At 37.6% G+C, this 144,179-nt stretch overlaps 1 protein-coding gene across 3 annotated transcripts; it reads left to right on the forward strand.

Annotated features, from left to right (window-relative positions):
• Positions 1–10,900: 10,900 nt before the first annotated feature.
• Positions 10,901–91,271, forward strand: nlgn4xa (neuroligin 4 X-linked a). 3 transcript variants are annotated; one of them, XM_026932267.3, is made up of 7 exons: positions 10,901–11,373; positions 17,494–18,253; positions 28,071–28,133; positions 36,272–36,424; positions 73,652–73,837; positions 77,308–78,097; positions 88,680–91,271. In XM_026932267.3, the coding sequence occupies exons 2-7, from the start codon at positions 17,788–17,790 to the stop codon at positions 89,551–89,553; spliced, it is 2,532 nt and encodes an 843-aa protein (XP_026788068.1). In that variant the 5' UTR covers positions 10,901–11,373; positions 17,494–17,787; the 3' UTR covers positions 89,554–91,271. The 3 variants fall into 3 exon arrangements, with proteins under 3 accessions (XP_026788068.1, XP_026788069.1, XP_026788071.1); XM_026932268.3 differs by having other exon boundaries at positions 28,074–28,133; XM_026932270.3 differs by lacking the exon at positions 28,071–28,133 and having other exon boundaries at positions 10,903–11,373.
• Positions 91,272–144,179: the final 52,908 nt, after the last annotated feature.

Raw genomic sequence — 144,179 nt, forward strand, 5'->3', positions numbered from 1 at the left:
ACTGCAGCTTGTCATGTTACCAAGAAACCAAAAGCCCTCAGTCCTGAAGACTTTCCTGTGGTAGAAATCTAAAAGTGACAAAGTAACTGAAAATGCCCCTGAAAATGGAGGTACTCTGCTGAAAATGGCTGTAATTCCTAAATGGTAAATGCCATATTTTTGTGGAACCTCTTAAAATAAAGCTGAAAGTCTACACTTCGATCACATCTTGATTGTTTTATTTCAGATCTATTGTGGTGGTGTATAAAGGCAAAATCACAAAAACTCCAAATACTTCCGGACCTGACTGTGTACATATACAAATATATATCATTGGCTACTTTTAGAAGCCCAGTATCAAATGAGGCATATCTAACTCTAGACTATCTAACTTAACTTTCACTTAAGTTGTTCAGTGACAAGACAATATAAAACTTCGGCTTTGACGTCAATGTCTTGTTGTTCCTGGTCTCAGCTACCTCCTGTGATTGGTCCTTGCCAAGGGTTTTGAGTCGACAGGTTCACAGATGTGTCGTTTGCGACAGGCCATACCTTTCCCTGGCCCTTCTTAGCACATCTCCATCCACCTGCCTGGATCAGCCACATTTTCCTTAGCTGCACTGAAAACACAGTGAGACAGCTCCTGTCTGTCTGTCTTCCAGAAAGTGGCAGGTGTCACTGACGATTTAGATCTAAACCAAGTGCCTCTTCACCAAGCTGAAGCCAGGAACCAACGTAGGTCACATGGAATGGAGTCTGAGACATGGGTGACTTTTAGGTGATGGGGTCAGGTGAATGCTCTGATGGTCTTAAATGAAACAGAGCATCTCACTAAGAAAGGCTCATACTCTGGAGTGCGATCTCTGGATGGTTTCAGTCACAACTGCAGCAGTTCAATTCTTTATTCTCATACATCACAAGGAATGTAACCTTGGAATACAATCGATGATGTGAGATTTCTTGTGCAGAGACCTAAATCATAAGCTACTCGAGCTATTGAGAGCCTTGTCAGTCTCATCATTAATCTCATGACTTATTAATATTTAATTGTGTCTTGTCTTGCCACTGTACTCTGTCTTACTGCCTCACCCAGGAAGGAGTCATAATTCTTCTGTGACTATTAAAAAGGAAATACCACTGAGTCCTTATAGGAGATCAGCTGAGTGGGTATAATGCAGAAAGCATTTCAGTCTGACCAGAGACTCATCAGACCAGAGACTAGCTACAGGGCTAGAGACATTAGCTCAGAAAGGGAACCACTTTCACTCACTTTCATGTATTTTATTTGCTCTCTCTGACAACATGGCTTGTGTAAGAAAGGTTGACAACAGAATGTTTAAAGATGATTTGACAGAGAAGGATGCAGATGTGTCACATTTTGTGCTAATTCAAATAGGTTTTAGTTACCCCTATTCTAAAGAACAAACGCCCAACCAGGATTGGATTTAACTTCGTGGATTCTTCAAACTGACCTATAATTGGACACCTTTTTGTTCATTTTTTCTTGAATAACACAGTCATGAAAATCCACACTTACCAAATAATACTCACATTCTACTAATTTTGAGCTGTAGGGATGTATTACAAATGATTACAAATGCATCATTCGGAATGAACTGCGCTCCCTCATTCATCCTTAGTAACTGCCTGGTCAGAGTTGAGGTGGTTTAAATTAGGCTACTAGTTTGTTTATATTTTGGGAAACCAACCAACTTAATTCGTTAGAAAATATCACAGGCAGGGACAAACAAGAATAATAACTGCTCAAGCGGGATTTTAATAAACACCGTAAACACATATACATCCCTAGTAGAGATCAGTGAAGAACTCGAGTGATGTAGCTGAGGCTGAGGAAGAGCCAGATGGAGATAGAAAGTACTTTATTGATCCTCAAGGGGAAATTTGTTATTAGCATGATTTCATAAACTATGCTGACACTGCAGGGGGTTTCTACCTCTGTTTTTTTTACCATTGTTTTTCATTGTTTCCTGGGACATAATAGTATGACAGACAGAAATAAAAACCCTTCTAGTTCAGGCCACACCCACTTCAGGTTTAAAGATACGGCTATTTGTAGCACTAAACAGATACAGACACAGACACTGTCATTGTGTTACACCCTTATTGAGCTCCACAAACAGGTCATGAAGGATTTGTAAAGGAAATGTAACTGTAAGATTTGCCTTTTTACTCCACTTTTTTTTTTTTTTTTTTTTTTTACATATTTACATCTCTTTTTTGCTCCCTGTTTACTTCAGTTTTGTCCTTTATTTGAGACTCTCTGAGGTCACTGAATGATACTTTCCAGGCAATTGCCTCATCACTTGTTTTTAAAATAGAACAAAAGTGCTCAACTTACAGTCTTTAAAAGCACATTTTAAAAGCACACCATTTAAAAGTACTAGAGACAATGAACTGTAGAAATACTGTGACATTTACATTTAGGTTTTAAAAATGCTTAAAAAAATCAAACAGACTTGAGGCAGGATCCAGGATCTAACCACAGAGCTGAGCGGCTGAGGAATGGAAGCTTTGTTCAAGGATTGAAAACGGCTCTTTGGCCAACTTTTCTTTACAACTTGCACTTTAATAATATGAGTTCTTACATCAGATGAGATTAGTGTAAGGAAATTGATGTAACAGGAGTGAGTATAAAAGGAAAAACACTCATACTGGGCAATAAGGTTTAGCTATTTGAGATTCTGTGTAAAGGCTATATTCGTCCATTATTCAAAAACATTATTTTTCATTCCATACTCTTTAAGTTGTGCTCATATTTCGTGCCTTTGTCTCTTACAAAGAAATGAAACATTAATTTTAAGTGGAGAAGTCAGTCTTTGAATTGGAAAGGACATTTATGCATGACTTTGACATTCATCCAATATAGATTCTGTTCTCTCTCTTATTGGATTTGAAAATGAGATTTACAAAGCACTGAGGATCATTAGAAGATGGGGAAAAAGAGGCATTTTTCTACCAATCGCATGTAATTAAAACCATAAAGTTATGTTTGGCGGGATTAATATTCTGAAAAATTCTGTCGTAATTTATTAGAGTGCTGGAAAAGTTAATAAGAGATTATTTATTCATGCTCACATAAATATTTAACCTATGTATTAATATTCATTGGCACCAAGCTTCCAAATTTATCATGAAAAGTAGATTTATTGTGAGGTCGGGGGTAATTTTGGTAATTTCAGCATTCCCTCACACTGAGAGTCCAACACAAAACTGAGTACAATCCTCATATAATATAAGAATGTTGCATTTTGAAATACTCATATTGGCAGGAGAAAACAGTTTTCAATAATCCCTTCAGGTATTATGAATGTAGTAATGAAGAAAGAAGAAACCTAAGGGTTGTTTTGAGACCCTGTTGAACTGACTGGTGATTCTTTATGAAAGAATGCTTAAAGTGAATAGATTCACAAGCATGAAGGAATTACATGGGTGTAAAACACTCTGTTGTAGGGTCTAACATGCAATTTTCGAGGGTTTCCTCAGTGGGACAAGACGAAAAACTCTTAGGGGTTCTAGATCTGGCTCCTAACAAGTCTAAATTGGATAACTGAACGATTTGGTAATGAAAAGGGTTTAAAACACTCTGCCGTAGTTTTCAGCATAGAATCTTTGAGGGTTCCCCAAGAGGGACAGACAAAGAGCCATTAAGAGCTTTAGAGCACATGTGTTTTAGACTTTTGCCTCCTAAACTTATGCTGGACCAAAAGTGAAAAAAACAAATACACTTTTTAAAATGATCTACAACCACTACATGTTCTTTGACTTGCCCCTCTAGTGAAACCCTTAAAAAAATCATGTCTAACCCCAGAATAGTGGTTTTATACCTCTGCTTTTCATTCATTTTCATCATCCAACAACCTTAAATATGTAATTTTCTTGGAGGATAAACATGAATGAATTGCAAGGTTTTAAAACACTGTTTGAGAGTTTCACATGGAATCCTTGAGACTGAGATTCTCCCTATATGGTTTTAGACCTTAGTGGTTAAGCTCCTGAGTGGTGCAACAGAAAAGTGTTTATGATGCCTTATGGCTATGGCATCATAAAGTTTGGAACTCGCGATGTCCTGACGATACAGCAGTCCCTAGCTGGGAGCCAAGGGAGGAAATTTGGCTGTGCTCTCTGTATATGTTGTCTCTGAGTATGTTGTACGACAGAGGAGATCTGGCTGTTTCTTGGGAATTGGCAAGTGACCTAAACATGACAGTAAACATGTCAGTCCCTACACACATGTATTATAAAAAAAAGTGTATTATAATTGAATTCACTCAGATTAAGTTTTTATTTGTATAGCGTTTATACAATAGACTTTCTAACAGCTTGTAGCTTGTAGATGTAGATTTAGATTTAGATCCCCAATCAGCAAGCAGCAGCGACAAGGCAATAAAAACTCCCTGAGATGACATGAAGAAGAAACCTTGAGAGGAAACAGACTCAAATGGAACCCATCCTGTTCTGGGTCACGCCGGATAGTGGGATTATAAATCATTACTCTTCTTCAACAGTATACTATCAAGTCAAACAATACTAAATGCTTTGAAATGATGTCCAGTATGATTGTATTGAAGGGCACAGGACAGTTTTTATGATTACAGCAGCAGTTCTTAGGTCTACAGTATCCAGGTGAGATTTAGGCACAAGATGTTTTTGGGAAGTGCAAATCTTTAGGGAAGCCATGTGTGACCCTCTACAGCAGCAAACAGTGGAATCCTTTCTGACAGGGAATTGTAGGGTTCTATAATTGTAGGTATAAATTGAAAAAACCTGATCGATCAGGTTTGTGTGCATGTAGCATCATATGTTCATCTGAGTGTATATCCAATGACTCAAAACTCAGATAGTCCAATTTACTTCAACACGTGGTTTGAACTTTTGCTGCCTTTTAGTGGACTGTTCCTTTTGTTCATTGATATCTCAAGAGGTCCAGAACCCAAAAATAGTTTTAAGCATGTTCCTTTGTTTAGTGTTAAAGCATTTTTGCTTGTGATCAACTTTCTCTGTCACTGCTGAGATCAGAAGCCAGTCACTTTACCCGTCAGGCTTCATTGCCCCACCAGGGCCTTTCGAGAATCTGTTCAGTATTTCAATCTCAAATTACTCTAGTAATGCATTTTATTTCACATTTAACAGACAGAATTGGTGAAAACATTAGAAGCTCTTGGGGGAAATTGTGTCGTCCTTGATTTGTTTGTTGTGAATAGATTTCAGAAGGGTCATTATTTATCCATGAGTTGATTTTTTTTCTGGTACCTCTGAAGATTTAGTTGTACTCAGTGGCTTAGGAAGCTGATATTTCTCAGGTTATACAGTATGTACTGTAAATCCACAGTGAAATGAAACTGCAGTAAGGATATGCAGCAATGACATGAAGTCTTTTAGCCTTACAAAACCTCACTCTACTGTATTTGGATACCAACTATGCGTGGCTGTATGAAAAATGTTCAACTTCACAATTCATTTTGCCAACAGTCATGACCAAGCAAGTTTCTCAGAGACTGCTAGATAGTAATGCTGAAATCGCCGCTCCGTATCACTCGTACAATGAAAATGAATCCCTTTGTCATTTGCTAGTGTGAACTCAGGGCTATGAGTGATATGTTTTTCAGAAACTATTTGCAAAAGTGTAAAAACAGAAAATGTGTATCATATTGTGTATCCATCAACTGTTATTGACAATCCAGTATGCACAGTGACACATATACTGGTATACACACAAATCATCACAAATTTCGGAAAATGTTTCATGCACTATATGTCCAAAAGTATGTGGACACCTGACCATCACACCAATATGTAGTTCCTCCCCAATCTGTTGCCACAAAGCTGAAAGCACACAATTGTATAGAATGCCTTTGTATGCTGTAGCAGTTTCCCTTTTCCAAAACCTTTTCCAGCATGTCAGTGCTCCTGTGCCCAAAATGAGGTGCATGAAGAAATGGTTTGCCAAGGTTGGTGTGTAAGAACTCGAGTGTCCTGCACTGAGCCCTGACCTCAACCCCACTGAACACCTTTGGGATGAACTGGAACGCCGACTGCACCCCAGACCTCCTCACCCAACAACGGTGCCTGATCTCACTAATGCTCTTGTAGCTTATTGAGCAAATCCCCACAGCCACGCTCCAAAATCTAGTAGAAAGTAGAAATCTCTTCCTATAAGAGTGGAATTTTTTATAATGGAAAAGATGGACTACATCTGGAATGGGATGTTCAACACACATGTGGGTGTGATGGTTAGGTTTCCACAAACTTTTGCCCATATAGTGTACTTTTCAATCTAAGAGAAGGGTGAAAACAAAGAAGCAGTCCATAACACTACTATGTCTCCAGTCGAGATGATGTGAGAGGCCAGGAACTGAAGGCCAAACTGAGATGGGAAGGAGAGCAAGTGGAAGTCCAGGATCTTTGACTCGCTGCAGGGATCGAGGTGAGGGAACGTGAAGATGTGGGTTTGCTGTAATCAAAACTTCAGCTCATTTCCCTAGAAATGGTGAACAGGGTATTAGAGAGTGCAATGCAGAAAATGCTGCGCATTAGCTCACCTGCCTAATGTACTGGTACACCCTTAGAAAAAAATGGATATCTAACACCATTTCATCCTTTATAAAGGTTAAATCTAGAAAGAATATTTTTCTTTGGTTTGACCTCCTGGGGAAAGCCTTAACTATCCAAACAGAACTTGAAAAACCAAGAGTGTAGTGTTCTTCAGTTTGTGTTGTAGGATAACCCTTAAAGGTACCTTGTGGAACCATACAACAGAGTGTTTTCCAATCAGAGAGAGTTCCAGGAAGAACGCTTTTAGAAAGATAGAAACTGCTAACCATCCAACTATCCAACCCTTGAAAAACCCTTTGGTTTGAAGACCAAAACCTTCTTCAAAGACCAAAAACCTTTTGGTTTGTAGAATTCTTCCATTTGTGCTTTTGGGAGAGCTCATACAGGTTCTGTGTAAAACAATACAACAGAGTGTTTTCCAATCAGAGAGGGGTCCAAGAATAACTCCTTTAGAAAGCTAGAATTCCTTAATTATCAACAAACCCCTTTTTTAATCTGGTATTGAATCTGGTATTATTCATACGCATTATTCAACTGTTAAAAATTTAATCCATTACCCTAAGCCTTTTCGGATGCCACTCTGGGAGAACCCTTGAAGAGTTTCAAGTAAAATCTGTTTTTTATTGTTTTTTTGTTTTTGTTTTTTATTAAGAGCCCTTAACTATTCAATAAACCATTTAAGAACTCCTGAAGAGTTATTTTCCTAAGAGTGAACATTGTCGTAATTTTGGGAATTAATCTCGGGTGAGGGTTGCATGTTGCACTAAAACAACAAGTTTCACTAAAACTGCATTTTCTCAGCACATGACAGATCATAAAGCAATTTAAAAATAATCAAAATTGAATGCAACACATGACCAAAAAGGAGCATAATTTCTGAAGCTTCACAAATCTATTCGCCAAGAGAAAAGAAATGGAATTGAAATGTTGCACATTTTGTTAGTTTCTTTTGCTTGTAATTGATGTAGTTTTTTTTATTGCTGAACCATGAAATAGAATCATATTAAATGACACTGGATAAAACAGGGTATATGTTTTGATTTTTTTTTAATATGCAGTATTGTCTGAGGACAATTAATTTTTCTTTGTAGGTTTGCAGATGCTGAAATGAAATATTTGAAAATGCTTATATAACTTTTTTTCCCCAGAGAGACCACCTGTCGACCTCTAATGTGAGCAGATATTAAATTTACTCTGATTACTCACACACGCATTTATTTTGTAGGTCAGCAATGTTGAACAGATGAACGGATGCTTCTTGTATTACATGCCAGAAAAACAGAGAATCAAATACATTTTTCACGTGATTGATATCGTTGTGCATTTCATCATGTTATGCCCTGAAATTGTACATGTGAACTGAAGTAAACACATCACAGATACCTCCTTTGCATTGTGTTCATGTGGCTTTATTTTGGTTGTGGTCTTGTCTCCGCCCCTATTATGTCATTGGTCTGTTTCCTATTGTGTTCACCTGTTTTGTGTTACTCCCTGATTATTTTGTTTATTTATACCATGTTGTGTCTTTAGCCCTATCCGGACAGATTAAATGTACATGTGGTTCTGGAGTAATTTCCAATTTCACAGGTGCTACTCTGTGATTTTATTTCCATCCAGAATGACCATGTCAGTGATTTTCTCCGTCCTCCCCTCAGAAAAATACAGGCTGAATTACCGACTGTTTTTCACCAAACTCAGCGGTCGTCTGATAATTTCAGTCCCTTCAGCATACATATCTGATTTTCTATGCAGATGTCATCTCGTGTTGGGAAAAAAGATGTTTGACTGCTGCTGTTTGCAGTATTTATTTTGGTAGCACGTGTATCAGTCAAAAGTGAGATCCCTCGGGCTGATTAAAGGAGCTGTTATAATGGCAGCTACAAGTATAAAGCATCATGTTATATTCACACATGCACAATATCATCAACTTTCAGTTTTCTATGAATAATGTCTAGTTGTATCACTGCCAGTTCCTTAAATTTCAGTTGTTAAATGCTGATAAATTACTACTGTAAATAATTTAATTGTTTATATTCAAACTGCTGTTTATTTACAGTTATAATGCATCAGCATTTAACATTAGATATTTAAGGAACTGACAACATGGGTTCATAGAAAATACAACCAACAAGAAACTTGTTCCTCCTATGGTTATTTTATTGCTGTACAGATGCAAGAGTTTTAACTCAGAGGAGACGTTTAAAAAAAATCATCACAGACGTCCTCTTTCTAAACTAATCCAATCCGAATAAGGGCTTTTGCTTCATGCAAAGTCTTCTCATGCTTTATATCATTAAGGCCTAGCCTTAGTTTTCTTGTTCCTGATTTTTTTTTTTTTGTGCTTCAAGTTTCTCTTTGCTTTAACTCCTGCTTTTTTGCTCAGATTAGCATTATGGATGCTAATCTTACACTCTCACACTCTCCCCCCCACTTCCACTATGCACTACGATGATGATTTCTGTCAAGTAGAGCCCATGCTGAGTTTACGCAATTACGTCCTGCCTCATCTCACCGAACGTTACAAGACGAGACATCGTGTGAATAATATGGGATCACATGTGACGTGTGAAAAAGAATTATTCATGTGAGAAAAATCATATCTGAGAAATGAAACCACATGCCACATGTGAAAATAGATGAAATAAAACCAAATACAGTGGGGTCCAAAATTCTGAGAGCACTAGTGAAAATGCTTCTATTTTGCATTTTTTTCTAATTTAATACAATAATTTTCATTACAGATTATACACGGTGTCCCAAAAGTCTCCATACATAGGAGAAATTAACATTTTTAGCAAAATGTCTTCCAAAATTTTTCAACTTAGTTTGTATTATATATATATTTTCCTGATAACCTTTAAGAATACCTTTGATAAAAGAAGAACGTATTGAAATCATTCTCATGGCTGGATCGGGAAGCTGTCACAAGGTTGCGATGAACTTTAACAGGAAACATGGCAAGCACACCACACACAACACTGTTGCCAAACTTATTAACAAACTCAAAAAGACTGGAATTGTTGCAGACCAGCTGAGAAGTGGACGTCCACGAGCATCCACTGACGAAGGCACAACCGACGTGATGCTGGTGTACATAGTCCCTTATGTACAGAGACTTCTGGGACACTCTGTATTATTGGCATCAACTTGAGTGAAAAGTAGAATCTTTGAAATATTTACATTAAATTCAGAGTTTCTTAGAAATTGCTATGTCCACTTTTTGCTTTAATGACAGTGTGCACTGGGGCTGGCATGGACTCCACAAGTGTATATGAAAGCATTTTAGATCAAATCCATCAGAGTGTCATCTGAACAGATGCTTCAGTAGAAAAGATTAGACATGAGGAAAATCAGCCTTTTTGTACAAAATCAGTTAACATGCTCAATATCACAGATTTGCTTACTTTTAAATATGGACCTAGAAATAGTGCAGAATCTTGATTATGAAATATTCAAGATATTGAACATTTACTTTCTTTGTGTTAAATAATTCAAAATTCTAAAACCTGTTTATTTTCAATTTTAAATGGGAAAAAAAAACAGATTTTCAATATGGTCTCAGACTTTTGGACCCTGCTGTGCACAAGTCCACTATATATGAAGAAATAGTTCCTTTACATCATATTTTGCTTCATTCCACCCAAAGTGCCACTCTTCTTATATATATATATATATATATATATATATGTGTGTGTGTGTGTATTAATAGTAATTTGGACTCGATCAAGTATGTTAAGCAGTGTGAAGTACAGAGTTGATGATTTTGTAACACACTACAGCACATTTCAGTGTCTAATAATGAAGGATGAGAGAGAGTGCACTTTATGATAGGCTTTTTTTTCCTAACGCGCGAGCAGGGAATGATGGATACACACGTAAATGATGGATACATTTTCTTTCTTTCTCCCTCATACACACTCCTCATCTCGCACAGGTCACCCTCGGCCATTGCTGTATCCCGAATCCATTTCCGAGGCCCTGAGGGTCGGTGCGCGCGCCTCGCTGCATGCTTTTTGATCTTTATTTTATTTATTTCTTTTTTCTCCCCCGCGCGCTCCACGACGTCACCACACCACCACGTCGGCACCGTCGCGCGCGAGACCCAAACATTCCCATTGTACGTGAAGAAAGTGCGTGCCGCGCGCTAATGATAGCCCACTGCCTAGTAATTAAAAATAACTTCCGGAAATCAGCAGTGCGCAGATCAGGGACGTGATGCATGTAATGGGAGAGTCAGAGGATGAGAAAAAAGAATCCATGACCCTTCAGGAGTCATGCGTGTACATCAGATTGTGAAGGAAAAAAAAAAAAAAAAACATTGGCACGCGCAACATGAGCGTTTCAGTCCAATCGGAGTCGCGCGCTCTGGGTGAAGTTTAAAAGGATTTCGCAGCTGGTTAACGGTGATGGAGTGAATGCGGCAATCTATTGGCTGTGGGCTTTGTAAATTCCACTCGGCGCAGTCCAATGGCAACTGAGAGAGCGCGAGAGTGAGAGAGAGAGAGAGAGGGGGAGAGAGAGAGAGAGAGGTCCAGCTTTGGTGTCTCTCCCTTTAATCTCTCCGTCTTTCTCTGTAGAAGCAACCTGAATCTCTGCATTTAAATGCTCGAGCGCATTGCATTAATAAACCCGGATCAGCCACACTGTCTCTTCTGTTCTTCTGTTCATCGGACTCTTTGGATTGGATGTTTTTTTTTTAAGCGGGGACCGAAGGATTTTTGGGGACTTTGCTTTCTCGTTTGTTGCATGTTCATGTTTGGCCATATCCCATGAAGTCGGTGCGCAGCTTGGAGAGAGTCCTGTGATGCAGATAATGCACAGGTGAGAGACAGCACAGCGACTGTGTGTGTGTGTGTGAGAGTGAGTGTGTGTTTATGTATAGTTGGTTGTGTTTTGTTTTGTGCTCGTGCAAATTCCAGTTCTGCCCTATGCACATCTAAAGGAGCTGCACGCGCGAGCATTTATTTATGTATGTATGTATGTATGTATGTATTTAGCGGTGAACATTTGCAAACCTGTTTTGTAAAACTGAGGATTGTCACAGCCATGCATGCTGTAATGACACTCTATGATGTGGATTTGACTTTTAAATCTATCTCGCAGTTCAGTAAACCAGCTCGTGCATTGGAACTATTTCACCCGCGCGCGCGACTGATAGTGTGATGCACGGGGTTTTGGTTTGAGCAAAACTGCATTTTATTGATTTATTTATTTATTTATTTTTGACAGGAGGTTAAAAAAAAGTGCTGGAGAACAAAATAAATCCACAGGTTTAATTTACCACCATGACTTACCTGTGGCACTTTTTAAAATTTTGGATTGTGACGTTATAATTTTCTGCCCAGCTCGAGCTGACTGGGTCATTGCCCGGGGTTACAGGCGGTGGGGTAGAAGGATGATCAGGATGGGGGAATGAAGCTACAAAGCAGTGGCATCTTTAATGGAAACTCAAAGGAAAACTCCACGCATGCATGCTTGTTTGGAAAAATCCAGAAAACACGCACACTTCCGGCTCGAGACAGGAGTGTGACGTGTGTTTTTAAAAACGCAACAAAACGCAGCTCTCGTCTCTCCTCTCTTCTGAAGATGCAGTGCGTCCGGTCGGGTCTGGTCTAACCCTCACCACTTTCTCCACACACACACACACCCACACACACACACACACACACACAGTCCCGCACTAAGCCGCAAGGTGGTACTGTGGACATCTGCATAAGCAGCAAGGTGCGAACCGGGCATCCGTCTAGAACCGCGCATGCGCGTTAACCTTGCATGTCTTCCAGCGCGTCTTCCATGTTGTCTGACTCATGATTATGCATGAAGCGTCATTTAAATGACATTGTAGGCTAGTGGTGTTGGTGTGCCATATCACTGGATGAGTGAAATGTAATGACATGACCTCCAACCTGACATTTTAGTAATGTGTTATTCTGGTGAGTTGATTAGATTCCATGAGTGACTCCCTGACTTGTCATTTCGCCCCTAGATAAAGTCTTATCTGCACGGTGACGAGAATCCGCTCACACATGCGGATCCTGAAAACGGCTCATTACATGCCTGAAGAAATCTATCTTTACAAGAAGGCGATTGAGACCTATTGATTTCCAATCAGTTTGGCCTACGGCTGTGCAATTTCTTTAAACAAGCGCACAGGGACCTGTCTTCTAGTGTGTGACTCTTAAATGTATTCCGATTCTTTATCACCACAGCCTTCCTTCTGTAAGCGTCGATATTTATTTCTGATCCATATCGCAGCAGTTGAAAGGTGCTGGATCTCCATCTCTCTCTCTCTCTCTCTCTCTCTTCATCTCTCCATCTCTCTCTCTCGGTCTGGATCGCCAGCAACACAACACAACCGTCACCTTCGAATAAGTCCTCCTCTCTATTCACTCACATCTCTCTGGGGTCCCTGTCCTCATTCTCTCAGTCGCTAGAACGATGCAGAGGGAACTCTGCTCAGGAAGAAAAATATCGAGCTGGCCATGTTGAATAGGTGATAGTGGGTACGTTTAGGGCAGTGGAACTGTCACTTCTCTTCTTTAAAGTTCACTCAAAGGTCAACGGCAGCTTTGGTTCCTTCTTTCTCTTTCTCCTTACTGGTCCAGCTGGAAAATAGCTTCAGCCCTAGCATGTGGCTGTCTCACTCGACACTTGATCGGACCCCTGCCCCTCAGCCTTCTACCAGATCTTTTAGAATAATTAAAATGCAAATGAAAAGCCCTGTACCTTCATTGAAATTCGTATGAGTTATCACACACTCATACACACACACACAGTGAATGCTATCTTCTAGCTATTTTCACCCTCTCCCAGGCTTTTGGATGTGAGGTTTAAATGAGGGTAAAGGGTGTCACATCTGAGGCTTCTCTCTGATATCACAGGCTCGTTTCATTCAAGGATAAATGAGGCACTGAAGCAGGCCTTCGAGGCTGCCAGTGACAGGATCCAGACATCCAGACCCCAGAACACACACATACACTCATAGCTTTAACTAGATATCTAAATATTTGACCCTCAAAAAGTGGCACACTACTTGGAACCTAGCATCCTGAGGCTTAAACGATTGACAAATAATTTCCAAACAGCAGCTGTCCCAGCTGTGAATTTCCATACGAAGTGCAGGTTAAGGCAAGTATTCTGTTAGATGGTTTTAATGGCCTTTATTGATGTACTGCTAAAATCTCTACATTTGCTGGCATTTATAATTGCTAAGGTTTTTGAAATTACGCATCAGCTAAGGAGCATCTATTGAGCATCTGTTCATCATTTTATTAATAATTTTAATGAACTAATATGAGGTTTTCCATCCAGTTCTTTTATGCAAATTTAAAAGACGTGAATAAAAAACCCAAAAGGCCAAAATAAAATATACAATGTAAATATTTCAAAAAATGGGTTTATGCTTGGCTGAGGTGGAATCGATGGCCTAGCTATAAAGAAGAAATGTGTAAAAGAATGAAGGAAACAGGTTTTTCAAATAAGTGATGACATAAAGAGCCTAAATTATCTTTCAGCTCTATAGCTTCATATATCTAAACATAAACGTAATCATGCACTCTTCGGACAGATGGAGATTTTCTTGAATTTTGCAGGACTGTAAATAATGGAAGCACAGCTTCATTTGCATTTTTCTTTTGCTGACCTTTCATAACTTTGTTTGAAATCTGCAGTGTTTGAAATGTCTTTTGTGATGTCTATTATAACAATTGGTTGATGCATAATATACAAAAAAAACTCTCAAACATTATTAGCTGTCTTAGTTTCTTTGGCTTACCTTTTCTTCTTGACCCAGCTTCTCTACAGACCAGTAGTTAAAATCTATGATCTACTTCCATGAATTTTTAACTCGCTGTGCCAGACAGGTGCAAATAAACCAGTCTTTACCTGGAATACTCCTTCCAATGCTAGTTCAAAGCTTATTGATTATTCTGTAGATGCTGGATGGCCCTAGACTTGGTGAAAAACGTGATGGAAATATTTTTACACTGTTTTTTTCCCCCCATTTCCTTACTGCATTGGAAATGAAATTACGGGCTGAACAGTGTGGCCCATCTCCCTGGATAGAAGCCGAGCTTGAGAAAGGTCCTGAAATTTCAACCCATGATAATATTCATAGTATTCATGAGGACAGAAAGACCAAAAGGATACCAGAAAAATTGTAATACTAAAATATTTTGCAGAAATCACTTTCTTCCTCCAGTTTCTTTGAACCAGAGTTAATGGAACCAGTTTAGACTAAATAACAATACTGAAGACAAAATATACAAAACGGTGATATCTGGTAAAAACTATTGTTTAAAAGTGGTCAAACTCCATTTGAAGCACTGTCATAAATATCCAATCTTTAGAGAACACAGCAAATATTGTCAAAGCAGATGCTTCCTGCATGTCGTCTTGTTTCTACACTCTTTTAATGCTAGACATCTGAGGTAGCAATGTTTATGCTTCCTCTAGTGACCATTGGTATGATGTAGTATAGTAAAACATTTTGAGATGGTATTTCCCATGACGAGTTTAATTTAATGTGAAGATCTCAGTTAGTGTATTATAGCTGCCTTGCTTTGCTTGAGCACTCAACTTCTCATGAGAACTATTATCTTCCATCTGTTCAGATTGCTCTGCAAGATGTAGCACTGCAGTTAACTTCATTCCACATTTTTGCTTTCTTGGTAAATCAGCATATGCTTTAGATATGGTGCAGCAGATAATTGTAAACGCACTGATGTGTGGTCACCTTTCTGGTTTCCAATGTTATAACTAAGGCTAGTATTCAGGCATTGGAATCTAGTCTTGGATCAGACATGTAGGGCACATCAGACTCAGAACAGTCTTTCTTGTTAGGAAAATGGCTTCCATTTTTATTGTAGGACTAAATCATTAAGGCTGCCAAACAAAAGCCCACATACCCCCTCCCACTATAAATCCAATCCAATAACGTGAACCAAATGTGCGTGATCAATTCATGCAATTAATATGCCTTGAAACCACAGACATGCTAACCTTGCTGGGTGGGTTTACGTGCACACTTCCTTTCTTCCTGTTCAAGGAAAAAGTTTGTTCATACACTAATTAATAAGAATTTTAATTTTTTTTTTTGCGAATAGTATCTAGATCTTAACTAACAAGCAGGAGCTTTTCCCCCAAACACCTGGTGGTTACTGTTAATATCGGAGAGTTCAAAATCATGAGTGATAACTTGTAGCAATGTACAAAGTAAAAATGCAGAGTTCCTACAAAAAAACAAACAAACAAACAAACAAACAAAAAATGCATAAAGGTTGGCAGGTCTGAATCCATTCCAAAAGCTGACAGATTTTGCATTTTATATACACTATATGGTCTAAAAATTTGTAAAAACCTGATCATCACACACATTTTATGCTGTAGCGTTACAGTTTCCCTTCACTGGAACTAAAGGGCCCAAACCTGTTCCGACATGACAATGCCTCTGTGCACAGAATGAAGTGCATAAAGAAATGGTTTGCCATGTCTTTTTGGGCTCTGTGCAGGCCTCTCAAGTTCTTCCACACCAACCTTGACAAACCATGTCTTTATGGACCTTGCTTTGTGCACACAGGAACTGACATTGTCCAAACAAGTTGAACACCGTTGGGATGAATTGGAACATCGCCTGCACCCCAGACTTCCTTGTCTGACATTGGTGCCTGACCTCTTGTGGCTTAATGGGCAAATCCCCACAGCCACACTCTAAAATCTAGTGGAAAGCGTTCCCGGAAGAGTGGAGGTTATTATAACATTAAAAGGGGATTAAATCTGGGATGTGCAAATGTTCAGCAAGTGTTCAGGTGTCCACCATCTTTTGGCGAAAACATTTTAGACTTCCAAACATTAGTTTTCCAGCACAAAATTAAATGTATGTCAGTAAAGAAAGCAGTGTATTACGTAAGAGACCACTATTCAGACAAAAAAAAAAAAAAAATGAAGGCTACTGGGTTTTGCACACAGAAATAAGAAGCAAGTGCAACAGTCAAAGTCTCCAGAAGAACTGTGGCTGGTTCTGCAAAATGCTCAGTAAAATTTACCAGCTAATTTCCATGTAAATCTACACAAATTGTACCTGAGACTACTAATTTTTTAAGCAAAAGGTCACACCAAATATTGACCTTGTTTCATTTATTACTATGTATTGCTTTTTATAGTATTTTTTTTTAATGTAGAAACATTTAATTTCAGTATTTTGAAGGCATCTTTACTCCACAGCATTTCTTTGCAAGCATATATATACAGTATATACTTCTTTTCCTCTAACACAGCCACATTTATATCTCCTGATGAGCTGTCAGTCTAAAGATTTAGAGTTCAAGCAGTGCCTAAGCATTGTGGCAAACTAATAGCTTTTCATCATTAAACCAAGATGAAAGCATCCCTAGTTATAAATCTGTAATTAGTGATCTTGGTGAACTTCTAATTAAAGTGATGACAAATGGATATCAATGGGTGGATGTTCAAATTACTGCAGAAGTGAAAGAAAGAAAGAAAAAAAATGGACATCTTAAAAAAAAAAAAAACTGGACATCCAATTGTTCAGCCATAGAGAATAAATTAGCCATAGTTAGACTTTTCAGGGTAGATAAGTAACCTTTTTGATTGCCCCAGTTGTAGCAACTGTGAAACAGATCGATTGTGTTTTATGGTTACGTTGCAACTATTCCACATCTAACGTGGATATTCGATCCTCAGTTTTCTAGACTGCTTACAAACTGTGGGTATCTGCAATGAGAATCAGATTTCAAAATGGTAAATCCCAGTTTCAGCTACGATATTGTGAGCTGACTTGGAACTGTTATGCTGAGTGTGCATATACTTTGCAGGCTTACTGTCTGGTGTGACTTGAAGTGCAACTTAAGGGTTTTCAACTATGCTGTGTTTGTCAGTGTCAGGAAGCATGAATTTTAACAGATTGTACTGTTTGTCCTGCAGGCAAACCATTGAAGATGGAGTGAAGAGTGGAAAGTAGTTACACTGGAAGACAGCAAAGAAGACGGAGCTACCTTTTTTGTTTCTATCAAAGGGTAGCTGTTTGACAGATTTAAAGCTACCACATCAAGCAAGACCCGTTTCCTTGGGATGGGGGGTTCTAGTGTTGGTGATGTGATTGGAGGGTGTCTTGCCTATAAGCTGCCCATCATAGCCTGAGACAGGGGTTTCACCTCATCTGTTCAGGTGGGATTATAGGACCGTAGATACCTTGTTCTCCCCAACCTCAGCTGGACCATGTCACGGCAAGGAGGAACCACATGGATACCTACAACCATGATCCAGCCATTTGCCAATCTACACCGAATCTGTTGGATTGTAGTAGTGGTAGGTTCTTGCTTAGAAGTGGCCCAGGGGCAACAGTATCCAGTTGTCACTACAAACTACGGCAAGTTGAGAGGCTTAAAAACATCACTGCCCAATGAGATTTTGGGACCTGTGGAACAGTACTTGGGTATTCCCTACGCTCTGCCGCCCACAGGCGAGAGGAGGTTTCAGCCTCCAGAGCCACCCATGTCTTGGCCGGGTATCCGAAATGCCACTCAGTTCGCCCCGGTGTGTCCCCAGTTTCTGGAAGACCGCTTTTTACTCAATGATATGTTACCTGTATGGTTCACTGCTAACTTGGATACAGTGGTAACCTACGTGCAGGACCAAAGCGAGGACTGTCTATACCTGAACATCTATGTGCCCACTGAGGATGGTATGTCACTTTTGGTGTTTCAACTGTTTTAAGAGAATTGTTTTTTAGATTCATCCCTGTAGTTATTTGATTTCTGAACACCTTTCGAACCACCATGGCAATGAATCCTGCAGAATTCTCAGAATGTACCGAAAGTTGATATAGATACCAGAATACTGAAGGGAAAAAAAATAATAATCAAACCTCAGAAACCCCACAAAGCATTTGGCTCAATGGCAAGGGTGCTGGTTGTGCAGACTGCTGAGGCTCTCAAAAGAGATCTTAACAGTATTGATTTTCTTCAGTTGAGAAGCTCAGTCAGAGTGAGATCTCATAAACACCAAATATCGCAATGTATCTTTTCAAAAGTGGATACTTGCTTGGTGCTTATCTGGGTGTGGCCTATGCCACAATATCATAATAATAATCTTCTCATTGGTTCAAATGTAAAAGAAAACTGCAGTCTAAACATTTCCTTCCACACAGTATGGTGTTTTTAATTTCATTATATTTAGTGCTAAACTTTGACTTTTAACTGGAAACCCACAGCGCAGATGTCTGCTGAACTTGATTAAATAAATGATAATGGACAAGGGACAAGGAATATAAATGAATAACACACATTAATACAATGACTCAACTTTTGACAGATTATGCAGCCATTTCCACCTTGATGATGTATTGTTATGGTCACATCAAGTAGGTGGGAAACTTGATAAGGCATTTTCTGTCAGGGACTCGATTCTCGAACTATGTGAAAGGCCTGCATGACTCAGCAGGCATGGAATAATCTCTGCATATCTTCCTGCTAGGGGTCTACCGCTTACTAACAAAGATGGTGCAGATAGCTGAGTGGTTAGGACTGCTGACTAGCAACTGGAGGGCTGCCACTTTGATTCTGGCTGGGCAAATAAGTATGCACCATATACCAGTGCAGTGAGGCTGCAGGAAATAAAGTCATTGCATTCACAGTGATATTATTATGCCCTTTGCAGCCACTGAGGCTTTCAGTGAGGCTCTTAAAATTGCAATAGTGTTACAGTTGCGTCTTTCCAGCAAGGTTCAGCTATAACTTTAAAATAATGGGGAAAGTTTGAATAAAGGTAGTTCTAAGACATACTCAGAAACTGGAGAGTCTATGTACATCTTGATTCACTGGAAGGTTCTATACAGTGTTAAAATAAATTCAAGTGCCTCATCAAAACCCTGTAGCTTATTATAAATCGACACTTGTATTAGAGATGCAACTGAATACAAATATATTATTCAGAATGAACAGATAATGTGTTCTAAAGAGATACAAATACAGATATGAATAAGAGGGGCACTGTTTGGTTTTATGTTAGAATGCTTGCTAGGAAGGTTCACAGGGCATCTGGTTAAAACTAGAGGTGTGTATCATGACTAGGATCTCACAGGAGGCAACAAAAAAATGTACCACAACCTGGAAGTTTTTAATGTTAATGCAGGCATCAGCAAGTGGTCAGATATGAAGCTTGTGGGACCAAAAACACATTCCTTAACATTTACAGCATTCACTTATTCATCCGTAGTACCTGCCTAGTCAGGGCTGTGGTGGTTTAAATTAGGCTACTAGTTTGTTCATAAAAACTATGTGAGCAGGATTAAAAAAAATGTCTTGTTTAAACTCTGGCCCTCTTACAGGAAACATGGCAGCAAGTCTTTTAATGCTTTGAAGTAAAAAGTGTTCCAAATCAGCCCACCGTCGGCCCACCGATCATAGCACTCAAAACTGCCCTTTTGAAATCCCAAGTATTGTCAAAACAGCTTGGTCCTTCTAGATGAAATGAAGCTTTATGTAGATTCAGAATGGCCTGTTGTTGCAACATCTGCTTTCAGAAAGAAGCTGGAGTACAGGGCTAGCATGGTAAACTGGGTTAAGCTCCAGTTCTCTGAGCTGGCTATCTCTGAGCACAAAAAGCCTGATTTATGACTTTGTGTGTGCAATGGGATAAATTGTACACACAAAAAGTCCCCATACTGTGTGTGATTTACAAAGAACAATTGCACGATGCAAGCTTGGAGGCGGGGGAAACAATACGTAAATTAGGTTTTTGTATGCAATAAGTTTTGCCAGTAGTGATATGGTCCAAAATATTACTTGATACGATGTGAATAAATGAATTAAATAGTTCAGATATTAGCATGTATTATGTTAATGAGGTACATAAGAATGCCAGCTGCTCTGATTAAATGCTGATGTCATCGGTTGTGCTAACATATGGGCAATATTTTAATATGAAACCAACTTTGTTAACCAACTATGTTAATATTAAGTCATAATTTGAGAGACTTTCTGATTATTTTACACAATTTAGATTCAGCTCAACATTAAAACAGTTCTCCCAACTCCCTACATTAATGCATGTGCTTCAGATGTGTTCATTTGTGCATGCAAATGTGTGAACAGGGCAGTGGGTGTGAAAAATTAATAAAAAAAATCCATTTGCATTGATAGTGCCCTGTATTTTGCACCTTTATATAGTAACATCCCAATTTACATATTGCACATTAAGGCAAACAAAAAGTCTAAACACAATCCTCCACAGATCCTGTTAGTAAATCAGCTTGCACAGTATCAAGTTTGCACAATGTTTTTGTACACCTTTACTGAATCATGGCCTTATTGTCTTGCAGATTGATGATGCTCTCTAGGCTATTTTGCAATTTGTTTGTTCATTCGTGCATTTTTCCTTGTCTACATTAGAAATGGCACTGAAGAGAAGTGAAGGACCCGGACATAATCCTTTATGCAGAGAGCAATGTGAAAGCAGAGGGACATTTTATTTCATCAGGAATTAATCAGAATGAAAGCCTGAGCGTGGGCGGGGCGTGTTCTGGGTGAGGAGACAATGCCGCAGCGGGCTCTCTCCACTCTTTAATTGTGAGCATTCGCTGCGTCCGCTCTCCATCGTGCAGTCTTTCAAAACAAGCCATTCACAGAAGCAGAGAGGGAAATAGGAAAAGAGCAGTTCTGATAAATCACTGCTTGTTACCTCCAGCAAGCACCGCCACACAACCCCCCTCCGATGGCATAATAGCCGCTTTGTGTAAATGCTGAAACAGAGCTTGTATGAAGAATCTCCATGGGATGGAAATGCTAGATGTCACGGAACAGTATGTGATTCCCATATGGAACAGACTCAGATGTCTATTATGTGTAATTATTACAACCCCCTTACAGTTTAGTGGCCATGTCATTATCACTGATTTGATGCTGAAGCTGTGTTGATTTCTATTTATTTATGTTTTGTCTATTATTATCTAGTGAAGGTCACAAGAGAGAAAATAGTTTTAACCATTTGATCAGTTAGTAAAATACTATTTGAAAAGTGGTTTCTTTGGCTTGAAATAAAATGAAAACATTGCTTTCGATATTTCGTTAAAATATCAATGACTTGTCTATGACTTTTACTGAGCAGTAATGGAGATCCATACAAAGGCAGGAGTGCCAATACTTTGATCTCCATGAAAATAAAAAGACTGCTGAGTGTAGGAGAGGGCATTGATTACTGTGGTAATATTTAATAGTAAACTCTTGCACAGGTTTCACTAGGCTGTTATGTTATACCCTAGGCAGAGACAGTGTAAATTTTAACAGCTATTTGTTTCAGTTTTTAGTCTAGTCTAATAATAATAATTATTATAAATGCTAATAACATAATACTTCAATTCAATTTGATTTTATTTGTATAGCAATTTTAACAATGGACATTGTAAGCTTTACAGAAACATATAAATTCAGGATATAAATTGTAAGTGTATGAATTTATCCCTAATGAGCAAGCCAGAGGCTACGGTGGCAAGGAAAAACTCCCTGAGATGAGGAAGAAACCTTGAGAGGAACCAGACTCAAAAGGGAACTCATCCTCACGTGGGTGACACTGGATAGTGTGATTATAAATAATTCTAAACTGCATAGTATATGGTCAGAAAGTGCAATTGTGTAACCATGAAAGTTCATTATAGTTTATACATGTCTCTTTTGTAGCAATTGTAGTCCTAAAAACTATTCACAAAAGGCTTGACTAAACAAATACATTTTCAGCCTAGACTTAAACACTGAAACTGTGTCTGAGTCCGGAACACTAATTGGAAGGTTGTTTCATAACTGTGGGGCTTTGTAAGAGAAAGTTCTGCCTCCTGCTGTAGCCTTCACTATTCGAGGTACCAACAAGTAGCCTGCACCTTTTGATTGAAGTAGGTACTGCAGTGCGAGACCATTCAGTGCTTTATAGGTCAATATTAGTAGTTTATAATCAATGCGAAATTTGATTGGGAGCCAATGCAGGGTGGATAAGATAAGGGTGATGTGGTCATATCTTCTGGTTCTAGTAAGAACTCTGGCTGCAGCATTCTGGACTAACTGGACTAACTAGCTTGTTTGTGCACCTACTGTAACATCCAGACAGTAAGGATTACAATAATCCAACCTAGAGGTAACAAAAGCATGCATAAGTTTTTCTGCATTGGGTAGTGACCTTATATTTTTATCTTATCAATATTTCTGAGATGGAAGAAATTATATCTACAAACTGATAACGATCAGTCAGATAAGACCTGAGCCAGGAGAGGGCCGTTCCCTTAACACCAACAACATTTTCTAGTCTATCAAGGAGAATAGCATGATTAATGGTATCAAAAGCTGCTCTAAGGTCAAGCAGGAGACACAACCCTGATCATAGGCCAGTAGTAGGTCATTTCCCACATTGACCAGTGCTGTCGTTGTGCTATGATGAGGCCTAAATCCTGACAGATTCATGAATGTTATTTTTATGTAGGTATGAGCATAACTGCTATGCTACAGCCTTTTCTAGAATCTTGGAGATAAAGGGGAGGTCCAACTATAGGCCGAGGTCAGGTTTATTTAATCAGGGTTTTTATAACTACTAGTTTAAAAGATTTACGTACATAGCCAAAGCTAAGAGAAGAATTGATTATTTTTTGAAGAGGTAGGTAAGGGATCTAGTGTACAAGTTGATGATTTTGATGAGGAAATTAGTGTAATTAGTTTGGTCTCTCAAAGCGGAGTAAAACTTTCTAATCGCTGATCTGTTATAGTTAGTTATCAACTTGTCTGGTTTTAAATTTATAGTCTCGAATTTATAATTATAAATGTATATTCTGAATTTATAAATGCATAGGTTTATTTTTTCAACATCATGCAATCATAAACCCCTTCATATGTGTTCAAGTGTACAAATACACTTTTTTTGAAAACCTCAGCACTGTTGAATTCTCCCTTCTGATTGGCCAGAAAGTGTTGATTAATCTTCTATGACAGCAGCTCTGACAATAGTTCTAACTGCAAGATTTATATTAATGCGCTTGTTCTAATACATTATCATTTCTATAGTAACAGTTTACACTGGGACTTGCATGCCAAATACATGTAATCTTACATAAGAATAAATAGATTTTAAAAAATTATTTAACAAAAAAAAAAAAAAAGTATAATAATTATGGTGAATATGGTGAAGCTTTCTTTAACAAGATATTCATTTAACATTTATGGAAGGACCAATGTTCAACAACATAAAATGTAACTATAAATGAATAAAATGTATGATGTTTTTAAATAAATACAAAATGTAATCAGTGGCAAATTAGTGTGGAAGAGGAATAAAACACTTGGGGATGTGCTGTTATAAGAAAATAATAATAATAATAGAATGTAATCAAACCCCATATTTGGTCCTATTTTCTCTGAACCACTGGAATTAATCGGGCACATCATGGGAATAATTGGTCACTCTGCCGTCACAATTGCCTCCTATATGAAGCAAGGCTGGAAAATCTGTAGTATTCAGGGTGAAGTGAGCACTTATTGTTTTCTGAAAGGTTTATTATTGCTCATACAAATATACACTCTATGGCTAGAAGTATGCGGACTCCTAACCATCACACCCACATGTGCTTGTTGAACATCCCATTCCATAACCAAGGGCATTAATATGGAGTTGGTCACCACTTTGCTGCTATAACAGACTCCACTCTTCTGAAGGCTTTCCACTAGATTTTGGAGCGTGGCTGTGGGGATTTTTGTCCATTCAACCACAGGAGCATTATTGAGGCTGGGTACTGTTGTTGGGTGAGGAGGCCTGGGATGCAGTTTTCCTATAACAGCACATCCCAAAGTGATTTATTCCTCTTATACCACAGCAATTTGCCAGTTAATCCCAAAGGAGTTTAGTGGGGTTGAGGTCAGGGCTCTGTGCAGGCCACTCGAGTTCTTACACAACAACTTTGGCAAACCATGTCTTTATGGATCTCGCTTTGTGCATAGAGGCACTGTCATTCTGGAACAGGTTTTCAGTGAAGGGAAGTCATTCTAGACAATTGTGTGCTTCCAACTTTGTGTCAACAATTAGAACTACATATGGGTGTGATGGTCAGGTTTCCACATACTTTTGGCCATTTAGTTTATATTTGAATTCTTGGTGATCATAGACATGTCATAGACATGGTTTTTGCTGTGTATTAAGCAGATAGAATTAATTTTCTTAAGTCTAGATTGTTTAGAGCCTTACTGAGTTTGATGAGTTAATCCAGTTAGGTGTTTAAGATATCCAAGAGCTCTTGGATTGACTGGAAACACAGATGTACAGCCTGAAGCAGGGGAATGTGTTGGAGCGATAAGATGACCGAGGCAGAAGAGAAAGAGTGTGTGGAATCCTGTCTCTGACAGAAAACTAGTGGCGTGTGAGCTATGGCAATGAAATGTCCACGAGCTAGGCCAGGAAACAAGGGCAGCCATGCAACCATGCATGCAAACACAAACACACATACACACACACCCAAACACACCCATACAGTCTGTGTGTTTAAGTAGCAGTTCCTGTAACTCCTGTGTGTTTTGATGATTGCTATTCATTTAGTGCGAGTACTGCTAATAAATTTCTCCATTTCCAGAAATTCCTCTCTCAGACGCTACTGAGGCATCATTATAAACTTGTGACTGATGCTTCCCTGTAGCATGCCGCCATCCTGCTTTAATTATCAGCATAAATAAATAGTGACCTCCAATCGATTTGTCCTAGATCAATACATTCATGGCGCAAAGTAAGCTGCGCCTCTCTGACGCATATCGACATAACCGATAATGGTGCAGACGTCGTTACTGAGTCATCTCTCTCCCCGTCTGATGATGTCATGGTCTGCAGCCACATTCTGGCATGCTACGCTAATTTCGTTTGTCTCAGAGGTGTCAATAGCGCTGAACATGTTTTAGGCCAAATGCACCACCAGCCGAACTCCATCAGAGACACAATCAGAGTTTAGAGAACAGTGAACGAGTCATCAGTAATGTTCTTCTCAGTGACTCATATGCCATAATCCTCCTACCAGATCCTAACAGCAGGGAATGATGGGAAAGCAATATTAAATGGTGACCGCTTCCTCTCTTATTCTGTTGTTCATGCAGATGTTGGCTGAGTCATCGCAAGATTAAGATGACGAAATTCAGAATGATTATTTTTGAGCTTTGCAGATGCATGTTAGAGCTGCCAAATTCCTCTAGAAGTTGCATTTTGTATTTTTTTCCTAGTATTTAAACGCATTCAATAATAATCAGTAATTAAAATGTCTATAATTAGACATATGTGCTTCTATCATGTAAAAAAATGGAAGGCAAATATTGTGTAATAATACTTTCTTATGAATATCGTTTCATTCTATAACTTCAATAGTTTCACATAATTTTTATTTGCCTGCACTGTTGTATAGAAGACTTTGCCATATCAAAAATGATACACATTTTTTAAAAATCAGTTTATGTGTAATGTCTGGCATACCAGTACCTGTGTAGATTGTGGCTATAGAAATGATAAAGTATTAAAATTAGTGCCTTTGCAGCTGGCACCACTGAAATGGTGTAACAGAAACACCTTCTAACCATTTAAATCAAGAATTCAACAATACCGTGATATAGACAATCATTAAAGACAAACCCAAAATCGTAGACCTTTTGCGATCATTGAAACCTCAAATTGCGATAGTTTTTATCGAACAGTGGATGTGTAGCCCCTGCGTAAATGCTCCACGCTTACCTGTGGTTTGTTTGATTACTTAATACCTTTACATCTAACCATCCTGCCGAGAGCTGAGTACTTTGTCATGTGTTCTGTTTTTAAAACCTCATGCAGCAACGTTAGTTTAAAGATGGCTATTTGCATATAGCCATTATTAATTCCCTCCCACGAGTTACTGAACAATAGGCACTAATCAAGGCTAACACTTGTTGCTAGCAAATTTGGATTCTAGTTTTAATCACATAATGCAATAGCTAGATTACTACATTGTGTAATGTAGTAATTAGCCTACTTTTTGTCTGATGTATTTAGACTAAAATCTAGTTAGACTAATATTGGCCTGTTAACAAACTTGGTTACCTACTAAAGTCAAATAGTTTCTGAAGAATTAACATGGGCTAATCTAGCCACTTAGCTGGCTGATGTTAGCACAGTACTGTGTTTAGATAGCTTAGTTGCTAAATAGTTTATACTGTAATAGTTTAAATAGTTTTACTGTGAGGCCAGAAAGACACACTGGTAATAAAAAAAAAAGGATTGTTGACATGGCTAAGACAAAAACTGTAATTTGGTATTAACAGGATGGTAGGTTGGTTTTTTAAACATTTAGCAAGGGTGCTAGAAATGTCACAGATGTTGTAGTAAGTAAAATTTGTACTACGTCTTTACCTTTTTTTTTTTTTTTTTTAAACACAGGCTCTCACTGTCTCACTGGACAGCCCTGTGTGTTAGACATTTAGCAATTTGGGGATATTTGAATGTAGCATCAACACTCACTGAGACTAGGATCTGCCATTTTTGCTATTAAAGTCTTGTAGCATTGCTGTGGCCCTTGTTTTTGGTATCAGCTGGTAACCAGATATAATTATTCCATGGACAGAGCACCGAGAGTTTTGCTCCACTGATCTTTATCTTATTAAGGCTCTAGCAAAGATGCTAATCAACCAAATGGCTGTCTTGTGTTGTTGTCCACATTTGGAATGTCTTGATGATCAAAAGATAATTCACTGGTTCAACATTTGAATGAGTATTGATAACATTTCTTTACTATCCATCTGTAACTTGTTTTCTTGACTGAAAAAAAAGTCTTCATATATGCAAAAAGATTATTTTGTTTAAGACCATGATTAATAAAGTTAAGGACAGGCATGTTGGACTTTAGAGCTTCTGTAGTAACCCAACTTTAAAGTTAATGACTATATTCTGAGATACTGGTTTGTATTAATACATACCTCAGTTCAATGTAATTTTATTTGCGTAGCATTTTTAACAATAGACTTTGTTACAAAGAAGCTTTAGCGAAATCCAGATTTAGATTTACATCCTTAATGAGCAAGCCAGAGTCAGCAGTGGCAAGGAAAAACTCCCTGAGATGACATGAGGTAGAAACCTTGAGAGGAAAAGGGAACTCATCCTCTTCTGGGTGACATCAGAGAATCAGATTATGGATCTTTTCTCTTCTACAATTGTATACTATAAAGGCACACAGTACTACATATGCTGAAAGCGTGTGAATAAGAGTCCAGGGATGAGCATAAGATAGTCTTTATGATTACAACAGCAGGTACAAATCTACAGTATCCTTGTGAGATTATCCACTGAAGCTTAGGATATCGATGTTGGACTATCCACTTGATTTCTTATCAGTTGGAACCAAATCGGTAAACGATTTTTTAATTGTATTTTGGGCAATTTTTATAAAAACAAAACGGAAAAAAAAAACGTGCTGTTCTTAAAAGTCTGTTCCCCATTTATCCCCTGTGTTATTTTTCTCCTGTTGTCGACAGTAGGAGCCAACACTTACAATCAACGCGCTGATTTCACCAATAATGAGGGTGGCGAAGACAAAGGTATTTTTTCTGTCTTTTTCCCCTTTTTTAAAACAAAACAAAAAAAAAACAAAAACAAATTCGACTCCATGAAGCCTGATACATATGCATGAGAACGAAACTCCGTATTTTTTTTTTTATTTGGGTTTCCCTGATTTCCCACACCGGAGGTGCGTATATGCATCTTTCGGCTTTTCCTTGTTTTTTTTTTTTTCTTTTCTTTTCTTTTTTTTTTCATTTTGGACATACTTAGCACGGAGTCGGAGGACTGTATAACATATACATATAAATAAAAACATATATACATACATACATATATATATATATATATATATATATATATATATATATATATATATATATATATATATATATATACATATATATATATAAATAAAGGCCAGGTTCGCCTGTGAGAACAAAATTAACAATATAAATTTATATACTTATATATAGCTTTAGCAGTCTAAAAGACAGTCCCTTCCCCTGGTGCTGCAAAGTAACAAGTTGTTCCACTGAAAAGTCTGCATGCCTTTTCTCTTTACCTCCTCAGAGAAATTCTTTTGTATTGTTTCCCCCTTTCTTTTATTGCTCGTCGAAGCATGAACACTAACCTGTGTGTTTTGACGATGGGAATCTGTTCATTCGTAACTCCTGCCACAATTGGTGTCCTATAAATGTGTTTTCTGGATGCAATATTAACAGCTCGCTCCTTTGCATGGGTCAGCTCTTGGACAGTCAGCATTCAGACAGCAGTAGTAGATAGGATAGTAGTAGCCAAAATGTAATGTTCTATAGAAAGGTTGTGAGTTCAAGTCCCAGAACTACCACAGAAGAGCCACCTTTACATTTTTGAATAAAGCTGGTTCCCTGGGATAAAAGCGTCTACCAAATGCAAACATTCAGTGTAAACATTCAGTGAGTGCAGTCTAGTTTTTCTATCCCAACCCACTACAATGGAGGTTGTTTGCTAATTATTACTGGCGATGTGGTGATTGAAGACGTGACATACAATTATTTGTGTAAATATTTACCTTTGCAAATAGGCTGGTTGCTAATGGAGGTCATGAAGGTGTATATATTTTGTCTGACTTGTACCAGTCAAAGCCATATCCTATGAGGTCTTTGTTGTTTTTGCACAAAAATACCTACTCTTGAGCTTCTTCTCAGTGTTATTTTTGTACACAATTTGTGAGTTGTTTTGCATGCAGAGCTAATATATGACTATAGTAGAGGCAAACGAAGGCTACTCGTACGTTATGAGTGTATTACGTTGTATGTCAGTAAACAGGCTGAAGCATTAGCTATTCTATATTTATGACAAATAGAAGACAGGGCATGCTGTAACAGGAAAATACTCAACAACTGTAACATGTTACAGAGAAACCAAACAGCCCGCAGTACTGAAGACTGTCCCATGGGAGAAAACTTGAAGTTATAGCTTTACCTCTAACTGTTAGAAAGTGCTGACCCTGGAGACTATTCACAATAAATAAATATATAAATAAAAGCTTGCACAATATCAGTGATTTTTTTTTAATCCATTTGTATAGAGTGACTGTACAACTTGTATAACCATAAAAGAAATGATAACGTATTATAACAAGTACATTACAATAAATGTGTGATTAGACTGTCAGAGCTGCTGTTATAGTAAATTAATCAACACCTTCTGACCAATCACAATTGAGAATTAATGGAGACTTAAGTGATGTTACTTTGTGAACTTTACCTTGCATTTGCAATAGTAGCTGAGTTGGATAGTTGGAACGTAGGTTTATGGTATTGGGCTAGTGTTTGGGCTAGGCAGACCTGGCAACCTTGGAGTTAGCTGCTTTGTATGGAAAACAAGTATTTGTAAAAACAAGGATTGCTTTTTATTAAGCCAAAGTGAAATTTTGCTTTCTATTTAGTACATTAGCAATATCTATAGTTTATGCCTGCAACCTTCTAAAAACTTTTTGGTTTGAATAATATCCTATATGTACAGTATATATGGCTTATTGTATATCCAGAATTACATATCAGGTCATATTTAAGAACGACAGAACCAGATCTTCTGAAAATATGCCCACGCTTTTAAAGGATAATCACAGCTAGATCAACTTTTTAACCTGCTTGATATTGAAATCGGCCAGACAGACATACACAATTTACTGCACTGTAGAGTAGATTTGTTTAGTAACCAGAGCCACTGTAAGCCCCAACAGAAATGTCTGGGTGAACCCTGGTTTTCAAAATGCATTTAAACCCCAGTGGGTTGCAGGAGGGCACAATTCATGTGCTTTGACTACATGTGCATCTGCAGTGGCGCTGTATTACTCTGGTTCCCTCAAGGCTCTCCTTTGCCATATAGAGCTCCACTACTGGAGGGACTATCTCATTAATGCACTCAAGTTCCTTCTAGGTTTAGCTATGAAAGAGTAGCTAAAAGCCTTCATTTTGTCATTCACTTTGTTTCTTTTTGTTCATTTTATCCCTCTATTGCCTTTGAGAAAGTTATGCTGCAAAGAAAGACTATGTTTGAAAATTAATGGCCATGAGAGGGCTTGTTTGAGAATTAACGAACGAAAGGAACCTGCCTAGAAGCGTCATCTTAATTGGTTTACATGCAGATTGAACGGGGGGCTGAAGTGTTCGCTTAATGGCTTTATTACAAAGTGACATCAAACTCTAAAACTCAAAGATAGAGGCCCGGTGAGATGATATCAATAGCAGTGCCAGCTTTTGTCCATAGGCTATGCTTGACTTATTTGAGGAGGCAGCAAAATCCAACTGGCAATCATTTATTTATGATGGCTGAAATTGCTGTAGCAGCTAAAGACCTATGAAGGGAATTACAGCTAGGCAAATCTCATATTAGTGTTACAACTGTTGCAGTTCCTCAGTATGGCAGTTACTGCTGAACAGGTGGATCAGAAAGCTAGCTATTGCACAACTGGAGCATCAGCAACCTCTGCATGGCCACTAACAGCCATTTCCATCCATCCTCTACTAACACTTTGTGAAATGCTGAAATGGATGGAAAATTCAGATGACCCTACTCTGTCTCTCTCCCTCGCTCTGTCCCGTTCTGGCCATATAAAGATGAGTAATGTAAGTGGCGCCATACAGCCCATGGGGGAATATATTATCCCCCTCAGGCTGTCCTGGCAATGATGAATGTCCATGGCGCAAGCGCTGCAGAGTCACTCCCTTGCTCACTCCTTCATTATGACTCCTCTTTCTTGCCTTCTCTCTCACGTAATGCCATCAGAGCGATGGAGTATGGGAACTGATGACACTGGGACACAGCGAGCTTCTTCGCCATGCCTTCGCATCTTCTACCCTAGATGATGTCTGTTTGTGTTATGTGAAAGTCCCTGGTTAAAACAATGTTGCTTGTTGTCTTCCCCATCCACCATCTTGCAGTGGAGACACAGTATGTGGCCAAAAGTATGTAGACACCTGATCATCACACTCATATGTGCCTGTTGAACATCTCATTCCAGATTTAGTCTGCCTTTGCTGTTATAATAACCTCCACTCTTCTGGGAAGGCTTTCTACTAGATTTTGGAGTGTGGCTGTGGGGATTTCTGTTCATTCAGCCACAAGAGCATTAGTGAGATCAGGCACTGATGTTGGGTGAGGAGGCCTGGGGTGCTGTCAGTGTTCCAGTTCATCCCAAAGGTGTTCAGTGGGATTGAGGTCAGGGATCTTTGCAGGACACTCGAGTTCTTCCACTCCAACTTTGGCAAACCTTTTCTTTGTGCACAGATGCACTGTCATGCTGGAACATGTTTGGGCCTCTTAGTTCCAGTGAAGGGAAATCCTGCTATGTCCTACAAAGACATTCTAGAGACTTCCATCATTGTGGCAACAGTTTGGAGAAGGCTTACATATGGGTGTGATGGCCAGGTGTCCACATACTTTTGGCCATATAGTGTATTCACTGCATCCTCACAAGAGATGGAAATTGTTGGTCCGTGTACTAATAGTTAGCTGAAAGTGCATCCGGTGCAAGATCTGGGCTGTTTATCCGAAATTGCACTTTGACAACTTTATGGATGTACTCCATTCTCTTAATGAGTTTCAAAGGTTCAAAGCTTTGTGGCATGTTTAAATTCCTAGTAGTTAATAAAGCGCTGACTGAATTATTACTCAAATACTAAAACAAGAGAGACTTGGCTCTGCTTTTGCTCTTCTTATAACAAAGGTTAAGGATTTGGGTAAAAGGAACTGATCTTCGATCAGCATAATAAAACGCTATCTTCTACCGCGCCCCGAGGAACATCTTCACTAAAGGGGACAGAGCCATTAGCTCGGCTGAATAAGAGAGCGTGTTGCGATGCTGAAAGTTGTACACTAGCGCAGAGCTGCAAAATAGATGCCCTCGCATTAGCGTGCCCGTCTGGCTCCTGCTCAGAACCTGACCAAGATTAATCACCTGTCAACATGGGTTGTTTTCTACTCCCTCTTTCTCTTTCTCTCTCTATCTCACTTCCTTTCTTGCATCCTTTAACTCTTTTTTCTTTGTTCCTAACTCATAATTTCCTCCTGCTATTTGTCACCCTTCCTCCTTTTTTGTGCCATCTTCTCTCTGGCTCATGTTTTGTGGATTGCTCCGAAGCTCTCCACTTGCCCAGAGGCATCACTGGACTGTGCAGTCTCTGCACAGAATAAGGGAATTAAGTGTGTGTATGCGTATATTAATCACTCAGGCCTAGAAAAGTCGTCTAGAACTGAATGCAATGAATAAATCCTGATTATGCAGGGTCATAGATAAAGCCCTAAAATGTAAGGGTGTGCAAAAAAATCTTAAATATATATTAGATATTTAAAATATATTAGATGTTACGCATGGCAGGCTGGGAAAATTTGTAAGATTTGCTCATTTTGCATGAATTTTGGCAAACACACAAAAATTCTGCCTATAACATATCTTAGCTTTAAGAAACCATAAACACTTTTTACCATAATTACATGGAAACGGTAAATGTCACATTTTGATCAAGTTGTTGAAGAGCTACATGCAGTAGAAAAATGGACATAAACCTAATCAATTCAGTTTGTAATCACATAGCTGTCAAAATGTCTGTGATGCTTCTGCACTGCAGTCGGAATGGAATCTTTAAATGCAATTTTCTCTGTTTAACATGGAGGGAAATATAGATTTTTAATTAGATTGTCCTTTGAGGAACAATGCCGTCAATTATTGAAATGCCACAAAAACAGGTTTAAAAAAAATCAGTCCCTGTCCTAGGATAAATTGAACTAACAAGTGGCCAAAACTTTCAGTATTCCTTATTTTTTGGCCAGTTTTGGCATTAAATCAATATCAAAATATCTTCTGATTGTTTTGGCAAAGATACATGATATAGTAGATCCTTTAAACTAGCAAGCTGGACACTAGCATCTAGCACAGTTAGCTGTCCGGATTGATAAGCAAGGTTAATATTGTTGCTCTTGTTGTGCATTGAGCAACAGACTGTTAGCAAAACAGTAGCCATCATAACTGTAAAAACTACATATGAAATTTAATACAAATCTTTTTACATAAAAAAGCACTACTGTATGAAGGCATGTTTGATTTATCTAGCAAGCTCAGTGGGGAATGTTTCATCTGGCTAATAAATTACACTAGCATGTTTAAACTACATGGTTAGCTAGCTAGTGAGATGGATATGCTAGGTTAAGACTGTTGCTCGTAGAGTGCATTTAGCAACAACTTGTTAGCAAAACAGCAGCCATCGTTATTGCACACATTGCAGACATGTTTGATTTATGTAGCACACTCAGCAGGGATTATTTTATCTGGCTAATAAAGTAGTTAAGCTACATATCTAGGTGATAATGTGACAGTATTGCAAGAAATGCTGCAGTAATAATATAGTAGCTAATAGCTAGTGGCTGCTTTGTTATTTTGTTCTATCAGATTGAACTGATTTCACACAGATTGTATTAGAAATGGTTTACATTTTCATCAGGTTATAGTATTATACACAATCATTTTAATCAACAGTAGTTTCAAGTTCATCGTTAAATGACCTCCTTTGCTAGGACTAAAGTACTATCCCCTGCTAGACTACATTTTAGCAAGACCCAGAATGACTAGCAGGTTAATTGCTACTGGTTACTTCATATACCCAAATAAAGTTACAAATACAAAAAAGTGCATGCTGAGGGCAGGAGCAATAACAGCACACACTCAGACCCACAAGCTACACATTGCTATAAGCTAGCCATGATCACAACCCTCTCCTGATGGCATTTGCTCTTATTCGATCTGACATTTAGCACAGGCCTGAGGAGGCCTTATAGTGGGCGCGTACATAAGCCTCAATAATCAGGAGACGGCTCCACAGGCACATAGCATGTTCATCATCCGACAAACATATTGCATCATCCAGTTCTATTCCTGACATCTACCTCCCATGGATTTTCTTCTCTTGTTGGAGTTTTTAGTTTCCCATAATGCTCAGCCGTAGGCATTCACTTGGAAGAGCACTTGGTAATGATCTGTGAAGACTGCTGGCTATTTGTGGAATGATACCTGTGTCTAGTGTCTCGCCAACCCATTCATTTATAATCAGCTGCTTCTTCAGGTTTGCTAATCAGCCGCTATAATCAGGGCAGGAGAGAGTCACAAATAGTCAACTCATCTGAACAAACGATGACCTCCGGCGAGCTTCAGTGCACATCTTTTGGCGCTTTTGCTGATTGGTTCAGTTGGAGCTCTGTCTCAGCTAATGGAAGAGTTAAATGAGATGTTGCTATTTGAAGTAAAGCACTCTTGTTTCATTAGTCCATAGGTATCAAACTACAGAAGAATGAGAAATGGAACAAATATATAATTTGGTGACTCTACGATTGAGGGTCCATGATTTTTATGTAAAGTTAAAGACAATTTAAACACCTATTTGCATGTTGCAGACAAATAGCTTTGGTTGTTGTTAAATCTATCAACGGTACCTAGAAAACAATATTTTTGCTGGTTCAAGACCACTATAACTATTCTAATGTGAAAGATAATCATTAAGATACCTCAAAAATGTCATACCTGAACACATTCACCCTTAAGAAATGTTTGGGATATTCCATAAGTCACCTGTTCAAACAGGAAGTTGCATCCCCCAAACTTCCAGAAGATCCATGGAAGAAGAAGTTCTCTTGTTCCTTTTCTTTCCTTTTCAATGATATTCTGATATTGACTGGCAAGGTCACTTTGACAATGTCATTATGACATTGATATTACGTTATCATGGATGCTAGCTAACCACATATTTTTGTATTTGCTCATTTTATGCTAAAAACTTTTTTTTAAGCTAAAAACAATCCCGTTACTCATTTAAGATCAAAATACAGCCATCGTTAGCAAAGAAACCTTGGAGAAAAGTGAGATTGTTGCCTGAGATGGTTTTGAATGGCTAAATACTTGTTTTTCTTGGATTCATTGTTAAAAAATTATTAAAAAATAAAGTTGAATTAACTTAAGGGCTACATGACACTGTAATCATGGAATCACCCAGTGTTATGGATCTCATAACAACAACCTATGTTAAGGATCTCATCCTGAAATACACCCACTCAAAAGTAATGTTGCTAAAGCTGAATGGAAGACAGAGCTAGACAGTCATCATGCACTGTGTACCATTCAGTATTAAGCCATTTCAGGATTAAAAATTTTTAATAAAGAATAATTAGATTATGATGGCTTATTCTGCATTCAATTGGTAATTGAGAAGTTTCCTGTCTTCAAGTCGGAAAAATACATTTGAACGGCCTTTAAACTCAGATTTTCCACTCAGAACATTGGAGATTTTCAAGAGTTTTGTGCTTTCATGTTTTTTTTTAATCTATAACCAAGCTGCTAGAAATTTTATGTCCACCAGAAGCATAACAAGCACTGGCTTACTGTGAGCATCCATTCTTTCTGACCTTAAACAGTCCAGGTTGTGTAAATGCTCTGAGATGGGAGATAGAAAGATCCAATTTGAAGAACACCAAGTTCTTAGTTGTCATGAACTCAACGTTAGCTCTAATCTTTGCTGATTGGCTTACGCTCATTAATTATTAACCACCACTCATACCCGCGACTGATCCCAACATGGCCGAGAAAGTCTTTCTCTTTAATGACTCAAGCATTTATATTCATAGTTAATGTTTTTGACTTTTCCAGACATCCACGACGAGAACGGTCTGAGGCCCGTCATGGTATACATTCACGGCGGATCTTACATGGAAGGCACAGGGAACATGATCGATGGCAGCATCCTGGCCAGCTATGGAAACGTCATCGTAGTTACCCTTAACTACAGACTGGGAGTGTTGGGTAAGTCTGGCTGTTTGGTTTTACTGGGTACGTTTTCGCTTCTAGACTAGCACTCTGCTGGTTTAAGGACAGGTCACTGTTAGCAAGAACTGCTATAACTAACATTTGTAGAAGGAAGTCAGAGTGAAGGTGCTCGACTGCTTTACCCAACAGCCAACAGTGTTCAAGATACACCACACCCCTGCTAAACCTAAACAAACTGGACAGCGGCATAGTGAACTAGCTTAATATGGAGGACAGTGAACTGAACTGTGAACTGGTGAGAGCCATTTTTCAGCTGTGGAGGATCTCTCATTACCACTTTCACTGACATCTGTCCACTTTCACAAAGACGATGTTCTTTCTAATGTTGTACATGTTGATCAGAAACCCCAGTGGTAACAGAGAGCCACAGGATCATCACTGGGTGCCATTAAATTTGACAATTGTAAGACTAGCACAGGATGACATATAAAAAAAATTTTTTATTTTTTTTTCTCCAGAAGTGAGAAACTATAAAATTAAAATCAGAATATCTTCAAAACTATTTTGAGATACATTTACACTAAGGGACAGGTACAAAGAGCTCTGAAAGACCAGTTTTGATTTCAGGTGCACTTTATATCTTAGTGTAGATTACAGTATATGAGTTGTTGTTATTCTCGCAAGCCTATTGCATTGTAAATATACTGCATTTTAAAGTTATGAGAATATAGACATATCGTTTATTAGATAAATGACTGATAAATTCTTAAAATTGCTCAATTTTTTTTAAAGGGTCACACATGGTTCATTTGTGTTCAGTTTTGTCTGAAATTGGAAGAAAAGGAAAAGGGGAAATATACACGTTCCATGAGCAATTCTCACATTGACTAGAGAGAGGGGAAATATTAAAATAGCAGCACATATTTTTTTCTTCGTTTCTGTCATGCTTCGAAGGAGCTGCTCTGCTTACCATTTGTTATCGGCTTGAGCTGTCGGCAGAGCTCCCTATATTTAGTCGCGCTGGAGCCAAGGGGAAAGGTGTTCTGGAAAAAGTGTGCACTGCAGGGAAAAGGAGGAGGGAGAGAGAGCTGAAGCCCTCGTTAACGGCGTACATCCTCTGATTTCCTGACAACATCGAGCGTTGGAGCTGATCAAGGCCGTGTCTCAAATTCACATCATCCTCACTCCTATCCAGGCTTTTAGGAAATGTTTGGCTTTGTTTTTTTTTTTTTTTTTTTTTTTTGGCGATGTGTGTTCAAGTCCGCTCATTTTAGTCTGGAGAAACTACACTTCTCTAAAGATGAACTGAATGATGTTCATCTCCAAATTTGATTTTCATTCAATGTAATTCAGTTCAGCTCATCGAAGAATTATTAGGTCACACCACAAATGGCGTTTTCATGCCTGTTTGCATTGATGCTTGATACGTTTGCTCTTTGGTTTGGTTTGGTTTGACACTGCACATAATGAAATGAGCCAAAAAATAACAACAACAACAACAACAACAACGACAACAAAAATTTGCTGAGGGGTGTATAGGGCTGAAAACATACTTGTAAAACTCTTTCATTCATTGGTTGGAAATATGGTGAGGGAGAAAGGTAAACAAACCTTTACAAAATGGTTGTAGCAATTCCAAAACTGAATAATTGGATATAAAGTATTTAATAAACAGAAACTCTTTGAAAACCATTTGATCATTTGGAGCTAGTTTAAAATTTTTTTTTTACATCCAGCGTTTATTGTCTCTTTTTGTCCAACACAAAGCAGAGAAACAGTTACCATTGCTGAAGCTGATTATTTTCCCACAACAGCACATGCAAAGTGTATTCCTTTTTTATTTATTCAAGAGCGACATGTCTTACTCTTTCTCCATTTACAGTTACATTTATTGTTGCAGAACATCCATAAAACAAGTCAGTCCATAAGATAAGTTTGTAAGATAAGTAAATGTAATCACTTACATTATAGCTATAATCTCTCAAGGTTATTAAGAAAAACAATGCAGACAAACCACAAAACGCAACATCTCCCGTCCTTAAACATTCCCAATGACGGAAAACTTGAAATTACAGCTTTGCCTCTGACTGATACAAAGCACTGACCCTGGAGACTCCTTCCAAAAATAAACATCTCCTCAATGAAAAATGTTCTTTGTTAAAATACAATCTTGTTTTTAATACATTTATGTGGATTGTTTACCCTACAAGTCCCTGTGAATTACTACATTAACGAGAACGTGTTAGAGTGCATTGATATAAACCTGTGATTTGCTGCAAAACACTTCATAAACTATTAAACTTCAACACTTACAGTGGCTCTACTGCCTTACAACAGCAAGGTCAAAGCTCCTGCCAATTCCCACCATCCTTCATAAGGCACTGCTAGCCAAATCCACATGGCACAAGGGCTCACTGAATTGTTTGATGCTGATGAAAATGATGTAAATCATACGCTATGGCCTTAACCAGATCTCAGTCATACTGAACGCCTGTGGGAGTGATGTGTTAGACAGCGCTCTTTATTACCAGCATCAGTTGAGGGAATATCTTTTGTAAGAACTTTGTTTTTTGCTCCAGTAAACTTCCAGTGAATCAATGCCAAGGTGCATTGAAGCTGTTCTGTCAGCCCAACACCTTACTAAGACAATTTATGGAAACGGTACTAGAGGTTAAATCCCTGGATAGTGGTTAAACTGTAGAAAGGAGCCATTTTGTGTGCGATGAGAGCCTGGTGTCCTTCTTTACTCCTGTACTGGCAGTGAGAACCCATTTTACAATTTGAAGGTGAATCCTTAGCACTGCTAAAGAATTTTGGTGACAGGATGTGTTGTGTGTGCATATGTGCGTGTGACCCTTTAAACAATCTGCTGCGTGTTTGGCCACGGTCCAGATGTACCAGTGAGATGTACATAAGGCCTCAGCAGTTTCTAAACCCTGAACGATTTAATTAATCTGTCCTCGCACACTTACACACTTCGTAGGTCTTGGAAGCATCAGGTACAGATCGGGGTCACATTTTCCAACAATGGGATTATTAAACTGTATTGTATGGGCACATTGTGATTGCATAGCTTCAGATAAATGGTAGCTAGTGGCTGTAATACATCAAATGTAACAGGGCAACCATGCTTGTGTTTGCATATTGTGTGTGTGTGTGTTCCCATTGCTTTCTTTAAGACGACACCATCTGTGCAGCAGAGTGTTTAGGACGAGCTCAACTGAGACGTGTCACCAGCACATGTCTCTCTCCCTCTCTCTCTCTCTCTCTCTCTCTCTCTCTCTGTCTTGTTATACACAGATGTGAGCAGTCTATGGATGGCTCTCACAGAGCAGCATGTGTCTGCCTTTGAGCTTATGACTATAGGAAATGTGTAGCACAGAGCAGAAAGATGAAAATGGCTAGTTGCAAATGGTAATTTATTATTTGTTTTTAATTTAACATTTACACCAAGCTCCTGGGGCATGTGTGTTCCTCTTCTTGAACAAACATTTTTATATTTAAAAATGTGTCTGAAAAGCACTGCAGCTTCTTTTAGGCATTATTTATCATAAAAAAACTATAGAAATCACATTCCATTTTAATACCATAGGTCTATAGCAAAACTTACTGTATTATAAAGACAGAGACTGTATTATGTCCCAAGTGTTTTATTCCTTTTATACCACAGCAGTTAGGCAACAATAATGTTTTTATTTTTTAAAGAATGACACGTCATACGTTTTATCCATTTGCAGGTGTATTTCATGTTGTGGCATGCTTTGAAAATGCTATTTTTCTGCTGTTCCTTGTTAAACACTTGGTCAGAAAATCACTAAATGTATACCTTTTCATTTGTTAGCAAAAAATGAATTTATTAATTAAATTATTCAAATAATCTGAAATCTAAAATCTTAATGAATTGTAATATAATAATACTAACAAGAAAAAGATATGCATATGGGTATTTTTTTTTTTCAAACCAAATCTTATTTAATGGCAATTAAGCACAGGTAGAAGTAGAATCATTTTGATTTGTTGTTTTTGTGTTGTAATTAATTTGCATAAAATGAACTTATAGGAAATAAGCATTGCCTGTAGTGTGTTAGTGTGCATGAGGCGCAAGATCTACTCCTCTTACTCCTTCTCCACTGCTGAGTTTAGAAGTGTGTCATTGGGTCTGTTGGGCTGCTGATTCCCCAGAGAGGAAAAGGTTGAGTAGAGAAGGACAGACAGTGCTCAGGGGATTTTAGTCCTGTCAGATGGAGAGAGTGTGTGTGTGTGAGAGAGAGAGAGAGAGAGAGAGAGAGAAACAGAGGTGAGAATGAGATGGGATTTTAGTATCATTCAGTGCACAGCCAAGTGATTGGCACCTTTCTTCTCCTCTTGTCGTTCTTTTTAAGTTAGTGTCAAACCATGTGTGCAGGTGGTGTGGGTGTGATGAGCTGGAAGGTAGAGTGGTGGTTTCATGGTTCCTTTAATGACCCTGCTGTCTCTCAAAAATGAGAGTGAGGGGTGATGCGAGACAGGACGAACTGAAGAAACAGAGCAAGAGAAGGAGGAGGACAGAAGTGGCGAGCAGGAGATGAAAAAAAGAAAGCTGGGCGACAACCAGAGGTAGCAGAGATGAGAAAGTGGTCGATAAGGAGGAGTGAATGTGTTTTCATTCAGAGGAAAAATGTAGAAGACAGGTGATGAGTGTTGATAAGAAAGGAGATGTCTGGGACGACATCAGAAAGAGTAAAGAAACAGAAAGTAATATAAGGAAAGCTCAAATATTTAGACAATTAATCTTATTCTGTAGGGGTATAGATAAGTAATTTGCAAAAAAAAATCTAATTCTAATTCTTTATTCTAATTTATTCTTATTTTAATTCATTACCTCTTGAACTATGCTTAGCTTTCTACAACAGTTCTGATGCTGGAAAATGAGAAGGAATAAAATGCGCTGGAAAAATTAGTGTGATTATGGGCTATTAATCTCGTAAGATTGCACATTTTAGCACAACTTGTCCTCAGATGACATTACATATAGTTAAAATTCTGACCAGATTTAAAAGTTTTCATGGACTATTGAACTGTTCATATGTTGTTTTTATAGAATCCTTAAAACATTAGTTACCTTCTACTTTTTTTGTTTTGAGGGTCATTTGGACTAAATAAGGAGTAAAACACTTGGTGTTGTGCTGTTATAGGAAAATAATCAAGAATGGGGTGGTGTGATGAGCCTGAAATGAAGCAGAGTTACTGTTACCATCTAGAAGTTGATTATTTTCCTTAATTCCTTGTTGCTCTTATACATGTTATACAATGCATTTATAGTTTATGTTGAGGAACCTCAAAATGAGTTACTTCCGGTTGTCACTTATGTTATAGCAGCGATAAACAGCTATTCACTCACTTTCTCTTGAAGTTAATAAGAAACTAAAAATGCAGCTTGTTACTGAAAAATCACAAAACACAAAGTCCTTTGCCCTTAGATTTTCCATAAACCCAGAGTTACAGCTTACACCTTTGACTGGTACCAACTGCTGGCACTGGAGACTCCTTCCAAAAATGATAAATAAATATGTCTTCAGAGAAAACTTCACTGAAACAACCATTATACGTTCTTCATTGTTAAATAATGTATTTACTGTTAGACTGATTATCTGGAGCATCTGCCATACAAGTTCCTATATAAGCTGTAAAAAAATGATAATGTATTAAGACAAGTGCATTAATATAAACCTGTGATTTGTGAGCTGCTGTTATAGAAAATTAATCAACCAGTCAGCTTTGAGAATTCAGCAGCACTGTGCTGTAATGGAGCTTAAAGTACATCTGATCGACTGATTTGATTGGACAAGCGGTGTTCCATGGGCACTGAAATTTAGTGTAACGGCAGTGGTTCACTAAAGGCCATCAATCAGTCATTCATTCAATCTCTCTATCCAGCTGTGTTTTTTATTTTGGAAACTATTTTCATTGACAGGGCAAAAAATATTTGGCCATTTTGTGTCTGAAGTGTCAGGTGCTCAATATTAATATCTTGTTTATAGAACTGTTGTATAAAAGCAATATCACACAAGCAAGGGTACTGTTGTAGTAAATACCAGCATGGCTGTGTTTACCTGCGACCTTGTTCCTACCACTAAATCATATCCTGATATTCAGTACAACAGTTAGTTCTGGCCCACTAATTTGATTGGACATGCGATGTTCCAAGAGTGCTCATATTCAGTATAACACCACTCTTGCTTGTGCGATATTTCTTAAATATATTTGCTTATATTTTTAATCCCAGAATCTCTGTGCTTAGCTAATGTTCATGATGAACAAAATCTTCATTATTATTATGTTACATTGTGACAGATTTGGCTACTGTTTAATAAATTGCTAAGAATATGTTGATGAAAATTGTGACTTGTGTACTAAAATCCAACTAGTGTTTATCTGCAAAACATGTGAGCTTGTGTACTAGCATTAGCAGGCTAGCTAAACTAACAAACTGCAAACTATGAAATAGTCTGAATTTTTATTTTGACAGGTTTGGATACTGTAAAGTAAATCACTAAGAATGTGAAAATTGTCAAATGTCAAATTGAGGCTCATTCTGAATTCCCTTTCATGGTTACCTGTGAAAATTGTGAGCTAATTTATTAGCAGTTAACTTAGTAATGTTGGTGTTAGCGATTAACAGAATGTCGGGTCTTGTATTGCATATTTTGATTGCTATATAAAATGATTATGAACATGACAATGTAAACTGTGATTCAAATCCTGAAAAATCTGTGGAAAAATGACCTAGCTAGCTTTCTGACAGGTGGCTAGTCACCTAGCTATGTTAGCTAACTTTATGCAGAACGATATGGGAAAGTTTTCCGAGGTATATTCATAGGCTTTTTTAATAAGTGGAAAAGGTGTAGAAATATTTCTAAGCCAACTGAAATTGTGTTTTGAGCATTAAAAAGGTATGTAAAAGTTTAAGATGACATGTTCATGAGAATGCTAACCATTGTTTTAAACATGATCAGCTTATATACTTTATTACTACTGTACCAGTTGGAGGAATGTTTTGTGTAAAGCATGTATTACAAAAATGTTTACTAAACTACTGAAGGCTAAAAGTGGTCATTTTGTAAAAACTAGTTGTTTACATGACCAAATAACTTGATCCTTGCACTGCAGGCTACAGTGTTATATGACATTTAAAGTGAAGTTGTGATATTTGGTTCTACAGTTATCATGTCATATATTTTTTTTATCCCCTTCTAGCATTCCACTCCTAATTTAGTGACTAGCTCCAAGGAACCTTCATGGCTTTTGGAAAGCAGGTCAGCATATTTTGGTTTCAAACCCCGCATGGCAAACGAGCAAGATGCACTTCCTCTAGGCTCCTACAGGCTCGTCTGTGGTGTGGGGAAAAGTGAATTCCCCATACAGATAAAAAAAAAAAGGCGAAAAAAGCCTTCATTAACAAGACAAATGGAGCGTCATCTTCTCTCTCAGTGCTTTTGACAACATGTGCCTCTCCTGTGATTTCAGTAATAAAGCAAATCAACAAAGCCCCAGCCTCTAAAAGCTCTGCCGCAGCAAGGGGGTCTGACAACATTGGCATCAATCAAACTCTGATTTTGTAAATGCATGTCGGTTGTTGGGGCTTTGTTTATTTTGTAGCCACAATGTGAATTAATACTTAGTAGCCAGTGCTATCAGAGTCTGGTGTTTATAATATACTGTAATAAATGCTAAACTTCATGTGGGCGAACACTCAAGCAAAGAGCACAGTTTGTCATTTGATCAGTGTGTTTACGTGTTCATGTAAAGACAGTCTATTGTATTGTGAAGAATTAGACATGACATGGAAACATAGACGCTGTAGACACAGCAAGATGAGCCACACTTTCTAGTTAGAGCTGCTTGTTTGATCAGAGATGCTAGCAAGAGACTGTGGGATTTGAGTGTATTCATGATCAGCCTAATTTCAGATGTAAGCTTGTCTACCCTATGGTTTGTCATCAGAATGTATTACTTAATACTTTTAAGTCATACCTTTTTTTGGGCCTTCATAGACTTAGTAATATGGTACTAAAGTAATAAATGCTTAAAAAAGGTTTGCTGGCTTGGAAAAGGTCACAGTTGGGGGTTTAAATAAACTAATTAACTAGGAGAACAAGAGACAGGTGAGAACAGTAAGAAAACAAACCAATGTACAGTATAAATAAGCAGGATGGTGTATATTATATATATTATATAATGAATAGTTGGATTATGTTCACAAACTAAACTTGTGGTAAAAACAATACCAACAATTATATATATTTTTAAATCTCTTAATGTGGAGAGTCCACTTATTCTGTGTAAGTTGTTACTAATGAAATGATAATGTATTAGAATGAGTTTATTAATGTACCCCTGTGATTTGTCTTTTACCCAGAAGTACAGTTAGAGCTGTTATTATAGAAAATTAGTCAACACTAAGATGACCAATCAGAAATGAGAATTCAACTGTGGTAAAACAGATAATTTATTGTGTTTGCTCTCTGAAGAATCTTTGAGAAAATTTTGAGAAATAATTAGTATTTATTGATAAGCACTGTTCAGTTAACTAATGGCCAAAAGCCTACAACTTGACTAACATTATTATGTATTTTACACAAAAGACTAACACAGAAATTAATTCAAAATGGTCTGCTACATTTAACACTGTTCTCGGGCCTTGAGATAAAGTAGGCACACACACTATTTGTTGTGGATGGACTTCTCTGAAGAAATAAGATATAGTTTCCAGAACTGTAAGTCAATAGTAAAACCACAGGCATTTGGCTGTCGCTGCTGGTCGATGCAGAGGCTGAGCTTTATTTGTCACAGTCTTGCAGCTTTGCACAGACATAAGACAGAATTTGATCTTTGAAATAACCTTCCAATTGAAGCAGATGTACTGAAGAGATTTCCCTTATTACTCCAGATGGTGTGATCCTGGCAAGAGGATGGAGAAGCCTTAGCATCTCCACACACAGATCCTGTGAAAAGTATCAGCAATGCTGCTGCATGACAGATTTCTGCTTTTGAATCCTGAACACAAGGGCACCCAGAGGTCCTAGCTCAGCCTCCACTGTAGTATCTGCTGCATGCCCACTGCATGATTTGTATTACGCTGCTGTTATAGTCATCTGTGCTTTGAACAGAGAGGCCTCGATGCAGGATGGTGGACATAATTGCGCAGTGCATTAAGGAGTGCGATTATGAGCCGGTCCGGAAAGCAGTTTATCTCTCTACATTGAAAGAGGAAGGAATAAACAGGAATAATGAGGCAGAACAGAACGCCGCACTGTAAACATGCTAGTAAGATTACTGACACAAGCAATTCGAGGATGAGGCTAAGATAAGCGCTAACGGAGTGGCGGCCATAATGACTGGTCATGACTCTGGGTCTTACACAACTGCTGTGAAGCCTCAATTTAACGACTTCCAGTTGTCACACGATTCTGCCATATACATTTTGTAACAAGGACTTCATCATTCAAAAGCTCATTTTTTGTACATTCATCATGCGTGTCATTTTGTGCTCAGGTCTGTAGGCTCACAAGAAGGTCTGCATTTGGCAGGAGATACATTCTTTCATTATGCATTTGTGTTATGCACTGGGAGTAAAGAAAAACCAAAGCAAATTGTAAAATCAGTCCAAGTCTATGATATGACCTACTAGATTTACAAGCTTAGATCGGGTTTGAATTGAAAATTGAAAACAGACTAAAAAAATATTTTACTGTCACTCCTTGGTTCACATGTGAGTGTGTTGTTAGAGAGAGAACTCCGCAATCCACCATTAAGTCAAGGACGTCTCGACAAAAGCACTTCTACATGCAAAACTGCCATAAAATACACCCATGATACAAGTTAGTTCCTGTTATCCCTTATGTTATAGCAGCTATAAACAGTCGTTCTCTTACCAGCCTCTCTTCTTTCCCTATCTTGAAGTTAATAAGACAAAAAAAAAATGCAGCTTGTCATGTGACCAGGAAACCAGAAAGCACAAAGCCCTCTGCCCTGAAGACTTGGAAAACTTAAATTTAACTGGGCTGGTTATATTATATTGGCTCAGACCTGAATCGAATCGAAACAAATAGGAAACTGAATTGTATCGGATCAGTAGTGAACTGAAGGGTATCAAAGTATAGTATTTAACTGTATGTTTTTGTACTGTATCATATACTACGTATCTAAACGTGTATCTTATCATCTTAAAGAAGGCGATTCACACCCCTATATTCTACATAAACAAGCAAGTACAGAGCATAAAGAAGCAAGCAAATGCCACACAGTCAGCTCGTTGTGGAACAAGCAGCAGGCTTTGTTAAATGTAGTGTTTCTGACTATAGTGTCATACGCTATGCACACTGTGTACACTATGCCATGACCACAGCTACAGTTCCGCTTTTCAGTGTGTTACAGTAACATTTGTCAACAATGAAAAAAAGCCATGTAAGCAACAGGAAACAAAGAGAGATGTTTGGGTTTGGGATCGTATTAATTGGAAGATGAAAATGTTACGGCCACGACGTTGGCTTTTTTTCCCCCCTCGGAAGGTGAAAGAAGAGCTTAAGCTGAAGAAAGAAAGAGAGAAAGACTTCGGCTTGACCTTATCATATGAGGTTGGCATTTTGTATTGTTCTCAACACCGTGGAGTCTTTTCTGTTCTATTCATGCACTTAGTCACTGTCAACCTCCAGCTACGGAGTGTTAAAGCCACTGTTTCTGAATAAGCAGAGAAGAAAAATAAAACATTTTATCTACCCTTCTAGGCCTGCGCAAATGATTATATTTGAATTATGTGCACGATACTTTGCCTTCTTTGATGAAGTGAACACAATGACTGATATTGGTGAGCTCTGCTAGAGTGGCTAATGCTAAATATATGCTTTTTTAAATTAATTTTGGTGCATTATAAATTTGCTTTATGTGATAATTGTGCTTATATTTATTATAAAAGTGACACTTTATTAGTGAATATAAAATGAGCAGATTTTTACTAGTAAAGTAGTAAAAGATTATAATGTACAATGTGAAATAAAAGGCTAAGTAGATGTGTGATGATTGAACATAAATCCTTTTATTAAATCAGTGAAATAACTGTCATAACTAATTGTGACTTCATTTCTGAGCAAAATTAACATAAAACATATTTTAGCTTCATTGAAAAATGCTAATTAATTTGACTGATTAGCACCAAGCAGTGTAAGTGCCCCTGACAGAAGATCAAACTGTAAAAAATTGCTGCTATTTTTACTCAAAGGACTAAAATTACCAGCATTACATGGTGTCTAGTTGTTTAACGCTAATCTAGCAATCTAGCTACTGCTACTTTAGCAATTATTCAGATTTAGCAAATTCAGTTTAAGCTTCAAATCCAAAATTCAACACTACTCCCTGTCTCCTTTCACTATACTTTTTTAACAAATGCCTTTTAGACATCTCTCTTCGTTTGCTTTTGAAGGAACACCAGAGTGTATAAAGTAGCTTATCTCTCAGCAGGATAGCTAGCAAGCTTCGAATACAGTTCGTCACATCAAAGCGACCTTCTTTATCCGGCCCACACACTTTAGCTTCTGACAGCGGATATTAAACACTATCGCAGGAAAAGGTGAGGGACATGGATTCCCAGTGATTCGGCTTTCTCCACATGTCATGTACTGAGCTGGGTGTGTTGAGGGCAGAGTGACGTTAATCCTAAACGTTTTTAAAAAATGGTCTCTGTTTTGTCCTTCTGGGGGAAGCTGTAACCCCTGTAAGTCCCACATTATTTATTACTCACTTATTCAGTTTAATTATGTATTATTCATGTTATTTATTTAATTGCAAGCGAAGAGTATAAGTCTGGTCCAGCTGATGGTTCCTGGACGTTTAAGGGTTTAAAGATTTTAAGTAGAACCCTAAAACATTTTTTTTCTTTCAGAAAAGGTAGAATCATTAACCACCCAAGGAACCTTTGAGCCTCCCCACTTTTTTCTAAAAGTATAACGATAAACAGCAAACTGGGTTCATCTATGAGTCTGAATTCTGATCAGTTCAGAAACTGATTCTTTTTATGTAAATTATTATTATTCTTTTCTGTTCTTTTTTTGAGAAAAAAAATTATTTAAAAATAGCTCATTTAAAGAATATATAAAAAATGCATTCTTTCTGTTTCATAAAAAATCTACATAAAAATCTAGAAGATACTTTTTTAATTAACATATTAAATAAATGATTTATTGTGGAATAAAAATAGAGAAAATCAGCAAAATGCTGATTTATTACTATTCAGACACTCACTTTTTTCTGTGTGGAAGTGCTTTCAGTTGAGTATTTTTTCCCTCACACACAGCCTCAAATAACTTCCAAACTACTCCATGCAATACTGCTGACAAAAGTTCACATTCACAGGAAATTAATAAATGTCTCCAGTGTGTGATGGTTTGATAGCTGTGTTTATATCGGCTAAGTCAGCTCAGACAGTTGCTAAGCTAAATTGTAGCACTTTGATACAATCGAAAACGTACTTGCTGTGCGTGTGTTATAGCTGCTAAACTGACTAGCTGGATAAACAGACTGAACTGAACTAACTTAACACTGAACAGTTGGCAGAAAGTCAGTGGCTACAGGTGTGTGTGTGTGTGTGTGCGCGTATGTGTGTGCGCGTATGTGTGTGTACATGACGGACGTCCATATATGTTCATTCACGGTTGCTAGCAAAGTGAGAGCCCAATGTTCAGTTCCTTTATAAGTCAGTATGCTAATTGTTATGCTAGTCACCGAGTATTTTCTTATGAAATGGCCTCTTCTAGTTTAAGTTAAAAGGACACATTGATGGAACAGGAAGAGCAATAATGCTGGCTTGTCAAATTCATGCCTTGAATCAAATTAAAAGAAAAATAAAGCTTAAAATATTTATGTTTTGCTAGTTTAGCATGTACATACTAGTTGTTAATCACTGTTTGTTCTGCTTCCATGAACAAAATGTGAATAAGTGGATTTGGATTTGCCATAAAAGACTTTTTATCCTATTTTTAGAAACTAACTCTACTAAAATAAATATTATACCAGAATGCTAACACTACCTAGCATTCTACCACCATGCTAATCATAGTGAATGTAGCTAATTAAAACAAACACCAATATCAACTGAGACTATGTGAGGAAAAAGTGTCACCTGACGATACAAAGGGGATGTGTGAGGTAAAACATGGGTAAAAAAGAGTGATGGCTTCTTCTCCAGATACGATACCTCAATAACAGAATAATTATATTTTGGCCCTGGGTAATTACCATTTTGCTCCTGCCTCGTTCATTTCAAATTACGCTGTTTTGATATGGTGCTCTGATTAAAATTCATAAAAAATGGGCTTTAAATATGCTGTTAACATACATATGAAAGGAAGTTAATGGCTTGACACTAATTACAGGATGATCCCTGCTGAGGACGATTTTAATTATATGGGCTCGAATCCGATTAGAGCTGTCTCTACGACTTACGGTTTAGGAAGTCGAGATACGTGCAGCATATACATGACAGGCCGCAAGTTTGAAAGCTACACAGACTTTGTGACACTTATCTAGAGAAATGTAGACAGAAAAAGGGTTTCTTTACACAATTAGCAATAGTGTACATCTAACTAATTCTGAAGTTGCATAAATTCTGCATTTATCAAAGTTGGACATGTCAGAAAGTTGGACATATCAGAAAGTTGGACATATTCAAGTATTCTTTCATCAACTTTCAGTAGATATGTTTCTCATATGTCATTCTAAGTATTTTTCGTGTATGTGTGGTTATTTATTAGTGTTTTTTGAGTGCTTTATGGAATTTTCCATATTATGAAGCATTAAACTGGATTCATTCAGGATTTTAAGAGCTAAACAAAATAGACCATTATGTCAAAATGGACAAAAAAATCGAGGTAGTTTTCAAAATTATTTGGAAATAAAAAATACACAAATAATGTTTTAGTTCTATATCCGAATTTCTATAAAGCTGCTTGGTGATGCACACTATAATGTTTGTGGACACCTGAGTATCACCTGACCACCCACATGTGGCTCTTCCCCAAACTGTTGCCACAAAGTTGGAAGCACACAATTGTATAGAATGTCTTTGTATGCTGTAGCATTACAATTTCCCTTCACTGGAACTAAGAGGCCCAAACCTGTTCCAGCATGACAATGCCCCTGTACACAAAGTGAGCTCCATGAAGACATGGTGTGTGAAGGTTGGTGTGTAAGAACTCGAATGTCCTGCACAGAGCCCTGACCTCAACCCCACTGAACACCTTTGGGATGAACTGGAAAATTGAACTGCACCCCAGGCCTCCTCGCCCGACATCCGTACCTGACCTCACTAATGCTCTTTATGAATAATCACAAATTCCCACAGTCATGCTCCAAAATCCAATGGAAAGACATTTTAGAAGAGTGGAGGTTATTATAACAGCAAAGGGGGACTAAATCTGGAATGGGATGCTCAACAAGCACATGTGGATGTGATGGTCAGGTGTCCACATACTTTTGCACATATAGTGTATATTGTTAAAAGCACTATTCAAATAAAATTGAATTTAATTGAATTGAGAAAAGGCCCGACTGTGTTAATATGCACCTCCTTTGCCATAAAACTCCCAAGATAGCTCTGTTGTGACTAATTGGTTTCAAAAGTCACATAATTAGTCATAAAGTGTGACAGAGTTTCACCAGGTTTGCCAAGAAGAATGCAAAAATTACATATCCAAAGCCGGTACAGACTCGCAGCCAATGCAGTTTTCATTTGTAAATTTGGAAAACTATACCCATTTTTCATTTAGTTAGGAATATTTTGTGTAGAAGGAATATTATGGTGATGTCCAGAGTCCCTCTAATGGGGTGAATACTTATGCTTGGCACTGTATACTGTGCATATATGATCTAGATCAGTTCCCCAGTAGCATACGCTGCTCACTCTGCCATAGTAATCGCTAATCGCATTAAGCGGGTTGGATTTGTAGCGCATGAGCATTTGGAGGGTGCACAGTTGGGATAAAAAGAGGTCTTTGCCCGCGGACATGGAATAGGAGCTAGTCATTGAAATCCTTCAGATGGAAAGCAAAGGGATGAACCATAGTGTTGGTTATAAAAGCAGAGGAATGTGCAGGTTAGAGCCAACTCAAATTAAATAAAAAAAATAGTTCTATGTAATCAGTCTCCTGTGCCATGGCTAGATCATATAATGTAGTGATTCTCAAATTTATGCCATATTTAAACTTTGTTACATTGCTGGAAATCACAAACCTCAAGACCTCCAAAAAACAAGTAGGCCTACCTGTAATGTTTTTTGTTGGGGGAAATTTTAATGGAAAAAAGCTTTATGGCTTCAACAAATCGCCAAAAAAAAAAATCATTGTACACATTTAAATAATAAACCAAATCTTTGAATAGCTGGATTATGTTCAATAAATTAATCTGTACTTAGGTCATCCATGGAATTTCTTCTTATAGTTAATAGGGGGTTGTGGCTACAGACAGTTTGTGAACCCTTGATGCAAGGAAGAAAACACTTGGGTCTGTGGTGTTATAGGAAAATCATCAACAGCGGGGTGGTGTGTAGCTTAAAACCAAATGGAGATACTGTTACCACCCTGAAGTTATTTTTTTTCCCCCAATATTTATTTATTTATTTTTAAATCTGGTTATATGGAGTGTCCGCAATACACGTCCCTGTGTAATGAAATGTTGTTACCATAGAAACATTAACATTTTGGAATGAGTGCATTAGTGGTACAGAATAATATAGAAAAATGAATGAATAATCTTCAGACCAATCAGAATTCAAAAGTGCTGTGGTATAAGTAATGGGTAGCTAATGTGATCCTTCCCAAGCTGAGGCTTAGCTCAATAAATTCTGCTTTCTAATTCCATTTCCAGAGAAAATCACAGTTTTTTTTCCCCCTCATTAACCAGCGATTCTATTTTTGACCCAGGGTGTTGATTCTCAACTGACTGGCTAATGTCATACCTCAAATACGAGACCTCAGGCCCAGTCTGTGATTTTGTTCAATAAAACCGCATTCAAATCCCATTCTCAGAGAAAATTACAGTATAATTTGATTTAACCCTATTCTGCCTGTGCCTCTTTTTCTGACCCAGATTCTATGTAGTGTGGTGAATTTCTTAAACAAAGAATATCAAGTCCTGGATTCTGCATAGTTTTTTCTACACTTGCACTGATACACTTGATAGGAACGGAACAACAGACAAACAGGGATTACGGTGTTTAATAATGCATTCTCAATTTCCTTTATAGAGTACTGGGAGACAAATAAAGTGTACAGAGTTAATAAAGCACAGAATCAAGAGGAAATACATCAAATAGAATAGAAAATTACACAGCCCTATGTTTCTCGTTGTAGCTTTGAGTCATTATGACCTTTGCGATTTGAAAGATAAGGAAGAAGTTGATTTGCTTGAATCCCTCAGGGTGCTCTCTTCCAAGAGAGCAAAGCTGATTAAAGAGTCCTGTAGTCCAGGAATAAGAGACTACAACTATTCTGCGTGAGGGTGGATAAAATGGCAACAAAAAGTTTTGAAAATCGGAGAGTGACACAGAGCACGGAAAAATATAAATGAACGTGCATACAGTAGCACTGCCTTCAGAGCAGAGCTGTTCGTCAAAGTGAATAGCTCTCCTCCATGGTGCTGGATAGCTCTTGACTTCGGGGCTTGTAATAAAGGTTTAATGATGTGCATCTATTTGAGGAGCGCTTCGGTCTTTATGAACCATCCATAATGGTGATCTAAAAAAAAAAAAAAAAAGGTTTAATCAAATTTTTTTAATGGAAATGCAAGAACTGAGATGGCACAGAGGACGAATGTCCTGCAAAAAGATTACTTTACCAGAGATTATTTATGTGGGGGTCTGGGAAAACCCATCGGATGGGTTGCATCAATAATTCTTTTGGTACTTGTCAATACCGAAATACCAATTTGAGTTTGCAAAGCATTATCAGTGAGTGTGTTTATTAAAAAATGAGTGCAAGATGCCATGAGTTGCACCTTGACTCATGAGCAAAGTGTAGACCCTGAAAAAGCAAGTGGGACAGAAGCATGCTTGTCTCAGCACTCAGTGCTCGCAGAAGTGAACTGCTCCTTGCTCATGAATAACTTCAATTCACAGCACCTTGCATTCATTTTTAATGAGCATGCTCACTGATAAATCTCTATACAGCTTGCAGCTTGCTTGACATTAATGATTAAAATACATGCAAACACTGTCACTTCCTGTCGTGTGTTAATTAGCGTGACAGTGTGCACTAGGCTTACGTCACATAGAATGGTGTTTTAGTTGCTAGCTTGCCTAGGTAAGTGTGCATTCATTGCACAGTGAATGTCATACTTTGATCAAGTTGTTGGTCGTGTGCCAAAATGAAACAGATATGAATAGCTTCAGTTGTAAATGGTATAAATATCAGCTGTCAAATTATCCACAATGCACACACTGTGGACACACAAAGTTGTAATGTTTGAATACTAATCCATAGAAATGAGAAATGCAGCCAGCTGAACAAAATTCACTAAATTAATCAGTGATTATTTCCATACCGATGTAAGAGCGAAAGGTAAATAGTCAAGAGTTACCATGTGGCTCCTGTTCGTCAGGAAATAAGACAGTGGTACTGATGGGGATCATGCTCATGAACGTGATTACTCATTTTCAGTCTTAAATTGTCATATTTATTACTTCTATACTTTATGTATTTAATGAAATCCAAATTACATCAATAAATAGCAGTTGCATTTAGCCAAGTGTTATACAGGAACTTTGTAGGGTTACTTTTTCAATTGTAATTGTAATTATATCTACCGTAGGTGTCTGTGGCAGTGATTGTTGCACAAAAACAGGACAATCAACCATGGCAGCGATGTCTGCTGTGTATAATTGTGGCGGTATTTAATTAGCACATTCTTACACCGAGAACCATGTAATCTGTGATTGTATTCTCACGGGGTTAAAGCAACAAAACAAAGAAATGAACAATATGGGTTTGATTAACTGGTCGCATTTTATTTTTAGCCATTTATATGTTGTGATTGGTGACAGCTCAGATTCTGAGATATTCTTGTTTGTTCATGTTGCGTGCTCAGTGGCCTTGTTTGTTTCATTTGGAAAGTGCTGAAGGTCCAGGCCTCCCTAAACAACTACACTTGCTGTTGACAAAGAGGATTAGCTTGTGTTTTGACATGGATATTATTTGCTTAGTATTGATCTGCCCTTAATGTGTTGCACTCCGCTCTCCAGCACGGACTGAATAAATAGTCTCAAAGGCAAGGCAAGGAGTCTCACCCCTCCCAAAAGCAGCGGGCAATTTTTAAAGTGAACTCAATCAAGGTCCAGACTGCTTTTAAACCGAGTCATTATTAACATTCGGCTTACAAAAGTCACAGATTCAAATGTAGTCAACCAGAAATTAATGCCTTATTTAAAATTCAGCCACAAGAAACATAATGTCCTGTTTACTAATGTAAGAACAAATGCAATATTTCCTTAAGTACACTAAGTATAAATAATGATGGAACTTCACAGACTTGTTTGTTAAAGGTATACTCCAAGGTTTTTCTATGTAATCTATATTCACTGCAACTGTAGCGTATATTTGATTACCAAGGACAAGAATTTTGACGTTTCCCTGTACTAAGAAAAAAAAACAAAAACCTGCTTACATTAAACTTATTTTAAACAGAAGTAGCAATGCATTGATAACTTTTTTTTTTTTCAGACCGAGTATGTTTTTATGGTACCGATGAGTATTATCCCAAGTATTAATCACTCAGGGATGTCACGGAACATTTGATTTAGCTCTGTTTTTATGTCCGCAGTTTAAATAGTAGCCATGAAAAGTGTGTCTTCATGCACTTAGTATATACTAGGCTCATTCTTTATAAGGTTAGCTAGTTGATTTTAAATGAGGTGCATTAGCTAGCTACATTTGTTACTTCACACAGTACATAAGTAATTATGGTTTTTTTTCTCGTTTGTCAAGAACAATATACTGGGTGAAAATAAGAGCTGTTCTTTTCAGTCATCTAGCATTAACTGTAGAGATTTTTCACACCTAGCCAACATTTCGGCTACTGATGAACTCCTTGTGCTGAATTTTATGTTTAAGATATTTTATCATGTTACTTGTATTGTAGGGAGATGCTGTAGTTCCTTCTCTTGATATTTTCAAAGAACACATTACTTTGATTATTATGAAATATGCCATATCACTTTTATTTTGTCGTCCGTTATTAGCGTGACAACATACATTAGGATTACGTCACATAGTATGACTTGGTATCGGAGCATTTTTTAAGAGTTCAAGCAAATTGGCATGGTATCAGACTGATACCTGATAGCAGTATCAGTGTTGATGCATCCTTAAATAGATATCTTGAGGGCAGTTTTCAGTTTTCATATTCCTCCATCTAAAAAGTAGTCCTATCTCTGACAGGATGCTAATTTGACGCATAATTTACAAATATCTTTGACTGACAGCACAAAAATATGTTTCACATATAGGTTTATTGACACATGTCAACAACTGCCCCAAGACTTCCGTTATAAGTCAATATTGAGTAAACAGTAGTTAGTTATTTTCTCAGTACAGGACAATATGTCACGTCTGGGTCAAAAAACATGTTACAAATATGGTAGCTAGACAGAAATTTATTGTATTCCTTTAAAAGCCCAAAGATCATAATGTACTGTTGTTGAGTAACTACTTCACTATGTCACTGTAGGAATCGTCACATTAATGCATCTAAAGATTTTTCCCCTGGCATTTACCCTTAACATATCCAGTTCCTATATGAATCATCTGCCCTATGATTATGCTTGAATATCATGTAGACTTTCAATGCCGTCTGTATCCCAAAGGATTTTCTTCCACTTTGGATGACTAATGTATTGTGTTTTTAAAATAAGGGGTAGGCTGGATTGTCTATGCCCCTGAGGTTTCTCTGCAGCTTAAGGTGAAGATACGCTGGGCTGAAATGAGGATATCAGATGCGGAATTCCATCAGTCACTTAGACAGGCGTCCTTTCCACATGCGCTTCACCTTGGCTTGCCGCGTGAGGGATGGCAGCCTCCGAGCTCTTGTGATTGTGGTTTTTTGAGGGTTACTTACCAGCAGATCTCTGACTGATGGGTATTCTCACTCTGGCAGACATATGATCACACCATGACCTTAGCCTAGAATGAGCCTTGAGCAGAACTGTAAGTTCAAATCTAACCTCTTTGTGTTTCAAACGGAAATGATTGCAAAGGTATGTTTGGTCTTAAAATGAAATATATATGTAATATAATATAGCTTTTGGTCAAATTCGTATGCATATTGATTTATGTGTAGTGGTGTAGGAAAAGCCATCAGATTACACTGTGGCTGAATTCTTGCATCACATTTTCATCATAAAAATTTGGAAAGCTTTTTATTTATTTTCTTGCCTAGATTATCGTCCTGCAAAGATCAAGTTGTTTAAGCATCCCATTTAACAAATGCAGTGATAAAAATAGTCCGTTTGCCTAATGATGTCTAAGTGTCTTAGACTTTGTCACACAGTGAATGGCATGCTTTGATCAAGTTGTTGTACAGCTAAATACCATAGCGAAATGGTGTCTAATCAATTCATTTTGCAATCAGATTTCCAATGTGCTCCCGCACCACATTGGAGATGAAATCTTTAAAAGCAATTTTCTCCTTTTTTCACTTTTTGAAAATGCTATAACATTATTCGTGGTTGGGATACATACATATTTCAGTTCAGGAAAGTATATGTAGGTATAAATGTTAAAATTTCACTATGTGAAATGTTTTTCTTCCCCAGGCCACCATGAATATTTGACCAATATTGAACCATTTGTCAAATTTTTTTCATTTTCCACCTTGTAACTATCAGTAATGATTTATTATGCTAGTAGTACATCAACATTAAAGTGTTTTGCTCCAATACTTAGATTTGCTAGAGTATCAAAAATAAACTGCATGTGTATTCTCTCCAAGTGTACAGAAGTATAAGATTTTATCATATTCAATAATTTTTTTCTTAAGGAAAGATATCTAATTTTGGCTAAATTTGAAGGTGATGTTTATAGCTTGGGGGGTTGGCACTGTTGCTATGGCTTAGTGGTTGGCACTGTTGCCTTGCACTGTTCAGGTTTGGGGGTTTGAATCCCACCTCCGCCCTGTGTGTGCGGAGTTTGCATGTCCTCCCCATGCTTCAAGAGGTTCCTCCAGGTACTCCGGTTGCCCCCCCCCAGTGCAAAGACATGCGTTGTAGGCTCACTGGCATTTCCAAATTGTCTGTAGTGTGTGTGATTGTGCCCTGCGATGGACAAGCACCCTGTCCAGGGTGTCCCCTGCCTTGTACCCCGAGTCCCCTGGGATAGGCTCCTGGCTTCCCTGTGTAGGAAAGGTGGTACAGAAAATGGATGAATGTGTATAGCTTGCCATTGGTGAAGGTGATCTAATCTTATGGGAGTTCTCTCACCATATGAGAGTTGGATAAAATGTAGAAGAGAGAACTGTTGCTGATAGCTTCAGTTAAGCTGCTGTTTTGTAGCTACCATTTTATTTGATCAGCAATGATTTTTGTATCTGGTGATTGCCAGAAGCTAAAACAACAAAACAGGCAGCACATGTGCATTGCTAGCTAACAGAGGTGTTAGCTAGCTAACTAGCTACTGTATGTTCAGCTCAACCTTATTAACAATATTTAAAAAGTCTTATGTTTTTTTTTGACTAGACTTGCCAAACCTCTCTTCCTTTTTTTTTTTTTTTTTGTCACTCAACAGCTACTTACATAAAAGCAGATATGAGTCTCCTGAGACATGCGAAGCCATATTCGCTGTATTTATGAGCGAACATGTGCTACCATATTTGGTTAGTGTCCTTCTGATTGACAGGGCAGAGATTAACGCCATCCTTTATACCCAGAAAGTGGACTCCTTGCCATTGGAATCTACAGTGTTGTTAGGATTTGTAGACGTGATCTCCCATTGAGATGGCAAATCCTTTACCATTGTACCATTTGAGAGTGATGACATATCTCATGTTAAATGAATGTATCCTATAGGCAGTGAAAGCCATATAATGCTTTATCATGTAGAGCCCACTAGCACTGCAGAAATGGCAGTAAAATGGCCTGCTAGTAAAATGGCCATCAGATACAGCCGACAGGGTAATATGGCCTGTGTCAGGCTGCTTTGTGGAGAGGGGTTGGGCCACATACAAAGGACAGTGGAGCAACATATCCGTCAGATGGTATGGGCACGTGGCTTGGCTGCCCTGTGGATCTCAACCTGGGGGCCCCTGATGGATCTGATTGCTGTCCTTTGGGAGGACAGATGGTGTATTTTGAGGTGTATGTGAATATGTGTGTATGGACACTGAACAAGGAAATTTAATATTTCGTGACCCGGTTAAGCTTTTCTACATATTCATCTTTTCGCCTACCTTGCCTATTTATTTTATTCTAAATCAAGGATGAGAAGTTTATAGTATAATATAGTATATAGTTTATTAGATATTTGGTATTGTTAACTGCTGAGTATTATAGGTATAATAAGGTTGACATTAGCAAATACACAAAATATTGTGGAGACTACAGAATCTAAGCCTAATGATAAGCAGCCTAAAAACAGTCATTGATATTGTGAAATTTGTAAGGAGACATTAATTGAACATTTATAGAAAAAGTCTTCAGTGTCAGCACCTTGTTACAGTCAACAAAAAACATGCTCATCTACGGGAAAGTCTTCAGGACAGAGGATTTTGCTCTTCCAGATTGCTGGGTAACTTGACAAGCTTATTAAGTTCAAGAGAACGGAAAAAAGAGGCTGATAAGGGAGCGACTGTTTATAGCTCCTGTAACATAAGTGGTAACAGGAACTAACTTGTTTCACAGATGTTCCACAACATTAAATGTAACTATAAAAGGATAAAAAGTACAATGCATTGTTCGGTAATAAATTAATAAATTGTACTCCTTAGCAATTTGATGTGGCAACATATCACAGCACCTTGAATTATTTTCCTATAACAGCATACCCTGTCATGTTTTATTCCTTAGTTAGAACACTGATACTGGACCACAGATAGGCACAACGCTTATAAAAATGTGTTTTTCAGTCCACCAAAAACCTTTACTGGATCTGCCAGCAGCTCTCAGTCTCCATCACTGTCTCACATCCCTGTACCCGACCTGAACGAGCTGTCATGAAACACACACACATCCTTATCCCAGGCCTAACACGAACACACTCCTATCACATACCTGAATGAACTGTCATTGCAGCCAGCCAGCCTGGGGCCCATAGAGTGATCACAGCACACTATCACCCACACTCGCAATCGTGTCCTGTCTACCTGAACAACCTGCCAATGCACTTACACACTTCAGCCGTACATTATAGGCCTCCAGCGGAGCAGAGAAGTGGTGCTGGTGCATCTACAGTCTGTCACCTAGAGGCCGTTCATCAGTCACATACTCACTATTGATCCTCGTCCTGGAGCTGAGTGAAGAGGACACCTGTCACAAGGAAGAGTGAGTGAAGTTAAAAGTAATGATGGGAAAAAATAATCAATACTTAAATGCATCAAAATCAGATGTTTACATACATTATTGGCATAGATGCATAGATTTTTTTTTATTGAAAAATGTTTCTGATAAAAAGTAAACGGTATAGGCTCAGGCTGTCAAAGTCATGCTTATAGATCACAAACAGACACAAAACTTTTGTTATCTGATTTATTAATGTATTTTTGTTGTTGTTGTTGTTGATGATGATATTTAGCTCTATTTGACATTTCTTATATTACTACAAAATCTGCTTTCAAACTGGTCTTCAAGAGCAGTGAGGCTGTCTGCCTGTCCAGTATTTATGCTCAATACATAGGGTATAACATAATAACATTATATCACCTACAGTGATATATAGTGCACTATATACTCAATAGAACACTGTTTTAGATTCAGCCAAGAAAAAGGGTGACTGTGATAAAAAACCTATTGGAAATTGTGAAATTACAAGTAATGTCACTTTTAATGCACATACTGTGTTTGTTTTGAGAGGTGGTAAACTTTAACTCAAGTTAAAGTGCAAATATTCTTCTAAATAAATTCAACTTATTCACTGAAGTTACGAAAAAGACGTCTGCTTCAAACTGCACACTGATTTTTTTGGTAACTGAAGATAAATTAGAGGCTCTTTTAACAAGAAACTGAGTAATGTGGGAAAACATTAGCAACAAAGCTAACTAAGAACAGCTTTATTCCTAATCTCTCCAATGTTAGCTAGCAGGATGATAACTCTGACAATACAAACTAGCCGGATGCTAAAAGCTAGCTGTCATCATGCTTATGAACAACAGCTTATTTCTAACCTCTAAAATGTTAAATAGCATAATTCTGCCAATTCAAATAAGCCAAATGTTAATAGCTACCTTTCTCCATGCTAACTAACAACATCTTTATTCCCTGTCTCAAATGTTAGCTAGCATGACAAATGCAACATGACATGATAGCTAATAGCTAGCTGCCACCTCGCTAACTAAACAGCTTTATTCCATGTCTCTCAAATGTTAGCTAGCATGACAATAACTCTGAGGACACAGACTAGCTGAATGCTAATAGCTAGCTGCCACCTTGCTAACTAAACAGCTTTATTCCATGTCTCTCAAATGTTAGCCAGCATGATTATGTGGACTCTGCTAATTACCTAGCTGTCACTATGCTAACTAACAACAGCTTTATTTCTAATCTCTCAAATGTTAGCTAGCATGTTAATAACTCTGAGGATACAAACGAGCTGAATGCTAATATCTAGCTGTAACAATACAAACTGCCTTGATATATAAAAAGAGTGCAAAGCAGCAGATAGGTTTCCATGAAAAAAAAAAAAACAACAACTGTGCTTCAGTAAAGAAGTTTGACTCCTAAACTCTGGAATATGGATCTTTTTTTTTGCCTTTGAATACATAAATATCATGAAAATTCAGTGTTATTCAACGACAGAAATTTGTTTGTGACCGCACTAATGGAAATACATTAAGCCTAGTGCTTTTGGTGATGGATGAAAACAAAAACACTATGTTCTAAAAGCAAAATATCGTCATACTGGAAAAATGCATTATGTAGGCTTCAGAAATTAAAAATCAGATAACGGTTGCATTGTGGCACGCTGAATCGAAATAGCGTCAAATTGTGAGCTGCTCTGAGAGAGAGAGAGAGAGAGAGAGGTAAGATTGAAAAGCCATCTTTTTTAGAAATCTCATTAAAGACACTTCATTTTATAAGCAGGCTGCATTACTTGACTAATCCAAACGAAACTGCATAAACTGCATACATTCATCACTGAGGGAGTAAACCTGCTCTGTGCCGTAATTTAGCTCCACTAGAATCTCATCAGTTTCTGGAGAGGATGGGTTTGTGTGCCTTCATTTTCACATTTGCTGTTTGCCATGCTTTAATAAAGCACTTCAGAGTTTTTAGGTCTGAAGTGGTACTTCAGAAAGATGCACGAGGTCTGTATTTGCACATAGACAGACGCCGTGTGTGTCGGAGGCATGTGTGTGCAAACATGTAACAGGCAGGCAGAGTCGAGTCCCCGGATGCCGTGTTTTTCCTCTTCAGTGCAGAGCTTCTCTGTCAGAAAGCATGTCGTGATCCCTCGCTTCCCCAGACAGACAGCGAGAGAGAGAGAGAGAGAGAGAGAGAGAGAGAGAGAGAGTGTCACATGCTGAGCATTAGCTTCAGAGTGAGTTAACGATGGGCCAGTGTCAGAGCAACACGCATGCACACACACACACACACACACACACACACACGCAAAAAAGAGAGTCTGTATATTATTATATATAGGTCATATATAACATATATTATATACAACTGTGACTGTCCATTCTTGTTCAGTAACCTCTGTATTTTAGGTCATATTTATTTTTCAGGTCATATGTTCCCCTTTGCTTGCAACAGTTAAGGTCTGTAATTTATTTCCTAATGTCTAGTGTTGTGCATTATTATACTATTATTATAATACCTTTATTGTGGCATAGACTGCAATACATTCTTAACCATAATTACTTATATAGTATGTCATGATTGTGTTATTAATAAGTGCTATATTATGTACTTGTATCTCACAGAAGAGGAAATGTTAGTGTTTTCATTAGAAAGAAAATCACAAGGAGGCAACACTGTGATTGTAGATAATTATAGAGAGTAATGTATTCTGGTTGCTTTACATTTCTCATATCTGTGATTCATTTACTTATTTTATTTTAGTATATTTTTACATGCATGTCTAAATGTCATGTCCGAATCCCAAATCACTTTGTATTCACTATATACACATATATACAAATGCGATTTGAATTCAGCCAAGGAGGAAGAGACTCCAGAAAACACTTGTGAAAATAAACAAAAAAATAAAGAAATCCATAAAGGACCTAAATTAATTCAGGGGCCTTTATTTTTACATAAAGCCACAAGGTTCACTTTTAGGCAAAAAAGAGTCTGATATGTGGGAACAGGAATAAAACATGAGAAGGTGTGTGAAGTTTCCCTACAACATCTAAATAAATTTAATCAAATAGAAAACTTCATCGTATGAACATTTACACGTTTTAATATGTTTATGTGGTGCTTCCACCATACAATCCACTTGTATAAAATATTAGAACAATTGCATTGAAATAAACCTAAAGGAACAGCTTTACCTCTAACTGTTGCAAAGCACTGACACTGGAGACTCCTTCTAGTAATGCTGAATACACCTTTCCTCATAGAAAAGTTAACCATATCAACAATTATACATGCTTATATTCTGTTTATGCGAAATGTCCACCATATAAGTCCCTGTGAATGACATGTTAGCATAACTATAATATTATAGAATAAACGTGATTTGTCTTGTAGTGGGAACTATTGTCAGAGGTAGTGTAGTGTAGAAATTGAAGCAACACCTTCTGACCAATCAGAAAGCAGAATTCAATAGTGCTGTGAAATAAGAAATCTTCAATAACAAACTATATAAAATGTGTGAAAACATGTCAAATGAATGTGAACCTTCAAAGTGGTTTGTGAACGTTTATTAAATGGGTGGAAACAGTACACATGCATGTTAACTGGGGCGTGACATGGTGAGAGTGGTGTTTTAAGCTAGCAAAAAAAAGGGCTCATCTGGTTTGAGAGAATCAGGTGCAACAGGGAGCACACCACACACTCACACCACTGTACACACTGCCTCAGAGAAGGGTTGCCGCAAATAGATGTAATGCAGACAGAAAGAACGAGCGAGAGAGAGAAACAAAAAGTATATCAACATGTAGTGTGGTCCAGAAAAAGACATCATCGATCAAAATATGTCTCTCTGACAAAAGCAGGAAGTGGAACAGAGAAAGGGGTCCATTTATTATGGGGACTTCATTTTGCATCGTTTTACAGTATCATACTCCTGCAGCTCCTCCATTTATGCAATGCTGGCTGGAGCAAGTCCATCTACCCGAGCTACGTATTTCAGATTTACTCATTCAGTTACACAGAGCACAGCTACAGCACAGAACCTCGAGTAACGTCAGAAACATCTTTGGAGATTAATTCAGAAATTCATGAGAGTTATTACTTTTTTTCCTCCTGTAGCTTACTTACTGTGACCGTGGGCAGAAGAGGAAATGTATGTCCTGCCCGGACTTGTTCATCGACTCGCATACTTAGAGTTATGTACTCTAGTCCTGCAGTGCAGTGCAGGGTACTTACTCATATTTTATGTATTTTTTTTAAGGTCTGTAAGACATTGCTAGGAAAGTGGACCTTCTTGCAGCGTGAGATTCTAATTACCTCGGCGGAATTTAACGAACATACGTTATTAGATCACACGGGTCATATATCACATCTAAGCATGTTGCACATTTCACGGTTCAGCTGTGAGCTGGTGAATTCCCTGAGCTGAGAGGACACAGATTCTATCGCTACACTGCCTGTTTTTTCTCCACTCACAGTTGATGCTAGTGAGAGCTGATTGTGCATAGGGGATCACAGTCGTGCTGAAATGACAGAAAGCAATACGACTCTATTTAACAGATAAAATGAATTGTTTCAAAATGGCGCCCCGTGTGAGGAAGGAATCAGCTAACTGTCGCAGTTTCTGCCTCTGCTTCTCTGTTGATCTGAATATAGTTTGATAGATGCATATATCTCTATCATACTCCTATGTATGATGTAACTTCCTACTTCAGTTTTCAAAATGAATGTCCTGAAATAAAAACCCAATATTTAGACACACAGGCTGTACCAAAAGTTTCAAGGGTTTCTAAAAGTAAAAAGTCATTACAGGGCTCTTGAATAATTCTCTCATGTAGCAGAGAGCACTCATGTGAAATCTGGTCTTTAATGCTGTACACCAGGCGTTGTGTTAAGAATAATACTCAGCAGGCATGCTGCTATAGGAAAATAATCAACAGCGTTATTTTCCAGTAACAGCATGTCCCGAAGTGTTTTATTTCTCTTATACAACAGCACAATTATTAAAAAAAATGATGTCATACTTTTTATCCTTGTATAGTTACATTTAAGTTTAAGGAAAAACATTTCACTACATTAATACATCAACATGTATGTAATGTATGTGACAAATAAAGAACCTTGAACCTTTAAAGAAGTATCGCTTGTAACAGTTTCGCATGTTCTATCTGTGTACGTACGGGTTTCTTTAGGTATCTAAAGTGTCTTTAGGTATTATTATTATTATTATTATTATTATTATTATTATTATTGCTATTATTGTTGTTGTTGTTGAGCTCGTAAGATTGAGTTTGGCTGCTTTGTGACTAATGTTTATAGTAATTTTTTTTTTGTGTTTGTCACTCACTGAGCTTCTTACAAATGTCTGTACTTATTTGTGGTCAGTTGGTGAAAGTCTGGCAGCACTTCTTTCACAGTCAGCTCCTTTAGGAGCTCTATGCTTGGATGTGTTCAGCTTTGAATAAAGGCATCTGCCAAATGAATAAATGTAAACTAATTGGAGAGAGTGTTTTTTTTCCCCCTAGCATAGCCTAGTGACAGTTTTCACTGTGCAAACAGCAGATGGCACATCACTAAATATACATTAAACAGAAACTTAAGTGACAACGGAGAATATGTGTATTAATCAGAACCGGAAAAATCAGAGAAAAGCAAGTTGGCATTTGTTTGTTAGGCTTCTAAATGTCGTAAGCACCACTGGCTTGAGATCTCTCTGATCGCAAAGTGTGTAATACCATTCAACCCCCTGTTTTTAAAGCTGTTTTTAAGTGCATGGGAAACTCTATATTAGCTTAGTTTAGGCAGTTAAAAAAATTGTAGGGAATGAAATAAGCTTTTTGTTTCACATTTCTAATAATGATGCCTTTTGCACGGGTGACAATTTTGAGTCCATGGCCTTAATGCGTTCACATTTCACCAGTTACCAGATACAATTTGACAGCTCTTCTTGTTTGGTTTCCTGTTCAGCTGTCAATCAGATGGTATTATGTTATGTAACCTCAAGCCTCCTGACATGTATCAGCCACAAAATGTGGTCTTGTCTTGTGGTTTGTTGGTTAATGGTTCTGCCTGTATGCTGGCAGACATTAAATAATTGAAACTTACCTGTCAGTTTACTAGTGAGCCATAGACGCAGTGTGGGAATAACCTCACTTCCACACTCCTAGAAAAAGAGTTCCTCAAGCATTAGTTAATGGTTAATGCTTCTCGGTTGTTCTAAGGTTCTAGGCTTCTACTTGGATCCTTTTCTAAAAGGGATACTGTCTGTTGTAGGATTCTACATATTATATTTAAGGGCTCTGGCAGGGCGCAGAATAAAGAACTAAAGAAAGAGCTTTTCCTTTCTTTTTTTAAACACAATCTGTTTATCAATTGAAAAGCAAGTTTTTAACGGTTCTGTAGATATTTAAGTGTTCTTAGCTTTCCAAATGCTTTGAATCCTTTCTGATAGAGAAACACTCTGTTGTTGTTGTTGCATTCTACATTGAATGGGTTATATGATATGGATTATCCCAGAAGGTCGATCTGAAAAGCCACTGAAGGATCGTTTTTTTTTTTTAAATACTCTGATTCTGATTGGTCAGAAGCTCTAACAGTATAAATTACAGGTTTATATTAATGCGTTCCAATATGTTATCATTCCTATGGTAACAGCGTAGCCTTGCATGATGGATGGTCCACATAAACAGATTTTAAAAACTTGTTGATATAGTAAAGCTCCCTGTAATGAGATGTTTATTTAGCGGTCTCCAATGTCGGGATTTTGTAACATTAGAGATAAAGCTGTAACTTTAAATATTCAGACAAGGGAAAGTCTTCAGGACAGAGCATGTTGGACATCACCTCATTGTTGTTTATTCTTCTATAATAGAACACCTTCAGGTATTTTATTTCTTGTATATATTTAATGGTGTTTACATGGGTTCCATAATGAATTCATTCAGACTATTAAATGTACAATATACATTTAATATGCAGAAAGTAAACCTCATTTGCATAAAATAACTATGCTAAAATCTGTTCAGAATAAATACATGCAAAACTTTCTGAACCAAATCATCCTGCCATAATTATGGATTTAAAAATAAGCTATCTACATGCATATCTTTTGCCTGTCATGGTTCTTCGACAGGATATTTAAACTGTATAGTGTAATAGTCTGCACTTAAATCCAACTATTGGCACCGCACAGCATGTATCTAGCTAAGGTTGGTTTGTTTAGACTTGGCAAAGAGGATAAATGAGCTTTGACTGCATTGTTGTGCTAACCCTTCCTGGCTCCCCTCTCATCATCCACTTAGATTGAGGATTTCACTGCAGCCTAAGTGTGGATTGTTACAGCTGTTTGATGGTGTATGTGCTCAAAAAAGGAACTGCAATGCGTCAGGCTTTGTCTTTTCCCTTCAAAAAGACAAAGTGTGGATTCTATCAGTATTCAGCAGTGTCGTGTGGTGTGTCAGGTAAATATAGAATTTTAAATAGCCGATGCCATGGAGTGAATAATAAATATATGCACTTGATACTGGCATGGTGAACAGAGAAACTGAAGAAGTTTAAAGATCACAACACATAATCCCTAGCAGCTGGGCTGATTTCAGTGGCACAAAAAGGCTTCCTGTGTGTGCCACATTTGTATGTGTGTGTGCGCGTGTGTGTATGCTAGTGACCTGACCCCGCTCAGCTAATCCGCAATGTTCCCCTCACATCACTCCCTTTGATAATTAACATTTCATCTGGGAACCAAAAGGATTATCTTGCTGACAGCGAGCACAATTAGGAGCTATTAACGTCAATCTGTCAGGATGCTGGCTTTCTTTTTTGTAATTTTTTCCTGATAATCTTTTTTTTCATCTTTTCTGGATATTTTCGTTTTAAAAAGATATTCAGTGTCACACACAAAAAGAGTCATGCATTCATCCATTCATCTTCAGTAAGTGCTATATCTTAATCAGGGCTGGGGTGGATATGGAAACTATCTGAGGCCGGAATACACCTTTGATGGGATGCAAGTTCATTCACACACTCATTCACACACTCATTTAATGCTTAGCAACAATTTATAGTAGGCAATCCACCATATTCTTGGGAAGTTGTCATTATATTCATGTTAATGCCATTCAGAGTTGACAATAAATGAGCTGTATTTATGCCATCGTTTATTTAAATTGAATACATTTTACTCATTTTGATGCTAATTAATTCAGGATTACTTTATTTAAGGTAAAATGTTGGAAATACTCTTTAAAACATCCTTGAATGAAATCTAAACGTGAATGAAAACATATTTTCAATCATTGTAACATCATACATACTAAGAGTGAGCAATATGGCAAAACTATCATGCCACAATACTTCAGGATTCATGATATATCAGTATATATTGTGATATATCATTTTGCTGTGGTTTTGCTAACAAAACCCCAACAAGGGCTTTCACAAACAAAACAAGGAAGTGGACAGGGGAAAGTTTTCAGGACAGAGGAGTTTGCACATTCGCTCTGACGTGACAAGAGGCTGGTGAAGGAAAGACTGTTTATAGCTGCTATAACGCAAGTGATAACAGAAACTAACATGTTTCACAGGCATTCCAAAACATGCAACATAACTATAAACTAATAAAAAAGTACAATGTGAAAATCCTTAACAAATATAAGTTGTTAGCATTGACAAACTGCTGTGGTATAAGAGTAATAAAACACTTCCAGAACGTGCTATTATTTGAAAATAACGCATTTCAGTGTGGTAACAGTAAACACATCCTACACCCCAGTGTTGATTATTTTCCAATAAAAGCAGGCCTCCAAGTTCTTTTCCCCTAACCTATCGACTGATTTGCCTTTTTTTTGTTCTCAAAAGTGGTCTAAAAGACTTCATCCTCTTTATAATATCAGATATGACTATGAAAGTGCACAGGATTAAATTATCTGAAGTGTATGGCTGTATCTGTTCAGCTGTTTTCTGTAGAACAAAGGCCTGCTTCTTTAAATCCTCAGCAGAATGTTGTTGGTATAAAAGTGATGCCAAGCAATAATCGAGGATTAAAGTAAATATTAATGTGTAAGTGTTTCTATTTTATTTGCTTTCTGTGTTGTGGGCTAAATGTGTTCCTTCAGGTTTATGATTAGGGTTAGTGCTGAAATTGACAGAATTGTTTTTTCATTAATTAGATTAATGAAATTAATTAATGTCTTGCCTAGTTCTCCATAATAAAACTTAGGACAAGGAGATTTTGTTACTTTAGATTATAGGTTTGGACTGATTGTATGTATGTTTTGGAGAAATATAGGCAGGCTTGGATTTTTTTCCCCATGAGGAAAAAAAAAGGGCTACCCCATAGCCCAGACATGTGAAGAATACTTGCCAGATATTCCTGCAGCTGCATTAATGTTGCTGTAGGTCTGTTGGCAGCCTCCCTGATAAGTTTTCTTTTTGTCCTTTCGTCAATTTTGGAGGGACTTCCTGTTCTTGGTAATGTCACTGTGGTGCCCCAATGTGATTGGTTAATTTTGGGTCCAGTGATCTACCCCATTACAAATGGGTGTTTAAACTTATGCAACCAGGTTACTTTACATTATTTTTTCTTTGAAATGTTTCTCGTTGTTTTTCAGTTGAATTTTATCGGTTGCTAGATTACATTAAAGGTGGAAAAAGATCTTACATGATTTATCTTGGCTTCATTTTATCACAAAAAACCCTGCCATTTTAACATGTAGACATTTTATATCGACTGTGTGTAACACCTTTACTATTATCTTTATTCATGCTTCTTTGAACTGCACTTCTGAAAGATGTTATTGGGTCAAAATCGAATTTATAAGCTCAAGCTTTATCAAGCTGATAAAACAATGTGAAGTGTGTTATTAAGCAGGTAAAATATGAGGGTTAATGCAGTTACACAGCAGACTGTTTTTAATAAATAATAGAGAAAACATCTAGTGCCTAATGTAATTAAATCCGTAACTGTAAAGCTCAGGGGAAGGAAGATGTATGGATTATGTAACAAATCAATCTCTCTCTCTCCAGCTCATATCCAGCTGTGCTTAATGATCATTCTGGTGCATAAATAATGTTGTTAAACATGCTGCATGATTAATATTGTTGTTAACTGGTAACTGGCCAGAACTTTTAATGCGCAGCTTCCAACATTATCACTCATGTCAGCACATTTTGGAGAATCGATACTTTTCTAGGCAGCAGCGATAGAGGAGGGAATATGCTGGATGAAAAGGGTGTTTAAGGAAGATCTCAGACACACACACTATCTTGCACAAAGACAGAATTGTTACAGTTAAGCATTCTTACAAAATGTTCTGCATTTGTATGCCACGGCCATTTTTGGTGCATTGTTAATTTCCTCATACCATTTTTTTCCCCCCTATTTATTTTGCACCAAGAGGAAAAAAAACTCATACCAAGTCATAAAAATCCTCAATCTAGTTCTTGTTGCATAATTATGTCGCTCATGCTTTGTTGATGATGGTAATGTGCTCATGCTCACACTCAATCCACTCTCAGACAGCAATCACATCAGGTTTTAGAAGGGAAGAGTCTGAAAGACAGCTGTATGTCCAGTGTCACTTAAATTGTTGATCTGTCCCGGGTGTTTGGACAGAGCTGCTTATAATGCTGCCGGAAGCTTCTGCCAGCTTCATTTTTTAATACAGACAGAGATTAGCGAGAACCAGTGAGATAGGGGCAGAGAGCCGATGAAGGCCTAGCCTTAATCCCCACACCGGAGACTGCATTAATGCTTAGTAATATCTCTAACCTGGAACTGCAGAATGCTCCGGAATACCTGAGTGAGTTGTAAACAACTTTGTGCGGAGGAGTCCAACCTCGATTCTAGTCACCCTTCAAGAGAAAAATGGTTCACATCCCGAAATAATTGTATGAAATATACACAACCATTAAATAAACTCAAATTATATGACCCATGACCCATAGTATTTTCTCTCTCAAAAAAATTGCCATAATTATTGGCATCTCTAAAGATGGCCATTCTTTCATTTTCTTTCCGCTATTCCTGGTGGGGTTTGTGGTGGCAACAGGCTAAGCAGGTCAGTCCAGACCTTGTTCCTTGTTCTCCAGTGGGTCCTGGTTATACCCTGAGATCTCCTTCCAGTGGGATGTGCTTGAACCGGAAGCTCAACCTGGATCCGACCCAAACCAGCTTAACTGCCTCTGAAAAAATATATTTTCTTATTTATGTATTTATTATTTTAAAATTGCTCTCAGGCTATATAAACACTAGGTTGATCACATACATAAACCCTTGGTCACCCATCAACATGAGGAAAACCAAAAGCCTTACCAGGTAAAATTTGCCAGGAAGAGGACTTAGCATGCTTTCTCTGAATTTGAATACTAGGTGCTTGAAATGATCTAAATCGAGGATTGGACCAAGACCCTTCTGTAAATGTTTTCCAACCTTATTAAACATTATGTTACATGCTACAGTCAATAATAAATGTGTTGGTGTCAATAAACCAGTGTTTTGCACCAAATATTGTACTATAGAAATTCAAAAGGCGTTTATGCCCTGTCTAATGTCAGTATATTGTGAGTATCAGTTTTAGTAAGTAGAGTTATTATTGACTTTGGGAAGTGTCAGTGTTATGAGGTCTTCATTAAGAAGTAAACATGTTTTGGCAATTGTATCCACGCCAATGCCCTGGGCTATCCGTTTTGGGGGTCTAGAGTTGCCAATGTTGTAATCCCTCTAGCCCCATGTCAGCATGACCAACTAAATCTGTCCTCTGCTTACACGTACTCCTTATCCTATTTACCCTGAACCGTTCTGGTCTATAACTGCACCCTCCGGAGGGGAATGAGGCCAAGTCTGGCCAAGAGAATGGCGCAGACACCCTGGAGGCTGCTGCGAGGCATTGCTAATGGGTTTAAACCACTTGGCTAATCTGTCAACAAGTCGCAATTTTTTGCTCATTGAGTATCCTGTTTTTGGGATTGGTGAGCAAGCTTCAAGCTGTTCAGTGCAATGGGGCGTATTTGATATATCTGAAGGAATGGTATTTGCCACTGTTTCCTCATTCTAGAGAAATAAGAGGCGGCCACGCAATGGGGACTACCGCAACTCATCCAAGGGCTTTCAAGTTTAGTGGTGGAAAATTTCTTTGCATTTAAATGAATTTATTGGATTCATGCCAACTCACCACATCATAACACCCGGAACATGTATGCTCCTTGCTCGGTCTGCATCTGAGTACCACTTTTAATATGAAACGTCATCAAGATCATATTACAAGTCCATTTCTCGAGATGTCACTGCATACTATGAGACTATTAAGTGGCATGGATGATTTAGTACTTCATAGACACAGCAAAAGCAACGACATAGGTTCCTGACAGTGGACTGAAAAAGATCCTGAGAGTGCATTATAATTATAATTGAGTCATATAATTGAGCAATTTTTTTTCCCTTCACAGCAAGGATCTCACAAAGGTCGCTGCCAAGCTGTCACTTTTTTCCTCATATCGTTTGAATGACTTATTTTAAACACGGCAATAAATAGGACACTTTCTCGTTCACATTCCAAAAGAGCAGTAAAAAATGATGGAAATTAAAATGAAAGTAACCCCAACCTTTTGCAAATAGATGGCCAAATATCCCCATAAAAGTCCACCTTGGATGATTCTATGCGCGTCCGAAATGCACATCTGTCCATCTTTTTGATCCTGTTGTCAAGATGATGGGCCCTTGCGATAAAGCGGAAATAAAAATTGGGCCATTAGTGCCCTCTACACAGAGCAACTCCTTTAGGAGCATGTTTTAGGGTTATGTTTCATACATTTGCTGCTTTGATGAGCAAAAAGGTGAGGAGGCTACTGTGATAGAATTAGTATGCCAAAAACAACACAAATGGCATCCAGAAATTCTTATCTAAGGCCTTATATCAAACAAAGGCAAAGCAGAGTTGCTTAACTCCCAACTAATATCCTCTTCTGGAGAGCTTCAAGTTGGGTTAAGAAACTTTTTTTTACCAGCTGCAAAGGAAATAATATATTTGAATGCATTTTAATGAGCTAGCAAACATGCATCAATAAACATGAAATCAAATCAAATAGTCAAACACTGGATACTTTTTTTACTAGTTTTTAAGACACTCAATATTAATTTTTTTATGATTATAAAGGGTCTATGACTGCACACATAAATCCAGTGACACAAAATTTCAAAGTTAATGAATACATGTGTAGCAGTGAGGGTGTGGTCAAGCGCTGGCTATGAATAGTAGGCGTTGCGAGATCAAGCAAGGGCTACACCTATGTGGCTAATAATGAAGAGTATTTATATTCTGTTTGTGGTTCAGTGAGAAGAATGAGTTTCAGTGAGAGAATGAGCAGATGCCAGACGAGTTAACATTTTTTTTATTTGCTAAATGAAAAAATAAACAGTAAAAATACTCATAAAAAAAGGTTGACTCGCTGTCTCTAAAACCCGCCTCCTGCGTCCTCATACTGCGCTTTCTGCTGACCAGGTGTTACATTGGTGCCAAAATCTGAGTTTGAGGAAGATACATCGTCATTGAACCCCTTCACCAAGATCATAAAGAACAAACACAAAGAGAGTAAAAATACACTGTGTACAACAGGATAGATGCTATATATTCCACTACTTTGGGTTTTAAAACCTATCCAACAATGCTTAATCCTGCCTGACGAAGAACCTGAAAGATTCTTATTCATTATAGTTCTGTTGTTATATTCTGTGCCAACAGGATTTCTAAGCACAGGGGATCAGGCTGCCAAAGGGAATTATGGCCTGTTGGACCAGATTCAAGCGTTGCGGTGGATCAAAGACAACATCCAGGCCTTCAAAGGAGATCCAAAAAGGGTGACGATATTTGGATCAGGAGCTGGAGCATCATGTGTTAGCTTGCTGACCCTGTCCCATTATTCAGAGGGTATGTAACATTAAATTACTACTTATTTTAAGAAACATGTTCGTCTTTGTTGTCAGTATATTACTTGTTTGACAAATGTCTAAGGCAGTGGTTTTCAAAGTGAGATCCAGGGAGCCCAGGGGTCTATAAAGCATAGCCAGGGGTCTGTGACTTTAAGAATTTTGAAGTTATTATATTTATCATTGACTTCTTACAGTTAGCCTGTTCAAACAGTTATTTGAATTGAATAGGTTTATCTAAACCTCACTAACTCAAAACCAAGTAGGCCTATAAATAATGTCAACTTGATACTAATGTGTTCTGTCAGTGGAGCTCTAGGGCCGCAATAAATAACCAGAATGTGATTGTACAAATTTAAATAATGAGCCTAATATTTGAATAGTTGGATTTTGTTCATAACATACTTCTGTACTCATGAGGTTCAATTTATTTTTACAGTTAAAGGGGTCTCTGGATGCAAAACCCTAAAACAGAACTGTGTGAAATACCATTTGCACATTTTAGGGTCTGAATAATCTTCATTCATGCTAACAACATGGTAATGGCCTGTCAAGTAAGATCACGAACATCACTCTAAACTGACTGGCAAGGCTGTCCTTTAAAATATAATGGCCAATAGCGTCGAATGCAACAATCTGTGCCGATCCAAGGTTTCATTTACATTTACAACATTTAATAGACTACCTCATCCAGAGCGACTTACAGAAGTTCTTTGTAGTCACTATCAAAAAAAAAAAAACCTCATGCAAGTCATTAAGTCCGGCTGTGAGAATACCATCAAGCTAAAACCCTATTAGAGGAGGTTAGTACAGCGAGAAAAAAGAAAACACACAAGTCAAGGGATTTTTTTTTCTATTACAGAACCCTAATTGCTGAGCTCCCAATCTCCAAAGTATGAAATTAATGAGTGACCACTGCCCAAACCTTCAGCCTGCTACATGAACTATTACTAATCTAATATTCACACTTGTTTTAGCAATTATAATGGATGAATAATACAACACCACGAAATGAAGATTCTCCCTCCAGAATAATAATGCTATTTTGGAGTGCCCTTGGAATGCCCTTGTTTTATTTAGATGCTAAAAATATCGTTCTAAAGCTGTTTAACCACTTAGGACTTTGATAGCACTTTTCAGACATTGAATACTGTCCACTCTTGAAAGCACTCTGGAAAGTTTTTATCCCATTAGAATCTATTTGAATGCAATAGCTAAAAAGCAACCCACTGATGCTCAACATCAGCCTACAAAGCTTACCTTCCGGTGGTAAAAACAGCCCGGATCGAAGTGAAATCTCATAATGGATCAAATGACCTCTGGCAACAGCTTCTCTTCCCCAGAACCTGCAATTCAATCTGGAGCGAGGATGTGACACACTTGATTAAAATAATGCAGACGAGACGCACAGTACTCCCCTGCGTTCTTGTCTGAAAGGGTCAGCTATGATTTATGAATACATTTTGAATTATATAATGCATACTGTGAATAGCACTTACGAACACATTATTTCTACTCTAGCTGCTGGAGCTAGAGATCTTTGAGAGATATGTTTGGGATATGTTTGAGTAGTAATCAACTACTTTCTTATTGTTAATTCATATGATATTTGTCATATGTTTTCAATATAGTGGCGTCACACCAAACAGAAGAATTGCTCATATTTTGTTGTACAAATGTCTTAAGAGCCCTTAGAAATCCTGTCAAGAAATAAAAATTAAGCTGCAACTAATTGTCAGACAGGCATGGCCATGCTTTTGCCTGTCACTGAAAGATGTAAATGAATAAAAACACATTGTTAGGAATAAACAGATAGAAATAAAGATACAGATTCCTGTAACAAAAAAAATCTTACCAAGAAGGTTCACATGGCATCTGCTTGAGTCTAGAGGTACTCAGAGGTACGCAACAAAAAGTCATGCGGGTGTGAGCGAGCAGTCATGTATGAAGCTCCTGAGACAAACAAGGACCAGATTCATTAACATGCATTTACAGCATTCATTCATTCATCCTTAGTAACTGCCTGATCAGTGTTGTGGTGGTTTAAGTTAGGCTACTAGTTAGCACAAACAAAAGGAACAACTGCAGGATTTTAAAAACACTTCTCTATTTGAGACCAATTATGAACCTGAGTGATGTAGCTGAGGTTGAGAAACTGTCACAGCCAGAATTCACATGCCATGCTGGCATTTATTCCTCTGGGATTTTTCCAGTGATTTCCACTGTTTCCAGGGACACAGTGGCAGGGTTAAAAAAAAAAAATCCTTCAAGATTTAAGCCACACCCACTTTGGGGTTAAACTCAAAATACACATACAGATATCTGGAGCACTAAAAAGATATAGATAGTTGTACTGTGTTACACCCCTAGTGTAGACATAGCTTTCATCTACATTTCTGAGAATATGTATTGGATTGAGGGCTCTTTTCCCTTCTGTGTCACTGAATCATCAGCTCCAAGCCTCTAGTTATCTTTTTCTAGGACAAAATCTGCAACATGAATCTATTGCCATGCATGACTGATCTGACAGAGGTCCAATACAAAGGTTTATGTGTTTTTGTCAGTATTCGCATCAGATGCTCAGTATCCACAAGGCTAAATAAAGTGATAGAAAATGAAAGCCGTTATGAAGATGATAACTCTGTGCTCAGTCGCTCCTCATATTGCCCTGATTGAATCACTAGACTAAGATGATATAAATAGAAAGTATGGGCAAAACATCATGCGCACACACACACACGCACACACACACACACACACAGAGAGAGAGAGAGAGAAACAATTCCTGGTGTGCTGTGGCCTATTTACAAAGTGGCAATTCAGGAAAAGTAATTCTTACCCCCAGAAATGTTCATGATGGCAACATGAAGCATTGTCATTCATTTCAATCTAGTTCCACTATATGCTTGCTTTGCGAAGCATAATGAAGTAAGCCCTATGAGATTTTCAAGTTACATATCTGGGTGAAAATAAAAAGAAGCCTCAGAAGAAAATCATTCAACAAAAATAACATTATGAAGATCTTTCAAGAAATTCCATAGAGGTCTGGATCAAAAGGAAATGAAGCCCAAGTTATTGGACAATGGCAAATACTAATAAAATGGGGATATTTGGCTCTGTATTCCAATGCACTGGATTTGAAATGAAACAGTGAAGATAACATTAAAGTGCTAAAGTGTTAAAGTGCAGAATCTCATCAGCGGATGTTGTTTTTAGTCAGGTACAAATATCCTTGAAAAGAATTTCTACCTCATTCTTTGTTTCAAATCCACCTTGCTGGAGTACTTACCTGAAATGACAAAAGTGGTCACTGTAATTGGTATCATCCCATGCCTTTTCCCTTTGTCCTGGTTTATACTCTGCACATTACCATTGAGTTTTAGCATTGATCGGAAAAGTTACACTGGTGCTTCTGCTTTTAGCAAAGTGGTCTGAGTGCACTAATGGCTGCTTATTTCTTCCCGTTTGTAGATCTGTTTCAGAAAGCCATCATCCAAAGTGGCACGGCTCTATCCAGCTGGGCCGTCAATTACCAGCCGGCCAAGTACACGCGCATGCTTGCCGAAAAAGTAGGCTGCAACATGCTGGATACCATAGAACTGGTGGAATGCTTGCAAAATAAGAACTATAAGGAGCTGATCGAGCAATATATCACGCAGGCCAAATACCACATTGCATTCGGGCCTGTTATAGATGGTGATGTCATCCCAGATGACCCACAGATCCTCATGGAGCAGGGTGAGTTCCTGAACTATGACATAATGTTGGGCGTCAACCAGGGTGAAGGTTTCAAGTTCGTGGATGGGATTGTAGATAGCGAGGATGGCGTGTCGGCCAATGACTTCGACTTTGCAGTGTCGGATTTTGTGGACCACCTGTACGGTTATCCGGAGGGGAAGGATACACTCCGAGAGACTATCAAGTTCATGTACACTGATTGGGCTGATAAGGAGAATCCAGAGACCAGGCGCAAGACTTTGGTTGCATTATTTACAGATCACCAGTGGGTGGCGCCTGCCGTAGCTACAGCCGATCTTCATGCACAGTACGGATCGCCGACGTACTTCTACGCTTTCTATCACCATTGCCAGAGCGAGATGAAGCCGAGCTGGGCCGACTCGGCACATGGAGATGAGGTGCCTTACGTGTTTGGGATCCCTATGATTGGCCCGACTGATCTGTTCAATTGCAACTTCTCCAAGAATGACGTCATGCTCAGCGCAGTGGTGATGACGTACTGGACGAATTTTGCTAAGACAGGGTAAGTGAAGTATCACCTTAAGCTTATGCTGCCTTTTCCCCAGCTGATGTCAGTATCAATTTAACACCCTACAAAAGAATGTGGAAATCCTGCTCTTAGGGCAGTTAAGTTTCCCAGTGCTTGGAAATGTCATTGATGCACTCAGGAAGTTATAGTGTAGGACAATGATGCCAATATGTGCTCAGAGTAAGAGCTAATTTTCACCAGTGAGTGCCTTATTTAATAGAAAGAAGTCAGAGGAAAGGTTACTAAGGTGTCTTTGAGCATCTAATGGTGCTCCAGTCCATCTAATGGTGTTAATCAAGTTGTCAGACATGTTTGCATATGTTTAGAATGATTTTTGTAGCGTGTCAAAATAACCTTTCCAAAAACTTCATACACGACAAAAACAATTAGCATTTAGATAAAAAATACCATATAGCTGAAGCAGTGGAACATCACCTCTTCATCAGATTTTCACTTATACCAGACAGACTGATTTTGTTTCAGAGCACACTACCATGGGCCATCCATTTTACGATAAATGGTTTAGCTCTTAAACTATAAAGTGACAAACTTTTTTTCTAGTGAAAGACTCTGGAGAACTGATCCTAGGTATTCTGCAACATGTGAGCCTTGTGTTTCAGAGCACACTTTGAGAAAACAAGGTTCCATCTATCTCTCTGAAGGGTTCTTAGTCTTGTTCCTCTGGTGGGGACCATTAAAAATTCTACGTAGAATCCAATAATAGAAGGTTTCCCTTTCAGGAGGAGTTGAAATGAAAATATTTGTAAAAAGCTAGAACCATCCAAACATCCAAAGAACCAACAATTTAGAATGCTGAGCTTCCTCCTACTGCTCAGGGAAGGGAGACATTGTAAGGGCATCTTTCACTTACTCACATCTTGATGCTAGGTAGCTAAGTTAGTTAGCTGACACTACTGAGTCCTTGTTCAAATCTAGAAAGCTATTTTTGAAAATGTAGCTTTTTCCCTGCATTGTGGCCTTCTGGACACAAGAAAAGAGCATTATTAGTAAAAGCTACATTTTCAAAAATATCTGTATGCGTGTGGACAAGTGTTAATGAAAGTTACTGTTAGCTAGACAGCTAGCTATTTAGGTAGGTAACTTGGCTAGCTGCTTTGTGTTAGGTTTAAAAATCTAGTTGTGAAAAAACATAATATGTTTGAGGGGTTTTTGGTTGTTGTTTTATTTGGGGTTTAAGATTTATTTGGGATGTAAGATTTATATGTTGAATGTTGTGCTTTGGAGCTTTTCAGTGCTATGTCTTTTGTGCAAATTAGCATCAAGCCACATCACCCAAATAGCTGTGTGAATACTTTTGATGTCTTGATACTGAAGTTTGACTGTTTTGTTTACGCAAAATAGTCTCTCATCAGGTCTAATTGCTCTGAGACTGTTCTTGTATAGACAGAAAATAACTCGTAGTAAATTATGGGTGGATTATGATTGAATTAGCATTAAAAGCAGCTACAAAATATTTACCTGAGAAATGAGCACCACTGAGGAAAGTCAGTGACTTTCAATGACTACCAAACTCAGACTATTTTTTAATGTTCAACCCTACTGCTTTCTTTCTTTTTGTTGAGTGTTACATTTCTTTTTGCAATTGTTAAATAAAAATGCAATACAAACCATAACTGTAGGTTTTTAAAGGTCATAGAACTGTTTTGCTGGCAATATACTTGTATAGTATATGTATATATCATACCTATACTGTACATATCATAAAAATATTACTATTGTAGAATGTACTATTGTCATGGTTTTATATTGTTATTGTGTAAAATTGTTTTTAATATCATTTAGGTTTTATCACACACTCCTAGGACTATATACTGTATGTAAAAGTAGTTTAAAGGAAGTATTAAAACCGGATAAAAGCCCTCAGAGGTTTAGTTAGAGGTTTAGTGCTACACTCACATTTACTCGACTCACCCTAAGCTGCATTAACCTATATTATATAAAGCTGGTATGAAAACATATTACTGAAGCCACAGTATATTTCAATGGAGCAAAATTAAATCTGGTTGTTATATTACTGAAATATGTTTACACAAAGCTGTAAATAATGGGTCCTCTATATTACAGAAAAAGCCATGCGCAGTAATTCAAGTATGATAAATTTTAACGTCGGGATTTCTGCCATTAAGGAAGTATACATCTTTTTCAGCTAGAATGAACCGTGACTGTGCTGGATGTTGCCTCAAGACATGTTAAATGCAAAAGATGTTGGATTTTTTTTTGTCCTCATATAAAAAAGCAAGTCATCACACTGAATGCTGAATGGTATATGCCTCAGGCTAAAAGAGAGAGAAAGAGGAAGATAGGGCCAAGTTGCTTTTTTATATACCATGAACTTTCTATTTTTGTTTCATTCATGCCTAGACACGTGAAGAGGTTTTGACGAAGAAACAGTGCCTATTCAAATGATATACAGTATGTGACTTGGCTATTTAAATATTAGTCGCTTTAACAGAAATTTGCATTTGTTTATTTGGATAATGTGGAGCAGAATACAACCCATGCCTATAATTCATACAAGATTATTATTATTATTATTATTTTTTACAAATGTATTACAAATCTCTAGTTCACATACTGCATAAACAAAAGCCCCATGACATACAGAATAAAAACAGCTTGTAATAATGGACAAAATATGTATATATCTCTTGTACAAGTGCTCTAATATATGAAATTGTCATCTACTGAATTCTGAGAAACTGTTCTGCTAAAAAGCAGGAGATAATGATAGATTCTGTAGACAAAATGCTATACAAAATACAATGGCATAATTTTATTTATATATATATTTTTTGTACAATAAATTAATACATGCGCTAATACATGAAATCGTCATCTGCTGCCTATTAGCAGTGCAGTTTCTCAGAAAGCTAACATCTCTTTCAGCTGTTGGCATTTACACACAGATACACAAATGTCACAATTTCATTAAATATAAACGATCCATTGCATGATTCAATCCTATTAGGTTTTTTTCATTATTATTGCTACATCATTTCCATTATGTAAGGAATAAAACATGACAGTGCATGCTGTTATAGAACAATAATCATTGTCAGGGTGGCATCATGTGGCCCAGCATGAAGCAGAATTACTGTTACCACCCTGAAGTTGATTATTTTCCTATGAATTTGCCAACGATTCCAATTTATGATTTATTAAAGAGTGATGCATCTTACTTTGTATCCATTTACAGTTACATGTAATGTTGTAGCTATTATTATATTGTTATCTTGACGACTTTCAAGATAACGAAGTTGGAAAAGTTACAGCTTTACATCTGACTGTTACGAAGCCCTGACACTGGAGACTCCTTCCAAATTATATGCTAAATAAACTTCACCATATTAACAAATACACACATTAAAAAAAATAAATAAAAAAATAATAATCCATCTAGGTGGAGCGTCCACCCTCCATGTCCCTGTGTAAGATGTTACAATAGAAACGATAATGTATAAGAACAAGCACATTCATATAAACCTGTGATTTGTCTTGCAGCTGGAGAGCTGTCAGAGCTGCTGTTATAGGAAATTAACTGACTTTCTGAGTAGTCAGATTCAAGAATTCAACAGTGCTATATGTGATATAAAGCACTTTAATTGTATTACTTTTCATCTGAGAGTCATTTATGATGAATACAAAACTGGCTGTATGTTCATATTGAAACATACAGTGCATATTTCTTTAACAATAATGCACTCTGTGATTGTTCACTGGTGCCACTGATGCAGATAGATTTTTCAGTTCTTTTTGCAGAAAACCCCAGATTGGAGCTGAATCAGTGATCGCTGCTCATTATGTGAGAGCGATTTAGAAGCGGCCTGACCCATGACGCCCTGACATTTATCAAGCATGTTAGAAATGATCTGAACAAAATCATGTAGTGTGTGTGAGACGTACAAGCACGGGTATGGAGGTCGGTAATGAGCAACAGCCAGTGAATGAAGCAAAAAATCTACAACTCCACATACATACATATATATCTATATCTATATCTATCCATCTATATATATATATATCAATCTTTATGTGGAGTTAGGTCCCTCACCTAAAGAGTTAACTGCCCACACTTAAGAAGCTAGAAAATCTATGTATAAAATATAAGAAACTTTTTTTTTATGCAATAGGTGTGCTGCTGCTAATCTTATCTATAAAGAATGATACTTCAGCAATGCCAGTAGAAAAAGGAAGAATGTCAACAAGGAATAATTTGTAACAGGTTGTTGGGCATAAGTAACAGTAATAGTACACCAAAGAAGCTCTTAAAGTCCTAGATAAGCAAAATTTCCAGTCCAAAAGTATCCTGAACATTGATTTAAACCATATTCCTTAGCTCATAGTATACAATAATGAACACAAAACCCTGCACAGCTTCCTGAACTTTTCCTGAACCCAACAGACAGCTGGGCTTGGAGATTAGAGACCTCTTTGTCTGTGGGTTTTTAACCTTACAGGTAATTTGTGAAGCTCAGCTGTACTTTATTTTCTAATGTGCGTACCTATGGATTAACAAGACATAGAGCGATTGTCAGTCTCCTCCTTCCCTTTCCTTGTTTCATAGCTCCTCCCTCTAAGGAAGTGGAGAAAGGAAATGAGGATAGAAAGGCTCCAGAACAAATGTATTTCCCAGCAGTATTAGCTATATAACAGATCAGTCAGTGGTGATTACACAGTAATTTATCCTTAAATAAAACATTATTGCGTGTGTATATCACATGCTTTTAGCCCAACAAAATTCACCTGTCTTTGCCTTTTAAAATTGTACCCATTATTTATTTGATTTAATTATTAATTTTGTATTTGTGGTTCTTATTTTGCCATCATGCACCAAAATAAAAAGACTTCGTACATAGGAAGCAGTGGTGTATCCTTGATCCAGAAGCCTCCTCTCCTCTAAGAACTGGTACTTCCTTAAACATGGTGGACTTTGATCGATTTATGGGTTACAGGCTCAAGGAGGTAGGATTGAGGAATCAAGGAGGAATCAGTTAAAATTTTTGGATGCACCAAAAGACTGCCATGTTGTTACACCTGTGTCTTGCAGACTACAATCCCATGATCCTCAGCCTGCAACCTCATCATATGACCTCCAGTTATGCTCCTATCCCTATTCACAGTCACATGATTACTACATGATGACACTCACCTGCTTGCAATCAGACTACTCTCTTTAAATAATCCGGCCTCTCTGTGTATCTATGCAAAGTCTAACATCAGCAAGTGTTACGGCCATTTTGGAATTCTGAAAGTCATGTAGCATGTACTTGGTGCAAGTCTTGCAGAATGTGTCAAGATTACTGAGCGCTTGCACATTAAATATATTACACTGTGAAAAGATGCAGGTGAATTGAATAGCAGCAGGTTAGTCACAAAAGTCTAACCATCTGCAATCTGTTACTGAGAACATCCCTAGATCAGGTGTTCTATTTAACAGAAAGTGCCTGGGGCAGCTGTGTTAACCAATCACAGCAGCTGCATCCTGCAGGCCTTTTCTGATTGGCTGTTGATATCCAAAGAGTAAACCACAATGAGAAAAGAAGTGATATTTAGCTCTGTTGCTGCGATGAACCTAACAATCAAATTTTCAACAAGTTAAATGATTGTGCTCTAGATTGTTCTTCAGTGATTGCATGGTCATTATTTTATGGTATTTGGTACACTATATGGCCAAAAGTGTATGGTCACCTACCTGACCATCACCTGACTTTGTGTTTGTTGAACATCCCATTCCATATTTATTCCCCCTTTACTGTTATAATAACTTCCACTCTTCTGGGAAGGCTTTCCACTAGATTTTGGAGTGTGGCTGTGCGGATTTGAGCATTAGTCAGGTCAGGTACTGATGTTGAGGTGAGGAGGTCTGGGGTGCAGTCAGTGTTCCAGTTCATCCCAAAGCTGTTCAGTGGGGTTGAGGTCAGGGCTTTATGCAGGACACTAGAGTTCTTACACACCAACCTTGGCAAACCATGTCTTCATGGAGCTTGCTTTGTGGACAGGGGCATTGTCATGCTGGAACAGGTTTGGGCCTCTTTTTTCCAAGTCCTAATGCCTTAGCATACAAAGACATTCTATACAATTCTGTGCTGTTAACTTTGTGGCAACAGTTTGGGGAAGAACCACATATGGGTGTGATGGTCCAGTGTCCACAAACCTAATAATACAGAATAAATCAGAAAGTATTTGTGCTACAATTCAGCTCTCAGCCCATTTCAGTAAAACATAAATCCCACAGTCAAACAAGAGATAAAAACAGATTCAGTGTTTTTATCTTTCTGTTTGGATATCAGTCACACACACAGCTATTGAATCCCCGATGCTGAGATTAGGGCTTGGAGCTTGAGCATGACAGAGCATTACTTTGATAGTTAGCATGGAGAAAGTCTGCAGTTTTAGCCTACGTAAAACAAAGCCAGAATATCTACAGACCTCACGATTCAATTTGATTTTGATTCAAGGTCATGACAGCCTGCATTATTTTTTCCTTCCTGAATTGAAATCATATTACACCACAGTGTGGCTCAATCCTCAATTCTGATTGGTCAGAAGGTGTTAATTTTTTTTGTTTGTTTTTTAGCAGCTCTTACAGTAGTTGCTGCAAGGCAAAACAGGTTTATATTAATGCGCTTATTCAAATTCGTCATTGTTACTATAATAACAACTTACACAGAAACCTATGTGGTGGATGCCGCACATTTAAAAAAAAAAAAGTGTGTACTTGTTCGGATCATGAATTTTTCTGTGAGGAGATTTTTTGGAAGAGTCTCCAGTGGCAAAGGTAAAGCTGTAACTGTAAGCTTGACGACCCGTGAAAGTCTTCAGGATGAAGGGCTTCACGCTTTCTCGGTAACATGAGAAAAATCAGAGGCTAGTGAAGGAACAACTGCTACAAAGTAAGGGAAAGTAAGTGAAACTATTCATCCTGGAAACACTAGGCTTGTATTAATATATTTCCTTTGGGGCTGTCAGAATTAAGTGCACTGAATATTATTTCAAAAATTCATAAATGCACATTTTAATTTTTGAAATTTTTAACATCACTATATCAAAAACATGTAGGAAGAGGCTTTGAATAAATGCCATGTCCAATTGCAAAATTAGTTTTCAGGAATCCTTATACTTGTGTATCAAAAAAGGAAAGAAAGAAAGAAAAATATGTTGTAAGAGTGATATGACTTGTAATGGCATCAGCTGGAACTTACTGGAGTCACTCTTTCTGTGGTCGAATTATAAATTGGTCATATAGTGCACTATGCACCCAATGTAGTAAGGATATATAGTGAATAGGGAGGCATTTTGGATTCAAATTTGTTTGCATGGATCTCCTAAAAAATGCAAATGCTAGTTAATATTAGTAACAGGAAAATAATTCTAGGGGTAAACGAATAAGAAACTAATCTGAAACTTTAAAGTTGCAATAGTTATTTTTTTAATTGGTTTCATGTACAAATAACCTGGAAGATATGTAGAACATGATTTAAAAACAACAACAACAATGGATTAGGTCATGGCCTTTGCAATAGTGTATTATGTCGCTGAGAAAACCCGTTTGGAAAATAGTCCAGAATGCTTGTTTGTGTTTGGATGTGCTTACTGTCAGTCATTTTAAAGACACTCTGTGGGCCACTATAGATTCTGGGAGTGGAGCTTCAGGAACATGGACACGAATCATTCAAATATTGAACCTACCTAACCATTAGAGACCTAATCCTGAAATTAAAAAGACTAATCTTATCTAATGCACCTTTAAATTTTAGATTTTAAAATATATATTTTAAATGAATTTGAATATTATATATAAAAATCTAAAATTTAAAGGTGCATTAGATAAAATTAGTCTTTTTCATTTCATAATCTTATCTAATGCACCTTTTAAATTTTAGATTTTATATATAATATTTAAATGAATTTGAATAATAAATGTTCGATAGCCAAAACCTAAAATTACAATTTTTCATCAGAACTGTTTCATACATTATTGCATTTTTTTTTAAGTTTAAAAGAAAAGAACAAAACAGAAAACATCTATTGTTAGTTTTGTGCATCAATTTGAATATTTTTCAAAATATTTTAGGAAGCTAAGATTATCTAAGGTCTGAGAATCCTTTTTTTTTTCTCTATGAAAATGTGTTCTTTAAAAGGCTTTAATAATTAATATACAAGCTTAGGCATTTATTTATTATACCATTGTGCACATCATCCTCGTATTCATTTATACATCTATTCATTTCATTTCAGTATGCTGCTCTTTCTTGTGGTTAATTATATATTTCTTAATTTGTTTACTTTTTTGCCACAATTTCATCATTTTTCATCAGCCAGTGTGTCCTACTGCCAGCATCTTTTTTCGTGTGTGTTCAAGTACTTTTCTGCATGCAGCTCCATGGATCTCCTCTCCATCTTCAGTGTCTATTTAAAGGTCTCATTCTCTCTTTCTTTGTCTCTTCTCTATTTCTTCACTCTCCTCCAGTGTAATGAAATCGCAACCCACAGTATCACTGCAGAGCCACTACCAGTTCCATAGGCTACACACACACACACACACACACACACACACACACACACACACACATATGAACACTGGGGTAAATTACTATTACTAGTTCATCATGCCGTTAATGACGATATATTGCAAATGAGTTTGTCAGGTGAATCACTTACTTGTGACAGTGTGGTACGTGGATTATGTGCTTTTCAGCAGAGATTTATTGCCTTTGTACAAGTTAAAATTCCCATCGTGTCCCAGTGAGTTACTCCCAATATATTTTTGGGAATGCAGAACAGCTGGTGACTCATGAGCTATACCTCTGTACTGCTAATGAATATGCAAAATAAACCAGCAGACAGAAAGAAAGATTAGTTTTTTTTTTATTTTGTATGATACTCCCTATGAAAACAAGATTCTGGTTTCCCTGAAAAGTTCTTTTAAAAAAAAAAAAAAGATTTGGAGATGCTTTTTTTTTTTAATCGAAGAACAAGGATATGTTTTACGGGAAGTGCTCTGTTCATTTGCGTTTTCATTTTTAAACTCTCTAGCTTCAGCCAACTTGTGCCAAAATCACTGAATATCCCTTTAACAGTTTCGAAAGAAATCAATTCTGCTCATTTACAAAATGCCTTGGCAGCCATACAGACGTTAAAAGTAGAGCACAAAAGTGATCACTAAGCAACAAAGCAGGAGAACAAGTCTGCAAATCTCCCAAGATTATTTTTTTAAAAATCGCAACAGTACCCTGAGGGTGACGTGATGCTCTCACCGTTGAGGTTAATCACAGAATTGCATTCTTTAATGCATAAAATTTAACAAAATACAGAAATTAGCCTTTAGTTACTACAGCTCTGAAATTCTTTTCATGAAAACCTGTGAGCTTTGAACTTTGAAGAATGATCAGAAAACATGTTTGTTTAAACTTGCATTCAATGAAGTTTTGATTTTTCTCTAACTTCATTGTATTTCCATCTGAGTATGTTTCTTTTTTATACTGAAAGTAGAAATGTGCCTGCTTCTAATAGGAATAGATATTAGGTAAACCACTATGAGAGAGAAAAAAAAAACCTTCATTACTGTGGCATAACCTAATCGAGTATTATTTTCCCACTGTGGTTAAACTTTCGTCCTGTCAGTGACACCTGCTTGTGTTTGACATAATATGGAGAAATAATGAACAGAAATATTAAGAGGACATTTGAAAGCTCTGTTTATCTGTTTTGGTTTAATCTGGTTTTCATCTCACTCTTTTCTCTTTGTATTCAGATATGTTTTAATTGCGGTAATGGTTCTAAAGCACTTTTTTTCCGGAAAAGAACAACATAAATTACATTATTTCATTTTTTTTCTACATATTGCTTTATAGAGCTGAGCATAACTAAAAAGTTCCAAATATTGCAAAAGTTGTGATCTAATAGAAGAGTGGAGGTTGAGTTTTTTTTTTTTCCTTCTTTGGGCATTAGGTGTTTTAAGACCCATGTAAATATTTTGGTAGGATTACATAGGAGCCTGTAATGACTGTGTAAAAAGTGTGATGACTGACGTGCCTGCCTTAACGGTCAAATAAAACTCCTGAGTGCATAATCTATATAGGCGTGAAGCCATTATGGAAAAAAAACAAAACAAAACACCTTTATAATGCTAATGCACTGAGAGAAAGGGAAAGTGTTTCAGGACAGCATATCTTTATTTAGAAACCTTTTACACCTCTCTGGCTTATTTGCCTAGCCTCTGGATAAAATGTACAATTGCTAAAGTGGTTGTCTCAAAAAATAAGTCTCCGCCCCAGATGTCCTTTTAACTAGTGCTGTGAGAGCTGTGCTGTAGTGGTTGCTAAACCCTTGAGAGTAGTTACAAAACCTTCCTCTGTAAATAATTATGAAGTCAAGAAAGGTTGAAGTGTTCAATGCAAGTTCAATGGAATGTAAATTGCTCTTGATGTATTAACACTGAATTTGATGAATCAATTCATGCTAACATTGATATGTGATCTACTAACATAGTATTACTAAACTTCTGAAGATACTTCTCAAGACTTATGCACTTTTTACCTTTTCTTTTGAATAGAGATCCAAATCAACCGGTACCGCAGGACACCAAGTTCATACACACAAAACCCAATCGGTTTGAAGAAGTAGCCTGGTCCAAGTACAACCCCAAAGATCAGCTGTACCTGCACATTGGCCTGAAGCCGAGAGTTCGAGACCACTACCGTGCCACCAAGGTGGCCTTCTGGCTTGAACTTGTGCCTCATCTTCACAACATCAATGAACTGTTTCAGTACGTCTCGACCACCACCAAGATCCCGCCGCAGGACACTACGCCCTTCCCTTATACCAAACGACTAGGTAAAACTTGGCCGTCCACAACACGCCATCCGGGAATACCTCCTTCAAATACCAAGCAAACCACAGACCAGCGTAAAGGCAATGATCTCGTTGAGGACTCTGCTGTGATGATCGAGACCAAGCGTGACTACTCGACAGAACTGAGTGTGACCATTGCAGTGGGTGCGTCACTGCTCTTCCTGAACATCCTGGCCTTTGCCGCACTCTACTACAAGAAAGACAAGCGACGCCACGAGTCTGGTCGTCGTGGTACCAGCCCACAACGCAATGCCAACTCAAATGCTAACGATGTCTCCCGAATGCAGAGTGACGAACTCGCATCATTGCAGATGAAGCAGCAGCAACAACAACTGGAGCAACAACTTGAAAATGAGCACCGGCACGAATGTGAGGCACTGAGGCTCGCATGCCCACCTGATTACGCACTTACGCTCCGCCGGTCTCCTGACGATGTGCCGCTCATGACACCCAGCACCATCACCATGATTCCCAGCTCGCTTGGCACCATGCAGCCCTTGCACAATTTCAATGCATTCGTTGGGACTCAGAACAGCACCAACCTCCCCCACGCTCACTCCACCACCAGGGTATAGCTGCACGCTTTCGGAATACCTTCAGACTACCACCTCCTCTCAGTACTATTCTTAGGAAGTCAGGGTTGGTTTACTCCTGGCATCGAGCTTATGACTGAAGTCATGGATGAAAAATTGCTCCACCTGGAGATTGATTCTCAGTGGATAAGATTATTTTGCTACGCCTTCTTAAAGAATATATGAGTCCAATGTGATCTATTTGTGGGGTGGGGGAAGTGAATGTTACTAAACTTCACACTGTACTTGGAGCCAAGTGGAGTGGGAATATTTTACCAAAAGTAATTCTGTACTCTTTTGGACTAGTTTGCTTGCACAGGGGACACTTAGAAGCAATGATAGAAGGCATCAAGGATCTGTTAAAGCTTGGTACTGTTTATCCTATATCAATCAGTGCAAGAACACTGTATTTTGAACAAATCTACTTTTCCGACACACATTGGACATGGGAACAGAATTCTCAAATCTCCCAGCCTGAAATGTATTTATGACAAATTTGTAAAGATGAGAAATATGTAAATAGCTGTGAGTTACAAATCCAATACTAAAGAAAATTACAAATGCTTTTATTGTTGTTGTTTTTGGTTCAAAATATTACTATTAACAAGTTTGTGCTTTTTGTTGAAGTGACTGTATATATACCAATCATAATCATAATCACTGTTTTACTTTTCAAAAAAGGTTCGTGTTCACATTTCACTTGCAATAGTAAGCAAAGTAATACTTATTTCAACACACATTAACCATAAGTTTGCTCTTAGTGGTCCTTCACCTTTCTGTCCAGCAAACGTAGTTTGTTCAAAACCAGCTTCATGCATTGACCTAAAAAATGGAGGAAAATGATCTGTAATGGTATTGAGACAAATTAGCTATTTATGGTGAGTCAAGATTTTGTAGTTTGTCTTTCACATGGTATGGGCACTGGCCAGTGGGATTGGTTTTATTTTAATGAATCACATAATGGGGAGACATTGAAAACATTGGCACTGTTGCTCAAGCATGATCAGATGATAAGTTTCTCCTGGTCAGTTAGGCTCCATATTGTTCTAAATCAGAGAAATAGTGCTTTGATTCCAGGTGCCATTGCAAAACAGCTGAAAACAGCATCTTGTGTCCCCAACAGCTGTAGGTCATTCACACCATCTGCTTCATTCGTATTTTTATTTTCATAACTTTTCTGTTACATGCACCACTGCCTGAACTGAATATGTGTTCAGCAATGTACTGTTTAGAATAAAAAAGGGCAAAAGAAATAGCCCAGGCAGTGGATTTTGCTATATTAGTTGGATATGTTTGTAAAGAAGTATATGTTAGATATTTCTACTTGTCATATGCTAGCAATATGTATTGTGCCAGGCTTGTGATATTTTTGGGTTACAACGCAAGTGAATGAATGTAAATAAAAATAAACTATAAATGATATTAAAAAATCATTAACCCTAATATTTTAGTTCTGCATCCTATAAGAGAGCTTGGAAGTGCAAGCAAAGATAAAAAAAAAGCAAACTGAAATTTATAAAGTTACCTTTGTATATTGAATCTAAGATATTCATCATAGGCCCTTCAACTGTCAATAATTCAAGGGTGAAGTGTAGGATTCTACATAATAGTTTGTCTTATATTGTTTGCGGTTTTTGCCTTAAGTGATAGATGATATTTCTGGCTGGACACCTATATAATTTTTTTCTGCAACGTTTCTAATAAAAATCAATATTTTCTAACATGGTGTCTGCATATCGACTTTCACTGTTGAGAGTAAAATGTAGAATCCACAAAATGAACATCGTGATGAGATATTTGCTTTCATATGTAATATCTAATATAATCACATTGCTGGATTTGTTTTTTTTTTTTTTTGTCTTGTTGTAATGCCTATACTTCATCTGTGGTAAGTGATTATGGAGTGCTCACCATCCTAAGTGGAAACTGCTAAATATGTTTAGTTTAGTAACGTTTAAAGCTTTGTCAGCATCTGAGAGACTTATTATTGGAGTAAATTACTGGTGCAGGCCAATTTAGAGAAATGAGTGCAGAGCTGCCAACATTGCTAACAAGAAAATCCTAGCAGGCAGAGAGAAAAAAACAGAATTTTACCACAAATACAACAGCGTATGTCGGTGGAGACAGCACCAGCATAAATGATAAGCAGCACATTCTACCCTGCGCTTTTACCAACCAGAGACAACGTTCACGCCCTCTTGTTTTCTAGTGGCTTCCGAGACCAAGGCACAAAGCAAAAGTAGCCTCTATCAGGAGCAAGTATCTACATACTTTCCCCTTCAGTGAATCAGCTTTTCCATTGGGCAAATTTTATTAACTTTTATTCTGACTGCTGCTTTAGCCAAGAAAGGTTAAAAATTACAAATGCTACAGCTAAGCCTTAAATGTTGGCACCTTTTTGTGAGTTAAAGGAACATATGAATAAATGCAGGATTCTAAATATTCAGACATCTCACCAGTGACAGCTGCATACTTTACAGCGTATTCCCAACACTCTGCCCCCCTGAGTATTGACATCTGTTTCTTGTTCATTTACTTGTTAATGAATGCATAAATACTTCATGGTTTGCAATGCGAGTTTGTCAAAGTCTTACCTGTATTCTTGGGTGTTACTCGGCCATAGTGGCTTTTTGGTTTGGGGTTTGTGTCTTTGTTGGACTTTAATCACCACTTTCCACCATGGGAGCAAACACACTCCTCACCTTGGTGAGAAGGTTCTCACCATGCTAAGATCAATCTTACCTCTCCACCCAATCTTCCGTCTGCTCCAGGACATGATTCTGAGTCCAATGGACAAGTACAGAGGCTAAATCTGGAGATCCTTTGGTATCTTCAAAGCTTAGACAGGTTGACTCGAGCAAGTATGTCTCGTTTCTATCTGAATCCCAGCACACACATCTGTTTATCTTATTTTCGTACTAAACATCAGAGTGAACTCTGAGTCAAATGGAGAGGGAGTACTGCAATATTTACCAAAAGAAATTCTGAACTCTCTTGGATGATTTTGCTTGCACAGGGGACACTGTAGAAGGTAGATAGAAGGCATCAAGGCATCAAGAATCCGTCAAAGCTTTGTACTGTTCATCCTATATCCTATATCTTCAAAGCTTCTGCAGATACGAGTAGGATGACTACAGTAAGTATGTCTCATTTCTGTCTGAATCCTGGTACACACTTCTGTTTATCTTGTACGCAAAGACTAATGTTTGCAACAAGTGATTGAGTAATTTCTTTCAAAAATCAGTTCATCTGTGCTTTTAAACTCTGGTCAAGTAAAAATAAAATGATTTACCAAATGAATGGCAATAATCTCTACCTGTACTTTTCTTATCTACCAAGACTAAACAGCAGGCACACTCTATTCACAAAGGCTCAGAGTCAGGATGTTGCTCCTTGCTACAGTTTTATTTGCCCTCACTATGTAAATTAAGAGTGAAACTGAAATGTAAATTACAGTGTATTACTAACATGTAATCCCACATAAAATAAACAAGGTTCGGGTACACACAAGTAAGGCAGCATGTAACACCTGAATTTAAGTGTATAGTAAAAACAAGCTGCCCTACGACAGATTGACATCCCATTCAGGGTGTATTCCCAGCTCACGCCCAGTGTTCCTAGGATAGGCTTTTAGATATGACTTGAAAGTAAAAACAAGCCTTGCAACATGCTGGTGACACAACTAACGGAATTACCACTAATTCTCTCCAAGGCATAAAACCCCAATAGGTTAAGAGCAATAGTGTGTATAGTGTTCCTGAGGACAAAATGCACAATGCTTTTTCAACCTTCACTAATGCCTCTGTTATAGGCTATGGTCCAGTGGGTTTGGTGGTGCATCAGAAAATATGGCTCTCTGCATACTGCTTTTGAGAGAGAAGTGGCAATGTACATGAATTCCTGAAGTGAACCTTGCCAAGCTTTCCAGTCCCGAGGCACCTTCTCTGGTAATGAAACATCCCGGTGGTCAGCTCATGAAGCAGAGCCGTGCCTAGAACTATCACTGGAGCAACAAATCTGAGGGGGTCAAAGAGGATGTTTAGTTCGAATGAAACAACAATCTAGTAGTTGGCAACAGACATGTTGAAGTTAAATGGATCTGATGCTGTTTCCCATAATAGCCCCAAGCTGTGTTGTGTAGGCGCAACATCTGCAGTGAGGACTAAGTCTTTTATGCTTTTGGTATGGTCCTCTGGAAGAAAGACTTTCATAACTGCAGGACTGTTGAAGGCAATTTCATGCAAATGAAAATTTGATTCAGAGAGGGATGCTTTAGTTCTCTTGTGGAGGTCAATGGATTCTTAATCAGAGGGCATGGACATCAACCCATCATCAGCATAGAAATCTCTCAATGAACTGGTGCATACCTGAGCATATCATGTTCACATGCTTTGGCAGCTTGTCTGATTCTGTAGATGGCAACAGCTAGCAAAGGGCTATTATCAAAGACGTGAACGTTCATTCAGTACATGATAACAACTTTTATGGTATCATTGTCCCTGAACTACAGGAACCTCAACATGTTTTTGTGGTCTTCCGGTACCAGGAAACAATGGAACATTTGCTGAATATCAGTAGTATATGCAAGCTGCTCTTTCCTAAAGCATATCAGAATTCACAGCAAGCTATTATTAAGATCTGGGCATATGAGCAGCACACTTGAGCTTGAAGGAAAGACCACCCTAATCTGCTCAGGACTGAAGGTGGTCAGGTGGTGTGAACTGTCAGGTACCAACACTCCTCATTCTCCTCCAGTGGTGCTGCTACCTCATTCTCTAATGATTTTTCCCATGAATATCCCAAACTGTTTTTTTTTTTTTGTTTTTTTTTTTCAGGCTTGTTAAAAAGAGAGGTTGTTGGGAGCTGATGCGTAGGCAATCTAAAGGAGCACAAAGCAACCCAGCTATTGGCCTTGTCCCTATACCCTTCTTTGCCCATAGTCATTAAAAAGACTTTTTTTGTCTTCCATAGATGGAGCCAGTTTGTTGTCCTTCACTGCCTGGATGAACACTGTATACCCAATTCTGTGCTCTGAAATTAACTCTCGCTGCAGGCTTCTGGTTTCTCCCCGCCATGGCACGCTGTCTCTCACAGACAAATAAAGCTGTTACATGCTTTAATGGGGAAGATTGTCTACCAATCTGTAACACATTGATTTTGAATGTGTTTATACTTGGTGCATGCACCTTGAAGGCATACTTCACTCATCAGGACCCTGCCCAAATTCAGTCTTCAGTGCAAAGGGAGTATTTATTTGTTGTCTGACTTTATGTACTCGAATTATCTCTGTTCCGAATAGGATGACAGAGAGCATCTCTAACTAGCTTAGAAGGCAGTCCATAACTGTTTCAACTTGCACTTCACTGGTCATGAACCTAACAATATCATGGTCTGTTTGTAAGGCGGCTATACTGGTCTTCAATCCAATGTTAATGCTATTTACAGTTCATGATAATTACATACTGCACTGGTGGCTAATTTGCTGTTTTAAGTAATGCTCACAGTAATGTTTGTGTGTAGACTCAAATCAATTGGGAAACAGCAAGGGGCCCAACTTTCACTCAGCATGATGTTCAATAATGGGGTCATGTTCTCTCTTCCCTTATCCATCAGGAGGTACTGTTTGTTGCATTCATTTAAGAGTTGGGAGGACACATATAAGGCTTCTGAAAATAAACCTTTCCAAATGAATGGAATAAAGAATGTATTTAAACAAGAACATACAGCCTATAATAAAGTAATCTTATAACAACAATGGACCAGTCTTTAAATATTAAGCAAATCTTCAATTCACACCACACACACACACACACAACACAGTTTAACCATTTAACCCAGCATTCAAAATATTATAACTTGTTTTGTACTCTCCTCATCAAATTTGCCCACCCAGAGGTTCTGGCTTGATACTGGAGAAAATCTGGCAATGAAACCTATTAACTGCACTTGTGCAAAGATAAAAATGAATTCTGTTTATTAGGTTGATCAGCTTTGCTGCTGTGCGTCCAGAACTATGTTCCCACATTGCCAATTTATTCATTAAGCTGCCAAAAACTTGCTCTTTATTTATTTTTCACATATCTACATTTGCATCAGATAAAAACAAGTGGACTGGATTAAGGAAAATAAATTGTAAATTCTGTTGTGTGTGTGTGTGTGTGTGTGTGTGTGTGTGAAATTAAGTCAACTTATTGAAATGTGTTTCCCGCTAGGCTGACATCTTTAATTATCTGATGTGCATTGGTTTAATTATTTGTTCAAGAAAACCAGAAACTACACAACTAGTAACTGCAGTATGAAACTAGAAGACAATTATACAAGGAATTAGAAGTTAGAAACCCAAAAACCATGGCTGCAAGTCCTAAAACCACAGTATCAGACTAATGTCAGACCAGCTCAGCCTACGAAGGCTGAAGGCTTGGTAACTAGCTCATGAGTTGTTAAACTCCATGATTCATGTGTTTCAAATTACCTGGTCTTTCTGTTTTTAGTTTTCATAGTATAGTTTCTAGTTTCGTAGTCTCTTTGATCACTGCCTGCCTGTGATTGGATGTCTTATAATCACCTGGCTCATAATATGCATAATAATCACAACTCTTGGAAGAAGAAGAACATACAGCAAGGTGACATTATATTCTGCACATATCCCAGCTTGTTAGGAAGCTGGGGTCAGAGTGCAGGGTCAGTCATGATATGGCACCCCTGGAGCAGAGAGGGTTAAGAGCCTTGCCCAAGGGCCCAACAGTGGCAGCTTGGCAGTGCTGGTACTTGAACCCCTGACCTTCGGATCAGTAACCCAGAGCCTTAACCATTGAGTGTTTGAAGTGGGTGTTGTTTTTGTTTTTACCCTAGACGTAGAAATGCCTGACAGTTCCTCAACCTCAGCTACATCACACAAGTTCATAATTGGTCTGAACTAGAGATGGGGAATCAACTGTTTTGTAAATCCCACTGATGCAGTTATTTTGTTTGTGCCAGCCTGGGATATTTATTCACAAATTTAGTTGGTTCTACTTCCCAAAATATAAACTAACAAGCAGCCTAATATACCCACTGCAACCCTGACCAGGCAGTTCCTAAATATGAAAGAATGACTGCTGTAAATGCATCACATTCATGTTAACATGTTTATTATTTCTTCATATCTGACCGTGTGTTTGATTACTCTACCTCGTATCTGAATTTGTATTTGTATCTGTTTAGAACACATTATCTGTTCATTCCAAATAACATCATTATATTCAGTTACACCCCTATTATATTCATATGCAAAGGTTGGAACACAGTTTATAAAATACAAACTAAAAAAAAATCATCTCTGTTTTTGCAGTTATATTTGACTACATAGGGTATATAAATGAAAAACTGGATTGACCATGCAAGGAACATTTTCATTATAAGCCCTGGGTATCAATGATCTTATAGGTGTTGATTTCCTTAACAGGACTGGCTTTTTTTTTTTTTTTAAATAAAAAAACATTGTGCCTGTGTTTGCACCTCTGAGATTTTTCACTTCAAAGCACGTACACCCCAGAATCCGAAGTGACAACTCCTGGAAGTGCAGGCACAGTGACAATGATTTTATTAAAATGGATTGAGTCCAAAAAATCTATATTTTGGCTGAACCTTTAGTTACTGAGTCACACTATATGACATTTAAAATTGGGAAGAGGCTGGCTATTACACATTTTATGACTGATTTTTTGGAAGTTTTTTTATGAAAAATGAAAAATATTGGCACTATACACTCTGAAATCATACATAATGACTATTACTTAACTTGGAAAAAATGTGGGACGGTGAATAAACCGGCTGTAATTCATGACTGTATTACATATTATGATTTTAAATAAAGTTCACACCATATAGGAAGTGGAAGTGTAAACCTAAATCTTTACACTTTCTACTCTGAGAACACAATTCAATGGATACTTTTCTTAGTGGCTCTAAAAACTTGTCTGGTGTTAACTGTCCTTTGATATAATGCTTGACTCCAAATGCAGAAGTGCATCATCCAGTGAGTCATCTACAGAAACGCTGAAAAAAGATGGTGAGTGAAGAAAAGAGCTTAGAAGCATGTACTCTATGTTCTTAGAGAAGATTCCCTAGTGAAAAAAAGTATACTTTCAATAGTACATTGCAAATATACTAACAAAAAAATTGTACTAACTTTAAATATATAAAAAGTGGATTACCACCATGCTTTTACCTATTTTTACCATACAACTTTTAACACACTTTAAAATAATTGTAATTTAGTATATTTTCTAAAAATATATTTTACAAAAATATACTTGAATTGAAAGTTTTTTTAAATTTTTTTTTAATTTTTTTAACGTGTATTTATTTGCACTTTATGTAAATATATTTTAGTATTATTTTTAACTGTGTGCTGAAAATGACCATTGTAACAATGCATTAAAAGTTTACATTCACAGTACATTATTAAATAACCTGAAGTTGTAGTATACTTTAAGTTCAATTTTGGAGTAATTTTTAAGTGGACTTCTTCATGCTTGCAATTCACTTCATTACTGCTTTCAGAAAGTAATAAAACCTATGATAAATGCGTTGAAAGCCCGTTTAAAACATTTTGAAATAAAGTGTATGCGCTGCACAAAAGGCTACTCTTGTAATTGTGATTTAAGTATTTTAATAAATTTATACAATGTCACAGAGAGGTCCAATGTATAAACATCAATCCATGACTAATTTTACACCAACAGCACACCATAAAATGTGGACAAGAAAATGTGTTCTACAGGAAAGTAACCTTTTATCGAATGTGTTTTTGAAATGTTTCAGATGAATTTTGGGCGAAATGAGCAATTAAATTAGCATTAGCCGATGCTATTTTGCTTAGCTCGCTATCAGTGCTGTGGCTGAAGCTTACAGAGTGCTAACAGTTAGCCTACTAGCTAATCCGATAGACTTAATATTGTTTGGGGAACTTAGTTGGCTTGGTATTGCTAACTTCATAGAGCTAGCTATTTATAAAGGCAGCGTTGCAGTTTACACACTTGGTAGTTGATGTTTAACTGTTTGTGCTCTTGTCTGAGGGGATTTGTGCATTTTTTAAAGTTGCTATTCACACTTCTTGTTTTTGACAGCGAGGCCGCGAATTAGCCATCATCTCAGTCTCCAGTTAGCTTAGCCTGTTAGCTAGCTAGCTAGTCGTGTGTGAGAGAGAGAGAGAGAGAGAGAGAGACGATGCTAAAGTTCGGTGCTGTGCCTCGAGATGCCCGCGGTGTTGGAAAAGGGTACGACGGAGATTTCAGGGAAAAGAAGAGACAGAAACTCGGTGAACAACCCGACAAAAAGTTTTACTTCCAACGGCAACAGTAACAATTCTTGGCGAGCAGGGTAAGTGACGGGTGGTACAGGCCCGGGTTGGCTAATCGGGAGCTGCGGGAGGATTCCCGGGGGCCGGTGTGTGTTTGACCGCGAGGGCCGGTGTTGTCATGCCACTGGATTGAAATACAGATGTCTGTTATTGAAGTTACATATTATTTATTGTAATGACCCTGACAAGAAGTGCATTCAGCATTGGGGAAAAAAATAGCATATTTTTACTGAAAAATAATATATTTATGGTATATTGCTTGTGTGTTTTGAAGACACTCTTAATTAATTTATGTTCTTGTAATGCAAAAAAGTCCACTTTAATATCACTAATCAAGCATGCAATTATCTTAAACAGGCATGTACTTAAAGTGTACTAAGTATACTTGAAGTTGTTCCAATTAAGCACATAAAAGTACACTAAATACACTTAAAGTTATGCTTTACTACAATTACAACTAAAATATACTTAGCACAAAATTAGTTATTCCAAAATAGCACACTTCAAGTTAACTAATCATTAACACACTTAAAGTATACTGACAGTTAGTCTGGCTGCAAGTATACTTAGCATATGTTTTTTTCACTAGGGTAAGCCTGCATGATTTCTTCTTTACTACATCAGTACAGAAGCTGTGGGTAGAATGTAAGGAATAAAATATGATGGGGCATGTTGTTATAGGAAAATAATCAGTGATGAAGTCTGGAAGTACTTTAGTCCCCTTACACCACAGCAGTTTGCGAACTTTTTTTTTTTTGTACCTACACTACAATTTCTTTGAGGAAACTGAGCAAAGACCTGTTGCTTGCCCTCATGTTCTGCAAAAGTAAAAGTTACTTAAATATATGCTGAAAATCACTGAATTGCTGACTGAAATGGCTGGTTTAACAGGTGCTGAGTAAACACTCTTTCAGAAGTGAGCAGTACTGAAATTGACAGGACGGAGAAACAATTGTTCGAAAATCTCATTTGTAGTTAGGCAGGGCTAGCCTGTTTATTTTATGATGCACTGATGCGTGCATTGAGTGCAAACACGTACGCGTTTACACCGTCAGAGAGATGGAGCTAAGTGAATGTGAGAGTTTGTCGTCTTGTTTACCTCATTGACTTCTCAACCAAGAGTTGATCAACTTTGGCAATCCAGCCACTGGACCTCTAAGAATGGTAAATTACTTTTTTAAATTGTTTTAGTGAAAGCCGCTTGCTGTGTATGCATGCACTTGTATAACATGGTGCAATAAAATGTCACAACCCGGTTTCACCTTAGTCAGGTTTATTGATTTGACTTCAAATGATCCCAGCGTATTAGCTTTTGGTTTAAACCCAAAATGGCAGGAGCAATAGTCAAAAAAAGCTAATAGTTATTTCACTGGGGTGGCATCTCTAAACATTTTAATGAGTCTGACCTTACAGAAAAGTCACATGAACCTCACATGTCCATGGTCACATGACTCACATGTGGAATTTCAGAGCATGACATGTTTTTCAAATGTGAAAATCAGAAAAATGTATGATCTCCTGTAAATTATACATGATTTTTCCATAAGGATGAGCAGTCTTCAGTCTTTGATAGGTTCTTTTTTTTTAGGATCTTTTATAAGAACAGACAACAGTTGAATAATTTCTAATGTTTTCCAAATACCCAAAAGAACACACCATTTTTAAAAAATATTTCATTCAACCATCTCAGTGTGTTGACTTCTTCATATTCAGGCCCTAGGCTTGATCCCTCCTAATTGGCACAGTATTGTGAAGAGACGACAGGAGGACGAGGTGGAAGTGTGTGTAATGAAGTGCTGTGAGCAGCCATGAATACTCATGACTTGACTGGAAGTTAATTAACCCGGCTTTAGTATTCCATCACTCTTCCGGCTGCCTGGCCTGTCATTCATGCATGGGCTTCTCTAAACAACCATTACCCAGCCGTATTGATCCTTCCATGACAAGCTGGCCTAAAAAAGCAGGAAGTGGGAAACGGTGCATGGGTAAGGCTGGTGTAGCAATATATAATATGTGAGAGATTATACCAGAGTGCTGCTGAATTCTCAATTCTGATGTGAGGTGTTGATTAATTTTCTCTAACAGCAGCTCTGACACAAGTGCCAGCTGTAATTCAAATCACAGGTTCATGTTAACATGCTTGCTTTAATATATTTCTATAACAGTAACAGCTCAGTCACAGGGACTTGTATGGTGGATGGTCCACATAATCTAATTCAAATAATAAATGTATTCAAAAACATATTGCTTTTTTTTAAACCAACAATAATGTCTAATCATTGATTAGGAGATGTTTACTTATTAATTGAAGGAGTCTCTAGTGTCAGTGCTTTGTAACAGTCCACAGGTTTTCCACCACAAGAAAGTCTTCAGCGTGTTACAGTTAATCAGTAACATGGCAAACTGCATTTATTTTTTTTTTTGTTTGTTTTTATGAATATTAAGGAAGGGAAGGAGAGAGAAAAAAAAGATAGGTGAGTGAATAGCTCTTTACAGCTGCCATAATATACGTAATAACAGAAACTGGTTTGTAGATGTTCCACATCAAAATGCAACTATAAATGGATAAAAAGAGACACAATGTACAATGTGTCACTCTTATGTGTCTCAAATAAACCATGTAATTGTTGACAAATTGCTGTTGTATACGAGGAATAAAACACTCCAGGACGTGCTGTTGTTGGAAAATGATCAACTTCATAGTGGTAACAGTAACTCAGCTTTGCACTGTTGATTATTTTCCTATAACAGCATGTCTCAAAGTGTTCTATTTCCTGCCTAATATCGTTTTCTTTTGTTATTACTGTTATTTTTATTGACTAATTTCATGACCTTTTACAATATTTTACAAGGTAAGGGTACGACTGTTTATACGTGTTAACAGGATCTACCACAACATTAAACATAACTATTAATGGATAAAAAGTTTTTTTAATTTTTTTTTAATTTGCTATGATATGTTAGAGGAATAAAAGTCTTCAAGACATAGCGTTATTGAAAAACACCACTTCGGGGTGTTAACAGCAACTCGACTTCGCGTCACACATCACACCGTCTCGTCGTTGATTATTTTCCTGTAACAGCCCTGTCTCTTTTGTTCCTTACATAATAGAATGACAGTTAAAACTTCTCAGTGTTTGGATAACAGTTTGTTTACTTGTGTGTGAGTCTCTCTCTGACTCACTTGCTCTTCATTTTCCCACCCACACTAAACATGAATTAAGATTCAGGTAAATACCTCCACAGCCATGCCAGTTGATTGCCTTCGCTCCCTCTGTGGCAGGACCCTAATAGGTGAATATGAAATCTTCTGAGCCAATATATATGCTGAACAGTTAAGTGAAGAGGAACGTTCATCTGAGTCACCGTGCCTCAGTAATGAATGTTGCCTGAAGAGACTCCTTTCTTCTTCACCCCCACCCACTTTTCTTCTCCTTTTTACCTCCTACTGATAGAAAAGTTGCAGCATCTTGGCATATAAATATTTGGCTAATCTCTCTGGAGTGCTGGTAAAGAAAACAATGGATGACAGAGATGCTGTCTGTCTTGTGTGCGAATGGTAATAAAAGGGAGCCCTATAGTCCAATAATCATTAGCTAAAATGACTTTGCCAATGAAACGCATTTGTAAGCCATCAATAAGCAGAAGATGAAAATAAGGCACCACTGATGCAGTTGTCCAGGTGAGCTACATTATGCAAATGTATACCACACTGCTCTCAAATCTCAATTCTGACTGGTCAGAAGTTTTTGATTCATTTTCTATAACAGCAGCTCTGAGAGTAGTCGTGGCTGTAATTCAAATCAGTGGTTTATATTAAAGCACTTATTCTGATATGTTATCTTTTAAAAACATTACTTAACAAAGAATCTTATAACCATTCATATGGTAAACGTTTCTGCAGGGAGATGTTTATTTAACATTTATGGAAGGAGTCTCCAGTGTCAGTGCTTTGAAATGGTTCTTTTTCCACCATGGGTTCTTTGTAAGATAATAAGCTGCATGGGTTTGTTTTTATCTTATTAACTTCAAGAGATGAAAGACGAGGGGCTGTAACTATAATATAGCTAGAAATGGGTGGAAAGTACAATAAATTAAGAATTGTAACCACTGGTAATTTGCTGTGGTATAAGAGGAATAAAACACTTCAGGACATGGTATTTGGTGTGGTAACAGTAACTCAGCATCACCCCACTTCATCATTTATTTCTTTTCTATAAGAGCATGCACCCAGTGTTTCATTCTTTATGTAATGGCATTAAACTTGGATTGTTGGAGAGACTGTAGGGTTGTCTTGTGCTTCATCTCCAAGCAGAACACTACCCTGAAATTCCCACTTTCTTCAATGACTACTATAAGATGCACTGGGCCATAACTGTGTGTGACTTGTTTAACAAGCACAGTGGATCACTGGAAAACTTTTACTTTCCTACAAAATTCCTGACAGTTTTCAATTCCATAGAAAACGTGTGGGTTTATTTGGAACAGCAAGTGCAACACTGAAATAGCAACCCATGAACTCTAGTTGAATTGCACACCCAGTCAGTGAAAGAGTGGGCTAACACTGACAGCAACTCAAGGCACCGGTGCCACCATTAACCTGACAGGATTGGCACTATAATTATTATTATAGTTGGGAATTATTATAGTTATTATTGTTATTTGGGAATCCCACAAATGTTATGCTATTGTATAGTAATAGCAGATGCCATGTGCACTTGGTTCATTCAGATTCAAGAAACCCAAAACAAGCAAACTAACCTGAGGGGAGAAGCCTCAGCTTTGCAACAGCAGGTGAGTGGCAGCTTAAGGTCAACCTGGGAAACAACTGAATTTCCCAGATTGGAATCTATCCTAGGCCAGACATGGACCCAGTGTCAGAAACAGCAAGACAGGTGGCTCTGGTGGAACTAACAATTCCCTGAGAAGACCAGATGGAGAAGGCACATGAGAGGGGACTGCAGAATCACAGGCTGCGAAGAGAGAGATTCAAGATGGCTGTGGATCAAGAGCGGGTAGCCATGGACAACACATTCTACTTGGTCACAGGCAAGTGGTAGAACTCTGACAGTGATTTGGGAGGAGGTTGTAGTTTCAAACGGACCTCACACCAATGATCAGTGAACTGACCTGCATTAACATTAACAAAGACTTAACCTACATAAATTACATTTTGGCTTTAACACACAAACTAAGTAAATCTACTGGGACATATTGCCTGGGATAACATGGAAGGCAGATTAAACATCGTAAGAGAATACTGTTTGTGTTTGTTTGTTTGTTATGTTTAATGAATTCACTTACCTAATGGTTTTTGTTTAGCTAGCTAACCTAACCTAATCACTAAGCCAATAAGCTAGCTACAATTATACATAAGCTAATAAATAAATAAATTTGGACACAGCAAGAACTTAAATAAAAGTAAGATTACAGCATATATCAATTTGTTAGATAAACATGGATGCTCATTTTGAGTGTTTACATTCCCGCCTCTCAAGGTTCACGCTTCTTCCAAGAGCTTACACTAAGGTAAAGATACGACATAATTGGCTCTTACTTATTTTCCTGTGAAAGAAGATTTGACCTCATTGTTTCTGCAAAGCAGTGATCTCAAGTTCCTGCTGTCCATCACACCGCAGGTACAAGCAGAAAACTCGATCCTCTTCAAGTCACTGAGGGTGCCAGAACATTGTTCCAGATCATTCCAGCTCACTTTAACCTCTGGGCCTCATCACTCCTGGCCAGTTCACCTAGGTGAAGGAATACGATTGGTGAAGGACCTGAAACAAGCTACAACCCCAGGTATAATCACTGACGACATGACAATCTCACAAACATCACAAAATTAGTGTAATAACTACATCATTGATGTGTTTTGCATTTTCAACAACATATCCCTTGGTTTACCACCTAGCCTCATCTTCAACACTCTAGCATTAGGGTCTGAGAACCCAACCATGCAGATCGCCGTGATGACCATTATACTCTCGGGTATGAAATTCTTAGAAGCCCTTTTGTTGTACTTCTCTGTCCTGTAAATATACTACTGATGTGACCATAATTGTGGCTCACTCTTATGAAATGTTCACACACTGCAGTCATTTCTGTAGCATTTTACATTGGCTCTGGTGTAGCCTTGCATGCAAATTGCCTCTCATAATACACCTGCCTGACTGGACTATTATCCTAATGGACTAGGTAGAACTGGCTGAATGGTCCACCACCAGATTGGCCATAAAAATAGAGGGCGGCTGCAAAATGTAAACGCCACCAGAGAGGACGAATTGGGATATGTATTTGAATGCAGTTCAGCTGTGGCCAATTTCTAGAGTGGGTAATGTCCATCAATGGCCCATGGTAGTTGTTGATGGGAAACAAGGACGTACAATGAATTTAAACAAATGCACAGAAAAAGCCTTTTCAGTCTAGGCTTAAAAATAGCGCCTCAGAATAAGGCTCAATCACTATTTTCAGAACAATTTTATTGACCTTTCCATGTACTCTGTGATGAGCACTGCATTTTCCATCCCGCACCTAGAAAAACTGATCTTACGACTGTTTACGACCGAAGTATAATGTTATGTAACACCTGACTTTTTCACATAGATGTGAAAAAGTCAGGTGTTACATAACATTATACTTTGGTTAATCAGTCGTAAGATTAGTTTTTCTAACCTTATTAACATCAATGCTGATCTTCTGCCTCAGTATTAGATTTTGCACATTTTGCACATTTATGAATATCCAAGATGTTTATGCAATAACCACTCATCACAAAGTATTGTACTGAAAGTCTATCAGACTGTTTGCATGACTGTATGTCATTAGACTATTCATGCATTTTTTTAAACCTTTCCTTTCATTCAAACAGTGTTCAAATCACTACTTAGCAATGCTCAAACTGAATTTATTTGTATAGAAATAACAATATGACATAATCACTATCACACACCAGCTTTACAGAAATGTGGATGGAGGTTGAAATCTCTAATGTTGAGCCCAAAGGAGTCCTGGGATGAGCACAGGATAGTCTTTATGATTACAGCAGCAGTTCTTAGGAACAAATCTCCAGGGTCCAGGTGAGATTATCCACAATATATGTGCTCACTGACCGAGGCCAAAACAGCTACGTAATTTTAAGTAGTTGTCATTTTAGTTGAAGGAATTGGGACTTTCAATAGTACATTTCTATTTACTTTTAGTGTGTTTCTTTCACCTGGGAAGATGCAAGTAGTCTATCATTTAAAGCTTTACAGGCTAATTAAAGGTACAACAGTAGTCCAATTTGCTCTCTTGAATCATTTTTAAAGGTAAAGGTATTCCATATCCAGGTGAAAGATAAATAGCATCATGGAAGTGTACCTGCTTTCTGAGTATGTATACTTCATCTCATGTAAATACACACACACAAACCCTTTCCATGCTTGGGGATCCTGCTGATAGCAGGTGTGTGTGTGTGTGCACAGGTGAAAGATGGTGTGTGCAAATAACAGATGGAGATCATGTGACTGAGATTATATCACCGTTTGTTCCATATGTACAAGGAGCACCATGTATTTCACCCTGCAAATATTAGAGTTCGTGTTCTAAAATAGAGTTTCCTTGTTCATTAGAATAATTATGCCAGGTACATCAAGTTCAATCAAGTACAACCATTTCAATATTGTTTCACTTTAAAAAAGAAAATGTGATAGGATATTTTCTCCTAAACGGAACATAAGCAATAGACCTGCAGATATTAAACTTCAAGAAGGCAAATCTTGATCATGAAGCATTGCTTCGTTACTGGCTTCAATTAGATCTTCCTTTTTTTTTTCTCAATACAATTGCAAAAGCATATTCGCTCTAAGGGTCTCTTTGAAAAAGATTCAGTCATGTTTGTAAGCTGGCTATAACATTGAAACTGCAATTGTTGTGGTTATTAATGATTAACAAATGGCTTCTGATGCCTTTACTAATTTGTTGAGCCTTTTAGATCTCAGCACAGCCTCTGATAAAAAAAATGAACATTCTATTAGAGTGCCTGAAAAGTAGCACACAAATATAAAACCAGGAGGTTTTGTTCTTCGGAATAGAAACAGATGTATGTTATTATTCTAGCAACAAATTATTAGTAGCAACACTTAAAATGCACAACCAAATGTGAAATTATATGAAGCGTTTACAAAAAGAAGTGGGAGATACCAATTGACCTCAGTATGGCATTTTAGTAAAAATGTGTTAATCATATAAACTTCATTACTAAGGAATAACTTATTTATATCCTTATTTATCTTTTCATTTTGCTGCATTTTTTTGTGTAAAATTGGAAAAAGTTACAATTTCTTTCCAAACTCACAGATAACTTACTGTTACAAATCGCTGACACTGGAGACTCCTTCCATAAATGTTAAGTAAACATAACAGTATGTTTTTAATCCATTTATTATTAGTCTTAGTTTATATGGAACTTCCACCATACAAGTCCCTGTGATTTAACTGGTACTATAGAACACATTAATATAAAGCTGTTTTTTGCCTTAAAGTTAATACTACTGTCTGCTGTTAAAGAAAATTAATCAACACCTTCTGACCAATTAGAATCGGGAATTTTACAGCTGGGAAGGGCCAGTAAATGGCACTATTACATATCACATTTTTTCTATGGTGCCTTTTGATATTAGATTATTATACAAGTCAGAAGCAATACAAAAAGCAGCACAGTGCACAGTTACATTTTTTGTGCTGTCCTTTGGGTCCGTATAGTGACGCTCCAACATAACAAAACCTTATACACTTTGTAGCCTCAAGCCAAAATCTCCCGGCTACTAGCACAGTGGTTCTCAGTGGAGGATATCTCATGACTTTTACATGAAGATTTTTACCTCACGCGGTTTTGTTGAATGAATGTATTTGAATGTTGGGCTATTGGGTATTTGTCCCAATCTTTGTGAGGTTTGAACCATTGCATTGTCAGACCATGCAGAACAAAACCTATTTCTCAGATTTTTGATATTCAACGTGGTTTGTCCATAATTCATGAACACAATTGATTGTGAGTTTGCGAAATAGAAAGTGAGGCCATATCTCAGCAATGACTTGACCTGCTGCAGTGTAATTTAGTACATCTCGTCCCAATGGTTTCTGGTTTACCTTTGTCACTAGGAGGTGGGGCCAGAAATTGCTTGGCCCCTTAATCGCTGCTTGCAGCTATATTTTTTAATGTAATTACATTTCTTACGTGCTTATATTTGGTGTTTGAAATTTTTGTCCTGCAAAATTGCATTGTTTACTACACAGTTTTCCCCAACAACATGTCCACAATTAGGTTTTAGTTTACATTATTACTTGAAATGATAACGATAGGACTCTGTATATTGGAGAAAGCTAGTATAATATATGGTGTATGGATCTACTGAACATTTGTCTAGCTTTACATTTTGAGGTGTCGCACACAATGGGGTTTGAATGTTCAGAGCATTTCACAAGGGTAATGTGCCTAGAAGTGCATTTCATTCCGAAAAGTGGATTTTAGCTTGAGCCACAGCGCCATTAGTTCCTGATGCACTGCTGTTTTTACCATTTCATGCTGTCGAAGCAAGGCTTAGTTCACCATGATTAAAGATGCAGCTCTGGGAACCCATCTTGGTCTGTAAAGAGGCATTGCACATGGAGTCACTGGGGTAATTCTAGAAATGAGAACGGTGGTCCAGATCTATCCCTGAACAGCCGCTGGAACAGACCTTCCACTGAGCTCTAGCTACAAATCAACCCGGATCCAATATAAGGACCTTCCCTTTTGTTCAGGGAAAGAAATATCTTTCATCTTTCTTATTGTGAGTGTTTACTGTCTACATTACCTCTGGAAATGCTGCAGCTGCAACTTAGATGAGGTTTTCACACCCACGTATATGTTTCCTGATATTAAAGTGATGCAACGCTCAATTTCCTTCTGGATAGGCAATGTCAGAAGTATGGCTTTCACATAGCTCTCTCTCTAACTTTCTTTGTCACAGCCTTTTTTAAAGCTTGATGCTTTTAAACAGAAATTGTCCCTTCGGCATTTCCAGAGTGTCTGATGTAATCTGAAGTCTGAAGGTAGCAAACAGGAAAGAGGCTGTTTGATGAATGACAAGGCCCAAACAATGACATAAAGAAGCGGCAGTTTATCAAACAATTCAAAATTCACTGTGCATCCAAAAGACGGGACCTCAAAAAGACATCACCCTGCAGCAAATTATGTGACTGTGGTATTTATAAAAATGCAATAATGTTTTCCTGAAGCACTGTGCAAGAACAGGCCTAAGCTTAGAACACAATAGCTCAGAGAAAATCACTGAAAGAATTTCTCGCTCTAAGAATAAACATAAAGGCTGAAATCTGGAGAGTGGAGATTATATCAGAAAAAAACTAAGAGTCAGCTCGGACACCATCTCTAAAAACGCAAACCCATTTTAGCACTGTGGGCTGTATTCAAAATCGGCAACTGAAGTCCAAAAGGTATATCAGTACGCTGGGAAAGTTTTGCGTATTCAGTGTTGGGTTACGCAGGTGCTTTTCATTTTTGAAATTTTCATTCAAATTATGCAAAATTACCTGCCAGATTGTTCTTCAGTAGAAATGTCCAAGGCTAGTTTTTCAGTAGTGTCTAGACCACTACCTTTAAACACAAGCACTTTCCTTGAGCCCAAAAATAATAAGGGATAGAAAATACGGATGGAAGAAGGAAATAGTTTTTCTTTGCTACCAGATGTAATACGGTGTAACATACAAACAAGAAACAAATTAAAAAGACTTAATATGATGATACATGAATGAGAAGACGGCAAGCACTGAAGTAAATATCTAATAGAAGTCTAATTGTAATTATCGCATTAATCACTACAAATTTAGATTAGTTTAACAACATGCCTTCCACTCTCATTAGTCGGGAGCTTATAAAATAGCACTTGATCCAGCACATCTATTTATTTTGCATTTTATTTCATTAAATTGAAAACAACGTAGCCAGGAGACACAAAATCCAGGGTCATGAAATCATAATGTGTGTGCAGGATGTAGGCTATTTTATTGCACTTTTAATTCCTACTGTGAATTGTAAAATTAATAAGATAATGGCAAGTTAATTCGATGCACCCTCATATAAAGAAAAAATGACCAAGTGCTCATCTGTTCAATTTAAATGTATTCATTATTTTATCCATTAAAAACATCTCTGATTAATTTGCTTTCTGCTCTAATAGTCTACATGCAAAAAAAGCCTTTTTGTGGATTCTAAAGGGAAGGTTACTATTGATTAATAAATAGTGTCATATTTATCTATTTGCTATTGTGGCTCTCACCCAAAACATAAGAAAATGGGCTTTAGTCCAGGGGCAGAATTGCTTGTAACAGGAAAGTGCTTCTGAATAGTGCTTAAGTGTAGAATTATATCCGAGGTCTGAATATAAATGTGCACAATTTCAGTATTAAATCCTCACAATGCACGTGTAACTCAACTCTGAATACGTGTCAAAGTCTACATGGACAATCTACAGTGTTTCTCTGCCATTTGCCAAATTTGGAGTCTTCACTCGCGGCAAGATCCACACAATCTAATTCTCTCTTTATGGCTAGCTGTGCTCGCAACACCACTGTTCACAGGAGAGCGCTGCAGTACAAGAATCAGCACACCAATCCACTCTTGCAATCCTGACCTTATTAGATTAAGCACAGCATGGTTAATTCACCAATTATTACTGATCTGGGAGCAGCTACCCTTTATCAAACAAAGCCCCAGGCAACACTGGGGCTTCTGCAAAGCTGATCTCAAAGCAGAGCTGTACAGGCTCAGTGTCCTGACTCTAGGTTAAACACTGCCTGTATTTGTGTGCCAGTAGTGACCCAGTTGTCCTAGTGAGAGCCTGAAACAGTAATACGGCGTAAGCTCTTAGCAGCTGGTTAGGCAGCTGTGTCTCTTTAATGCGCTCGTTTCTCTAAGCGTTTTACTTCCCCCAGCTATCCAATTACTGGCACATTTGACTAATGTCAGTCAATTATGAGAACATGAGCAACCAATGCCAGGCAAAAGATAAAGACATGTTGAAATGTTTCTTTCTTTTTTTCTCTGCTCCATGTTTGAAAGACAATAAGAGATAATTATGTAATTTCAACTTGCATGAAATCAAATGTACAAAACACTGTACCGTAGTGCCGCCTTGCTGCTTATAAAATGTTTGCCAGGTATATAGTGTTTTGGCATCATTACATGAATGGACGATTGGGCTGCTGGGAAGAGAACAAAAACAGTCAGTGGTTTAATAATCATTATACCACAACACTGTTGAATGCTCAGTTCTGATTGGTCAGAATGTTTTGCTCCACATAAGCAGATTTGATAGAAGGAGTCTCTGTTGTAAGAGCAGGTAACGCTGTAACTTTATTCTGACACGAGAAAGTTGTCAGGTCAGAGGACTTTGCACTGTGCTGTTTCTCCATAACAAGCTGCATTTTTTTCTATAAACGATTGTTTATAACTGCGATAACAGGAACTTGTTTCATTGACATTCCACAACATTAAATGCAATTACTAACAAATTAAAAAGTATGATGTGTCATTCTTGATTTCTTGTTTGTTTTAATCAACAGGTTGGATACAGTAAGTCTGCTTCACGTTGAGACGCATCCCTTTACCCCAGTTTTGATTAATTTCCTATAAGAGCATGTCCTATCAAGTTTTATTCCTTATAAATTCTTATAATGCAGTATTTGTATGATTAGTACAGTGTGTGTAGATGATATGTGAAATGAAGGGTCCATAGGGTCTTTATAACCATGGTTTTCAAAATGGGGTCTGTGAAACATAACAAGGGAGTCTGAAATTTTCTAATTTTGTTACAGTGGTGGAAACCATTATCAATGTTATTAGGTCTATAAATAATGTCAACTAGAATCTAATGACAATTTTAATCATTTTAATAATTTACACTCAAACTTCACTGTGGATTATTTTCCTATAACAGCACATCCCCTAGTGGGTTTTTTAAACCTTTAATATCATTAAATTAGTGCTTCATTTTTAAAATGGCAGAATATGCTGTCAGATCCATGAATCTATTCTAAGATCTATGCTAGAATCCAGGTGTGGTAAACCAACATTTTTATTTTACAGTAATTGAAGCCCTGTGATGGACTGGCTTCCTATCCAGAGTGTATTCCTGCCTCAAACTCAGTATTCCTGGGATAGTCTCCATATCCACTGCGACCTTGACCAGGACCATCAGTGAGTGAGAGTGAGAGAGAGAGAGAGTAAGAGAAATTGAAGCTATTAAGTCAAGGTGGTTTTCGAGTTTTGGAGCATTTGGCCAAATGGGAACATTTTTATCAAGTCTCTCCAATGGGCCAGAATTTCAGTTCATTGATAACATGTCCTTTCAGCTAAATGAGACACCAGAGGCAAGTTTCTGTTGTGCATTTTTTTAGCTCTGGCAGTCAACGATGCACTTTGGCTTTCTCAGTTGCATGCACAGGCCAACAGCCTCAAGTTCTTTCAATGTTAAATGATCAACATATGTCTTTGCAGTATCATGCGGAGTGAGTAGATCAGTTCAGTAACTGCGATGAGCACAAATGAGCAAGTGGTTTCTAAATATAACCAGAGTTCGAGGCGAGGTTCTGTGGCATCACATATCAGCTACTTATAATGCCGTCATAATCCATCCTCATCTCAGCAGTTTCACGCCAATTCACACCTCCAGACTCCAACAACTGTCAGGGATTTAACAAGTGTCAAGATGTCACAAGCGTGAAACAACCCCAGTGGTTTTAATATTAAGGAAAGAATAAGCACCTCAATTCAGTTTAATTTAATTCAAATAGCTCTGCTGACATGGCTGCGCATAGGAAAATCTAACTTAAGCATTGAGAATATAATAAGAAAAGCAGTAAAAAGCTAATATACTAATAACAATATGGACAAATATGCTTTTATGGGAAAATAATCACAAACAAGGTGGTGTGATTTGCATCAAGAGGTTGCCACTCTGAAGCAGATTATTTTCTAATAACCCCACTTCCCAAAGTGTAGCAGTAAACAGTCATTCCCTTCCACTGTCCTGAAGACTTACCTGGGGTGGCAAATTTAATTCAAAAATAGTCCAAGGCCATCAAGATCTTGTTTTGAAGCAAATAAAATAATGTTTCAAATTAAATCTAATCTCAAACAAAGGGAAAGTGTTAGATCATGTTGTGAGGGTGTAGGCTATCCAGTCAGAATGCCACGTAAATAGTCTAAATATGGGATATATTTAGATTGAGAGAGGGAAATGGTGATTGTGGACAGGATAACAGTTGTACCAGGTGATGATACATCATACAGCACAGATACTGCAACTCAGAAATGCGTGCGCACCACGGTGACATTGTTTTCCATGAAGATGCAAGAAAAATGTGGCTACCTTTTCCAAACACAAAATTTTTTGTGCTAGTTTCTGGTTGTTTTGTGTGATTTTTTGAGCTGTAGTTGGGCTGAAACGTGGCAAACCTGCTCACAGAGGAGTGGGAAAATGTCTGCAGGACCAGTCACCTTAACTCCTTACTAAAACACAATTTAGAGACATAGATGACTGAAAATGCTTGTAGATTATTTTAATGTACTTCTGAACAGAATCCATCAGCCACTGATATGAATTATGCTAATATTGGTTACATCTATGTAGACGAAAGCTGTTAAAAAGGAAGCTGTTTCAAAGGACTAATTTGTCTATAGCATATTTTGCTGTTAGTGTACTTTGTACTTGCCTCTGATCAAAGATGCTAACTTATCATTTAGTGTGATCATTTGCAACATGCTGCGACTGGCACAGATTATCAACCACTAGAACGTGTCTCTTACCTTTTCTTTTAATAAACTTCTTGATTAAAGGCGAGCACACATTTGATGATATTAAAAGAGTCATTAGCCCAAGTCCTAAACAAGCGAGGAAAATTAACCACAGAGCAACTGACACTACAATTAGCTGCAATTAGCCACTAATACAGAGCTCAGAGCTTCAAACATCGACAGGGCTGCTATGTAGGACAAAAGGGCAGCAAGAGATTCTTTTTTGCCGTATCACTTTCTACCATGGGGCATGAAACTGCAAGCGATGATTTATGGGGAATCTCAGGAATAACACAAGCCAAGCAAGGCAACTTTTGTAGTGGCCTGGCAGATGAACTGAAATTGGGTTACTCACAAAATGCAAAGGGGTCTGTCTCGGGCTTACAAACTCAATCAGTCATGCGGTCCCTGGAGGTCATTTTAATAACGCCCCATGACAGGGAACTCTTGCCAAACAAAATGCAATCTCTTCGCTCTTCTTTTGGAAAAGCAAATCTTTTTTTTTTTTTTTTTTTTAACATGGCTGGTCAGTAATCTCTGGAACAAGACAGGAAAGAGAAAACAAGGGATGGGTTCAAATTCAATTCAAATTTTATTGGTCACATACACAACTATACACAGTACAATGTGAGTGAAATGCTTTTTTCATCTGTCCGTGGCATAAAAAAAAAGAATTTACATAAACCAGAGAATTTACATAAACCAGAATTTACTTCTATACAGGTAGGAAAGGAAAAATATATAAATATAAATATAAATATATGATATAAGGGATACAAAGATCATTGGCAGAAACAGTATTTTGAATAAGATACAGATATGTGCGGTTGTTTGTGCAATATATGCTGTGCGACATCAGGCTGAGGTAGTGGGTGTTGTGCAAACAAGTTCAAGCTCTAGTCCTATGTGTTGTCCTGGTTGAGGGCCCGAATGGCCTGTGAGAAGCAGCTCCTCATTTTCTCTGTGTTGGCCTTCAGGGATCTTTGTAAAAAAATCAGTGAATGAAGTAATGAATTTAGAGCTCTTTTGGCATGACACTATAAATTCAATCCAGGGTTAGCAGTCTAGAAGCAAATGTGGGGCCTGAAAGTATGGACTTGTTTCCAGTGGAGGATTTATTTATGTAAAGACCTTGTCATGCAACATCGAATCAAAAGTAAGGCTATATTCAGACATCTCTTGTGGCTCAACTAGTTTAACACTGGCATTATTTTATTAATTTGACAACTCAAAGTAGCAAATTACAAACGTTTAGTTTAAATAGTTTATATCCTGCCTACACATTATGCTTTCATGACAGCAATTTAATATCTCAAGGCTTCATTAAGTGCACAATTAACTGTTAGAGCACAATAGACTGTGCTGGATCAAGTGCTATTTTATAAGCTGATGAATAATCAAGGTGGAAGCCAGGTTATCAAATTAATCCAAATTAATGTGATGATTATAACTAGGACTATTTTTAACACAGAAATATATTGCCCATATATTACATCTGTGTGTTTATTTAAACGTTTTCCATCTTCTCTTCCGTATATCATCATATTAGTCTTTTTAAATTGTCTCTTGCTTTTATGTTGAAAATTATTACATTTAACAACAAAGAAAAAAACGCTATCTGCTTCTTCAGTCTGTATTTTCTATCCTTTTTGTTCCAGCCTAAAGACACTTACTTATGTTTAAAAGTGGTGGTCTAGACACTGTTGAAAAACCCCATCTCAGACATCTGTACTAAAGAAAGAACTGGCAACCTTGTAGGAGTGATCTACATACAGGTACTTTTAAAAATCTGAATTCAGACCCCAGAAAATCAAGTTAAGTGTTAAGCAGCTGCATAACCTTTCTCTGAATACCTTCCCAAGGGTAAATAGTGACCTAACTTTTAGATTACGTCACCAACTCTGTGTGCATAAATGTATCCAAATTAATATATATTTCAATGGGGACGCATCCAATTAAATCCAACTAGGCACCTAGCTTGAATGTGACATGCCAGTGAGCAATTTCTGATTATAGCTAAACAACTCCCCCATCATGCGACACTCTGTGATGGTAATTCATGCAATCAGTGCAGCAGCCATCATGTCCATTTACTAGCACTTGAGAGGGAGCGTCTCTAGGACAACAACGTCTCCTTTTCATAGTCTGTTGTGCTCAAGTACACTTCTCCTATGTGGATGTTGATGGGAGCTGCTCTCCATCACCAGCTTCAATTTGCAGGATCAGAAATCAGCAATTACGAGCTGGCCTTCCTCGCGGGGACTCGCTGATTATCGCTGCGCCTGATCAGAGAAAAGCCTGAGGCTATGTATTTGGAACAATCCATCTCTGCTTACCAAAGCAGCTGACTTGTTTATTAACTCGGTGCCATTCCTACCTTTTTTCAGAGAAAGAGAAGGAATTTTCCTGCTGTAAAATATAAACAATGCACATACAGGACCACGTAAGCCATAATGAAACCTCTGTGCATGTTGGATGATAAGATTTCTATCTTTTTCCTGCTTCTATTATGGGATTGCTTTTATATAATGGCATGAATGCTAAGACTAGCAAGTTTGCAAGTGGGTACTCATGCACACACAGCGCCTGAAAGCTCTGCTCTATATATTTTACTGCTTTTACATGCTGGGAGGGCGGAGGGGAATGAATGGTGAAAGGAAAAGGTATAGTAATGCATCGCTCAGGGTGGAAACGCTTCAGAAAACCCAACAGATGATGAGCAGATGACATGTTTTCACACAATGCGAAGATCACCTCACATTGACAAAGTGGCAGAGTGAGTGCTGAGCAAGGCCATTTGCCTGCTGTCGATGTATAACATTTCAACACTTGAAGTAAAGAAAAAAAGGTAGAGACAAAATGTAAATGCACCTGTTCATGTGAAATTTTCATTAGATATCTAGCTAGTCTAGTAGCTGTGAGCAACGGATTTCACAAAAGTAGCATTTTTTTGAAGGAGTCTCCAGTGTCAGCCCTTTGTAACAGTCAGAGATACAACACTTCAGGATGTGCCATTCTTAGAAAATAATGACGTTTGCGGTGATACCAGTAACTCCAGTTCATCACCCCATCCTGTCTTTAATTATTTTCTCATAATGCTTCATCTCTTACATCCCTTTCTACTTTGCAAAAATGCATTTCACATACGTTTATTGGTTGCTTCAACAACTTCCCTTAGACATCCATTATTAGAGAGTTTAGAGTGCACTGATTTTCTGCTCTTTTGTCAATACAGGAAGTTCTTGTTCGTGGTTGGGCTGGGTAGACATTAAATCGAAAGTTGCTGGAGTATTCCTTTAAGGAATAGACAGTTGAGAATTGACAACATATAATCATCCAGTGTATAGTCTAGCAGCTCATTTTGAGCAGCTTTGGATCTGCTTAACTGTGTTTGATACAGGAAGTGTATCTAAAAAATTCAGGCATTGGAAAAGAGAGACTGTTTTTTATTCTTTTTCTCAGATTTTATGTGGTAAAAAAAGGCCAGTGATGTACGGACATGATGCAGTTCATAATCCACCTTTCACTCTTCCAATATTTGCCATATATATTGTAAAAATGGTTCCGTACATCATATACATACTGTCTTAACTTACGCTTTCCCTTCGTGAATATTTATTAGATTTAACTCAAATTATTTATTATGAAACAAGTTCTTGACGGCCACAGGGCATTAAACTAACACAATTTGCCAACCCTCATTAACTGTCATTATCCTATTCCCTGCTTCTCCTCCAATGAGAATATTCATAGGGTGAGCATGGGGCAGTGTGATTGTTGCCCCAATGGGCCTCTATCAGTGTGCATTGCAGTTCCAATTTTTGACCACTAGGTGCAGAAATAACTTTATGCAGGTAAATGGGGCAGTAAGCATGCTGCCCCATGATAGAAAGGTGAGCAAATCAGTGGAACATTGGCTTATATATATCACTCAAAAGAGGTCATTAGTATTTCAGTGGAATTTAAAGTGTATGGAAATGTAAATGAGGACTTGATGTAGATTCTGCTTTTTTTTCAGTTGTATCTCAGCCACAAATGCATTTTATTCTAATCAAATTCATCCAAGCCCTAAAAACCGATTATGGAATGTTCTTAAAACAGACCCCTGAAAGGAAATGTTTGTGTAATTACGGTTATCTAATTGGTACAGAGTTGGACCACTCCGGAAGGTACCTAGCCTCTTACACAAGCAGAACCATTTAATTATAATACTTCCATCTAAATTCTGACCTAGTCACGTCTGGGTACAAGCATTAATATAGTTTAATAAAGGCCTAATAGGACCTGCAGCGGCAAATGAACAGTCATGTCGTATGAGCCATAAGGAGCGGAATACAGAGACCCGGAAAGAGCAGATTGGCTGTCTCGGTAGTAATGAGGTCACACACAGCAGCATGGCTCAGGATTCTTTTAATAATGATGCAAGCAGAAAAATGGCTTTTTCTTTGCATGCACGGCATTAAGAATACGCATGCTAGAATACGTGGCTGCTTGAGGAAGCAATCAGGAGCCGTTAAGAGCTTAAGCAGGCGTAGGCCTGTCCGTCAGCTACAGGAGATTGCATTGATTTTCAGCTCGCCGCCATTCCGCTTTCTGTGATGTTAATGAACACAAAAGGTGAATGCATCACGCCTCGTAAATAACATGTCCTCCAAGAGGCACGGCATCATCATTCAGGTGTCTTAGCCGGAAAAGTGAAGTGAGGTTAAAGAAAATGTTAAGTGTAAAGATTCCACATGAACAAAAACAAAAGGATTATACTTCACTGACATTTCAGGCTAACAGGAAGTAATAAAATATGTTTGACTGAATTACACCTGATGAGTCCAGTGGATTATATGCTGCTCAGTAGAGTCAGAGAGAGTTTGTGTAAAATGAAATATTTACAGATGATAATGGAAGGGAGAGCGTCGCTGATAGTGCAGATAGGATAGTATTTATACTTCTCTTACATGTTTACATTTAAGTGTTTGACTTCTACATCTGCACATACTCTCTCACTCTCTCTCTGACACACACGCACACACTCACACACACATATGAAGACAAGACTGGCTCATAAGAGAAGAGGAAAGGCATGAGAGGAACTATTTTGTACACTAAAAGTTTATTATATATTCATTTTAATCAACTTTTATGAGAGAACATGATGTTTTTGCATTTGACTAATAGCACCCTAAAGCGTTTTTCATTTTTTCCCTCTGAATGGTTTCAAATAGCATCCTTAAAATAGCATCCTTAAAATAGCACATTTATTTCACAGAGTGTTTATAGCTGCTGTATGTTATTGTATGCATTACAGGAACTAACTGGTTTTGCAGTTAACATGCATTAATATGAAAATAGATGGAATATGAGTAAAAATCACACTGGGAAAAAAATTATTGTGAAAAACATCACATGTGAAAGTAAATGAATCAAGTGAAAAAAATCATGAAAATAAATTAATAATGTTAAGCATATTCATATTCATAATTAATGAATTGTGTGAAAAACATCACCTGTGAAAAAAAACGAATCGTGAAAAATTACACTGAATATAAATGAGTCATGTAAACATTACACTTAGTAGGCTATAAATGGTTCATGTGAAACAAAATAAAAAAATAAATAAATGAATCATGTAAAAAATCACACTGAAAGTAAATGAATTGTGTAAAAAAAAAAGGTGACGAATGATGAAAAACGTCAAAATAAATGAATCATATGAAAAAACACTGAAAAAAAATGAATCATGTGTAACAATGACACTGAATAGGCTATAAATGATTCATGTGAAGAAATCACCTTAAATAAGTTAATCATGTGGAAAAAATGATACTGAACATGAATGAATCTTGTAAAGAAAATCACATGTTAAGCGTAATGATTCATGGGGGAAAATAGTATTGAAAATAAATGAATCGTGTGGGGAAAAATCATATTGAAAATAAATGAATCCTGTGAAAAAAAAATCATATGTGAATGAAAATGTGTAAAACCTAAAAAGCATAAAAAGTGTCTGAAAACAAGTGAAGCTCGTGTGACTTTTCTGTAAGGGTCAGGATCTCTATTTTGCGGTTAATATACCACCTTGGGAAAAACGTTTAGTCTACACACAGCATGGCAGCCCTACAACTTAACACCCTTGTGCCTGTGTGTCACCTTGGTGTGTGAGTGTCCCTGAGAGAGCCCATTTCATTCCACTCACTTCCTTTCGATACGCCAATGCAGAGGCAGCCCAGCGGAGTAAACGCCTGCAAATGCATCCTGCGCCCTTGAGCGAGAGGAAAGGAAAGAGAGAGAGAGAGAGAGATATGATGTTCTGCTGTGGATCACGCAGCACCATGTCACAGAGCGGAGGAAAGCTGTCAAACAGAATCACGGCTGTGCGCTGGTCTTCTTCATGCACAGCTTTGCAGGAGATGTCACGTCAGGCACAGCTGAGGGCGTCTAATTGGAGAGTAATGGGCCTGATGGCCGTGTGCATTGCACCACTGCCTCGGGAGCCACCGTGAATATGCTGCATTTTCATTTTTCAAGCCGCAAGGAATTATTCAGGAGTAATGATTGGCCTCATGCTCCATTGACCTTAGTGTAGAATTCACTTTGGTGTAAATGGAGCATTAGATCTGTGTGTCCTCTTTGGCTGCTGGTGGAGATTATGCTTAGATTGCTCCATTGCCTGCTACATGTAAAATATGTTAATTGAAATATGTTAATATTGGCTAAAATGCCTACATTTATTTACATTTTCTGCAGGTTTTTACAGGACAGCTCCACCTGGAACGACTTGCATATTAATCTTTAGGATCAACAAAATTCTGAGTTGATCTCTTTCTTTGAGATGTTGATCTGCTTTCACTTTGGTTAGCAGTTAAACTGTAATTTTAACTGTGCTAGCAATAGCTCCCTGTGACATCATCGTAGAGCACAAATCACACGAATAATGAAAATATAACACCAACCAACAAATTAGCACCAGAATCACTAAACATATCACAAATAGTTCAATCCAAACATATTTAATGTGGTTCAGGATGAAGTTTTCCTTTAACAGCACATACTAGTTGGTGTGTGTTGATGTGTGTGTACTCACCTCTCACGTGTTAGCGATTCTGACCTTTTCTCCCACACCACAGTGAAACAGCTCCTCCATCACACCGGGTCTATGATGAGACAAAAGCGTAATGATCCTCCGGATAAGAGCGACGGATGGGCCTCAATCATGCAAGGCCTTCAAAGGGAAGGCTCTATTTTGTAACGTGCATAAATGTGGTGAGTTAATGTAATCACTTATAATGCCAGTGAACACGTCAGTAATGGATAAGGTTGACCGCCACCTCATTAACAGAATGTCCATTCATCATGAAACTTTCTCAGAGTTTAGGATTGCTTTCTCAGAGTTTGGGATTGCTGATACGATCAATTTTTGCCTTTCATCACATAATGAATTGTTAGATGGATTAAGAGGAGCTGATTCTAGATTAGCACTCTTTTTAACTTGAAAATGCTTTTTGAAATTTCACTGCCAAGAACTGCTTTTATTCTATCTTTTATGAAAAGCTAAGGCTTATTATTCAAGAATACATCATTTACAATCCAGACATTATGTAGTCAAGAAACCCTTGAACTAGGACTGTAGTCAAGACCAACATTGTCAAATCTTTGACCAGGACTAGCCAAGATGGAGTCAAGCCTGAGGCTTAATGGGGAGGAGCCCAAATCCAAATCAAAAACAAATGTAAGCGAGACCAAGACTGAAAATGATCAATTCCTTTTTGAGGCCAAGCCTTTACTTCAGCAAGTTGGCCTCATTCATACATTGTGCCAACTATTAGGCTGGTTTCTAGAAGATGGACTTACTTCTTGTCAAACATTATGCTTAAAAAAAAAAAAAAAAAAATGGAAACACAAACTCAGTAAAGACCAAGAACATATTTAGCTAAATCAATGCCCAAGCCCGAGACAAATCCAAGTACAAATGGCAAGAAGTCCATACGGAAACAATCTTAAGACTCACCTACAGTCCAAGGGAAATATAACTGAACACCATTTTCTGCATTTACAGTATAATTATTGTGTCACCATGTACAGTAGCTTTATAGGAAATTAACATGGAATTTCCATTGGAATCAGTGGAGATTCATAAGTCAGTCTCAATGACATAAGGGACCAAGAAAATTCACAATAAACCCAATTAGCCTGTCATGGAACACACCCAAAAGCCAGGATGTATTTGGTATTTAAATGAAGCATACAGTACATGACACTCCCATAAAATAACCATAAAAATTTTGTGAATGTGGTAGTATAATATTTAAGATCAGTGGTGAAAATGCAGTTAATATTTGATCTATTGCTTTCACAAATCAGTCAGGGGTTGGAGTAGGGCTACTCCTCATCTGTTTCAATTAAGACATAGTTAAGATGAACTAGAAAAGTTAGCACGCAGGAAAGTCGAAATGTTTACAGTAGAAGGGTTTATTTTCGTTTTCCTACTCTAGGAAAATTGTTATGTAGTGCAATAAAAAAGATTTGACAAGATTTTGCTGTTTTTGACTTTCTGACTTTTGATTTTCAAAAGCATCCCTAATAAAAAAATAGTTAATTGATCTTAACTATATTCATGTCTAATGTTAGCTAAGTCAGATACACACTGATAGATGTTATTTCACATGAATGAATTCAAAACATTCTCCGTTTACCTTGACAGAAAGCAAGACGTAAAAATCGTGACAAGAGCTTACTAATGTGAGATGGGGTGAAGGGGGCGGGGCTTCCAGCTACACAGCTGTCAATCATTCCAGCTTCTTGTGTTGATTGGCTCATCTGCTGTTTTCATTGGGTGGAAAAAGAAGAACACTTTTTTTTTTTTTTTTTTTTTTTTTGTATTTTGAGTGATAACTTGCAGCAACGTTCTTTGATGTTAAAATGCAGAGTTCTTACACAAAGTGCATACAGTATATGTGTAAAAAATGGCAGGTCTGTAAATATTTTGGCCTAGATATATCCTGCACACCATTCTATTCACCACACTATTCTTTGCAGTTTCAAGTATCACACCATGATGTATGCTTTAAACTTTAAAATCTGAAAAAGGCTCAAAGGCAAACAAGCAAGGCTGTTTATTCAGATAACATGATTAAGCTTTCATTGTTGGGCAAGACAGAGATATATAGGTCTTCTTGTGTTAATTGCTTGCACTGGGTTGGACAGCGAGGGCTTAGTCAGGAGGCCAAGTGGTCACTGGTGTCCCTATAGAGCCATAACTCACAAAGAAAGATGAGAAAAGAAAAAAACAAGAGTGGAACGGAGGCTGTTCAAATGCACTAATTATCAGATCTCGTTAAGTGTTAATTGCCACAGTGAGAGGCTACTTATCTACACTGTATTGTTTACTGCAACACACACACACACACACACACACACACACACACAGACACTTATATTTTTACATGCATAATGCTGAAGAACTTCAGGCAGATTTAGTGGGCTATTAATATGCACCGCTTCTCTGTTCATTTGTTTTCCCTTTGTGGCAGATCCTTTTTTATCATTAAAACAGAGATGACATTTTTCCAACTATTACACATTTTGCGCAGGAACTCCACATTTCAACATCTCAGCGATGCAGTAATCCTTATCATTGAGAGAAAGGCCTGCAGCATGAGCAGCAGTTAGTCGGAGATTCCCAGAAACAGCTTTATGACCACCTTCGAAAGCGTAAATGGAGCTGAATGAGCTGTATAGGAAAATCACTTTCAAAATTGGTTGGGGTTTTCATGCACCTCGTTCAGCCATGTTTGGGGTTTTAGCCATTCCGTGTTGTTACAATGCAGTACATACGGAATAAAACATTTGGAGATATGCTGTTGTAGGAAAACAATCAACAACCAAGTGGTGAGGCTGGATGCGAAGCAGAGTTACTGGCACCACCCTGAAGTTGATTATTTTCCAATATTATTATTTCACTTGTAGAACCGTGATTTGACAACACTAACGATTTTTTTATGAATTGGAAAAAAAAACAACACGTTGTAATTTTTAATGTTATGGAAGGTCTGTGAAACAAGTTAGTTCCTGTTATCATTTATTTCATAACAGCTATTCTCAACAGACTCTTTTTTTTTTCTCTAACTTGAAGTTAATAAGAACCTCTGACTGTTATAAAGCACTTACACTGGAGACTCCTTCCGAAAATGCTTAATAAACATCTTCTCCATATTAATAATACAAGTCCTTGTAATTTTGCTGTTACTGTAGAAACGGTAATGTATTAGAACAAACGCATAAATATAAACCTGTGATTTGCATTTCAGCCAGCACAGCTGTCAGAGCTGCTGTTATAGAGAAATAATTAACATCTTCTGACCAATCTTGTTGCTACTGTATATGTAATAAATGGTTAAAGTGAAGGAGTCGTATGACATCAGGGTGAGTCTGTGGGTTTAAAAGTGACATCACTCAAGAAGTGTGGATAATTTTCCACACCAAAAGCAATTTTTTTTAGCTTGCCAGCTATTGTTTAAGGAATCTTAAATAATAATAATAATAATAATAATAATAATAATAATAATGTGCTTGAATACATTGCAACTCTCAAATAATTTCTGCTTCATGTAACAACAAATGCTTTTCCCACTCATTTTGTATGAGATACAAAAGCATAAAGGTCTACTAAAAAAGACATAACTTCTAGCTTATTATTAGCCAGTAAAATCTTCCTGTAGATTTTTTTACCTGTCTTTTAGAAGGGCAAGCTAAAACCCCCTTAGACAACTACAACCATTAGCCACCCAAAGAAACTAACTAATTAGAAGGTGTATTAAGTGTACCAAACCAACAGCCTTTGCTAACCTAGATACTGTAGTTTATTCTTATTTTCAAGGATGGAGATGATGTACCAGAAAAAAAAAAAGATCTTATCGTGGGAGCTCTACCTTGTCGGATTCTTTCTCATTTCTTTCTCTTCGCTTTTGGGCTCAAAAATTATGTTCATAATCAAAAGACCTTATGGTACTTTTGCTACGGAGGCTGGCGACTGCTGCAATGATTAACTTCAAACAAAGCAAAGCGATCCAATTGGACTGACCATTAATGACTTCTGAATCACCTGGTGAAATTAGACTTATCCAACTGGATATAATGCATGCTTCCCAGACTTCCTATCCAGAAAAGAAATGGTAAAAAAAAAAAATAGTTGAATGTAAAGCTGTAATGTATTAGAAATAATAAAAGAAAGTAAATTGTAACCATGGAACAGATTAATTTGGCTTTTATTGTCTACTTTTAAAAGGCAGAAGAAACAAGCTACAGTGGTTAGATGGTGTAATTTAAATGTCGAGTAGTCCCTTTGTCCATGCTTAAACAGTTCAGAGTAAGCAATTAGCCACATAGTGCTGTCAGCTTCCGGGCCCACTTGGGTCGTGGGTGATGGTGCATGTTCACCACTGTTCCCACTGACCAAAGGTTTTATCTACCTAATAGCTGTCAGCGGAAATTGATTGTTATTTTCAGAATCATTAAATAAGTTTTTTTCGTTTTTATCTTGAACACTGGTTGGGGTCATATAGGACACATACAGTATGCAGTTAAACGAAAAGCTAAGTCTAGAGTCAGTATTATACACTCCTGGGCAAAAAAAAAGAGGGCCAAGCCCAAAATGGCTGTCTATTAGTTATCTAATGCAGGTTTTGTGTCTAGAAGATGTGTTAAAAAGCCATTGCTGTCTCAGAAGAACATTAAAGACAGAGCATCACCATGCAACTCAAATCGTGATTCAGAGCGGTTCAGAAGAGTTGTGTGGAATGATGAATCACGATTTGAGTTGCAGGTGCTCCAGAGAGGTGTCTTCGAAGATCTGGTGAGAAATGCAATAATGAATGCATCTCTACCCCAGTTAAGCATGGAGGAAGAGGTATCATGGTGTAGGGAGAGGTGTCTCCACTGCTTCACTGTGAAAAGTCAATTAATGCTTTGGAATACAGGATAATATTGCAGAAAGGCTTGCTTCCCACAGCTGAAACGTTGTTTTCTGAAGAGGAATGGTCAGATGTCATTTTTCAACAAGACATTGCTCCTGCCCACATTGCAACGACCACCAAAAAGTGGCAAGTCCATCAGACTCATGTGGTCAGAGTCCAGATTTGAACCCTATAGAGAGTATTTGGTTTCACATTAAACACAAACTAACCGGGAAACATTTTTCAGCTACTCATCACCTGTTTGAAGCCATCAGCATTGAATGGAAGACCATTGACTCTTCTTTCTGTAAAAAGCTGTCTGCAAGTTTACCCACAAGGCTTAAACATTTAAAGAAATCTAAGGGAAAAGCTCTCCCATACTATGTTACTGTATCTATTTGTTTAATTGTTGCTAATTTCCTGACCAATGGTTTGTTGTTAAGACCATTAAAAGCTTAATATTTTGTCATTTTGGGCTTGGCTCATTTTTTTGCCCAGGAGTGTACTTTTCTCACATCATCACATACAGTATTTATCTTAAAAGTGTGATAATCAGTATTGGAGAATGGGGTCAACTGTAATACTATCAATCAGCAATAGGTTAAAGTGGTGATGCCACTCTGCACATGCTCAGTAGCATCATTTGCCTTTTTCGTCTGGAAAACATTTCAAATACTGTGTTAATTTTGTGTAATGCACAAAATAGGCTAAGTGTCTAGTTGACTATCAGTTAGCATGATTGATTCATTGACAATGCGAAGATAGTTCGCTAGCATACCGGATTTCAAGATGGTTGACGCTGTGGGATCAGTTGTAACAGTGTTTAGATTATACAAAAGAGATTATACTTGATAATATTTCAATATATTATATTGAAAAATTGCTTCCTTCCTGGAAAAAACATATTCTTTTACCAATCTTCGCTGTCCAAGTTTTGTGAATCTGTGCCCAGTATAGGCTCCGGAGTGGAACCTGATGTGGTCTTCTGGTGTTGTAGCCTCTCTGCTTCAAGATTCAATGTGTTGTGCATTCTGAGATGCTTTTCTGCTCACCACGGTTGTAAAGAGTGGTTATTTTAGTTACTGTCGCCTTCCTGTCAGCTCAAACCAGTCTGGCTACTGAAGGTATTTTTTTTAACCCTCGTAATGTATAAATATTCGAGGTTTATACTTTATATTTATATACTTTATTTATACTTTATACTTATATAATTGTATCACTGTACTTATAAAATACAGTAAACATATCTCCCACAGATATAATGAATGGGGTCAGTTGTAACATTTTGTCCTTTAATTGTATGTAGCCTTAAATATTAAACTGAAAGTAGTACTTGATTATTATGAATATTTAACAGACAAACATGTCTATCATGTGCCACAGAATTGGAGCTATAGAATACTCTGCTTATATGATTTACAAAAAAAAGTTACAACTTATATCACTCTCAAATATGTTTGTATTCTAGTAGGTTTCCTGAAGCTTCTACTAAGATTTCATCATACCTAAGTAATTAATAAAAACTCACAGCTGAAACCTAATAAATTGAATCATAATGTGTTTATCTTTAATTCATGACTGCAGAACAGTGTTTACGCTCATGATAGAGCAGACCAATAATTAAATCTTGAGAAATGAGCAGGTGTGACAGCTAACATAGGGCTGTGATGTGCTAAAAACACTTGGCTAATGAGGGTATGCTTTTCTATTTATCAAGGGAGCCACCAATATTTTTGTAATTGAGATGCACTAATTGTTCCAGTTTATTAGGTGCTAGATATGCGAGCCTAATAAGCTGGCAGCTTGTTGTATTTTATATTTCTATTCAAATAAGTAAACACGTGAATCTTTCAGACAAATATATTGTATTGTCTCAGAAACAAGACTCGGAATGGTATATTTACAATGAAATGTAGTCAGTAACATCTGCTTAAATGAATCAGATTTCTGTGATAATGCTGTTTGTGTGATGTAAGTAAGGAAATGGAGGCGATCTCTTCTCCGTATATGCAACATGCTAGCGGTGGGTGAAGAGACAAAAGGTCAGCCCCTCGAGGCCATTCCTGAATGTTAATGAGACCCATTTCGATTCATCCTCTTCTTTTCTCTATTTTCATATTCTCTTGGGGTCCTTTTTGTTTCTTCTCATTAAACCGTGCTTGCAGTGCTGACTGATAGTCCTGAGCAGGCTGCCCTGGAATCAAAGACATCAGACGATCTGTAACTGATTTTTTTTTTATTATTATTATTATATGCGAAAGAGTCTAAGGTGACGTGCCAAAAAAATCTAAATTGAAGTGTGCATACGGCACTGATCAGCTTTAATACTGTTAAAGGCATCTGAAAGCATGGAGAAGATTCAAGATTTTTATTTGTCACATACACAATTATATACAGTATATGACTTGCAGTGAAATGGAAACCAGGAAAGCAGGATTTCTTTATTACATTTATTACATTTATATGTACAATTGTATAATTATTTGCAGTGTACTAAGTTTCATCACTTTATAAAACAATTTGTGCATGCAGTCATTGCAGAGCTTTACTGCTCAATACTAATCACTGCTCAGGGAGCTCTCATTAATGACTTTTCATTCAGTGCCACGACCAAAAACCTAAATTACTCCAGCAGAAAGGAATGAGTACGCTCCTGATGCAGCCAGCCATCCTTTAAACATGAATTGAGCCAGAAAGCAAAAGAAACTGTGATTTGTATTTACCAACCTCATTATTTGTCAGTATGAAAACAGCACAAATAGAATCCATGAGTGTGATTTAAAGGAATACTCTTGCATTATATATATAATGCATAAAATCTCTATTTAAGACATTTGTTACCACAGCCAAGAATTTTAATTTCAACATATTTTCCTGACAAAGGAGTCATAAACCTGATTATTAGGAACTCTTGATATTGATTAATAAACAATTTGCATATTCATTGAATTGTGATGACATCAGGGTTATGCCGAAATCAGCACTGAACTACGTTTCCCATCAGCCGCTGCACCTCACTGGAATAGGTCACATGATTTGCACCTGTGTCGTGTTTTTGGTTAATGAGCACATGCATTTAAGTCACATCTTGCACCTCACTCATTGTCTAGCGTTTGTCTTCTGTTGTTGTTGTCTGTCGCTCTCTGCTACTCAGGTCATGTATATCTTATTCCCTTGCCTTGTTATTTCTTGTTTTGCATCATAGTCTTTTTTTTGTCTGTTTTCACCTTTAATAAACTAAATCTACACTCATCCATCTTGGCCTCTACTGTGTGACAAATGCTAGACCTGTAACCATGGATGCAGTAGGATTGCTTCAATGCATGTGGGCCCAAGGTGAACAGATCAAGGAGAATCAGAAGCAGAAGTTTGAGCCCCTCCTGGACCAGCTCATTGCTAGGCCTGAGGTCATTCACTGCCTTGGGGAATATTTTTTTTGGAGGGTCGCTCCTGGTCTGGCTGGAGCTGTCTCCCATCCAGCATAAAATCTACCAGCTCATGTCAGACGTTGTTCTGCCTCCTTGCTCTGCTGAGGACGTCACACTGCCTTCCTGCAACGCAGAAACACCACTACAGATCACGGCCTTGCTATGGGCGTCACTCTGTCTCCCTGCTATGCCTCGGGTGTCACTGTACCGGACGTCTTCGGACGTTGCTCCACCTTCCTACTCCACTGAAGACGTTGCTCTGCTTTCCTGCTTGGCTGAGGACATCGCTCCACCTCCTTGCTAGGCTTGGTGTCCAGGGCCACCTAATGAAATTACTTTGTGCGTTAGGAGCTGTGCATTAAGGGGGGTGTTCTGTTAGGGTTATGTTAAAATCCCCACTAAACTACGTTTCCCATCAGCCACTGCATCTCACTGGGATATGTCACATGACTGTTTGGCACCTGTGTCACATTTTTCGTTAATGAGTACATGCAATTAAGTCACATCTTGCACCTCACTCATTGTCTAGAGTTTATGTTCTGTGATTCTGTGGTTGTTGTCTGTCGCTCTCTGCTACTCAGGTCATGTATATCTTGTTCCCTTGCCTTGTTATTTCTTGTTTTGCATCAGTCTTTTTTTTTGTGTCTGTTTTCACCTTTCATAAACTAAGTATGCACTTGTATCTGCCTTTGCCTCCATTGTGTGACACATGATCACTTGCATGTCGAAATGTGTTCCATGAAGAAGGATGATTATCTGAAGATATTTAGAGTTTTCAGAATAGAAATAGAAAGAAGTTGTCTTTGGTCATGGCACCCAAACTAGCTATTTATATATTCACAAATAGTCAAACCATCTATTTACATATTAACAAAATGCTATAAATTATATTAAGTACATAGGCAAAAAAGAAGCACTGGTAGTGAGTAGGCACCAAAGATAACCAAAGGAAATGGTTATAGATGGAATAACTGAATGGTGATCAGTGATTGGTCTTTTGGAATAATGACAATCAGTGATCGGTTGTAGGAATAATGGGGAACAGTGATTAGTCACTGGGAACAATGGAGATTGGTCACTAGGATCAGTGGTGATCAGTGTTGGTCATTGGGAACAATAGTGATTGGTCGTTGAGAACAGTGATGATCAGTGATTGGTCATTTTAAATAATGGTGATTGTTGAGAACAATGATGATCAGTGATTGGTCATTGGGAACAATGGTGATTGGTCGTTGGGAACAGTGGTGCTCAGTGATTGGTCATTGGAAACATTGGTGATCTGTGATTGGCTATTGGGAAAATGGTGATCAGTGATTGGTCATTGGGAACAGTGGTGATCAGTGATTGGTCATTGGGAACAATGGTGATCAGTGATTGGTCATTGGGAACAATGGTGATCAGTGATTGGTCATTGGGAACAATGGTGATTGGTCGTTGGGAACAGTGGTGATCAGTATTTGGTCATTGGGAACAGTGGTGCTCAGTGATTGGTCATCAGAAACATTGGTGATCTGTGATTGGCTATTGGGAAAATGGTGATCGATGATTGGTCATTGGGAAAATGGTGATCAGTGACTGGTCTTTGGGAACAGTGGTAATCAGTGATTGGTTCTTGGAATTAATGACAATCAGTTATTGGTTGTTGGGAACATGCAGGGAACAGGCTTTACACACTGGTGGTGGGGCGAGTGAACCTGAACCCTCAACAGGTATAAGCAGCATAACCAGCAGCCATGATATGACCTTTTCTTTGAAATAAAATTAAGCAATTCTAAAAATCTCCAAATCTAGTGAGAAAGTCATTATTTTATCCACACTTTGTTGAAGTTTTCCATAAATGCTTAGAATGCACCACTATACTGTATAAGGCAAAGTCAAAACTACCACCATTACACATTAACATTAAAGGCTTTAGGATAAGACATGTATAAGAGCAGTTCTTAAGTAGTTTTTAAGCTGTTAGACAGTTTTATTTGACATTTTAACACTGGATCAGTGCAGTAAAAAGAAATTCCTGCAATTTTACAGAACCACACATTCTTGATTTCTTTCTACCCCAGACTTGTGTATTCACACAGCCGATTGCTGACATTTGGTGAAAGTTCCCTAGATTTTGTGTCCACGGAGGCTAATTTGGTTATTCTAACACATCCATAACACCTTAACATGTGTCAACACCTTAATATAAAATGCTGTGTTCCTATATGTATGTGTAAAAATGTTATGCTTAAGATGAGACCCCATTCTGTAAGGCTCAACCATAATGGTTTCATAACAGTAATGCTGATTTGCTGATGGATAGTAGAATTTTTTTAGCCCGTCCATTTTATATCATGACCAGTTGTCACTGATGCTCCACGTCTGTTAGGGCTCCTTCAGTCAGAGATCGAGAGCTCTTGAAATGTGTCGTGACCACAGCTCAATTCATATGGGTCTCACACTGTCTGTCTTGACAAGGAAGATACTGCGGAATGTAGTGACTGGAAGGTGCAGAAAAAAGCCTGTAGGGAAATATACATAGAGAATTGGTGTCGTGAGCGATCGTGACTTGACAGACTTGCAATTATAATTGCATACGAAATCTACAGGATCTTTGAAAAGACATTTTAGATGTACCCCTGCCAGTGTCGAAATGTGTGTACTAATGTACAACAATGTCCACTGACACTGTACACGTGATGATATAACCCCGTGGCTTTCGTAAGGATATTACTAATATACAGGTTTAGCCATTACAAGAGATGAAAAGCATATTGAATGTGTATATTAATTCATATCTACCATCAAATTCAATATCAACAGTCCCAAGTAAATTATATAGCAAGTGATATTAATGTATTGAGTCTAATGAAGTGTTTAGAATAGAGATATAATTGCTTTATGCTCGTGTTCTTCAGTGTCCATTGAGCCATGTTATAATAGTGCGATTCTAAAATTGATTTTTTAAAAATGGTTAACATTCTAAACCAGTTAATGGACAAATTAACTATACTTTGATTTCAAGAATCTGTTTTAATTCAAGCCTTCAGCTGATAGTCTATTAGACGTGTTACAATACAGATAAAGCTAGTGCATTTAGAAACTAGTATACCACTGCACTTTTGAAATCTAATTTTTCTCAAATCTGATCGGTCAGAAGGTGTTGATTCATTTTCTATAACAGCAGCTCGGACAGTATTGCCAGTTGTAAGACAAATCAAAGGTTTATATTAATTCGAATTCTAATACATTCTAATACATTATTGTTTCTATAGTAAAAACTTCTGCAGGGACTTATTTGATGGACGCGCCACACAAACGCATTTAAAATCTTCATTGTTGATATAATGAAGCTTTCTGTGCGAGGTTTGTTTACCATCTAAGGAAAGGAGTCTCCACTGTCAGCACTGTTAAGTAAAGTTGTAACTTTAAGTTTTCCAACATAGGAAAATGTTCAGGATAGAGGAGTTTACACTTTTTTTTATTAGCATGTCATGCTCAATTTATTTTTCATCTAATTTATTTCAAGTTAAAGAAAAAGAGAGGCTGGTTAGGAAATTACTCTTTATAACTGTATAACATTAGCTGTAACTTCAAACAAATTAAAAGTGACAATCATGGTGGAATAAGATTAAAACACTTCAGGATGTGCTTTTGTTAGAAAAGAATCAACTTCAGGGTGATAACAAGAACTCTGCTTCACATCAGGCCACTTGCTCTTTATACGTTAAAGTCTCAGGAAAAAAAAAAGTGGTTTGAATTTCAACAAACACACATGATTTCATTTGATTTAATAATGTGATTTAATACAAAGGAAAGGGTACAAATACTTTCGTTAGCAATTTATCAATCTGACCATGTTTTAGTAAGAGACATTTAAATATTTAAAGCATTTAAAGTATAATTCAAGTATCATTTTCACTAGCTATTCTTCATTTTGTGCTTTTTCATCATTATTCTGTACATTTTGTGTGAAAACTTAACGGACGAAGAGAACGAGAAGCTAAAATCTGTTACATTTTATTACAAAATATAACAAATCTCTGTTCTGAGGTTAAAAAAACATCTTTTATGTAAAGACAGCAATAACAATGCTACATTAAGACAGAAGATTATAGTCTTCCTGAGAATATACCACAATTAAACTGATTCTAAGTGATCCGTGAGTATTAGTGTGATATGAAGCAGAAAGAGAGCTTGCACTCTGCACAAACATTTGGTGCTGTTCCACTGAGACTGCATGCTTGGTTAGTGTGTGTGAGTTTTTTTCCCACTGTAGCCTGACGTTGACCTTGATGCTCCACTCGGCGCATGACATGCTCCGTGCACATGACAATACAGCCTCCCCAGACGAGACCATGAAACCAATGTGCTAGAATCGATCAAAATTACACCGTCAGTTGGTGTTAAGAAAACAAACATGCAGCGTGTCTGTACAGGCTCTGTGGGGAACAGCAAAGGCAAACAAAATGAATTTTCAGCTCATGACATCCGGCCTGTGTTTCACTAAAGAGTGGAGGGCAGAGCAGTGAGAGAATGTGTACATCTGACTGAGAGCCATTGGATCATGAAACGTAAACTTTTGTGGTGTGTATGTGGGTGTGTGTATATATGAGGAGTAATCCAAGCTTGCTAGAGGTATGACAATTATATTGGTCAGAAAAACAACTATGAATATTAACTTAAGGGATGCACTATCTCACTATCACTATATCGATATCTATATCTGTATCTGTATCTGTATTCGGATCTGTACTGGATGTGGGCGTGACCTAAACTGAAAGGTTTTTGTTCATTTGTTTGTTTGGTATTAGCCCTTGTGAAGCCCTCGTGTCAAACTGACCCATGTATCATTTTTAATAAAAGAAAAAATGTAGAACAAATCATTTTTCCACCTGAATCTTGGTGGCCTAGGCTTATTTTCTGTGAGAAACATGCATGTACGTGAAAAAATTGTAAGGTAATCATAACCTTATAAGGTCCTTGGGCCAATTTGACCTGAGAGTAATAAATGGTTGAAAACAGACAGGTCATGGTAAATATGAAACTAAAACTTGAGTTCATGTCAAAGACACAAGGTAAGGCACTTGTGACTCCTCAGATTGAGAGAAGAGAACAAGTCCCAAGCTCCTGAGCATCTGCAGTCATAGCGACAAGGATTCAGGAGGAAGCTTGTGCTACCCAAATACAAGTCCAAGACAGGCCGCACTTCCATTGCCTAAAGTAAATGTGAGAGGCTTTTTTGTTCTCGGTGTGTGTGTGTGCACGTGTGTGCATCTGTGAACATTTTAGGAGTATTTGGTGTCTAACAAAGACCTTTCACCATTGTAAGCTGCAACAAGAGGAAGCGTTACCAGGAGTGCATACCAACAAAGGACACTAAAATACCTTCTACATGTACCAAGTGAAGCAATTACATCTGTAACAAACACACTGTAAGATTTGTTCATCAGGCATTGTGGAGACAGACATGTGCATCTGAATGGTGTTTGTTTTTCCAGTACTCAATAAACGAAATTAATACAATCATTATCAATAGTCATGAAAACCTTCACAGTTGAGTTTTATAAGAAAACATGAGTGATGCTACAAAGGTGTCAATTATGTTGATTCATTGCTTATATCACACAAAAACGGAGGACACTTTCATTATTAAAAGTGAACTAACAGAAGTCAATTTCAGATATTTATGTATTATGTAATTATGTAATTTTTTTCATTTCTGTGGTGTTTTAAACCCCCAGTTACGTCTGGAGTCAGTTTGGCCCGGCAAAGACCCTCAATGGGGGCAGAAGGTGAGGGCCACACAAGGGTTAAAGAAAAATGTAGTTAACAAGTCATTTTTTTAGCACAGTGCATAACAACAAAGTCATTATAGATTTTCATTTAATGGTGATGAACAAGGCTGAAAAACATGCTCAATGAATGTACAAGTTATATATATATATATATATATATATATATATATATAATTTTTTAATTAATTAAAAAAACACTTTGAGACCCAAGCAGACTTATGTTGCCCAGTCTTTGTGGGCTACATTAACAATATGTTTGTACTTGTTGATATGCTGAAGTGTTTTGTTTTACTGTTTTGGAAAGGAGTCTCCAGTGTCAGTGATTTGTAACAGTACCAGAGGTAAACTTTTCTGAAGCGGGAAAGTCTTCAGTATGGAGGAGAGGGTGGTGAGGGAACGAGTGATTATATCTGTTTTAACATATAGCATTAAATGTAACTATAAGTGAATAAAACAACGTCATTGGGACATTGCTGTGTGGGCTGTATGGAGCGGCAGCCCTTCTGGGAAGTGACAGGGGGACATTTTAACAACAGCATCTCAAATATGACACACAAAGCGAGAACAGGCACATCGCAGCAGAGTCGAGCAGCCCCGAGACTGTACAGAACGATGCTTACGCACAAACAGGGAGTTCAAGTAGCAGAGCAGAGTAAACCGCGCAGCCGTTGACAAAAGCAACAAACATGCCACTCAGTCTGGTCTGCAGCCAGTGCACTTCCTATTCATCTGTACTTGTATCTGAACAAAATATCCCTTCATTCTGAATAATGTATTCGTATTCGGTAACATCACATCTGTACATGTGTCTCTGTCCAAGAAACATGGTGAGTTTGGGTATATTTAAATAGAAGAATAGATTTCTTTTTAAAATCCACTGTTACTAGCTGGTATTGCCAATTACAAGTTGAAATTGAACCGCTGTGAAAAAAGCCTTCCTGTTTGTCTCTCTGTGTTTTGGCAGAACCACTCTATTTGCTCGTGGCTTGCTCTGCAATATCGTGCATGGATTGTAGATCTTAGACACCCTTCAGAGTCGCAGAAGCCAAACAAATGGATTTTCGACTAAGAACAGGCCGAGCGAATACATCCACACAGCTGCGGGATGGAAGAATCATTAGGCTTTATAGACTAAACACTTTGCTTTCATAGCACCCTACAGGAAGTCTCACGAATTTTCAGAAGAAAAAAAATGCTACCAAATCAATACAGCAAACCAAAAAGCCATATGTGGTTCCATCTAATGTTTAGCTCCGGCACCAGTCAGGATCTCCTGAGTGGCACAAACACGCTGCAGATTGTGGGGTAGTGGTTCTGTTATTGAATCCTGGCTGGAGCATGTGAAGTCTACAGTTGCAACCTGATATGATCAGAAATTCACAGGATCTGTAGTATGGAATGGATGTTTTATGTTTGTTATAAGTCGTAAGAATTGCTAACACCGACCCTGAATTTCAGCCATTTGTAATTTTTCATACTTGTCTGATGGGATTCTGTTGCATTCATAAGCTCTTTGGGATTGAGAATCTTTAAGAAAATGCAGGAACAGAGGACAGGGCTGATGTGGATTGGCAATTGACATGGTGATGGAAACAGGATGGCTTACACTCTTAGACAAAGGCTTCCTAAAGAATTCTTTTGATGGTTAAAGGTTCTATTTGGAACCTTTTGTGAAGGAGAAACCCTCTGTTATACCCTTTATGCCACATAAAACCATTAAAGGTTCCCTCAGCAAGACAAGCCCAAGAACCCTTTATGGTTTTATAGTTAATCTTCTATTTTCTGTGTACATAGCTATTTTCTTCTCCTGAAAGAAGATTGACACTTTGCTTGACAATTTCCTCTTTCACATCATAACAGTCAGACTGCTCATACCTTCCTAATCACATGGAGGTACAGGTTTTGGAGATACAGTTGAAGTCAAAAGTTTACATCCCCGTTTCAGAATTTGCAAAATGTTAATTATTTTACCAAAATAAGAGGGATCATACAAAATACATGTTATTGTTTATTTAGTGCTGACCTGAATAAGAGATTTCACATATTTACATATAGTCCACAAGAGAAAATAATAGTTGAATTTATAAAAATGACCCCATTCAAAAGTTTACATCCATTTGATTCTTAATACTGTGTTGTTACCTGAATGATCCACAGCTGTGTTTTTTTTGTTTAGTGATAGTTCATGAGTCCCTTGTTTGTCCTGAATAATGACTGTATGATTTTGAGATCCATCTTTTCACACTGAGGACAACTGAGGGACTCATATGCAACTGAGGGACTCATATGCAACTGAGGGACTCATATTACAGAAGGTTCAAACACTCACTGATGCTCCAGAAGGAAAAACCGTGCAAAATAATTTTTCTTATTTTGCCTAAATATCATATTTTTTCATTTAGTACTGCCCTTCAGAGGCTACAGAAGATAGTTACATGTTTCCCAGAAGACAAAATAAGTTAAATTTGCCCTGATCTTCAAATTCAAGAAGTTTTCACCCCCCCTCAGTGTGAAAAGATGGATCTAAAAATCATACAGTCATTGTTGGAAAGGGTTCAAATACACAAAAATGCTGGAAAACCAAAGAATTTGTGGGACCTGAAGGATCTTTCTGAAGAACAACTGATTTTTCTGAAGGACAAACAAGGGACTCATGAACAACTATCACTAAACAAAAAAACACAGCTGTGGATCATTCAGGTAACAACACAGTATTAAGAATCAAGGGGATGTAAACTTTTGAACAGGGTCATTTTTATAAATTCAACTATTATTTTCTCTTGTGGACTATATGTAAACATCTTTTATGTGAAATATCTTATTCAGGTCAGCACTAAATAAACAATAACATGCATTTTGTATGATTCTAATTTTATAATATATTTTTTTAAATAATTTATGTAATTGTAATTTTACAATATTGTAATTTTATCCATATATGGTGAGTTGTAATATTGTGGAAACAAGTTAGATCCCATCACAAGTCTCTCTTTTCTCCTCTTGAAGTTAAAAATACAAAAAAATGCAGCTTGAGATGTTTCCTTGAAACCACAAAGTTTTAAACGCTCTCTCCTCCTGAATGTTGTAAAACGTCAAGTTAGAGCTTTATTTCTGACACCACTGACACTGGAGTCTCTTTCCATAAATGCTGAATAAACATCTTCTCACAGTAAAGTTCACTATATCAACGATTACCAATCCACAAATTTCACTAATGATTTCTTCATTGATCGCATAAATATTTTAAAGTCTTAAACCATAAATTATAAAAGTAAAGGACAGAACAAGACCCAATATTTCGGACACACTACTGGAAATCCATCATTAAAGAAGATGACTGTAAATTGACCTGAAAACAAAAAAAGAGGAAAGGCAAAATCTACCTAAAGGGCAAAATAATGAATCTACAACAGATAAAGTTCATGCTGGCAATTAACGGCAAAGTGATGCAGATTACAGAAAAAGGTCATCTATCAGGACTTTACAGCTGTCAGTGAGAGCACTTCAAATTAACATAAGGAGAGCACATACTCTCCCCAACGTGTGACATTATTAACACCCGTTCCATTGCTTGCTTTCACCTGGTTTCAACTTGTTCTGTCTTGAATCTTGATTTTCGCAAGCAATTATGGAGCAGTGTTTTGTCAATATACAGAAAAACATATTAGGTTTGTGCTTTATTTTGGTGATGGTCTTAAAGTTTGACTTTGGAAAATAATGATCAAGTTTTGTTGTTGTTTTGATCATAGACAGAAATTTAACAGGATTTGAAAAATATTTTAAAAATGGGGGGTAAAATTGTTTGTAGAATTATTTTGGTGATGTTACATTACGGCTTCAGAAAGCAATGATTAGGGTGTGTTTTGTTCCTATGTTGAAATTTAACAGGAATATTAAAAAAAAAGTAGTTAAAATGCTTAGAATAAAATAATAATAATAAAATATGCCAGGTGTGCTGTTATAGGAAAATAATCAATGACATTGATATGGTGTTGTGAAGCAGACTGACCATGTGAAATCGTTGTTACTATAGAAACGCTAACGTATTATAATTAATGCATTAATTTAAAAAGTGTAAATTGAATTACATCTGGAACTACTGTCAAAGCTGCTGTAGCAAATTAATGAACACCTTCTGACCAATCAGATTTGAGAATTTGACAATGCTGTGGTACACAGTATTTGTGTTTTATTTTTGTGATGACGCCAAATACAATTTTTTAAAGATGTAGTGAAGTTGCAAACAGGAAAACAAAACAAGTGATGTCAAATAAATAACGGCTTGATTTCAACTCTAGCAACTTCAGAAAGCAATTATTGAGGTGGGGATTTAACAGGATTTTAAAAATAAGCAACAAACAAGAAAAAACAAGTAGTCGTTATAAAGAAAAAGTAGAAAACGCATTCCTTGCTGAATCATGTTTCATAGCTAAACGTTGCTCAACAGTTTAGGACATGATGATGTTTTTAGCTCCTGACCACATGTTGAGTATTAAAGGATATTGCTTTTGAATGAACCTTACTGCTGGAATACTAATGGCTCCAAGAGTTACTCAGGTACTGCGTTTTCCAGCTTTCCCCCACTAATATAAACAAATGTGCTGCCAGAGATCCAGGGGAGTGTTGTGCATAAACACAGATGAATAAATCATAATCAATCAATCTGCCAATCAATCAGGAGCGACCATATACTCCTCTCCGCTCAGTGAGTACAGATGCTCGTGCAGAGTGGCGTGTAATGTGTTTCGGTGTGTGTGAGTGTGGGAGGTTGTAGTGTCTGTGAATGCCGCAGCGTTAAATTAGTCCCTATAGGAAGCCATCAGGAGACGCGCTTCTACCCAGCAGGCATTAAAAGCAGCAGGCTGAGCTGCAGGCTGGAGAGAAAATAGGAAAGAGTTTGTGGCTAGCTGTTAATAATCATAAGACTTCTTATTAAAACACATCTCTGAAAGTCCAGCATCAATTTCAAAGCAATTATTTCACCTGGAATCATGAACATGAATTTGTGGCAGCAGGAAGAAAAACCCTCAAATACTTAATCATTATTCAGTATATCTGTGAAGGTGTGTGTCAGAATCAATACATATTATACGACATTATTCGTGGACTGAAACTTTGGCTTGTCACCTCATTGGCTGGACAGAACCAATCATTCCATTTCACTCGACGTTGCTTTCTGTGCAGATATGGTAATTGAAGTCGTGAGAGAAAACGAGATTATGTGTCAGTCACAATTTGAAACTAATGAGCTCAGACTAAATGACTGCTCAGTCTTTAGGGAAACTGTAATAATCTGTCTGAAAATGGCCAAGTGTGGGGAAAAATTACTACCCAGTATAAAACTATACATTTTCATATATCATTATTAGGTGAGATCAGGTACATTTATTACATCTTTGGTTGATTTCTATGTTTTATATTCATTGTCACTAAAATGGTACATTTATCACTGGTAAATCTTCTCTACTTGGGAAGCCTGGCTGATGAAAAACGTCTTGTTGTCTTCTTAAAGGTTATATAGAATTCCGTACTATATTACAGAAGTATTTTGTAGCTACTACCTAAGATTATGTATAATCTCTCTAGTAGATGTAGAGTATTCTTAGTTTAACACTGTTGTATTTGCAGGTCTGGCATATGTGTTTTACTTAAAGGAACAGTCACTGACATTTTGTTGGATGCTAGCTGCAGCCAGAACTGCCAGGCAACTTGATCAACAGAAGAATAAAGACTTCTACTTGTCTGATTGGTTGGATGTTGGTGGTCCACATCATTTTTTCCCATTTTCAGAACGTGGAAAACCACAGACCTTTTATTTTATTGATAGCTGTTTACAAAAAGTCACTAACCGCAGCTTTAATCTTACAGCAGCATACGAATTATTAGGTTGAAGTCATAACAGTCAAACAGTTAAAGATTAATTCATGGCTGTAAATAAGACAGTTTCATAGTGGCGCTTCAGATTACCACTTCTGACTAGTGCTATTGGAGTCTGTTTTGAATTTGATGGACATGTATTCATTTGGAAGATGTTTTTATCCAAAGCGACCTACGATTGACGTGAGCAGATCACGGTAAGGGCCTAGCTCAAGGGCCCAACAGTGACAGCTTGGTGATACCAGGATTTGAACTCTCAGCCTTCCATTCAGTTGTCCAGAGCCCTAACTGCTGATCCAGAATTACTCATTTTACAGTTACAATTACATTTGCTCATTTTGTCAGATATTTAATCCAAAGCGACTAACAATTGATAGAGTATACAACTGAGCAGTTGAGGATTAAGGATCTTGCTCAAGGACCCAACAGTGGCCATTTGCTGGTGCTAGCATTTGACATCACAACCAGTAACCCAATAAACCACCACTATTCTTGGCATCCCTTAGCATTTCCCTCCATAAGATCCTCCAACAGTTCTGAAAGACTTTGAACACTCAGGGTTTCTGAAGTAGGTTTTGGATGGCTCATACACACATTCTAACATCTGAAACCTATCCTGGGGATACTGGGCATGAATACAGTCCAGTAAACACCATGGATGGAACATCAGCATATCGCAGGGCACCCTGAACACACACATTCATACACTCATTCACACCTAGGGGCAATTTAGCATAGCCAATCCATCAACTAGCATGCTTTCGGGAGGAAATCATGGAGAGGAACCCCAGGGAGAACATGCAGCAATCTGCACATACACCACCATATACTGTATATGTGCTCCACATATATGCACAACATGCCAGTAAGTCGATTGTGTTGGTGCTACACTGTTGCTATAATTACAGTGTGTCTTAACCTTTTTGCCAGTTCGTTCTGGGCATCATAAATCACAGTGACATTAAAAAGGTTTGCAACAAAAGCAGTAGCAGATTGTACATTTAATCTCTCAAAATAATCTGTAGTTCCCCATTTTTCAGTCCCAGCCAGACTGTCATGTGTCTGACTGGGGATTTTATTTTATTTATTTATTATTTTTTATGAGAAGAAGCAATTTCACTGTCAGACTTTGTCAAAATGCCAGAACCCAACAGGTGGCTAATATAATCTGCTCAATTTGGATGGAAGGCTTTTGCGAGGGTGGTTTGCAGAAAAAAAAATCGTATTTACTCTTTTTTTAATCTTTGCGATTTCAGTTGTTTTAAGGGGATTCCGAAACAGAGCTGAACATAGCCTGAACAAGTAGTACATGCTTAAGAGTGAGGAAGTTTTAAAAGTAAATATTACAGAATTTCAGTATAACTGTAGAAAGTAATATAAGACGGTAGTTTGAGGTTCATTCTTGATTAATGAGAGAGTTTTGTGGTGTGTGTTGGTGGTGTGGGTTTTGAAGATGGAGCTGTAGTGTTTATGTAAAGGATGCAGACAGGAAACTTTCGGACAGCTTTGCCAAGTGATTTAGCAAGCAATTTGTGGACTCTACCAGTGTTAGAATCAGAAAGAGCAGCTTAAGGTGGAATTAGATCTTCGGTTCTGAGTCTGAGCTTCTTTTATAACAAAACGCTGATGATGGTGGATTGGTTTCTCCAGGAGGATCAGCTTCCGTGTGTGTGTGTGTGTGTGTGCTTATATGTTTGCTAGCTCAAGGATGGAGTCTACTTCTTGGTGCTCTTTGTGTTCATTCGTTCATCAGTGTTGCAAATACTGACTGAACATGAAAGATTTTTTTAGTGAATTTTGCCGGAAACCTACTAAGACACAATTTTCATCATGTTTCTCCTGTAAATGGGTCATATGTTACAATATGTATTATGCAAATGTTTATCTTTCATGTAATTTGCATAATATGTGTATTATGTATTGTATGCAGAAGTATTATGCATACAGTAAGTATTGTATGTATGTATTGTGTAAGTATTATTGTATAAGTGCATAAGTATTCACCCATCCTTTCTCCCTTGGACTTTTCCAAATTTTTTGGTGTTATAACTTGGACTTAAATGGGATTATATGTCATAAATCTATAGAAAATACTCCATAATTCTGAAGTAGGGGAAGAATCCATATATTGATGAAAACCCTCAGATTTGTGATTGCATATGTATTTAGCCCTGTTTCATGAAGCATCATGAACAAGGAGCTATCAAACCAAGTCCAGGACAAATTCTGGAAAAGCATCAATCAGGAATCAGGGTTTGGTTGTAAATAATTTTATATATATATATATATATATATACCTCCCAAACTTTGAACATACTGTGGAGCAACATTGAATGAATTATTTTAAAAAATGAAACGAACAAAAAAAGAGTAAGTGTAAGAGTGGATTAGTGAGCTGTGCAACCAAGATACCAAGGGTAACTCTCAACATGATGCTACCACCACTAAGCTTCACAATATTGATTTCTTTAATATTATGGCCTATTTTTCTTTGTAGATTCATGACAATCCCAATTAGGTCCAATATAATCCAAGGTTGTAACACTACAAAATGTGTAAAAGTTCAATAGAAGTGAAAGCCACTGTAGTTATGTTTTTTTTTTCTTACCTTGACTTATTGAATGATATTCCTCAGACATAAGCTAATAAATGCAAATGAGTCCAGTGATTTGTTTATGCAAGGACAGTTTTTAAATGAATTCAGAATTATAAGTTTGGTCGTAAAGGGAATGACCTTGAAACAACAGCTCTGAGCTGTAAGTGAATCGAAGTGTAATGGCCAGCAGCCCAAATAAACACTGATAAATCGGAGTGGCTGATGGAAATATTGGCATTGTGTTTTATCTTGTCTAATTATGCATTTGTCTTAATGGATCTGTAGTGACAGGATTCGGTGCATCAGCTGTATCTTTCTGCCACGGGTGTTCGGTCTACCAGTGTAGCCAAAAAATAATAAATAAATAAATAAAAATAAAATCCATGTTGCCTTGACAACGGGTGATGAGTATTGGGGCCCTGATGCTCAGAAGCATAAATTTAGATGTGACATTATCTTGTTATTTGGAGGTGCTTGCTAACAGGATGCAGGGGCATCAATGTGTCATCTTGGCATCATGAAGCAAATGCAGATGCACCTAATCAGCCAAGCCAGTTATGTCCTAGTGTTCTGCGTGTATGAGCAGGTGTGTGTGTGTGTGTGTGTGTGTGTATGTGTGTGTGTTCGGGGGTAGGGGGTGGGGGGTTGATAGGGTGGTTAAGCAGTAAGATTTTTCCAATAGGATCTTAGATTATGGACATGATTTTATGCAACATTAACCATCACTGCTCCGTTTTATTGAATTGCCCAAGCTTTATGCCACTGACACATTTCCATGTCTTATTGCTGTACTATCCATATAGTTGATATAGCATTAGGAAGCT

The sequence above is a fragment of the Pangasianodon hypophthalmus genome, chromosome 26 (assembly GCF_027358585.1).
Source record: "Pangasianodon hypophthalmus isolate fPanHyp1 chromosome 26, fPanHyp1.pri, whole genome shotgun sequence".
NCBI classification, from domain to species: Eukaryota; Metazoa; Chordata; class Actinopteri; order Siluriformes; family Pangasiidae; genus Pangasianodon; species Pangasianodon hypophthalmus.

Coding starts and splice junctions, on each gene's coding strand:
- nlgn4xa (XM_026932267.3), top strand. CDS start 17,788: ATGTCACGGCAAGGAGGAACCACATGGATACCTACAACCATGATCCAG. Junction 73,838..77,307: donor CCTGTCCCATTATTCAGAGG/GTATGTAACATT, acceptor TCCCGTTTGTAG/ATCTGTTTCAGAAAGCCATC. Junction 78,098..88,679: donor ACGAATTTTGCTAAGACAGG/GTAAGTGAAGTA, acceptor TCTTTTGAATAG/AGATCCAAATCAACCGGTAC.